The sequence below is a fragment of the Manihot esculenta genome, chromosome 16, assembly GCF_001659605.2.
Source record: "Manihot esculenta cultivar AM560-2 chromosome 16, M.esculenta_v8, whole genome shotgun sequence".
Taxonomy (NCBI): domain Eukaryota; kingdom Viridiplantae; phylum Streptophyta; class Magnoliopsida; order Malpighiales; family Euphorbiaceae; genus Manihot; species Manihot esculenta.
In genome coordinates this window covers 31,763,499-31,898,072 of record NC_035176.2, presented here as the reverse complement: position 1 = coordinate 31,898,072, position 134,574 = coordinate 31,763,499, and the positions used below count along the sequence as shown (strand labels likewise).

Here is a 134,574-nt window from a genome sequence, read left to right as displayed (position 1 = left end):
ATTCAATTAACATAAATTTTTTTTATAAAAAAAATAAAATACAAGACTGTGATAAAAAAATTGATTAATTAGACGAGCGAGAAGTTTTAACAAATAGCGTTTTGTTAAGACGATATAACAGATATTAAAAATTAAAAAATCTTATTACAATTTTTAAAAAATTGAAAAGTAAGTTTTAAATATTCAATGATTATTTATAATAAAAAAATTTTTAATATGCAAAATTATAAAATATTTAAAAATAATTTAAATGTAAAATTAATTTCTAAATAGTAGAATTTTCATCCCGAACTTTGCGATTAAGCCTGCAATTTTTGTTATATTTTATAAAATCGTGCGTCTCGAAATTTTTTTTTAAAAAAGTTATCTTATATTTCCATCAAATATTAGTAACAAAAATTAAGTTCGATTCAAATTTGTTCGTAAAATTTAAATTTATTGTATCAAGAGTATTCCAAATCTTACATTTTGTATGTTTTAAAGATAAAAAAAAATTGATAATTATTAATATATTTTTATAAGTGAAGTATACTATAATGTTAAAATACAGAGTATTGTTTTAATTAATTAGTTATTTATATACAAATACATGATATAATTTTCCTATTATTACATCCCAATAATTGACATACTAGTATTAATACCACATAATATTTTTTCTATTTTATATAAAAAATTATAATGTAAAGGTTGATTAATTATGTATTTATTAATTTTTTAGTATGCTTTTTTATATATTCTAAAATTATTTTCCTATATTTCATAAAATATAATATTACAATATCTTTTAGTATTAATACCACATAATATTTTTTAGTATTCTTTTACAAATTTACATTATTTTAATACAACATTTATTTATATATATAAATTATTGAAAGATGATAGATTTAATAGTAGATTTGTCTTATTTTATTCCTATTTATCATATTTGATCCATCAATTATTTGGTTTCTTTCAATTTAACCCTTAATTAAAGAACCAAAAGGTGATTGATGAGGGACAAAAATATTAATAATAATAAAAATGTTTATAATAGTAAAAGTATTTATTAATCATGGCAGAAGTTGAAGAATAGACGGAGTAATGAAAATGTATAATGAAATCAGAAATAAGAGATTAATTAGGCGTTTTTACAAAATATGAGATCAAATTCATTAATTTATTATAATATAAGGACTAAATAGTAAGTTTCCATTTACAAGAATTCCATGAGGTGGTACAAGGAAGAAAAAAAAATAAATATTATTTTTATTTTAAGTTTGAGCTATATACAATTTCAAGAATAAATCTGAAAGGAAGGTGTTTATTTGAAGGGTGCAAAATGAATTTCAATTCAAATAATTAAGCTCTCATATGTGTAAAGAAATTATGTAAATAAAATATTTACAGCATCCTCCATTTCTAGCTCAGTCCCCATGCCTGCAAGACAGAAAAACCCACAGAAATTTTCAGATCACTATGCAAATTTCTCAAAGAATTGCTTGGTAGATTGGAAGAAACATTCAACAAAACCTGGAGACTGGAGTTTTTTTTTTTTTACCTGAATCCGGCCGTCTGAAGTTCCAATTACTAACAAATCTTCATTACCATCAAGAGCAATGCATAGAACTCTACCATCAGAGCTGGTTTGAAGTGTTTCGATTTTATTTTGCTTTTTCTGATCCCAAATTTCCACAGTTCCTCCTTTGGATCCTAAATAAATGAGCTCTGAGCTTATTGCCATAGCCCTTACTTCCAATGTTGTTGGAACTGATCCTACCAGACCATAACTTGAAGCACTCCAAACCTTTACCAGACAAAACAAAATTACACATTGTTAGTTGAAATCTCCAACAAGAGATGGCATTTGAGTTGGTCTCTTCAGATATAATACCTTCACAGCAGCTCCATCTAAGGCTGAGCTTGCTGAATATATCAGTCCATTGTGAACTTGCAGTGCATGTATGGGATTTGCTTTTCCAAGTAATTTTCTTGATCCATTTTGAATGGTAACAGATGCTCCTGTTGCCAAATCAATTTCCTGTAAAAAATAAAAGAACTTTATACTCAGAACTTCAGTGGCAAGCAAAGTAGAAGAGCTAGTCTGCAGCAGCTGAGATCAGTTAAATATATTGCTGCAAGGAAACATGGTACCTGAATACTACTATCATGGCATCCACAGTATAGTTTTCCTTGCACCAGAGATAAGCACCTGACATATTTATTGCCATTCAACAATTTTGATCCTCCACTCCATGAGTGAACCTGAGAGGAGATAGAACCCAGGCTTCAGTTAAACATGTATGCAAATCCTTTTAGATGCAGAGTCTTTTTTTGGTGTTTTTAAATATATGCAACTAAAAAAACCAGCAAAAGTAAAGATGGATAAGCTAATATGATACCTTGACTCCAGCTCCTTGAGGAATGAAGCACGATATGCTATTGGTTACCACTAGATTATGAACTTGGTCCTTCATATCATGTACTTGTACACAATGAATTTCTTCATTGCCAATGGACCAAACCTATATCACAATTGAAAAACCCTTTGAATGCATAATAAATCTGGAACAGATTGAATCAGCATTAGAGACTTGATGATCACTGCTAAGAAGGGGACTGGAAATCTATATGATGAGCTAATTTGGGAAGCAACTCCAATAACATAACTATGTTGAAATATCTGTTGATGACTTGTAGAAAATGTAGGGAAAACACTAAAAATAGTGATTTGGGTAATGAATATTGCAGAGGTTTGTGGTAAACAAGATTGATTTTTGTAGCCTCTATTCTGTAGTTATCTTCTTTGAAAGCTGGCAGTTTTACAAGGTATTTGAGATGCTATACTTTCTGCATTGATTTTTTATAAACTTTATTCAATCATCCAGAATTTAAATAGTTATAAGAGCATACCCTTGCAGTTCTATCAAGCGAACCACTATATAATCTATCTCCTGAATGTAAAACTACCAAGCTGGTGACTGCCTTGCTATGTTCTCGAATTTCTTGGATGAGATGAAGAATGCTGCCTCTGCCAGTCCAAACCTTCAGAAATGGTTCAAAGAAAGTTAATAAACTCAAATTTCAGTGAAGTATACTCGATGCAGTTTAATGACATTTTCTGCTTAGAATTAACGTTATGAATGCTGACTGTGGTTAACCACAGCAGACCAAAAGATTTTCTTCTAAGAAGTAAGAAACACTATTTTTATAGACATTCGTAACCAGGAAAAACTGAATTTGGAGACAAATAAAGAATGCTAAAAATCTTGTTGATGCCTGCGTAGTACTAACTATTTAATGTACACATAATTAACATAAATACTAGCAGTTGCCAATTTGCAGGCAACTGCTAGAGCAGTTGTGCAACAGAGCAGCATAAACACTCTCCATAACATAAACACTAGCAGTTGTGCAATAGAGCAGCATTTCAGGGACTCTTTACAGTATAGAACTTTATATTTTTGTAATACAATGGCTCATATCTTATGCATGGACTGGAAAGAAAATGAGGCTGGATGGTAGAAATTACCTTTATAGTTCCATCAGAATGGCCAGAAAATATCCTGTCTTTGAAGCAAGTTATAGAGAGTACTTCGCCATTCTCGCTGCAATCTGCTTGAGTTAGTTCTTCATGATTCCATAATTCCTGCTGTCCAAGAAGCACATGATTTTTCTTGACGGATGAATATATGTACTGAAAAACTGATAGGTGCATTAACTTTCAGGTGTAACCAACTTACAGCGCTGGAGTCATGCCCCTCAGAAAGAACTTTCAGAACTTCAAGTGCCAAGGTAGAGGATTTCTTAAGCTCTCTGAGACCTTTCTTGATATCCTTCATGTGGGAACTGAGGTCTCGCAGCCCCTCTAGAATTCATAATATCAACCAGTAAGCTTTTAAGGTAAATCAAAGGGTTCAATTTTCTAAAACAGTCTCTTAATTCAAATTATGTTTATTGCATAGATTGCCAGCTACCAGGATCATTCATGAAGCTTTTCAGTGCAAGCAATGAAAGGACTTGGTCTTCAGTTTCTTTTGCAGACTTAAAAATTGTGATAAACCGCTTGAGCAGGCAAACTCGGGCTGCTCCTCGTATCCCTGTGTCAGGAAGAACACTAAGCATATGTACTAGCCATGTTGCTGACACAAAGCATGCCGAAAATAACTCTGCATATCTGCTCTTCAATCCTTCTGCTAAAGCCTCAAAAATTAAACCAAACTCATGGCTTACTAGAGCAAAAGCCATCTTTCTTTCCCACTCTTCAGCTGCTTTCTCTTCTTCCTGTTGATGTCAATGGAAGCAGTAATAATTATCATGTGGAGACGAAAATGTAAGAAACAAAATCATAACTCAGCAGAGAAGCAAGCACAACAATATCAATGACTAGTTCATAACTTTAAAGGTGTTATTCAGTAATTTCAAAGATTCTGACCAATTTTTCTTCAATTTCTCCAGACAATTTGCCAAGCTGCTCCATGCGCATAAGATTTCTGTAACTTTTGCCAAGTCCAGCACATTTCAGAAGAAAAGCTCGACCAAGGGACTTTCCTGAGGCAGTGAACCTTCCTTGCAAAGACATAATTGTATCTGCCGCAGCAATTTGAGCAGCAGGAAATTCAGATTTCCTAAGGCATGAAATAAGAATATCTATTGCCTCTTCTCGGTATATGCTCATCTTTCTTGGCTCAACCTAACAACCAATACATAACTAATATAATTATCTAATGCAAGCATCAGACACTCAATCTTCTTTGATCATAGTTCTGTGAAAAGAGAGAGAGAGATACACATACCAGAAGATCAAGTTGGAGTAAGAGACCAGCCACAACAGGAGATTGTTCTTGAAGAGCTGTCTGTAAATAACTAAGAAAGCTATGCATTGTGCTAAAAGCACCTTCATCCTTAATAATATGGAGAACTTGCTCATTAGATGTCCTCCTAAAAAAAATCAGACACCAAAATTTTCTCTAGCTATTATAAATCCAAGATTCATCAAGCAATTGAAAAATTACACATATCATACTTGAACTAGAGACAAAGTACCTGTTTAATTTGACTAATTCAGAGAAGAAGCGAACTATCTCAAACCTTTCTCCATCACTTGCACTCATGAAGGTCTCCAAAACTGGACCCAACTTAGATTTATCAGCGATCACGTTTCTACATTTCCCATCTTCCTGCATACACCTTAATAAGATCCCTACTGCTGCAATCCTCTCCTCTGCCCACTCTGCTTCCAAGCTGCCAGCAATGCTTTCAAGCACTTTGGTTGAAACAATGGCATTGACAATTGAAGAAACAATACTGTCCTCACTGCCACAGATGATTTGTCCCAGTAGAAGCACAGAAGCTGTTTTTGGCTTCAAACACATTTTGATCATGTCCTCTTTCTTCTTAATGACCGTTAAGAGAGATTCCACCATGTCCATCTCTAGTAAGCTCATTGTAGAAGGTCTTAACAGATATATCAACACAACAGCTTCTAATAAACCCTTCTTGAAAAGAGCCACAATGCATTCTACATCAGATTCAACTCGTGTGAGTGTCTGGATCACACCTTTGTCTCTTGACCCCAATTCAGACAGGAGAAAAACAGTTGCTCTCAGTACTTGTGGATCCATTGAATTGAAAAGGATCTCCACAAATCCATTAACAACTGGAGGTTTTGAAAGCATGCTTTGAACATCAGGGTCCACATTGGCCTCCTGCCAGAATTGCTCTATTCGAAGGACAGCCATTTCAGACTCGTTCAAAATCTCTGATGTACAAAGAATGGTAATGGCATGTCGTAGCTCACTCATTGGACTATCAATAGTGGCTTGGCTAATGACACTATTAGGAGAAGTAACTGGAGCCATTGTTGTTGACTTGAAGCTTGGTTCAGTCTTCTGGTTTGTGGTTTCAGATTGGTTTGAGACGAAATCTGGATTCTGTTCTTGCCAACTAGCAACAAGCCTTTTGAGCACATAGTTTGTTTTAGGCAGTTGGGTGCTAAGCAACTTCTGGCGAGTAATGGGGCATGTTGAGTTTCCTCTATCAAGCCATTCTTGAATTGCCCTTCGTTCATATGTCTGCCCTGTCTCAAGAGTTACAGGATCATCAAACAGATGGCTTGTTATGGGACAGACAAAGTCCTTTGGAGGTGTATGTTTTCCAGCACCTGGAGGATTATCTGTGTCTCCCATTACATGATCTGGAGAACTAAAGGTGACAGAAAGAATTCAAAGATGAGAAAGTTGCAACCAACAATGTAATGACGATAGTGTTACTTTCAATAAAACATACCTACTGGAATCTGATATAATAGGCTGTTTTTGTTTTTGGGTTTGGCTTTGTCTAGGCTCAAACAATGCCAATTTTGTGTTTTTTCCCTACAAGACAGTGGCTCAACATTTATAACTAAAATAACTGCATAGTTAAATCCGTACAAAGTTGATAACTATTTTCTTGTTAGCAACGATTACCTCAAGTTCGGCTTCAGATTCTGAAGAGGAACAATTAATCATATCGTCGTCCAAAGAAGAATCAATTTCAGAATCAGAATAAGTCGGCAATGTTGTCAATGTCCTAGAGTTAGAATTTTTGAGGGCTTTTACAGAGACTCTTTGAGGAAATGATGGTGGAGGAGACTTGGATTTGCTGCTGCCACTGAAACTACAGAATTCAATAGATCTTTCTCCTTCAGCCCATATTGGCTGCAAGGAAAAAAACAAAAGTTAATCCTACAGACTCTAAGAAAACAAAAATGAGCTTAGAATTAGCAAATAAACCAAAAGCTTCCGTTGGACTTTCTGACAAACAAGTTTCAGAAGATCAAAAACACCAATCATCCAATCATTTTCTGCAAGTCCTCTAATGATTCAAACTTCAAAGAATCCAATGAACGAGCACTAGCAAAGGAAAATGTTCAGAAAGTGAAGAACAGATGTAATTCTTGCTTGAGATTTATACAGATAGTGAAGGAAAAGCCAGAAAGAAAAAATTGAGGAAATGAATGTTCATGTATACTATGGTAATTGCATTGGTTTAACGATAATTACAAAGTTTGCCTACTTAATTCAATCAAGCCAGCTTCCTCATATCATTATATTTTTTTACTATTGGCTTCGAGACCTTTAAGCCTTGGAGACGACTCAGTATATATGTGGGTGGGAAGGTAATGAATTGATTATTCATAGCTGTATGCACAGCTGCATATTTTTTAGCACTAAAATACAAGCAAGTGTCACCACGTCAAAGTAGGCCAAAAGGGATTTAGGAAGACCAAGTCAGAGAGGCCAAAGGGGTTTTTGTTTCTTGTTTCTGTGTCTATTGTTGAGAGTTGATTGTTGACACATTCAAAACAAATCCACTTGAATTGGATAACAATGACAATTACTCAATTACATAAAAATTGCAGAATGCGAATGAAATCTGAAGAAGTTGAATTGCTCTTGAGGGAATCTCAGTAACGACAAGAAGAATAGCACAAAAGTCGTGACAAATCTTGAAAAAAGAGGGTTCAGGAAAAGCAAAAAGGAGAAATGAATGAAGTTACATGAACTATGCAATATGAAGAAGAAAATCTACAAGTCCACTTCCAAGTAGAAGTAGCATTACTATTACCAGATTTGAAAGCTAAAGCAGTTGCAGCTTTCAAATTGTGAATTCCTATCAGGTCCTTCTGTTTTGTAAAAATTATCTATTTAGTCTTTATGTATAAGTTATAAACATCCCATTATCTTGTAAAATCAAAATCTTTAGTCCTCTCTCTATATATATTCTTTTAGTAACTTATTTTAGCATGAAATATTTATAATCCTTGTAAGGATAAATATGCATATTATTTGGTTTCTCTGGTAAGGATACGACAAATTTACCAACGTTGTATTTGATTAGAACTATAGAACTTCACTTTACAAAATATGCAAACGTTTTAATTGAGTTATTAAAAAATAAGGACTAAGTAATCAATTTTGACAAAATGCAGGGACCTAATAATAATTTAGCCTTCAAATTCTGTATTTTTCTTTCGAAATTTTCGGGAGATGGAAAAAGAAGAAGCAATTAATAAAGGGGAAACAAATAGAAGGAAATTTTAGCATTACATTATACCGTCCATTCAGGAATCCCAGTTCCTCTGTTTTGATCCTTACATCTTCGCTGCTTCCATCCAATTTATCAACTTTTCCAACCTCCTTGATGATTACCGATGGTGGTGTAATTAATCTATTTTCATCTTTATTCTCTAAAACCTGCTTAAAGAATTTAGCAAAAACCCTGCAATTCTCATCAAGAACCTCTTCATAACTTCTTTCTAGCTCCTTAAACTCCAAAGCTTGTCCTCCACTCATTTTCGACAACAGCTTGGAGCTGGGAAGAACCACTGACACATCACCCATCAAATTTTCGTCGCTATCATAGCCTATGTTCATTGAGGAAGAAGAAGAAGAAGAAGAAATACTTGATCTTTGATCATTAAACCATTGAAGAACTGGTAAAAGATGGACCAAGAACAGCTCCTCAAAAAGGACCGGAGCAATCTCTGATCGTGATAATGAAGGGTCTAAATAGAAGATGTTAAGTAGACTAATGGCGGCATTGGTGGGTTGCTGGGTTAGGGTGTAAATCAGAGAGAGAAGAAAGGAAGAGAAGGGGGTTTCAGGATAGGAGAGGAGGAGCCTTTCGGCGAGGCGGAGAGAGGAGGATCGGCTGAATAGGTTTGTGGAAGAAATGGCTTTTTCAAGAGTTTCTGAGGCTAGATTAAGGGGTTTGAGAGTGGTAGGTTGGTTGGAGGATGAAGCTCTTCTGCGAAGAGTGGAGAAAATATAGTGGCGGAGGTCAGGTTGGGAGAGGGATTCAGAGAGGAAGGCGGAGGTGTGATGGAGAAGTTGGGATGCCGTGGTGGTGGCTGCGGCGGTCGACATGGCGGTTGTTTTAGTGGAGGAGGAGGAAGAGGAAGAGGTTTTGAGTATGAGTTTATGGGGCGGGGGCATGGAACTGTAGAAGAAAAAGAAAGTGGAAAATTTGGGTCCGTTAGTATTTGGAGCTGAAAATAACGGACTTTGTGATTTTATTTTTAATTTTCTCTTGCTCGCGCGAAACACGGGACGGCCTTTGTGGATTGAAATGACTAATTCAACCTTTGGAAGTAACAAAGCCAACCCAGGATATATTAAATTCCATCAACAGCCCAAAGAAGGGCATAAACGGTAGTTCAAATCAGCTTTGAATTTTGGCGGCAGAAGTGGACGGAAGTTTAGGAAGAAAGCCAAAAACTGGGCCCTCGTTGCCGCCCTCGCCGGCCTTGACTCCATCCGGCTTGCTTATTCCATTTGTCATTGAATTGTCCATCACATCAAACTTTTCACACACAGCAATTAATATTATTAATTTAACTTTTTTTTTTCTCATTCTTCTCTTATTGAAATCTTAATTTATTTGCAAAAGTATCAAATTAGCAGTTGAGTATAATAGTACACAATTAAGCGGACAACAAGGAAATGAATCTAATCAAAGCATTGACAGCATTTTGAGCAGCCAAGGAGGAGAAGATGGCAGCTTCATTGGAAAGAGCAGAGCCCCCACCTGCTAAATCCGACAGAGCTCTGATAGCAATAAAAGGCTTCAGCTGCTGGCTACAGACCAAGGCTACTGCTGCACTCTCCATGTCAATTGGCGTTGCATTGAATTTGGAGTTGAGGAACTCTCTATAGGCACTGTTGTCCACGAAAACATTAGCACTAATGCCCCTTTTAACTCTCACCACCATTGGTGTTCTTGGTAAGCAAGTCGAATTCACGCATCCTCCTAACTTCAAATCCTACAGATTGCAGAACCAAAGTTTTCAGAGATAGAATCGGAATCGAAATCAGTGGAAGAAAGTAATGTAGTAGAAGCTCAAGTACCTGAACTTTCTTTGCAACTTTGAAGTAATGCTTGTCTACAGGAACCCAGAAGGAGTGCTGCCTAAGTTCAGGAGTTCCATTTACCGGAAAAGTCTCCTCTGGTTGGAACCAGACTCTGTTTAAAAGGTTGCCGACTGGTTTCCCATTTTCTGCATCAGTTTTGTTGTTGTAATCAGAAAATTGAAGAAACCCAATTTTCCTGGTGTAGTCTCCATTAGATTCTAATGGAAGCTCGTCATTAGGCTCGTCTCCATACCTCTGCTCATGATTGAAGCAAGAAACAACGTCAGGTGTCCATTTCTGAGCAATTAAGCATAATTTTTTTTGTTTGGGTAAATTACAGTCTAATCCTTAAATGTTAGTATAATTAATAGATTTTTGGCAAAATATCCTTTATTGCATTCATTAAAATACTTTAGTTCTTAAATTAATGTGCAGGAGGCTGGCACAATTGACCAATAATTCTCTCCTCACGGGTGAGGAGAGAAAAATTAATTTGAATATTTCGTTTGATTTTTTATTTATTTTGATTCGATTCGATTTTTAATTTAAAAAATTTTAGTTATTTTGACTCATCCGATTTTGATGAGACAGAATCGATTAATAATAATAATATATTATTTTTAATAATATAGAAAGATTAAATCATATTAAAATATTTCAATTAAATTTTAAAATATTAAAATTAAAGTTTTAAATCCATCAAATCAATCAAATCGAATTGAATCAAACTAATTCGATTCAATTTTTGATTAAAATATTTTTATAAATACTAAAATTTTGATTTTTGATTTATTATCTTTACCGACCTTGATTCCGTGACCTTGACTCCGACACCAATTTTAAGAGTATTTTGAAAAAAAAAAAATTATCTTTTTATGGAAAGTGGACCAACAGAAAATAAAAGAGGTTAAGTAAAATACAGAAACATTCATAATCACTTCAAAATTTGACCCTTTTTGTTTTTTACCTGCCAACTCCAGAGGCCAGTGTGAGCCCAGTATTGAGGGATGGTTACATCTCCGATTTGCAGTGAAGGATTTGCGTTTCCTGCAATTCCATAGTGGACAACACCACTCACCTTGAACAGACTTAGCAGTAATTGTGTGGTTACGCCAGCATTTAGCTATTTGAATAAAATTTAAAATAAGAAAAAAGAGAAATCTTGACCTGTAATTAATTTAAATTATAAATATAAAATTGGAAAAGTAAAATTGAGAAGAAGAGAAGACGGAAATGCTCACACCATGCTTAATCCAGTCATCACAATTATAACCTTCACATTTTCCACCTTCCCTATCCTAAATCTTTTCCCTGTCCACAAATTTATATACCTACTATGAAACTTATAGTTGAGAAAGAAAACGAATAAGAAAAGTTATTATTGACCCACAAATTCATTATTCATGTAGAAAATATAAATTTGATGCAATTAAATATAAAAAAAAAATTCTACCAATATATAAATAAATATTAAGTGTCTTATAGTCGAACTACAAAGATTTTTATAAATGTTTTAGATTTATTAGTGTGTTATGTACACGTAGTTTAAGAAAGAATTAACACAAATTCTTTATTCATTTAGACAAACACAAATCTATTGAAATCAAAAACGTAAAAATTCTAAAATTTACCAGAGAAGTCCAAGTAAGGAAGCTTAGGATTGGGTACAAAACTTGGAGATTGAAGAAGAGGGTTCATCTCAAATGCATTAGCCACAACAATACCTAAGTACGGACCCTCTTCATTGACTCTACCAATCTTTTTAATGCTAAATTCAGAAACTGCTCCACAAGCTCTATCAATGCAACAACCAAATCCCACCATCCAAACCACAAGAAACACCATCAACACCTTTCTAATCATTGTCTCTCTCTCTCGACCTTCAACCCAAAAAATAAATAACAATAATAATAAGAAGAAGAAGTATACGCTGAGGTGGTGGCGTTAGGCAGTGGAGATTTATAAGATGCGTAATGAAGAATGCTGGTGAGGTTGAAGATTCAATACAATAGGTAGTGGTTTGCAATTTGCACACTGTCAAGGAAGAATACAAAATTCAAAACATGGAATTCTGTGAGTATGCCGATTTTGGTGGAGGTCAAATCCTGGGATAAGCCGCCTGGAATCTAGCCAATGGATCCTATTGGTTATCAAAACTGGGATAAGCTGCCTGGAATCTAGCCAATGGATCCTATTGGTTATCAAAACCAAGGGAAATGAATTTAAAAAAATTAAAATTAAAATTAAGTTCTTTAATTTCAAATAAATTATTTAAATTTAATTCTTAAGTAATTGTTGATTTCAAATACCATTATAAATGGAAGTTAATATCAGCATCTTAAGGGATGGATATGTTCAAATAGCATATAGCTGAGTTGGCTGGATTGATCCAAGAGGACCAAAACCATGCATTGGGAAAATAATCTCTTCCTTTTTTTTTTCTTTTACTTGGTTTGAAAGTTTCCAAGTTGTGTAATTTAAAAAAAAAAATTCCAAGTTGTAATAGTATTTAATTGAACTTTTTTATATTAGATAAATTAATATAAATTTAATTTGATTTAATTTTCAATCATTCTTATTATTTTTAAACTAAATATAAATATTTATTTTTATAAATAACAATTATTTTTATTACATTCATTGAAAAATATTATTAATATTTTTATAATATTTACTTTTAATTTAAAATCAATTCTCATAAAAATATAATAAAATTGAATTTTTATATTATTAATTTAATTAAAATACAAAAATTTTAAAAAAATTAATCTAAAATTTAAAACTAGGGCATTTCAAATAAGGCCAATGTTTACGCTTTGCAATTTTTATGGGCTCCTTCCCGTATGATGTCCTGGAAGGTCCAAATTATATTGGGCCAAAGCAAACACCAACCCATTTGATTATCGCTTGGTCACCCCGTGATGGATCCAAAAATAGGCAGCAGACCCGATCTTTTCGCAGCCATTCTTACACGTGTTCTGGAGAAATTAAATGGCCGTCTGACATAAATAAGGAAAATTGATACCACCATATATACAGAACTGAATGATAGAAACAGATATCACTGTATTAAAAAAACCGTGAGACGTCACTGGCAAATCAAGAGAAAATGGATAAAAGGGAGGAGAGATTCCCTCAAAGTTTAAATTTTGTCCTATTATTAAAAATCTTATTTTTCTCTCAATTTCAAGACATCATCATTCAAAACTCAACCAATTATTTTTTTTATTTATAATATTTTAAAAATAATAAAATAATTATACTAAAATTTATATATTTATATATTAAATTTCGCTTAATTAATCCATGCATAATCTAATCGTCAATGCTATACTAGTAATTCATGTCCTTTCATTTTGCTATCAATTAATAATACAACTTACGAAATGCATTAACTTTTTTTACATACATTTAAAATCTATAATATTTTTTAAATTAAATAATTTATATATACATTAAAATTAAATTTCATTACACATTATGACTATATTTTATAATAATTTTAAAAATAGAATTTAATACTTTGATTAAATTAAAATATTAAATAGTTAATAATTAGAAAATTATGAAAAAATATTTTTTATAAAATTGATGATGATACTAGGTAATAATAAAAATAAAACAAACATTGAAATGGACAGGAGATGTTTAGGCCAATAGAAATTGGACAACAAATAGCTAGGGTTTATTGAAATGCCCTATGGAATAGTGATTCATGTCACATCTTGAAACCTACAGATGTGTATATATATGAAAAGGGTGGAAATGACATGTCTGGACTAGTTTCTGTGCCATAATCATTCTTCAATTACCCTCAACTCGATAGACATCATCTACATATAGCTACTTGACACGTCTTCGTATATAATTTATTTCATATTAAAATAATAATATTTTTATAAAATTCAATTAAATTCTAAATAAAATTTATTTAAAATAAATTCTACATACTATTTAATACCACATCAATTGAAATGAAGTATTTAATTGAATTTTACATAACTGATGTGTTTAGTATAATTTTAATAATTAAAATTTTTTTATTCTTATTAGAATATGAATATAATTTATATATAATTATAAAAGATTATATAATTATAAATTATTTAATTAATAGAAAATTATTAGAAATTGATTTAACAAGAACTTATAATATAATCTGTATGTATATCCACTTACTAATATATTAAAATTATTTAATTATTTCTTATTTTATTACATAGTATCAGAGTCATTCTCATAAAGGTTTAATTTTTTCTCTCCCGTTAAATTTTAAATTTTTGGAGATTTATGACTCTTGTTTTTTTGTATTACCTATCTAGAGTAATATTTATCTCTCATCGTCCATCTAGAGAGGACGCCGAAGTTGCCTTGTAGCCTTCTTATCAAATCTGTGGTTCGTTTGCCGTTTAAGTGTTGGATGAAGGCGTTTTTTGATACTGTTCACTAGATTATGTTTTGTTATCTTCCTTTAATTCGTTTGAAAGTATAGAAGTATAGGATTTTGGTTGAAATGATTTCTAACAATAAAATCCATATTATTAAAATTATCCCAACGCCTTCAGTAGCGGCTGAGACAGGTAAAACGTGTTTTATTTCCTTTTTCATATAAATGGGTCATTGATTTTAGTGTCACGGATCACATGACAGGTAATCCTCATATTTTTACTAACTTTCGATCTTATAAAGTATCTTCTCCTATTAGTATAGCTGATGGATTAACCTATAATGTTGAGGGTTCCAGGACTGTTAAACCTACTCCTTTTATTACCCTATCATCTGTGCTAAATTTACCTAATCTTGCCTTTAATTTAATCTCTGTGAGTAAACTTACCAAAGACCTAAATTGTTGTGTTTTTTTTTTCCTGACCATTATCTCATTCATGATCTTATGACGAAGCAGATTATTGGTAAAGGACATGTATCTGGGGTCTCTACATTTTGGATGCATGGGTGCCTCAGTCTGTTACTTGCTTTAGTGTCGTGTCTCCGTTTGAAGCACATTGTCGGTTGGGACACCCTTCTTTACCGATTTTGAAGAAGTTATGCCCTCAATTTCATAAGGTATCTTTACTAGAATATGAGTTATGTCATTTTGCAAAATATCATCGAAACTCTTTAAGTCCTATAGTCAATAAACGAGCTGAGTTTACTTTTGAATTAGTTCATTCAGATGTTTGGGGCCCATGTCCGATTGGATCTAAGATTGGATTTAACTATTTTATCACTTTTGTGGATGATTACTCTAGAATGACTTGGATTTATTTTATAAAGTAACATTCGGAAGTGTTTTCTCATTTTTCTGCCTTCTGTGCTGAAATCAAGACTCAATTTAATATTTCTGTGTAAATTTTGCGGAGCGACAATGCTAAAAAATATATGTCAGAACCATTCCAGACTTATACGACTCAACATGGTATTTTTCACCAATCGTCATGTGTTGATATACCTGCTCAAAATGGGATAGCTGAAGGGAAGAATTAACATCTCCTTGAGACTGCTAGAGCTCTGTTATTTCAAATACAAGTTCCTAAGCAATTTTGGACTGATGCTATCTCTACTACATGCTTTCTCACTAATCGCATGCCCTCCGTAGCACTAAATAATAATACTACTTATAATATCGTATGTCCTAAGAAGCTATTATTTCCTCTCGAACCATGACTGTTTGGCAGTATTTGCTATATTTGGGATGTAAGACCTTATGTGACTAAACTTGATCCTAAAGTTTTAAAGTGTATTTTTTTAGGATATTATTGCCTTCAGAAAGAGTATCAGCGTTACTCTCCAGACCTCAACAAATATCTGGTCTCAACAGATGTAGTATTTTTCGAGCAAGTTCTTTTTTATCTTATTGCACAAAGTTCTCCTGATCAAGAGGATGATGATGAGTGGCTCATCTATAGAATCATATCTAATGGTGGGATCTCTTCGAGTATGCCTTCTACTATACAATCTAATAGTAACAATTTCTCCTAATACTCAGCCTCCTCTTAAACCGTTAGTTGTTCAAGTTTACTCTCGGAGACCAGTACCTAATGATACATGTCCTGTACCAGAATCTTCTTTGCCATCAGATTCACCACCGAGTGACCTTGACCTTCCCATTAGTCTTCATAAAGGTAAATAACAATGTAAATCTATCTATTCTATTGCTATCTTTCTGTCTTATGATCACCTATTTCTTTCTTATACCTCCTTAATTGTCTCTCTAGATTCTATTTTTTTGCCTAAGACAGTTAAAGAGGCCTTAGCTCATTCTGGATGGCGTGATGCAATGTTTGAGGAGATCAAGGCTCTAGATGAAAATCATACTTGGGAACTAGTTGATTTACCCTCTAGTAAGAACGATGTGGGCTATAAATAGGTTTTTGCAATCAAAGTCAATCCAGATAACTTCATAGCGAGGCTTAAGGCCCGTCTTGTCGCCAAAGGTTATGCCCAAATTTATGGCGTTGACTACTCTGACACTTTTTCTCCTGTGATAAAAATGACCTCAGTTCACTTGTTCACCTCCTTAACTACTTCTCAGCATTGGCCTTTACACCAATTAGATATCAAGAATGCATTTTTATATGGTGACCTCCAAGAGAAAGTGTATATGGAATAACCATCAGAGTTTGTTGCTCAAAGGGAATATATGAAAGTCTGCCATTTGAAGAAATCTTTGTATGGTTTGAAGTAGAGTCCTCGTACATGGTTTGGCAAGTTCAATGAAGTTGTTCAAAAATTTGGACTGAAAAAAAGTAAGTGTGACCATTCAGTCTTCTATTGAAATTCAAATACTGGAATTATTCTCCTTGTTGTATATGTTGATGATATTGTCATTACAGAGAATGATAGTACAGAGATCTCTTCTCTCAAAAATTACTTGCACGCGAGTTTTTATACTAAAGACTTGGATCAGCTTAAGTATTTCTTAAAAGTCGAAGTCTTGAGGAGTAAAAGGGAAATTTTCATGTTTCAAAGGAACTATGTCATTGACTTACTTGCAAAAACTGAGAAGATGGGACTAAACCATGTAGCACACCAATGAGATTGGTTGGAAAGCTGAACTGCCTTACGGTGATGACTCGGCTAGATATTGCTTTTGCAGTAAGTGTTGTAAGCAATTCCATGTCTACACCTACGGTGAAACATTAGACTGCTCTATAACAAATTCTATGTTATCTAAAAGGGACTCCTGGACTCAGTATACTCTACAAAGATCATGGGCATACTGCACTTGAGTGTTTTTTTCATGCTGACTGGGCAGTATCTAAAAGTGATAGAAGATATACTACAGGCTACTGTGTATTTATTGAAGAAAACCTAGTGTCTTGGAAAAATAAGAAGCAAAATGTGGTATTCAGATCTAGTGCCGAGTGAGAATACAGGGCCATGGCTCAATCCATTTATGAGATTATGTGGATAAATCATCTACTGAAAGAAGTTGGTATGGATGTTGCGTCACCCGAGAAACTTTGGTATGATAATCAGACTGCTCTTCACATTGCTTCCAATTCAGTATACCATGAACGAACTAAGCATATTGAAGTTGATTGTCATTTCATCTGTAAGAAAATTCAAGAAAATTTAATCTCCATCAATTATGTGAAGACAAGAAAGCAACTGGGTGATCTACTCACCAAAGTTTTAAATGGGTCTCAAATAAAATATTTTTCTAACAAGTTGGACATGATAAATATCTATGATCCAACTTGAGGGGGAATGTTAGAGTTGTGAACATAAGCTATACATAATTATAGGAGATTACATAATTATAGACTAATTGATTGATAAAGAATTATTAATAATTGTCTTAACAAGAGCTTATAATTTGTATATATACCCACTTATTTTAATGAAGAAATATACTGAAATTGCTCAATTATTCTTTGTCTTATTACTGTTGTTTTTATGTATGGTTCTTATTTAGCATTTTTTTTTCAATTAAACAGAACTTATTTATGGTCTGAGTCACAATTCCATTTCAGAAAAATAAATAAATAAATATACTGTTAAAAAATAAATTAAAATAAAAAAAAGTTTTATAGTCTTAACATTTTCATAATTAAAATTTAATTTTAAATTACTTTTAATATTATTCATTTATTATATTTAACAAGTATTTTTTTTTCTCAATAGTAATTTCAAATATTAACTAAAATAGATCTCCATAGTAAAAAATAAAGAAATTAAAAGGTGGAAACTTAGAAATGAAAAAATTTGCAAGAATGGGTGAGATGATGTGATCACATTCCAATTAAAATTTATGTCTTCATGCGTTGGCTATGGAGGAAACCTTGAGCGATGGCCCAAAAGAAATTATTGGCTTTTGGTATGATAAGGGCTACAAGCCTAATAGCTAGCTAGGAAACATGGACCAACAAAGAGTCTCATTATCATTCTATTTGATTTTTTTAAGAAGAGCATATTTAGCTGGAAAGAATTCTTGTAAAAAACGCTTGGTCCTTCACAAGACTCGATCCCTCAGCTAGCCAGAGTGATCGTTATACATCAATCATTGGTTGTCTTGTCCCACTTCCACAATGGTCATACCACCCCCATTCAGTGATCCCTCAACCCACGTTTCATAAGCTCACCCAATCTCACAACTACCAACACTCATCTTTTTCCTTCTTCAAATATAAATAAAAACAAAATGTTATTTGACGTTATTATTTCATTAAGTTCAAATACATGGATGAAAAAAGAAAAAAAATATATATTCTTTTTTGATAGGTATGGATAAAAACTTTTATGGAGTACGTATTCCAAGTGCATGTAAAAATTATATAATTAAACAAGAATTAAATGAAAATAAAGATTACTAAAGACGTGAATCAAATTAATAAAATACCCATATGATTTCATGAATGCTGCTCCCAGAAAGCAGCATTAAAATGATTAATCATACTAGAACTGCATATACATGAAAATCAACATTCTTAACTGCTAACAGCTGCTTAATTAAGGAAGAACATACGTAAGTTTAATCTTAAATTAGAGAGGAAGACGTAGAGAGGGTAATAATTTTGGACATGTACAAGTCCAAGCTAAAGCACACATATAGCTACATTAATTGTATAGCATCATGAGCAATCAGCCTTAGATTTTTGCAGAGTGACTGCTCATGATGTTATATCGTTGTGAAGCTCTTTGTGTGCTACCATCCACCGGAATATTCCTTTCTATCGGAATCCTCCTCCTCCGAGAGCCGGAGCCCAATAGTCTGCTCCATTATCACTTCCGACCTGCAGAGTGCAGGAGACAGGAACCAGACACAACCCTCTACTCCTCAAGTCCTTCTTGGGTTCTTCATTATGGTCCTGTAAAATATTCATGCAAGAAAAGAAAATTATCAACGAGATTTCATTAAGTATTTGTAATTAAACAAAGATAATAATTAAATAGAGAAGTTCATGAAAAAGAAGAAACAAGTACCTGCTGATCAGAAGCTCCTTTCCTCTTTACGCAGTTATCATTCAACAACTAGTCAAAGAAATAAAAATAAAAAGGTAAGGACTTTAACTTTGTTAAAATTTTCAACAATTTCAAATTCAAACTAAGACGGCCTTTAATCATCCATAAAGCTGAAAACATCTCCTTTTTAGGTTAAAAAAATCACAGTAAGCTCCTAGCTATAATACACACAGATCTTTTTATCTTTCTATTTTTCAAATTCAAGTTCCCTAAATCCCTTTAAGGAGATAAGAGTATAGATCCAATAAAGCACATACCTGACCTGGATCCTCAGGAAATATACAATTCCTTTCGCCTTGAACCTACCAAGAAATTTACATTAATCATTAATCAATTAATGCCAAAATAATTCGTAAATATTCTCATGCACATGCAAACACATATTCACATGCACATCACAGAGGTGTTTCTGTTTTGGGAATTGAGAGAATTCCTACAGATTGTTGTTGCTGCTGCTGCTGCTGCTGCTGCCTTATATTTGAGGATCCACTGCCCAAGTACGGCAAGCTGAGAGCCTGCATTTAAGAGAGAACATATATTTCAGGACTTCAATAACTAAAGGAATGTTAACAGAACATTGTGAAACGAAACTTTTAACAGTGATGAGCTATCACCCATACATGGTTGTTTGCAAAAATAAAGGAAGAAAGGAACATCACCTCAATTTGGCTCTGAAGGAATCTGATGTACCCTATAGCTTCTAACAAGACAGAGGCTGTGTCAGTCTGCAAAAGGGAAAAATACCACACCGCATAAATCCAAAGTCATATTTTCTTGTCTTCTTTAATAGCATAAAGAAAAACCCTAGTTTCCAAAAATTTATAAAATTAAAAGAAATTCAAAAAAAAAATAAAGGAGAAACTTTTATTTGTGGAAAAGAAATGTTCTTTTGATATACTCATAGAGATTCATTGTTGTTTTATTCAAGATATAGTTTTTTTTTTCTTCAATGATTTGTTAATAATCAAATTAATTAAAATGGGTTAAAGCCTAATTACCTTCCCAAATGGAGAAACTAGCTGGTGAAGGGCAGTTATTCTGTCACCTAATTTCTCTTTTCTCACCTGGTGAAAGAAAAAATAAAAACATTTTAGCTTCGAGATTTTATCCCTTGTTTGGATTTATGGACAAAATCAAAGTGTAAAAGAATCAGCATGCTTCAAGAAATAGACAATAGAGAAAGACAACAGTCACCACTCTGAGTGTATTTTTGTGAGTGTTTGTGCATGTTCTGTATTTGGTGGCCAAAAAGGATTCTGCGTATTTCACCTTAAAGGTAGATTGGGTTGAAGAAGGCTGAACCCTAGCTTTCTTAAGTGCCCCACCAGTTGCAGTGCTGTTACACTACAATAAAAAAGAAGAAATCAGAAGTAAGAATTGGATATCTGTTATAAGTATGATTAGCTGAAACCCAATCAGGATCTAGCAAAAAACATAAACCTAAAGTAATAAGTATCCTTGAATTCACGTCTGAAGATCAGAACTGTATTCATTTTTTGAATAATCATCAGAACTTGTCTCACCTCGGAGGATCGATCTGGTGGTGGATGCTTGCCATCTCCTTTGTTGGTAGAAAAATCCAACATGTTACTACTGAAACTTGTAACACAGGACTTGGGAGAAGAAGCAGGAGGAATTATCTGAGACCAACTAGGTTTTGCAGCCTGGAAATCTTCATTTGCATGTCCATAGACATAGCTGTTTGCTGAGTTTTCTTGCTTCACATCCACAATAGCAGAGGCACTTGAAGCGTGATGATGTAGCATTTGCTCCTCCCAATTCTCCAATTTCTTAGCTTGAAAATGGTTCATGTTTCCCTTATTATCTTCTTCCACCAATCCACCCCTGAAAAAGAATCGTATCAAAAACCCAACCAAATTTCAATATGCTGCACTGAAACCTCCTTGCATAGAAAGCTTCGAAGATCTATGCAGTAAGAGGATCGCAAAGTGCATGTACGAAATGAAGTATGCTTAGCGTACAAGTATTTTAATATGAGTAGTGGTGTAGATATACAAGAAGAGTTCGATATCTATATTAAAAAGAAAAATGTTTTAAGACAGAGAAAAAAAAAATCCACATGCACCCATTAGAGAGAACTAGAAAGAGAGAGATTTACATGAGGAGTTGGCTCCATGATTCTGGAAGTTGATCTTGGTTATCATGCCAAGACGGAACAGTAAGTGAAGATGATGTAGAAGAGGAAGAGTTAGAAGAAGAAGAGGGTGTATATTGAGGAAAAAGACAAGGAGGGGGCATAAAAGGAGAGGTTTGCTGGTGAGTTGGTGGCCTCATGTTATTGATATTCCACCAGTTAGGGTTCCCGGCCATTATTTGCTGCAACGGCGGTGAGCTCTGCAAAACACCTCTATTCATTGCTTCCTGAAGAAAATGTGTTTTGACTATCAATATTCTGTTGATGATGAATTCACTCTTGCCCTTTTTCCTTTCCCTTTTTCTTGAAGCTCCCAAACAGGGCCTTTGTAGAAAGTTTGGGGGGACTCTCTATTCTGGATTAAGTAGAGGAAGGAAACTCAAATCCTGTTAATGTTGAGAGAATTTAAATCATGGAGGTTTGAGAACCTTTGTCTTTCTTCTCTCTCTCTCTTACCTTTCTTTCTTTCTTTATTGCTTTGCTTTTTTCCTTCCCTTTCTTTTGTGTTTTTCTTTTTCTTTCCTGCTTTTTCTCTGCTTTTGCTTTATCTCAAAGTGGGACAGAAAAGGTGGTAGCAATTCTCACATAATTAAAAAAATCTCAAAAAACAGAGAGAGAGAGAGAGAGATTTCACTATAATAACAAAGGGTGGACAACTTTTCTATGTTACGTATCCATGTGTCTACTTCCTATTCGCTTGTGAACCCAAAACAACTGCATAAGCATCAAACCAAAGTAAGTTTAATTAACTTGAGGATTAGTCAATAGTACCACAATAAACACAAAGAAGATTAAATATGAAGACACTGATCCAACCTATTCACAACCGTATAAAAAATTCCATCAGCGGTTTTAGTTAAAATAATATAATAATAATAATAGGCTAAAAATTAAAAAATTTTAAAATTAAAAAAGAAATTCTAAATAGCTAAAAATTAAAAAAAATTAAGTAATCAAATAAAAGTTATTTATAATAAAATTAATTTTAATATGTAAAATTATAAAAATATTAAAAAAATAATTTAAATATTAAATTAACCTTTTAAATAATAAAATTTTTATTTTAAATTTATTGATATACATCCGATATTCATTCCACATTTAAAGTCGTTTTGAAATTTCTTTTTAAAAAATTATTTTAAATTTATTAGATATCGATAATAAAAATTAAACACAGTCTAAATTTATCATAAATTTTAAAATTAATTACTCTATGTTACGGACTGCAAAAAATATATTTTGATTGTTTAAGTGATTGTCCAACCTTAGATATGGTTCTTAATTAATCCCCAATAATGCATATAACACATTGCTACTGCATAACAAAGGGTGACCACCAATGGGAATTTTTAGGTAATTAAAATTATCTGAATAATAATTAGTATGATATTTATGATACAATTTATCATTAAATTTGTCTTATATACTTTAAAATTTTACCTGTCCTGTGGGGTTTATACGCCAACCTGGATCTACTCATTTAGATTAATTATTTTATATTTAATAGAAAGATTTAAAATTATTTAAAATAATTGTGATTTTTCTATTACAAAATTATACATAATTAATAGACAGTAAAGAAAGTAATTATTTATAAGACAAAATAAAATTAATAATAACTGCAATATTCAGCTACTTCTGCATATCCATATTTCACATTTTATTTAAATATAATATAAAAAATTAAAATTATATATAACAGTTAGTATAAAATTATTAAATAATTTAAATTAATTATTTTAAATAAGTAAAAAATAAATTTAAAAATTATTTAAATCAATTTGAATCGAACTGTTTCAATTAGGATAAGATCTATTTGAGTTAAAAAAATTATGCAGAATTATTGGCTATGCAAGGAAAGGGATACTCGAACTGCCTAAAGTACTAGCGAATCACAAGTAAAGGTTCGATTATGCTTTAATAATTGTATCTGATTCAGTTGTAATGAGAACATCGCAAAAGGGAAAATGTGAGATTTAACAATTGTATTTGATTCGGTTGTGATGATTATGTCGTAAATTTAATATGGAAAAATGTGATATTAAGCTGTTTTTGTATATCCACATCTCACATTGATAAAATACGAAAAATTGAAATTATATACAAAATTATTAAATAACTTGAGTTAACCATTTTAAATCAAGTAGAAAATGGATTTAAAATTTTTTTGAGCCAGTTTGGTTCGAACTGTTTCATAATACTTTTTTTTTAAAGTAAAACTACTAATTGTATTAATAAAATTCTATCAAACAAAAAATGATATCATTTCAAATAGAAAGACGATTATACCTAACAGATTTTCTAGTCAAAATATGAGCAGTTAGAGTAATATTACGACAAACCCATCTAATAGAAATATTAGTTCTAGAGTCTAACAAAAATTTACAATCATTCAAAATCAAACCCCTGCATAAGATAATTTGGTAAAGATAGCTGCTCAAGTACCTGTCTAAACCCTGCATAAGATAATTTGGCAAAGATATTCTTTTTTCTTTCTCATCTCTCGAGTATAAATTATTAAAGTCTCCCGAACAAAGTCACGGAAGATAATTTGTACGAGATAAAGCTCGAATAAGGTTCTAAGACTGATGTCATCGTTACAATTCCGGAAACCCATAATAACTAGTAAACCTTCATTGAATATTACCTTCCGAAACAACCGAATCAATAAAATTTAAAAAAAAGCCAACTATAGAAACAGAAACATGATTCTTCCATATTAATGAAAGGCCTCCTCCCAATTCTTATCTATTAACTGAGAAGCAACCATCAATATGTACAAAATTATGAAAAAATTACATACGAGAACTAAGAGTTTTTGTTTCCATCAAAAGTAAAATGTCTAACTTGTAACTAGTAATAAAATATTTCAATGCATTAACTGTCCGAGGATTGCCAAATCCTCGGCAGTTTTAACACAGTACGATCATTACTTTCAGCTATCCCGACCTTTGACGGAATGAGCTGCTTCACCGTTGCCTGTCAAATTAACATTCGTAGGGGTGTTGTTAGATGCATCATGTTGAGAGGAAGAAAAACCTATAACAACATTATGTTTAGTGTTTTTTAGCCTTTTTTTAGTATTATCATTTATTCTAACTGCAATCTTCTCATTAAGTTTATCAGGGACAATAACATTCCTCTCTAAAAGATGTCATAGATCTGTCAAAGAGATTTGCATATTTTTAAATGGGATAATTTTAAATTTTAATTTTAACTTAATAATTATACCAAAGGTTAGAAATTAAATGGGATAATTTTTTTTAAAATCCATTAATTTCATTGATTTTAATAATCATGTATTTACTGTGCATATCGAAAAAAAATATTAATTAATTATTTAATTTTATAAAAATATTTATAAATTAATTTTTTATATTAAAAATATTTTAAATTCTTCTATAATACTCAACCATTACGAATAGTCTAATTAATATAATTTTTTAAATCTTAAACTTATTTTAATGTTTCTCTATACACTACATAATCCCATTCATAACTATAAAAATATAGTTATAATTAAATTTAAGGAGGAATAAATAGGTCCACAATTTTCGAGAGGTCAATATGTATCCCTTAGCCTCAATTCTCTATTCGAAAAGGAATGTTTACCCTTTCCTAGATGTTCTTTCTCTTATTCCTAATTTCCACTCCTTGATTTGGGACACCCCCTCTTCCAAGCCAAATTTTCTCCCTCATCTCATCTGTCTATAAATAAGAAAAAAAAAATACCCTCAACGTTTCAAATATTTTTTCTTTTTTTTAGTATACTATAATAAAATATATAAAAATTATAGAACTAAAAGAATAATATTTTTAGAGAGAGGTATGGGAATAAGAGTAGGAGTGCCCAATTATCAAACAAAAATCAAAAGCTACGGCATCTCAGTTGCTTGAAATTTCCAAGAACATTCCGATCTACATCAAAAGAATATATTTTTTCATTATTTATATTAAAAAAAGAGAAAGAATTAATAATATCTTAATAAAAATAATTAATTAATGAATTTATTTCCACGACATACATTCCCTTAAACCGGATTTCAAGATGAGAAGCAAACAAAACAAAGGAACAAACCAACCCTTAAATCTCGAGGCATCTCCATGAATATAAGCATCATGGGTCCTTAGATTAGGAACACACGAGCTTTTTTTTTTTTTTAATTTTTGGGATGAATTAATTATAATTATTTATTAAAATTAAATTATAAGCAGAATGTAATGTCTGGTCCGTACTGCGAAATCTTTGTCGGAGGCGCCTTGTCTTTTATCTAGGGCAACTCCTTTTTCTTATTTTATGTTATTTGGCCATCTTCCAACTATTACAAATTTCCAACTAACTATTCTCTCTTGTCCTCTTCTCCTTTTTCTTTTATTCCTCTCTCTCTCTCTCTCTCTCTTTTTATTATATATATGCAATTTGGTATCTCTAAATAGGCCCCATAGATTTTGATTCGAAAAATTAATTTATTTTAATGCGATTAAAATTAATTGATTCGATTTAAATTAAAATTTAATTTAATTTTGATTGAATTAGAATCACTACTTTTAATTTAATCTATTAATTATTTCTATAAAATTAAAAAATCACACATGTTGATATTCTGAAATATATAAAATAGGGTTTATAATGAGTGTGTCAACTTGACGGGGAAGATCACTTTCCTTCCATTTTATCCCTTTTTCTTTTATCTACTAGTGACGTCTAATCGTTTCTCTACTACAGTATCACCTGTCTCTGTCACTCAGATTCATATGTACGCACGTGTCAGAGTACCCTTTATGCCATACGGCCATTTAATTCTCCTCGACACACATGCTGATAGAGCTGCGAAGTGACTGGACCAGCTATTCCTCCTTATGTCAAATCACCAAACTGAGTTACCTTCTATGGGGCTTACGCTCATGATTGATCTGGCATGCCTCAAGTATCCAGAGTAAGGTTTAAAATGGGTGGAAAGATGAATTTTGGACTTGTATTCGTTTATTGGGTCCGACATTTTCCTCTAATATAGAAAGCCCAACTATTATCGCATGTTATTCTTCTATATAGCTGTTTTATGTTGTTATTGAATTTTAAATATTTTATTATAAATAAAATTATATGATTAAGAAAAGAAAGTTAAATAATTATCAATACATGTGCATAAGCAAATAACAAGCATGACGAAGTTTGAGTCGTTAGGTTTTGTCTTGTCCATGACAAAATCTTAGTATAAATCCACACAGAGACAGTGTTGAATTACCATGATCACTACTAGCTAGAAACCTTTTTTTTATCTTAATTAATTTACACGTATTAAATTAAATTAATTTAATTTTTGTAATGAAATGGACATTTTTGAAACTTGACTTATCGTTTCCTCCAAGTCGAATATTAGTCATGAAAGAGTGTGTTTGATGCTTGATCATTGGATTCCTCATCACATGCTTTATTATTTCTTAAATTATTCCATAATCCCCCCTCTTTTAATCTTAATTTATGATCCCCAGATAGAATTTATTAATTATTTATGATTCTTAACCCCTAAAACCTGCCCTAAAGCTTGTTGCTTTACAAAAGGGAATGCTATATTTGTATAGCTTGGTAGATTATCTATTCAAAGCAACATATACATATGGACAATCACATAGAATTTAATCTATAGAGGACTCCTCACGTACCCTTATCCTTCCTTTTTTATAACCCAAAATAAAATTCGTCCATCCAGTCATCAAAATACATAGTTTTGATAATAATTCAATCTTATTTTTGAGTCGTATTTATTTTATTTTTAATAAAAAAAATTATATATATAATATAGAATTGTGGGTCAGAAATGTATAATTAAACTTTAGTATTATTATGTAATTGAAGGATAATTAGATAGTACTCATGGATTTAGCATAAAAATAAGTGTTTTAACTAAATTTTGAGAGATTTTAAATTTAATACTTTGATTCCTAAGCTCTTATAAAAAAAACTGATGTATGAATGTAACAAATGTAAACAAGATTATAGATATTTCTTTAGTAAATAAATATGATAATTTTATATATATATATAAAGAAAGTTATATGGATATATCAATTTCCTTTTGATATGTCAAAATTCCTTTAAATTCTTAATTCTCAAAAAGTAAAAGTTTAGTCGCTCTCATCCTTCTCGCTCTTTTTTTTTTCCTCTTCCTTTTACAAAATAATTTTGTGGATGGGGCAAACCAATTGATGCAAGTTCCGTCTCTCTTTTGATTGATAGGTGCTTATTGATGTTTCTAATAATGTATAAAAAATTGTATCTTAAAATTGTGATATGTGTATACATGAATCGAAAACCATTTCATATGGTTGGACTGGACAGTAGAAAGGCCGAGAATCAGATTAGCAGCACTCTTGAATTTATTAAAATTTGGAACGGATAGATCGACCTTTTCAAAAACCGAAGAGAACGGACAAATCAACCTCCTCAAAAACCCGTACTACAATAAGACTTTGAATGCCGACGTGGCCGATCTCAGTGATCGGAATGAGCTCACTTTTATGCAAATAAGTTAAACCAGGCACGTCTTGATGAAGTCAGAGTAAGGATGCTGATCTCATATGAGCTAATCATCTCCTTAGTACAACACATGGTTCATAAATGCGCGTGCAAAGGGTACGAACCGACTAGCCCTGCATTTATTGTCCTGTAACTCATTATTAATGTAATGCCTCATTATTAAGAAAGGAATACTTTCTTATTAGAATGGGACACTGCACCAGGGACATCAACTCTATTTAGAGGTATTTATATACCAAACTAACCCTAAAAAGGGTTCTCCTTCTTTAAAAAAGGGACCTATCTCTCTCTCGTGGTCACACGAGGAGAACCCATAACCACCGTTCTATTCTCTTATCTTCTTTGTTTTGCTTCCCTTAACTCCATAAAATTTCTGAAATTTGACTTTAAGTATCAAAGGATCTCCACCAGGAGCTTCTCCGGTGAATCCATGACCATCTTTTTCATCTTACAAGTCTCATTCCTCAAAGTCAAGTATAAAGAAATCCAACGGACCGATCACAGAACGATGATCAACACAACAAATTAGACCTCTGCTTAAGTATTCTCGTTTGGATGCCTCGCCGTATCTCACACTCATCTGTCTCTAATAATACTTACACTTTAATATTTATGAAAAGAGCGAAATTAGTGTGTTTTTGATAAAGTAACACCTAATCCCATGTTTCCTTTGTCCTTTATATCCCTTAATTTTTTGCAATTATAACAAAGTGGTGTTTTTTGCTTCTATTTCTCCTTACTTGCTTGATCAATCAGCTAATTGTGATGTACAGTTTTCCCTTTCTCAAGAATTCTTTAAATGTGTCATAGAAGGATCAGTTTTTCTCTACAGTTATAGCTATGATAGTTACAAATAATGTAGGACATAGAGTACATGGTATAATTAATGAATTTGGTATTTGTGAGCTCTAATAGGAGAAGCACATGTGATATTAAAAAATATCAAATTGACTTCTGCTATTGAATTATTGGCTATTATCTATGAAATAAATTTAAAAATTTTATATAATATTATTTAGTATCCTTTCAATTCTTCACCATGAAAAATTAGCACAACAGCATTATCTATATTGTATATTAATTTATATCTGTAATGAATTTCTTATAAATATATACCACAACGTTATAATATTTACCCAAATATTATGATAAAATTTTATTTAAATTGATTACCGTAGAATTTAATTTTGCATAATTTATCTTCCCTGCAATCATTGTTGTACTAATATGTTATATTTGCAGCTTTGCAATCTCTTTTCCTTTTTCTTTTTCAATAAAATAATTTTTTTCTTTTATTTAATTATACTTTCTTGATTATTTATTTATTTTTACCTCACGAGGTTTTTGTTTTATTTATATGAAAATTTAAGAAATTATGTTAATTATAAATATTATATAATTTTTAAACTTTTTTACCATAAAAAACCTACTCAATTATGTTAATAAAAATAATTATGGTCACTGTTGAATATATATATATGTATTATTAATTTGTAGATAAAAATTTTTGTTGATAAATAAAAAAAGAATGAAAAAAGAACAAAATTTGAAGCTGATTAATTGTCCAGTGAATTAAATGTAGAGAGATTTGGATGAAAACAAGGTTTCTGTGAGTATATATAACTATAAGCTAAAGCTAAAGCTAGCCCTTTGTTGGATTTACGTGTACGCATCTCAAAGTATATACGTGCATGATGATTGAAGCTTATCTCTTTCCATCATTTAATTTGTTTTTTTCTAACTCTCAAATTATACTTCCTAATATATATTTATCCAAAATAATACCTACTTTTTTATTTATTGACAGAATATTATATTTTTAAAATTAAAATAATTTAAAAATATATATATATTTAGAGATAATTATTCAGTCGGTTCGGTCTGAATAAATTAAAAATTAAAATTTTAGTAATTATAAAAATTAAATCGAATCAATTTTGATTAGAAATTAAATTAAATTTAACCAGTTCGATTCGATTTAATTTGATCGGTTTGAATTTTTAATAAATTTTCTATTTTTTACCTTTTATTTTTAATATTTTAAAATTTAATTAAAATATTTTAATTTTAATATTATCTAAATTATTAAAAATAATATACTATTATCACTAGTCAGATCAATTTAATTTTTTAATTTTTTCAGATTAAAACGGAATCGAACTAAAATAACTGAAAATTTTAAAATTAAAAATCAAAACGGAACCGAAATAAATAAAAAATAATTAAAATTTTAAATTAATTCAATTCGATCAAATTTTTCGATTTAAACCAAATACTACTCACCTCTATATATTTACAAAGCTAGCGAGCAAAAATATGAAAACCTTTGATTAACTTGTAAATGAGTGGAAATCAATAATTAATACAGTAATATAATTTCAACTAATTTATTTATAAATTGACGTTTTTAAATCAAAATTGACAAAAATTCTAAAAAATTAAGGGAAGGAATATTATTTAGCAGACAATCAAACCGGCAGCATATCTCAGTAGGTAATAAACAAACCCATCAATCCTTCTCATCATCAATTAAATAAATAAATAGATTTCTTCTCCTTCACTCTTACGCATTATCCAATTTAATTAAATACTCATCCCAACACCCCTCCCTTTCCTTTTTTTTCCCCTTTATTTACTCACTTTTTCATTTGTCTTTTATAAAATAAAAAAAATCCCACTTTATAATTTTTTCTATTAATGATAATAAAAATTATTTTAATCATATAATAATTTTAAATTTATTAATTCGACTAATTTAAATTTTAAATTAATTAAATCTATTAAAAAAATAAGCTTTTTTTTTTAAATGCCCAACTAACAAACAATCTATACAATAAATTAAGGGCAATTATTTTCATGTGAACTTTATTTCTAGGTATAAGACAAGGTGTCAAAAGTGATATTGATGGAAGAGGAAAAGGTCAAAGGAGAGAATTTTTTTTAAAAAAAAAATTGATTTTGGTAGTAATTTAAACACTCTTGAAAATGATTTTAATATAAATAAATTGGTATTGATTGATTTTTTAAAAAAAAAAATAATTAGAAAAAGAAAACTGTGACATCAAAAGCAATTTGTGGTGGAAAAAATTGGATTGCCAATTGAGATTGGTAATGTTAGAAGACAAAGTCATAATCTTTAACATTATTAAATTTTTAGAAGATGTGGACATTGAAAAGAGTTTTCTTTAATTAATTTTTCTTAACGGCACCTAATTTTAGTAGGTTAAATTAAAATTAAATTTTTTATTTATCAGATGAAAAAGGAAAATTAACTCTAATCCCTTCAGAAGTTAAAATTATGCTGACGATGTTCAACATGTTACTTTCCTAATTTAGCTTTTTGTCGTTTTGTTTTTCAATTATTTAGGAATATCACTTCCGAATCACACAATTAAAGTCCGAAAATATAATTGAATGGTTAAAAAAGTTTATCTTAAAACTATAAATTATTTTAGATATTTTTTTTACTGTTAAATTTTATGGTTTAGAAACTTCAAAATAAAAATGAAATTTAAAACTTCCTAAATTTTACTCATTTAATCCCGTAAACGGATTTTTTTTTATCCGCCTACATTTATATGTTAGTTTATTTATTTATTTTTTAATATTTCTCTATTTAATATATTTATTAAAATATAATTTATTAATTTTAAAAATCATTTAGCAATAGAATAATATATATGGATGGCATATTAAAAAAAGAAATGAAATTTATTATTTTACCTGTATTATTTTATCTGTATTATTTTTTTTATTCACCTATAAATATAGGTTTTTATTTCTCGTATGAAATTTTTTTATAATTTTTTATATTTTAATAATTATTTCTCGATAAATAGACAAAAATTGGGAAGAATCCTTTTGTTAATGTAGAAAAATTATGTGTTTGTTTATGTAGTTGACTTTTTTTCAAATTTTATTAATTTGATTGTTTCGGAATATAATATTTAATGAAGATTTACTAGTTATTATGAGTTTTTGAAATCGCAATGACGAATTCAGTGTTGAACTTTATTCGAGTTTTATCTCATAGAAATTCTCGTGACTTTATTCGGGAGATGATTGATGTTCGAAAAATGAGAAAGAAGGAAGAGTATCCTTATCAAATTATTTTATGTAGAGATTTGATTTTGAATGATTGTAAATTTTTGTTAGACTCTAAAACTGATATTTCTGTTAAATGTATTCATCGTAATACTACTCTAAATGCTCATATTTTGATTATAGAATTTATTAGATATAATCGTCTCTATTTATGATAATATTTCTCTTTATTTAATAAAAATTTATTAATATAATCAATAATTTTGTTTTAAAAAAATTCATATAAAACTAATTATGTACTTAATTTTTAAAATTTCAGGTTTTTGATTGTTATCGTGGTTTGAACATTTTTATAAAGATTTAAAACGGTAGAATAAAAATAATACCAAGAATATTTTAAATAAAATTGATTCAATTATAAATATCTTTTAATTTTTTTAGTTTATTCCATTCGAAATAATCTACCAATAGCACAATTCTACACGAAACGGGCAAAGCCTCACATGAAACGTCACGTGACTGACAGCCATAAATTAAACAGAACTTTATGGCCATGGTCGAGTCCAAATTGCTAAAGGACGAACCCAAACTACGGACCTGAGTCAGCCACCCACATGCGCCCGTCACACGTGTAAAGTATTATTTATTATTTATTTGTTATTTAACACTGGGAAAAAAAAATTGAAATGGGCCACGGGCATTTCACGTGCTCACATGGCAAGTTGGATTAATTTAGAGAGAATTTTTAATAGTCAAAGTTGAATTTGATTATGGAAGTATTTTCTGTTGAATTAAATAAAGTTGCACACTAATTTCATTTCCATTCTCTTCACTCATCATTATTTTTTATCGTTAGATTCAATAATTTGTTAAATATTTTTATTATTCAAATTTTGCAAAAAATACAAGTATTGAGATTAAGGTATTATTTTCTCTTCCAAAAAAAATGACTTATTGAAAATATTATGTTAAATTAAAATTTAAAATTTATCAAAAAATAAAATTAAATTAAAATTTCAAATTGTATAGGAGGAGTAACGAGAAGAAATTGACTATTATTAAAGAAGTCAAAGAAGGCGCTGATTGGTGGGCCTGGGGCGTCCGCGGGAGACTGCTGCACAGCGCAACTCTTCCCTTCTTTCTCTTTTTTGTCTTTGGGCTTTGGAAGACTGAAAGTGACTTAAAGTTTTTGGACTGTTTCGATAAGGCCTGGTGGGTGGGACCCTACTCTTATGGCCCACTTTGCCTCTCTCTCACTTTCTTAAGAAAAATTATTATTTTATATATTTATAATTTTGAATTATTATTTTTTATATACAATAAAAATATGTTAAATCTTCCTTTTTCTTACAATAACAGAAAAAAAAAATGTCGGACACCGACTTTTAACAACTTTTTCTTTGTTTGTTTTATTCCTGTTTATTTTTAATTTTAACTCCTTAAAATCAACCATGGGCCCATCATCTAATTATTTCCTTCTTTTCTTTTTTTTTTCTTTATTTTTTAATATAAAAAAATATAAATTTCTATTTTTTTAAGGTAAAAATGACGTCATGCTAGTGTCAGGCGTGACGGGTGAACTCAACTTCAAACCATCTAAATTTTTTTTACCCGATTCATTTAAATTCTCAATGGCAGATTGGTTGCTTGCATATTTCAATCCAATTCGTTATATATTTTTTATTTTATTTTATAGAATCTTCTAATACTATTTTTTTACATTATTGATATAAAATTAATAATAATTAATTATATTTAATAATTTATATATATATTTTAATACAAAATCATTGGCCACGCACGAAAAAGGAGAGAGTCATTGTTACCTAACAAGACATGATGATATATAGCGAAATTAAGCAAATAAGAAATTGTATTGACTATGTAAGAAGACAGAATTATAGTTAAAATGGGCTAATGAGAAATTTGGTTGACCAATTTGGTGGGATGTGTTTCTCAAATGTCTTGTTAGCCAATAAGCAACTCATTTCAATTATCTACCTTTCTTCAATGTAATTCATAGCTAAATTCTTCAACTTTAAGTTTCCAATTGATGCTTAAGCTCAACTAATTAATTACTTCATATTTCATTTCTTACATGTTTGTCTTTTGCTTACTTTGTGGTAATGAATATGATTAACATTAATCAACTACCTTAGTACTTGCACTTGAGGAATATATTGACCTAAATTCAGCCATCATTAAATTTTTTTTTTATACTTTTAATTTATTTTATTATGTTTAAAATATTAAAATAATAAAATTTGAACAATCATATTAGCCCATGAAAATATTTTGGGCCTCTTAAGCTCATATCTGAATTTATCATATAAACTACATTGGGCCTTAGCTACAAGAGTATGTTGAAACTTTTCATATGAGCATTAACAAACTTTCAGCTTCTTCTTCTTCTTCCTTTTTTTTTGTTTCATTCTTTTGGGAACCCTTGAATGGAGTTGTTGGTGGATTTGGCACAAAAGGAAAAGGAATCCATTAGTGGTGTCTGTCAACTAAGTCAATCTACACTTAAATCTTTTCATGTCCAATCAAGTTTCCAGGTTTCCTTTCATCAAATTTTCATTAGTTGCCTCTGTGATCACATTCTCCCAAGGTGGCTAGCAACCATATCTTAATTCCACAATTTCATGGCTACATTTTCTTTCTTATTTTAATAAAGTAAAAAATATGGTTTATTTTTAGGATCAAAAGTCTGCAAAGTCAAATCCCATTGTTTCTTTGGACCTCATATAGTTTTGGAAAAAAAAAAAAAATCAATCTTGTGGGGATCTTATGATAGAAAGATTGATTTTTTATTATCCTATTAGGATTTCCACCATAACCTCCACTGCAACATTTGCCAAATTCAGCTTGCATGCTGAAGAAGAGAAAGATGCTTTTGGGAATTTGCACTAGTTAGGAATTGAACTTGAGTTTGTTCTAATTGAAATTATTTATGGAAACATTTTTAAATTTTGACATAATATTTTCATGCTATCATATCTTAGCATCTCACTTTTAGCCAAAGGAGATTTTTTTTAAGAATATATTCCCTATTTAACTCTTAATAAATTCATTAGTTTGATTCCTCTCCCTATTTTTTTTTTTGAAGCAAATTCCTCTCCCTATTAAAAATGTTTTAAATTTTTTTTAACACATTAACAGTTAAAATTAAATAATTCTTTTAAAAATCATATAGATGTTTTAATTTGTTTTTCTAAAATTAAATGATAAACTAATAAATTTAAACTAAATAGTAATTTTTTAAAATTAAAAAAGCATTATTTTTTTCCAACTTTACCCAGTTTATATTATTTCCAGTGCATTTATCTTTTTTAGTACATATAATCTACCAATTATTAATTATAAAAATTGAATTCTCTTTTATTATTTCTTTCGTTTAGAATGACAAAATTTAATTATTTTAGCTTAAAAATTTTAATTTATAAAAAATTAAAATTATATGTAATTTTATAAAAATTTATTTAAAATTTGTCATTCAAAATAAATTATTCCAAACTGGGGGAATAAATGTACTACAATAGTATTTTAGTAAATTATTAGTTATCTAATAATTTATTTACTAGTCCAAATCATTTTAATTTGAATTAAAATTAATTAACAGAAAATTTATTTTAATAAAAAAAATAAGTTATTTAAAAAAGTAATTTTCACTTTTTTTAAGAAAAAGATATTTTTTATATTGCAAAAATTTTATATAAATTTATCAATATATTTTATTTTTTAAATTAAAATTATACTATGAAGATAAATAATTTTTTTTAAAAAATATATAAATTATTTTTTTAAAAATAAACTTATCATAAATATTGAAAAAGTTAATTTGACACTAGCTTTGCTGTGGTGGACATAACTGATAACCTCCTAATATGCAGAAACTTTCATTATCAATGTTGAAGGTGATGGAGGAGGAACATGAGGCGGCTTTAGAAAAAGAGTGAAAAGTGAATTTCATGGAACATAATAGGCATGGCCCACGAGTTGGGTCAAACCCAAAATTAAACTGAAATTTTTTTTATTTATCAAATTCGAGATCAAATCGGCTCAATAATTTATATATTTAATTTAAATAAATAACCCATTTGATATAATCATAAAAGTTGATTGATACATGAAAGGATGTTTAATATGTAATGGAAATTAATTTCATGGCAATGTCATTGAATTAGGATGATAAAGACAAGTATACAATCCAATCAGATATATAAATTATGACAAAATAATGAAAAGATTAGCTATTCCTCCACATAATTTTTGGCAATTACTATGATAAAATAATAATAATTGTGATCTCAAAGCTTGCAAAAATAGGCAGCCATCATGCAAATGGATAGGACTTTGTACAAGAGGTGAGATTCAGACCCCTCAACTCCCAATAATTCATGTTTTTGTAGCTGTAGAAGCACGTGGCAGTGTACGATACAAACCTAATATCTTTTTTACCAATAAACTCATACAAAATTTTGTTTATTTTAACCTTTTTTGCAAAAGAAAAAGTAGGTTTTCTTATGAGTTGAGATGCCTTTCACCTCTATTAAAGGTTGAAGCTCATCCCTCCACAGTGAGATTCACAAAGGCCACTAATAGGAACATGTGACTAGTCTCCACTAAGGGGACACCCGTGGATCATTAGCTCCATAGCACCACATCATTGGAACCACTTTACGGAAAGCTCTTGGTTTTGGTTCAACCTTTCAAAAAATTGGTTTACTTTTGTATCATACAACAGAGAAATTCTCTCTCTCTCTTTTTTATAATGCTCCAAATGGCTCATGACAAAGTTATGGATACGACAACTCTACAATGTCGTTTAACTTCCGATTTCGTTTTGCTTTATTTTATTGAAAATGCTTTTGAATTTTATACATAAATATTAGATTATTAATTTATATATATATATATACACAGATAAATTTGGTCAGATGTGCAGAGGTACATTCATTCAATGGGTCAGTGAGTGTGATTAAGGAATTTAAAAGTGAGTGAAATTGCATGCACGTGTATGGTGATGATGGTATTGGGGTGGTGATTCACAGTTGGCTTTACGTTGGATAAAATCTTTGCATGGGGTCAGGGGGGGACTGATGAAAGTGCTGCTTTCAAGATTCACACTGTCTCCTTTCTTTCTTTTTACCTCAAAGTCTTTCCTCTGATTACGACGCCCTTTTCATCACTTACTGGGATTATTTGCACATTGTTTAAGGCTACCCTATTGGTTTTTTTTTTTTTTTAATCTTCATGTTTTGGATTTTTCTATTATTCATATTTTAATATTTGGTGATAAAGAATTGCCCATTTGTCCTGTTAAGTGCTGCTTTTCATGGAATTTTGGCATTTTTCCCATCTTACTTGCTAAGAGTATTGACAAAACTGTTGCTTGAACATTTCATGTTTGGTTTCAGTCAGGAATTTGCCAAGTACCAAACTCAGAGATTGCATTTTGGTTGGAATTTCTTCTTTTAACACTTTTGGGCATTGTGTTCATAAATGCAAATTATTGATTGTGTGACCAAAATACCCCAATTTATGTGAGAGATTTCAAGTTTTTTATTCACTAAAAACTAATTAGATCAGTGAATAATAATTACTATTTAGTCTCATAAGAAACAAAACAATTAAGAAAGTGAGCTAGCTAATGCTATGCAAGTGGCTGCCAAAGTGAGTTTCCTGGAAAACAATCATGAGCATCACCATTAACGGGAAAAAAGAAAAGGAAAATGCACGAGCTTGAGAATTTAGATGAAAGATTTTAAATAAAGAAAAATAATCAGTTTGTGTATAGTGGGATATTCAAAGGAAAGCAGCTTATTTATCCGATTATCCTTTAATGGGATGTGTATAGCAAAAGTGCAGAGAGCAGAGAGGACCCACGAATTTCCACCCATCAACATGCAGCCCGATTGGGATGTCAGATAGTTGAGCTTGGCCAAACACTTCACTAATTCGCTCACAAAAGAAAAAGAAAAAGAAAAAAAAAGACTCAAAAGCTGCTTAAATGTGATGGCTACGAGAGACCCCTCCCTCTCCCTATTCATGAATTATTTTTTTAATAAAATAATTTATTTTTGTATTAATAAAATGTTTAAAGTGAAATATTCTCTGAAAATATTTTTTAATATTTTTTATGAGAAATATTCTAAATATTACAAAGCATGAAACAGAGAAAATATTTTTGGTTTCTGATGAGGGATATAAGACGTACATCCAGAAAATAACTAATAATGTCTCTTTTAGATGTATCAGGTATTGGTCCCACCTCAGCCAAGAACAAGCATTTGAGCACAGGGTCCCACCTCTTCCTACTGTGTGGGTCCACTCTGACTCTGCAGATTCTCTTTTCACCCTGTTCATTAATTTTGATAAAGTGTCTGTCTAATCGGAGATAGTGTATTGCTTGTACGTGCCTGCCTCGCGTATTTCTAATCTTTTCCTGTCTCTTTGCACGTGGGCACTTCTCTCCAATTATATCACCATATGGAGAAATTACTATATAGTCCCTTATTCTATAAAAAAATTTTTAAAATTATTTGAATTTTAAAAAATCTATTATTAAATATTTAAGAATATTCTAAATATCTTTAATATAAATTATTTTAAATTTAATAGACTAATTATTTTTTTATATTATATAGATTAAATAATATAAATTTAATGAGTAAAATTAACATAAAAACTAATTTATATATTCTTTAAAATATAAAAAATATTTTATATATTTTAAAAATTAAAAGACTAATTAATAATAATTATGGTTTAGCCTTTCATCTCAATGAATATAAATTATCCCCCTAATTAAACACCACATACAATGATTAGTCAACAGAATAAAATTTTCTAATTAAAGAAAAATTTAAATTATTTAAAAAAAAACTTTTCTTTTGAAAAGATAAAATTATTTTTTATATTTTAAATTCTTTTAAAAATTTTGATATATAAATTTATTAATATATTTTAATTTTAAATTAAGATTAAATAATAAAAATTACATTATTTTATTAAATAATATTTTATGAAAAATATTTTCCGTAATCAAACGAAGCATTAATATTTAAATAAGCATTAGTAGTGGAGGTGTTAATTTTTGCTCTCATTATGGGATAAATTAAATTCTTGAAGTTGTATTTATTTATATTAAAACTTAAGGAATTTATTTTTAATAAAAAAACAATTTGTTTCTATAACTTAATAAAAAGAAAATATAAAGGTATTTTTGTAATTTTCAAATTTTCTCCTCACTTTCGTTCAATTTAAAGAGAAAAAAATATAAAATATAAAATTTTCCTTTCAAAAAATTTTTTTCTTTTATTAATTTTCATCTCAACTAAATGCAAATTAAATAATAACATGAATATATGATCTTTTTTCTCTCTTATTTTTTATCCATCCAAACAAGGTTCTAATAGCAAACTGGCTGCAACAGAGAACATCCAGTCCGATTTATCTGAGGCCCTGAACTGCCCAGGTCTCCTTGACCTCTTCAAATCACCAATTTTCTTTTTAGTTTGATTTTATTTTAATACAAATTTTTATGGATTTAATTTAAATCCTTATATTTTTTAAAAAATAAATAAATTTAATTTATTTTTTATCAATTAATTTTTATATTTTTTTAAGAGTCAAATAAATTTTAACGTAATATAATATATTTTTTAATAATAAAATATTATTTTTAACAATAAAATACTTTTATTAGTAAAATTTCATTTTTAAAATTTTTAAAATGATCTATTATTTTTTATAATTTTTCTATTTTTATTTTAATTAAAATACTAAATTTTTAATATTTTAAATTATAAAAATAATATTGTATTAAATTAAAATACAATAATTTAATTAGAATTGAACTTATTTACCTCTTAGAAAAAAAATAGACGCATCTCCGATGTGTGTGTTCTTTTTAAGCCTGTGCCTATCTCGTGTCAGCTTTCTCCAAATTCCCTCATTCTATATGACACGTGGCATCCAAAAACATGGTTTATCATTTTCTTTGCTCTTTTTCCTTCTCTTTTTCCCCTCGTCCCTCAGAGCTGCGAAAAAATTTTCGGATACGCCAAACACTCTCCCTCTCTTTCTATCGTTTCTCCGATTCCCCCCCTTCGGTCGCATTTTAGCAATTCGTGCACAAACACCGTCATCCTTCGCCAGCGCATTTTAGCATTCTTGGCGCACTTTTAGCTGTTAAGAATTGTATAATTTGTAGACTTGATTTGAAAAGGGTAGTATCGGAAAGTTCGCCGGGAGGCTTTCTGTGACCTGTCGGGGTGGTCGCCCACAAGAAAATCATAATATAATAATTATATATATGCTCATGGAATTAATTTAATATCCAAAGAGAAAAAAAAATTCAATCAAGCTTCTCTGTTTCGTAGTTTAACCAAACCCACTTCCCAGTTTACTCTGCATATTAAAAGCTCTCTCCTCCTCCATTTGTCTTTTCGTTCTTCTATTTGTTCTTCATAAATATTTCGTAGATTTTTCTTTTTCATGTCTACACCTTTAGAGCATGACTACATAGGCTTATCATCAGAGGTTCCTCCAATGGAAGGCTCTGATAACTTCTCCAATGGTGGCCTTAACTTGAAAGCCACCGAGTTGAGACTCGGGTTACCTGGGTCAGAGTCACCGGAGAGAGATAATGCGAACTCTCAACTTAGTATTGGTGTGCAGAGCAACAACAGCGGTAGCAGCAGCTGCTGCAACAACAACAATAATAAGAGCTTTGTGTCAGGTGCCAAAAGGGGATTTTCTGTTGCCATTCACGGTGGCTCTGCCAACTGGGTTTTCTCAGGTAGTGCTGGATCTGAGCCTGACTTCTCTCCCAGAGCTGCTAATACTGGCAAAGTGATTACTGGGTCGGATTCAGTTCCGGTTAGCAAAGACGGGTTGCCCCAGTCACCGAAGCCGGTCGCGCAGGAGAAGAAGAATCAAGTTCCTGGAGTTAATGGTCATGGAGTTGCTCCTGCTTCTAAGTAACTTCCTCTCTTATTCTCTTTTTCTCGACTTTTCAGAAAGGCTTTTTGTTTTTGCTCATCTTCTTCTGCTACGCTGTCTTGAAGCTACATTTTTGCTTTTATGCGTTATTCTGTCTAGTGTTTCAGTGGCTCTGGCCTGTAGTTGCTTTGGTCCCTGAAATAAGTTGAAAAAAGAAAAAAAGGAGGAACGAGAAATTCGAGCTTATTTGTTGATAGCGATAATAATTACAACTTTTTCTGGTTTGGGAAACTTCTGTAAGTTTCATTAGGCAAAAATAGCTCGAATGAAAATACTTCAGAAACCATTAATAGTCAGACTTAGGAGAAGTGTACAGGTCGCTAATTGTCTAGTTGACTTCTCTCAAGTTCATTTTCTTGCTTTCAGGGTTGCTGATCGTCTCGTTGACCTTTGTCAAGTTCATGTTCTTAATCTCTTGTTGCACTAGATGAGATGTAGCTTGTGCAGGATTGTTAATTGTCTAGTTCCACGTTCTCAAGTTTATATTTTCTTGGTCTCTTCAATCGCTAGATGAGATGAGTGTATGTTCAAGGTCCCACTTTTTATGACTCCCTTATCTGTGTGTTTTGGGATTGAGATGAAGGAACAAGGATATGGGACATACTTATAATGATCTTTCAAGCCAATAGGTCTTATTGTTCTATATTCTACTGTCTGGCGTTTACTGGAGGAAATTGAATGTTACCTACATTACAAGATAACTTATGATAGAGTTTACTAAGTTTGGTTCTTCCTAAAGAGATCCAAAATAATTTTGGTTCTTCCTAAAGAGATCCAAAATAATATTTGGTTTTTTGTACTTGTTTGTGACAGGGCACAAGTTGTGGGATGGCCACCAATTCGGTCCTTCCGAAAGAATACAATGGCTTCTCATTCTCCAAAGAATGATGATGATGCAGATGGCAAGGTGGGATCTGGATGTCTATATATTAAAGTCAGTATGGATGGTGCTCCTTATCTGAGGAAAGTTGATCTCAAGACCTATGGCAGCTATACAGAACTCTCTTCAGCACTGGAAAAGATGTTCAGCTGCTTTACAATTGGTAAAATGCCAAAACCTTTGGTTTATTTGTTATCTCAGTTTCTTTTCAACTGCCAATATCATATGCCTATCTCCTCTCTCTTACACTTACCTAGTCAGTGGCATATCTAGAAAGAATTTTTTCTGGGGTCAGTATGTCAAAAATAGAGTTTTTAAATTCATTTTTAATTATAATAGCCAAGTATTTAGTAGGATAAACATGAAACTGAGCCAATTTAATCAACATTTTCATGTGAAAAGAAGAGATTGAACCATGAAATTCAAACAAGTCATATAAGTAAGCAGTCTATTTTAATATTTATTAAAATGAGAGTTTACTAAATTTGTGAGGGTCATTTTAAATAAATACATGTATAAATGTGGAACATTTTAATAAAAAGAGGGTCAGTTGATCCTCATTATTAAAGGTGCATCTGCCACTGTTACATTGTCGCTAATTCAACAAGTTTCATGATATAAATTGCTTTCATGATGCTTTAGTTTTGATAAAAGGTGGAAAGAAACCTTTTCTATTGTTCCATACAGGGTACGCACCCTCTTGCATTTGAGAGTAGGAAGAAATTTCTTACATACAATAGTTCTAAATTTAACTGTAGTTGTAGCTGATATAGCTGAAGATGGTTATAACAGAAATATGAAGCCAGTATTTTTGCAGGAACTGTTATGTTTGTAAATACTGACTGAATAGTCTGTTGAGGGGCATCTTGAGAAATAACAGATTGTATACTTTCCCTCACTTTTCTACTTCTATTCCAACTCTCTCTCTATTCTTCATGTTGTATTCCCTTTCTTCTCTTCTAGTAACTGTCACTTGAGATCCAGATCTGCTAGGGTTTTACCTAACGAGATGCAGAGTTTAGCTGTGAAATTTTATTTGTAATGAAATGTAGGTTTGCTAATTGGCAGCAAATAACGAAAATTTCATTTTTGAAATATGCAAATAAAACTATCTTTTTTAATTGTTCAAAAGCTTATGTGATAATGGTCTAACAGAAAGCCACTCGAATGCACAACTGACCCATATGATGTATCATATGAAATGCTATAGATCGAGGTGTCTTGTTTTCTTGTAATCTGAACTTGGAGATGGGTATCTAGAAAATTAAGTTCCTTTAATTTGATAACTACAACGGGCAATTCTTTTGTTCTTTTCAGTGCCCCCTCAAATTGTGGTGGCATGTATATGCATGAACACGTGCCACCCTTCCTCTTAACTTCCTCTTACATGGAAAATATAAGTAGCATGTTCTATATGAAGAAAGTTAATTTTTATTTATAAATAATTGGTTCAGGTCAGTGTGGCTCTCATGGAGTTCCCGGCCGAGATGGACTGAGTGAGAGTCGATTGATTGATCTGTTGCATGGTTCTGAATATGTACTCACCTATGAAGACAAAGACGGTGATTGGATGCTTGTTGGTGATGTTCCTTGGAAGTATGTTTGATTTTGAACTCATAATTATTGCAGATAATATATTCCAAGTAGCATGTATGGATTGGATGAATTTTTTTTTTTATGTTTTTTTTTATTTTATTTTTTTATTTCAAGAAGTTAAAAGAAGGTTTCTTGAGGTTTGGCACATTGACATTTTGGGATTTGCAGTTTAACTTTTGACAAAATGATGTATTGAGCTTTACTTTGTTAATACTTTTAAGGATAGATGCTCTACCACCGAGAGTTATGCTATTGTGGTAGTGTACCATCAATACTAAGTTTTCTCCTTTCATTAAAATTACAACGTTAAGTTTTTCTTTTTTTCAAAATTTTCACATTAATTATGGGAGCCAAGACATTTTTTTAAAAAACTTTAGTTTATTGCACTTGCACTACCATTTCAGTAAAGTTGGGGCATTTTTCCTTTAAAATGCTTATGGAGTAAGGCTTAGAGTGGTATTGTCAAAAATTGAATTGCATGCCCTGCCTGAAGTGTCAAAGCATGAAATTTGAAGGCATTTTTTTTAATTCTTTCCCCCATTTTATTTGGAGTAATTAGAATCTATGGATCAGTATGCAATTACAAAAACATCTTGTGTCAACAGCTTTACTAAAATAGAGTGAGCGACTGCATTAATTTTGAGTATCCGTTCAGCTCTTGTATCATTCAATCACTTTAGAAAGTTGAGCTTGAGTTGGGATTTTCATTAACGTTGTCTAACAGATGCATTATCAGATCTCTTTGTTAAATGGATTCATTAGTTCTCCCTGTATCAATTCAATGGTCTTTATGTAAATTTCATCAAATGGATTAACCAAAAGGATTTATTTGCAATGCCAACTTTTTATTATTGATTGTAGCAATAAGTAGCTCTAACATGTCATCAGAGAAGAACTGTCTTCTTTCCACGACCCTGCCCCTTCCATTTTCTCTTTAACCACAACCCTTTTTCCTCACATTTTGTAGTGGAGTATCTCTGCACTAAGCTGACCAAGTGCGGCCTGCATTTTCTAATTAGAGCATCTTAACGTGCTATACTGAATAATGAATCAGTTATAGTGCCATTATGATATTCATAGCTGTTCATCCTCCTCGTGATTTTACTTGATTTTGTTGTTGCAGGATGTTCACCGACTCTTGTAGGAGATTGAGGATCATGAAAAGTTCAGAGGCAATTGGCCTAGGTATGTTTTGTCAAACAAAGAAATGCTGTGGACAAATCCATACTTCACATCTAATCATCTCACTACTAATTCAGTGCAACTAGGCCATGCGTTTCTCTTTCTTTTGGCAGTTATGGCGCTGAGTAGTTGGCATGCTCATAAATATTTCTATCATTTGACGTTTCCATCTTAATCACTGTAAAACTAAGATATCCATCATTTGGAATTAACGAAGCATTTTTTCCCCTTCACCTTTTACTATTGAATCCTTGTCTTGATAATCAGTATTCAGGTAAACTTCACCATTGGATGCCTTTCATTTCTGCTTTTTTGCAGCACCAAGAGCCATGGAGAAGTGTAAAAGCCGGAACTAGTGAGATAATGTCGCTATAACAGACAAAATCCACTATCTGGGAAATTGTTGATAGATGATGCTTAAGCTATTTGATTGTTGAAAAGCTTTTAAGTCAGGTGTTTGCTTATGTTTCTAGATATTATTGCAGTTTCAGTTGGTTGTACTAAGAAAATCTGCAGAAGGCAAGATCAATATATATTGTGAACAGAAGACTGAGGGTTTATAGGTTTGTGGTCTCCCCCACGTTTCATGTGTAATCTTATTTGTGGATGATCAAGGCTACGATGTTGTTGTGTGAATATGGCTTGTTTGCTTTCCCCTCTATAGAATCAACGTGGATGTTAGATGATTTCATTCCTAAACTGAACTATTTGATGTTGATGCATTTTTTGAGCAACTCCATTGTTTTCTAATAAATGTGAGTTCTCAAATCTGTAGGGGATTGCCGACAAACTGAATACCAAATCTTTAGCAAAGGAAATTATATTTTCAGGAGAGGGAATTGAATAAAATTAAACTAAATCGGTTTGATTCGAATTCAATTTTGAGTTATAATCTTATGTTATAAAATTAACCAACATTATAATTTTTATAATTTCATGTTAGTTAAAATTAGTTATTTAATTTATATATGTAAATCTAAATACATTCATCCATAAAATTATTTTTATTAAGTAATAATTAGAAAGAAAATTAAGTGTTGTATTAAAAAAAAAAAACACTTACTGCAAATATTTTATATCTATTAATGTATTAAAGATCTTACCGGCTTTGCCGGCACTGATTTGAGCCTGCGTTTTTCCGGAAGCTTAGTTGCTGTTCTTGCTCCTATCGTGCCTTGCCCTGAATCTCCGGTGCAGTTTGCTCGGATGAAGTGGTGCCGCTTCTTTAAAAAAACGGTGTAGTTTTGTACGAGTGATTGAGTTCTACCCATCTTGTGGGCTAAATTTGGATTTGGTTATAATTGAATTGGGTTTGTGGAATCTGGGCTTGGGCTATTGTTGTTCCTTTAATGGAATCTGTTTCTAATAAAAAGAAATTATATAAATTAAATAACTTTCAATTGAAAAAAAAACATATAAAGGTAAACCTAAACCTTAACAACACATTCACTTGTTCTCTCGAGCCTGAAAAGCAAAGCCGCTGCCCCACCCCATCCCACTTCCTTCCGGCCCTGCATCCCTCGCCGTCGCTGCTACTGCTTATCCTCACTCACGTCGCTGCTGCTCCTCCTCGGTCACGCTGGTGTCTCGCCGCCGCTCCTTCTCTGTCACGCTAGTGTCTCGCGGTTGCAGTTCTTTCATCTGAACCGCTGCTCTCTCGACTCTGCTCCTGTCTCGCCGCTGCTTCTGTCTCCCGCGGTTGCAACGCAGGTTCGTTTGAATAGTTGAGATTTTTTTCTGAATGGGTCTCGTCTTTGATTGAGTTTCTGTTCTATTGCTGAAATTGGTTTCTGTCTCAAGTCATCAATCCATGTATTAGGTCAAAATATTCTTAGAATAATCTACCCTCTCCCCAGTATTGTGTGCTCTCTGGTATACTTTTTTTTTTAAATTTTCTTTTTAATGAAATTAGTTTACAGGACATTCGGAAAAATGGAATTTCCGAAAAGGAAAACAAAATAAAAAAGAAAATATTGGATCTGATTAAAATTAGATTGTTTCGCTATGAGATTAATGGTCTTATTGAATTCATTAGTTTCCATATTCCGTATGGTGTTCAATCATTTGTCTTAGTTAATGTTCATTGCTAAATCTTTTGTTTAAGTTATTTTTTGTCATTTGTATAATATAATAAGCATTTATTGTTTCACTTTGTATTTTAATTTTCTATAGCATTTCAAAAATGAATTATTATGCTTGAAATGCTCGACTGTTGTATTTTTTTCCCTTTTTATGTGGATAACTTATTCTGATTCTGTTGATAAAGTATAGTCTACTTTTGTGACCAACTTTTTCCATTAGTCTCGTCGGCAAAAATGACCCTATCGGAGGATGAAATTAAGAGGCTTTTCAGAATTCGTAAGACAGTGATGACGATGCTCAAGGATAGGGGTTATTTTGTTGGAGACTTTGAGATCAACATGACAAGGGAGCAGTTCATTTCGAAATTTGGCGAGAACATGAAAAGGGAAGATCTTGTTATCAACAAGACGAAGCGCAATGATCCTTCTGATCAGGTATATAATTGACTATATTTTATGTTCAATTCATGTATGGTGCTCTTGTGTCTTTGTTTATAGTTAGTTTTAGCGCTAGCCATTTAACACATGATGAAAGATGTTGTTGTTGGCTGCAAGTGACCTTCATTGTTTACTTGTCTGCTGCTGGAGTTGGCTGCTTCTTTAGAGTAAGGAATTTGTTGTGCAAGCATACAAAATTACAAACATGAAAGATACAATTTTGAACTCACAAAACATGATTGCAGTCTTTGTCATAATACCATTGATCTATTATGAGTATACGTGCTAGAAGGATGGACTATAAACCTAATTTAACCTACAGAAAACTAGAACTAGATGTAGTTCTCTCATCTACTTTTGAATATGTTTCATATATGATAGCAATATAGTATTTTTTATTCCTTGGTCCTGGCTTTCTTTTCTTGATCACCTTGGCGGTTTTTCTATGCCAGATTTATGTTTTCTTTCCTGAGGAACAGAAGGTTGGAGTCAAGACAATGAAGACTTATACCAACCGCATGAAGTCTGAGAATGTTTTCAGAGCAATACTGGTTGTTCAACAAAATTTGACTCCTTTTGCTCGAACATGTATATCTGAGATAGCTGCTAAATTCCAGTTGGAGGTCTTCCAGGTGAACATAATTTCTAAATGCTGCGAGGGAAATAATATTCTTGATTTGTAGGAAGCATGATACTAATTCATTTGTTATCCTGCCTATCCAGCAAAAATTCTAGCTATTGTATGCATAATTTGTTTTTGTTTTGAAGTTGAAGAGACTGATTGATTTTCCCAGTAAAAAAGGCATCTTTGAGTCTTTGTTATTTGATTGTCTATACATTGTCATATGCACTATGCTAGTTTCTCTAAAAATTTTATTTTTAATTCCTATTCTATAGGCATCAAGCATGGGTTTTTTATTTATTAATATGGTTGTATGAGAGGAGCTCATGATGAGCATTTGTTTACAGTTAGGTAATTACAACCTTCTTTTATTTGTAACCTTGTTTTTATTTATTGTGCGGGAGTCTCCCTCTTCCTCTCTCTCCCTCCCTCCCCCCCTCTCCCTCTCTCTCTCTCTCTCTCTCTCTCTCTCTCTCTCTCTTCCCCTCTCCCTCTCCCTCCGTATGCTCGGCTGTCACCTCATGCAAAATGAAAATGAACATGCACAAAATCTCACTTGGGGTTTAAAATGACTTTTTGATATGATCTGACATGGTGATTTCCAGTTTCCTTGTGGCAGTTCATTCATGGATCCTTGAATTATGAAAATGCATTAACCATGTTTCCAATTCATTTCCTTTTATGCTGTTTTAACTGAATGGAAGAAGGATACTGATGCCTCTCAATTCCATTGTTACAGGAGGCAGAACTGTTGGTCAACATCAAAGAACACGTTCTTGTACCTGAGCATCAGGTGCTTACAAGTGAAGAGAAGAAGACATTGTTAGAGAGATACACTGTGAAAGAAACACAAGTAAGGGAAATCTTGATATTGCACTTGTATTCTTTTACTGATTTTTGTTGCGGTCTTTCCTTCAGTTTGATTATTGGGTTTAGATGGGGGATTATATGAACATATATGTCTCTAGCTATTCGCTGAATGTTTTTCTTTTTGGAACAGTTGGTTTTTATATAACTGTATGATCTGGGGCATCATTGGATGCATTAAATGAAATGGTAAACAATCGTATATGAAGAAAATGTCATAATATTTTGTCTTAATTAGAGTTTTTTGGGTTAGTGGTAGGATCTTACATACTTTCAAAGGCTTGTGCTCTGTTAGTTGCTTTGGGTTTCAGGGGTTTCAGTGGTGTTAACTTGTATTTGGAGTCGGAGAAATGTTGCATAGGCATATGTTTGTTATTCTGTTGATGGTGCCATGTCATCTAATTTTGTATTGTAATTGTACAGCTACCTCGAATTCAAGTATCTGATCCAATTGCCAGATATTATGGGCTGAAGCGAGGGCAAGTTGTGAAGATCATCAGGCCAAGTGAAACTGCAGGACGATATATTACCTATCGATTTGTTGTTTAAATACTTTTATATTCACGGCTTTTGTTTAGGCTTTTAGTATTTAAGCCATGGATATTGATGGGAATTTGGTGCCTGGTATAGTTTACCAGAAAAAAAAAAGTATTTATATAGTTGACACAAGCTGGTTTGGGATTAAAACTTTGTTGTTTCATAGCTTTTGTTTGAGAGGACCTCGGTTTCTTTCTTTTATAAAGTAAATTTAGTGAATAAATTATTTTGGCAACTCTTCTTCTCTGCCCCCTTATCCATCAAGGGACCTGTTGCCTTTTTGATACTATGAGATTTAATATTCTTTTGTCATCGAAATTTAAGGAGAATTATTTAGTACTACTTGAGGAATACAAAATTAGTGTTTTATCGTTTTTGTTGTCGTTTGATATTGTAAGAGTTGTTTTTTTTTGTCATTTGAAAGTTAAACATGCTATTCAAACTTGATAATCGATCTTTGTTGAATATGTTTTGATTTAACTTTATTTAAATAAAAAATGCTCTTTTCTTTTTCTCTTTTTTTTTTCCAAAAAAAGTTGTATATTTTGAAGTTGGGACTGTTTCAAGATTTCTATTATTTTACGAATGTGAAGGATATAAAAAGAAAAAAAAAATGGAAATTATTTGGAGCGAGGTTTGTTTTCTATCAATTTTCTGTAACTACAACAAAGCCATCAACGATCTTATTAATAATTCTATAATTCTCTCTCAACTTTGTTGCATAAAGTCCTTGAAATTTTATTTTTTAAAAAATATATTTCTATTATATTATTAAGAAAAGGAAAACTACATATTTTTTCAGATAAAAAAGCGAAAGGAAAATTACATTTTTAAAAAAGAAAGGGAGAAAAAAAAATCCTTAGGCGCTAAAAAAACGAGCTCAATGGCCAAACGGATTATGACATGATTCCAGCATAAAACTTTAGATAATTTAATTATAATTATTAATATTTTCATTTTATATTTTAAAAAATCAATTATAACATTTTAGAAGTTTAATTTTCTTAAACATTTTAATCATTCTATTTAATTTTTAGAATATTTTTTAATAAATCACATGGAGGATAAAATCTTAAACTGAATTTCATTATAAAAATAGTTTAATAAAATAAAATAAAGAAAAGTAAAAGCGTGTAATTAAACTGAATTTCATTATAAAAATATTTTGAACCTCCCCTTCTCTCTTCACACACTACACTCGTAAGGACTAATCTTGGTATTAGAAACTTGAGTCATTATAAAAACATACGTGTCTTTATCATACATAATTTAATTAGTTATACACAAATTTTGATTCAATTATGTCATTTAATGATTGTTGCATTCACTTCTACACGAGGGAACTAATGACCTGCTATCGTGAATGTTATACTGTTAAATTTACCCAACTTATTAGATTTTCTTTATCAATTCTTACTATTAGATTTTATTTTCGAGATTTCAATTCCGATTCGAATCTTAATGTGAAAATCTCCTAACAAGTTACTGCCAGCCTTTGATAAAAAATGAAAGAAAGAAAGAAAAAAAATTGCTGCCAGCTCCAGGTGGCCAGACTCGGTCACAGTGCTATAGAGTAAATTAGCAGTCCACTCCACCTACAGATTTCTTGACAATGATCATCTGAAAATGCCTGTTCCCCCGTTTTCATATAATCCCTTGCTACAGAAGGACAGACTTCCAGTGATGGAGTTTTCCTGTTGCTCAAGTTCAACGGACAAAAGTTATTGTTGCACACCCTTGTCGGCAACTTTTTGTGACAAAAATTTACATATGTTTAAAATCACACATCTTTAAATATAACAAAAAATCTCAAGACTTTGTGAAAAGCCAGAAAATGGAAGATACTGCAATGACTGTAATTAAAATGGAACAGCTAAGCTGTTTAAAAAAAGATCACAAAATAACATGAACTGCGAGAATTGAAGAGAGAAAGACAATAGAAACAAAAGAACCAGCAAACTGACAATTCTTTCCCTCAGGCTTCAGTTTCTGTTTTTGTATCTTCTGCACTCTCCCCAAGAGTAAATCGAACAAACCTCCGCACTTTCATGTTCTCCCCAAGAGCAGCAACAGTCTGCTTCACCAAATCTTTCACCAAAACACTATCATTCTTTATAAAAGGTTGCTCTAGAAGAGCAAGCTCTCCTAATCTCTTTGAGATTCTGCCCTCAACAATCTTCTCTCTTATGTTCTCTGGCTTCGACAAAAGATCTTCTCTTTGCATCTCGAGCTCCTTTTCCTTTTTCACGACGCTCTCTGGGACATCCTCAATGGACACGAACTGCACCTGTGGGCATGCCACAACTTGCATGGCTAGATCATCAACCATTTCCTTGAATTTTTCACTTCTACCCACAAAGTCAGTTTCACAGTTTACTTCAATCAGCACTCCTATGCGGGAATCATGAATGTAGGAGCCAATTCTGCCTTCAGCTGCAAGTCGACTAGATTTCTTGTCAGCAGTTGAAAGACCTTTCTTTCTGAGATACTCCTGTGCCTTCTCAAGATCTCCTCCAGTTTCGGACAGCGCTTTCTTGCAGTCCATCATACCAGCTCCTGTTTCTTCCCTCAGTTGTTTAACAAGTGCAGCAGAAACTGTTACTGCTGGTGGCCTGCAAAAGTGTATACGGCATATTATTAGGAGCAATTTCAAACCTGTGGCATGTCCTGAAAACATAGTACATGTGGGAGAAAGAAAAAGACGCAGATACACGTGCCCTGCAAATTTTCATGCCCCAAGTAGTTGGAACTTTTAATCTTTTTTTTTTTCTTTTTTTTTTCTTCTCACGTTGTTAGATTGTATAAGAGAGGATCTATTCTTTATTGAGTTGGTGCACTCAATGTTGATTAGTTAAATAAGTAATGCTATCTGCATTATCTTCCTCCACTTTCTTTTTCTTCTCTTGCCCTTTCCCATCTTTTCCTCTCATTTTTTCCTTTCCCCATTATGCTAATGTTCTCTTTAGTTGCACCACTCCCATATGAACTTAGTCTGAGCAAAGATGTCCCATGCTTCTCCCCCTATGACTTCTATACATGAAGACTAAGTTCATATATGTGCTTGTTACAATGATATACATATAATTCACTTTGAGTGGGCACTTACTTCTGAATAGTTTCCTTGGTTTCTGCTGTAGCAGGCTGCTCTATCGCTGGTGATGCAACTGGTTTTGCTGCAGTTTGTGCTGCCACCTCAGCAGCAAAATCCTGACTTTTCTTCTCCAAGCCTTCACCAAGGTTGTAGCGAATAAACCTCTTGACCTTTATATTTTCTCCAATAGTTGCAATTGTCTGTTTCACCCAGTCCTTCACCACAATCTTATCATTCCTAATGTACGGCTGTTCCAGCAACGCCAGCTCCTCAAGTCTCTTCCTGATTCGTCCTTCTACAATCTTTGATCTAATCTGCTCAGGTCTTAATAAGAGATCTTCCTTCTGCATCTCAATTTCTTTTTCCTTGTTCACAATCTCTTCAGGAACATCTTCAGTACCAAGGTACTGTACTTGTGGGCATGCAGCCACCTGCATGGCTATGTCATTTACCAGCTCCTTGAAAATGTCACCCCTGGAGACAAAATCTGTTTCACAGTTCACCTCTACAAGGACTCCTATCCTGCTATCATGAATGTAAGAACCAATTCTTCCTTCAGCTGTGGTTCTGCTGGCTTTCTTTTCTGCACTTGCTAATCCTTTCTTCCTGAGGAACTCCTGAGCTTTGACGATGTCCCCTCCAGTCTCTGAGAGGGCTTTCTTACAATCCATCATTCCTGCTCCTGTTTCTTCGCGAAGCTGCTTCACCAGTGCCGGTGACATGGTTGCTGCAATCCATGCAAAAGTGAAAGTGAGTAAACAACTAGATCCAGAGGTAATCCAATTGGACATTATATACACAGCTGAAGATGTGAAAGTTCAGAATGGGACCTTCATCCTCAATCTATTAATAAAGCCCCATCACTATGTCTTATTGGTCATGTCACAAGGCAGATACTAGGAAATGTTTCTAACAATTACAAAACCTTTCTTGGCATTAGCCCCAACAACTGCATGATACAAGAAAGTATTGGCAAATTACAACATGACTTGCAGCCAGTGCCTCTGATTTGGTATTAGATAACAAACTCCTGCTTGCTTGCTGAAGACAGGATTTGAGCCTCATTTATCTCTACTAGGGATCAGAATTCTCAATGCTTTTCACTTGATCAGTTACAGCACCAAAATCTCAGAAAGATGACAGAACAAAAATGGAAATACACAGAATTAACCTTTTTTTAAGGAAAAAAAAAAACACTAGCATGTTAAGTTAAACATATGCCAAAAATTTCAAGTTAAGATAGGCTAGTATATGCAAGACCACAAACAAGGCAAAGATTAACAAGCATGGAGAAGGTATAAACCTTTAGCAACACTCTCCTCATTGGAAGGACTGCTGCTTTGCCCATTTGAATCTCCAAAAGTGCCAGTTATTTCGGGGACAGTTTCCACTACATTTTCAATTGGTGCAACAGAAGGAATTTCAGCCTCAGCAACAGACGTTTGAATCTCCACTTCAATCTTGGTGTTTTCAACTTGGCCCTCCACTAGTTCCTCAATAGCCTGACTTTCTGAAGACAAGTAATAAACAATAAGATGAAATAACAGTATGAAGGAGCAACTTAAACTCAGCACAGAGACATAGACACCTACAAATTCAGCTAGAAGGATCCTACAATAGTTAAATAGGACTTTTTTATCCTAAATATTGAGACAGAAGAAAATGAGCAGATGTGGCATCTGTAATTTCATTTGGATGAAAAAGTGAAATATCATTTTAATTTTACAGGCAAACATGTATTCCCTCCATCACTGATATCATATAGGAATAGGACAAGCCAGCCCCATGAGGCCACGATAGGATATCATGGAAGGCTCTAGTTCAATCATTCTTATCAAACAACTGTAGCTTTAATGTTTCTTCATCAGCTAGGACAAGGGAAAAAAGTTGTTAGCTTGACAGAACATTGAATAACAGATATTCTTTAAGATAAAATCTCAGTTCTTACTAGTTGTCTTATATGTTTGTTTATAAAAATCAAAGATAATTGTTCAAATTGTCTTAGTTGTTTAGCGGTCCATAGAACAAAGAAGGGTTGCTTGCCCACCTGAGCCAGTAATACTGCCATTTTCATTAGGGTTTCTTGCTCTGCCTTCATTTCCAACTGGTTCAGTAGAAGAAATTTCATTCTGCATTGTAGGAGTTTGTATTTTCACCCCATCTTTTGCTATGGCATCACCAGGCTGATCAACTTTTTCTCCAGATAAGTCTGATGTTCCATCTTTGACCCCATCAGTTGAAGGAGCCTCCTCAGCTTCTTTCTCTACAATCTGAAGTGCCCCATCGATACTCTGTGATGAGATAGATTCTATGCCTTTCAGCTCTGGATCATCTCCAGCATTACTGGATACCACAGCATCTTCATTTGGAGTAGCTTCAGCTTCCTCTACAGTTTCAATAACTCTTTCAACACTTTGTGATATGGTTGAAGCTATGCTTTCCGGTTGTTCATCATTACTAGCACTGCTGGACCCAATGACAACTTCTTTTGGAGAAGCTTCAGCCTCCTCTACAGTTTCAAACACTCCAACACTTTGTGATGACCTTGACTCGACGCTTCCTGGCTCCTCATCATTGCCAGCTCTACTGGATCCAGCAGTGACTTCTCTTGTAGTAATGTCATCATCATCTACTGTTTCAACCACCATAGAAGAGAGATCAACTGATCTCTCATCACTGCTTGAATGCTGACCCTGAACTTCTGGTATACCTTCAGTCTGGTTTACTTGTCCTATTTCCACTGACAACTTTGGTTTCACAGGTTTTTTCACCGCTTGTTCGACTTTTTCCCTCTCATCCAAAAATGCAGCAATATCCTTGTTCTTACGGAAGGCCAGAACAAATGGGTTTGTTGCATCATGGACAACCCCTTGGCTAAATTCCAGATTAAACTCATTCTCCTCTTCTTTCTTCATTGTCAAGGTAACCTGTCCCCTCGCGACACGCAATACCCTAACACTAACTTCCTGGCCAACCTGCAGTGATGAGCCCCCCATTATGTTTAGAAATCCATCTTCAGATTCTTCTGATTGTGGCAAGAATCCTTCCTCTCCCTCAGGGAGAGAGATGAAAGCACCAGACCTGGTCAAATTCTTCACTGTGCCATTCAGTTCCTGCCCTTTAACAAACTTCGATGTCTTCACAACTTCTTTTTTCTGGCCAGGCTTTGGTGTGTTCCTTCTAGCAGGCCTTGGCTTATCACTGCTGGAAGTACCAGGAGAATCTCTTCTTTGTTGAGACTTGCTGGTACTGTCACTTTCACGCATAGTAAGAGAAATCCGCCCTGTCTCAGTGTTAACTTCAACTAATCTCACTTTCACCTCCTGGCCAAGAGATACAATACTTCCAACATCCTTAACAAAATTATCACTTAGCCTGGAAACATGTACCAGACCATCTGTGAAGGCCCCAAAATCTACAAAAGCACCAAATGGTTGGATTGACCTTACTTTCCCAGTAAATGTTGCGCCAGGAATAAGGTCCACATTCTTCACTGGTGGCATTTCACTTTTCCTACTGGGTCTTGACCGTCTTGATTGAGATGGAGGAGTACTGGCATCTGACTTGATGGAGGATTTTTCACTTAAATCAACTGCATCTACTGGAATTTCTGAGGCTCCATCAGAGTCTTCATCTGCAACAAGTGAATCTGGCTCCTCTACCACAATATCAGTATCAGTTCCTGTAGCTGATACAGTATGCAATATAGATCTATGAAGCAATGTACAATCCGTTCTGTATTGTGGGAACAATCCAGCAGATGTCAGAAGAGGTAATACTAGTCTTTGTGAGGATAGCTTATGCTTTGAAGATTTCCTTGACAAACTACATTTTGTGAGGCAAATATTTTTCTTTATTGTAAAGGCAGTTCCAGGAATGAAAGAAACAGTGCTCATCGAACTTGGAACAATGGTTGTCATGTTTACTTGAATTATAAACTGAGTCTGCTTTAATATAAGCTCTCCATTTACCTGTGCAGAACAGATAATGCACTAGACTAAATCAGTTTTCCCTCAAATTAATGATATATGCATAATTGGAAAAAAAAAAGTAATTTAGCTGAGAAAGGAAAATTTTGCAATAATACCACATATATTGTTCCAGAACCTCATCATCAGATGGAGGCACAAGCTGCATCTATATATCTGGCTTTTGTTATCCCAATTAATGAATTTAGTTCCGAAACGGAGCGTGGGTCCACCCCTCACATGACAAACTTAGCAAGTAGTGTAGAGGCAGAAATCATGTATCCCTACCTGCCCACCACTGAATGTAATTTCTCTCTTTGTTCACTCAATCTGAAAAGATTACTTGCTAGTTTTCTCTATTGCTACATTTGCAACACTGCATTAAAAGCCCTCATTTGAAACAAAATCCTTCAAATGGTTAAATAAGATCACAACAACACATGTCTCCATCGATCCCCAATGTTGAATTTTAAATGATTTGCTATCAAAAGCATAGTTACCAGATTCTCTTAATCCTCCTGCGAACTGCATTATGGGTAGTTCGTACCGAAATGTGACACTTTTGCATTGCAAATCATTGGGAGACACAATTTTAGTCTCCAAAATAGAGATTCCACCAAGAAATAAAAAGATGGAAGAGCTATAATAAAGGAAAAGTAAAAAGAAGAAATACATTTTAAAATATTTTAAGTGAGATACAGATAGTAGATCTAATTGTTAGTGGAATAAGTGACAATGTTAACTTGGGAATATAAATTACTGTTTTATTAATTAAACTTTAAAATACCTCCAAAAATTATAAATATTATCAACCTTTCGAATTAGTGTACCTATTAAGCCTACCCCCTACATATCCTATATTTCGTTCATTGCCGTGCCGCGTACCACGACTCCAGAGTACCACAATTTAGGTAACTATGATCAAGAGTTGTCACCTATGCATGCTATATCTGTCAAGTTAATCAGATGTTGACAAATCTTAGCATCCTCTCTTACAAGATAATAAGGCATTGATACGCATTGGCAGTCAAATATCATTCCAGATTTTGCAGTTACCCAAGCTTCAAGAGAGTAATTGCACAAAGAAATCAGAGAGCCTGCTTCTAAGCTGGTAATGAATTTCCAGAATATAGAGAGATGTAAGTTTATTTTTATTGTTGCTGTTGTTTATTAACTTCTATAACTAATAAATGGGATTGATAAAACTGAAAATTTCTCCATTTAATTTCAAAAAAAATAGTGATGAAAACATTATAGCCTTAAAGTTTCCAGGACTCGGTTGTCTCTCTGTTCCTCTCCACTTAATACTTTTCACCAAATTGAAGCTACACCAAGTGTGTGAACATTCACAAAACTGTAACTTCAAATTATTTTTAGTTATTATTTCGTAAAATTAGGAGTCGAACTACAATAGTGGCAATTAAAATTCCCATTTTGGCCCAAACTGATTGGAATTTCAAATGATTCGATGTCAGCAGAATTAAACACCTCAATTAGGGCACCTCGACGATTATATTCAACTAGAATTATGCAAATGTAAATGAACTGCATACAAACTCAGATATACAGGAAAGTTATCTAGCATAACCTCCCTAATTTAATGAAAACACTAATTGGAAAATATTCCTAAAACTACAGACTAGTACCCAACTCTGTGTCTACAGAGTCCATTTGCAGAACACTTAATCCAAGCTATCTCTATTAAAGTAATGCATTATAAGGTAATGTCCATCAAGCAAAATAAGAAAAGCATGCACAGTTAGCAAGACAGTAAAAAAACGACGTCAATTAACTAATCCAATTGTGCAAACACGCAGAGAAGCATCAAAAGCAGATGTACATTAGCTCATAATAGTGAGGGAGTACCTCAAACTCCTTTAAGAATATTAATGGGGAAAAATCACCGGTGAAGCCAGCAAAAGCGATAGCTTATGGAGGATAGAGCCTATTCATGGGCAGTAAAAGGGAAATCAAAGGTGGGGCCTCAAATCCTTATCTTATGGCTCCGGTTTTTAGTTACATCTAATGGCAAGCCTATGGGTAGAGAATCTCTAGAGCTGAAACTGGGCTGGCTTCCAAGTTTTGACCTTGAAAAGCCATAGAATATACCGAGAACAGAGACCGAGCGTCTGAGCACGATTCTACCTATTATGGGCCTGCTAGCTTATTTGGGCTTTCTTTAGGGTCCGGTTTGGTTTTCTGGGTTTGTGTTGTGGGCCTTCTGAAGGAAGAGGATAACCTTAAAATCAAAATATATTGAATTATCTTTTTTTAAAGGTTAAATTGAAACGTTCCGGCCGAGTACAATCAAATAAAACTGATTTGAATAATTTTTAAATTCATTTATCACTTTATCTAAAATAATTAATTTAAATTATTTAATAATTTCATACTAACTATTATATACCATTTAGATTTTCTATACTCTATCAATGTGGGACGAAAGTCGCAGCGGAATTAACTGGACGTCACTCTTTATAACGAGTAATTGAATCAAATATAATTGTTAAATCAAAACTAGATTCTTAGATATTGTGGTTCGCTAGTATTTCGAGCGGTTCTATCTCATCTTACACAAATGGTTTTTTTCTTACAATTCTATTAGTTTTGCATAATTTATCTATTAAGGTGGCTCTCATATCAATTAAAACAGTTAAGTCCAAATTGACTCGAATAATTTTTAAATTTATTTTTTATTTTATTCAAAATCATTAATTTAAATTATTTAATAAATTCATGCTAACTATTATATATAATTTAAATTTTCTATAATCTAGCAAATGGTGAGAAGAGGCAGCGGCAGAAGCGGCTGTATGTCATTTAAATATACAATAATAATTTATTAATTTTTAACCCTGATCCTAGCTTAGCTAGAATATGCATGGAGCTAAATATTACATGTGATAATTAGGAAAGTTTAAACAAGGAGATTATAAGATCTCAAGAAAGATTAAAAGCAAACACGATGTAATAATGTTGTTTAGCCATTTCTTCATTTATCTTTAAAGCTAGACAAAACTGTCAATTCCATATTAACACATCACAGCTTGTCATTTTTCTCATACAATAATCAAAACCATTTCTGTTCTTCATCTTTTATAGAAATAATAATAATAATAATTAATGGTAGGTAAAAAAGAATCTGCATATATAATTATAAATATTCAAAAGCTGACAGGAAAAAACCAAACACGTTTATAATAATACAGTAAAGGACCATGGATAAAAGAATTAATGAGCACATGCATGCATGGAAGCTTAATTAGCTCAGCTAGCTAGTTGAGGTTTTGTACTTTACAACCAAAGTATATATTAAATATTTTTATGAGTGAACTGAATTCCATTTGCAGATTCATGGGCCAAAATATTTTTATTAATAAAGTAATATGTGAGCATGAGATTGGAGCATTAGAAAGAAATTTAGCTCACTCATGACTTCATCATCATCAATATATACACACACTTGGATTAATCAAATTTCAAGTTTGTCAAAACAATGAACTTTATAGCCAGATTCTCTCAATTGATTCCCATTTGTAAATACTGTTTCTTTTGGTTTTTATTTTATAATCCTGAGAGTGCCAGGTACACAAGTTTAGCTTTATAAGTGTGGTTTAATTAATTAAGGCATAACATAATCTCTATGTTGTTATGTGATCAGAATTCCAATTAAGGGAAAATGGGTCAACTAAAACACATAATCTACAATATTAAATAAAAATTGGCTTCAAAATTAATTAACCCTTTTTCACAATTGATTATGATTGAATTTGAATTTGAAAGTTTACGATTTTAAAGATAATTACATTATCAATAATACTGAAGATTTGATATAATCTAGCAATAAAGTCAAGATAATTTTATTTCGATAAAAATTTTGATTTTAATCAGTAGACTAAATCTTTAAAGCAGATGAGGAATCTCAAGTTTAAGTATGAAGAAATGTAGGAGACAGATCATCAAATTTTCTATGCTTAATTACCCAAAAGCAATGCTCTTAAGACATTATCATTGATGAACTAAATAATAATAATAGTATTATAAAAGCAAGATCATAATGTTCACACTGTGAGGATTCTTAAAATGGAGGTTAAGGGATATTAATTATAATTTAAAATCAAAAACATCAGAAGGCCATATCCAAGATAGATCATAAGAGCACTAGGGATGTTGGTTTTGAAATGAGTCTTTCTGAAGGGCACAGGAGACAAACTCAGTACCCTAATGCATTAATATTACCCCATTTGTCCTAGTCATTGTGGGACCTTTCTGATCATAATTAAGCTTTATTTTATTTTATTTTTTATATATTTTTTTGGCTGTAGAGCTGGTAGTGCCATATATCTAAAAGGAGCCAAGTGTTGAATCCTGCAGCATCTCCACATGTGGGACAGTATCAGGATTCATCAGGAGCTGCTGTGGTTTCCAAGGACCCATTTCCAGTTCAGAAACCCTAATTATACATTTCATGGAGACTTCTTGCAATTATATTATAGTAGAAGAAAATCTTCCACTTAAGCTAAATATGGATTTATGGGTATTATTTTATGATACTTGGCTTTGCAAGGCTTGCAGAAGATCTAGGTATCTATAAGAGATTCATCAACCCAATCATGCACATTTATTTAAATCATTAATGGACTCTCTCTTTCTGCTCAACACATGGTGTATCAAACCAAGCTGTTTCCATGGAGTTTTTTTTTTTTTTTTTTTTTTTTTTTTTTTTTTCTGATAAAATATAGCTTTTTGCACATGCAAATACTGTGGATAATTTTTGTGGGGATTAAATTCATTTATAACAGATTTTTTTTTAAAAAAAAAAAGGAAAAGAAGCCTTGTTGGCAATTGAATAGTTGTTATTTCATGTGAAAACTGAAAAGAAAGATTGTGGTGTAGCAGAAGCTTTATTTATTTATTCATTTTAGTACTTCAAGCAGTGTAAATTCATTAGCAGCAATAATAATAATAATATATTTTAAATTCTAAGAAGTAAAAGTCTAGAAAAAAACAAAAATTACATAACAAGATATTAGATTCTACATAAAAAAATTCCCAGAATTTAATTAATGCTTAATTATATTTTTAATTTATTTTATTTTAAACTTTTTAAATTATTTCAGAAGTTTTAATACAAACTCAATTTAAGTAAAAAATACAATAATAAAAATTAAATTTCTTGATTTTTAAGTTAAAATAATATTTTTTTTAAAAAACTTTTTGGACGAAATCAATAAATTTAGCTTACTTTTTTAATTACCATTTAACTCGAGTATAGTAAAAGTTGTATGAATCCTAATTTAAGTGCATGATTTGAAGATTGTGAAAGGGATTGGTATCAATCAAATTCATATATATTGAGTACCTCACCAGCTAACTTGACCGTATTAAATTTGCTATATGCAAATAGTTATCCTTTCATGTCAAAATCAAGTTGTCTTAATCTCTCTCTTTTTAAAATAAAAATAAAAATAAAAATAAAAATAATTATAATTTTCTATTGTTAAATTAAATATTTATACAATAAAACTGAAAATTCGCATTATTTATTAATTAAAAAACTTTTTAACATAAATCACAAAATTCAATTGATTTAATCTTATTGACATATAAAATTAAATTGAAAAATATCAATACAAGAAATTATTTTTTTCCCTATAATTTTGAACTCATGAAATTCATATTTTTATTCTTACATATTCAGTCTGATAATAAATATATCTGAGCAAATCTGATACGTCTCAGATTCTACTTCTACAATCTACGATTCTCATTCCAAAAAAAAATTTAAATTTTTTAATATGCACTTTGTCAAATGGTTGGTTGATATTTAATTACTTCTTTTAAAATCAAAATAAGTATTATAAGCATATGGCGATTGATTAGAATTACAAACTCCAGAAAAAAAAAAAGTCATAAAAACGTGTTTTTGAAGAATCGTATGGGATACTTATTATCACAAAACCCTTAAATAATACGTCACAATTTTATATTAAAATTCAAGAAAACTAACCAATAAAAAAAAATAACGTAAAGAAAACTAACCAGTGTGCTTTAGTTAATTAATATTTAAATTATCTTATTGAAAATTAAAATTCATAGTAATAATATAAAAAATATGATAATGAGGGGTTTAGCAAACACAGAGACAGCGTTTTCATGGGGATTATATTGTTTTGGCAGATCATGTGGATTTCTTCTACATGTGCCCACAATCTACTATAGATGCATATCATATTCTCTACATCTCTTCCCACTAGACTTTGTCTCTCTTTTTTTTTTTTTTTATTTTTCCCTTATATAATCATAATAGTATACATATATAGACAGATTATCATAATATATATAGACAGATGGCTGTGACACATGGCAGTACTACCATTAGCCAATATCTTCTCTTTTTCTTGGGGGTTGTCAGCCGATTTCTTGTAATGACAAAAAAATTTATAAAAATAAGATGAGAAAGAAGTCTGATTTTGAATATTATCAAAACAGAACATTAATTGGTTGGAACCATCTGATTCACGACATCAATAAAATAAAAAAAATATATATATGTATATATATAATTAGTAGGCAGCGTATTTTTTTAATAAGTCTAAGTAGGCTTTCCTTTTAATTTGTTCACAGTTGCGTCAAGCATCGGTAGTCGAACAGCGTTATTGCCTTGGCTGCATGTAGACCACTGCACCAACTAATAATATTTAATTTGTTGAATTTAAACGACACCGGAGATTATATGAGAATGAGATTGATAATATCTCATTTAAATAAATGTAACGATAAAACATTATATTAAATATTTATATATATTAAATATCAATCTAGTACGAGAATTATGTAAAAATTTTGATACATTTATTTAATCTAATTATACTGTTATTAAACTTGTTTTTATATGAGATAAAATTTATATTAAATTAATTTATTAATTAATTTTATATAAATAAAAATAAAATATTTAATTAACGATTATTAATTTCATTTTCACATTAGTTGAAGCTCATATTAAATACAGAAGGTATGCTTCGGTAAGCGATATTTTGAAAGGTGAGCTATGGAACACGCGATTTTGTATGGGGCCATGGGTGGAATTGGGTTCCACATTTTGACTAATGTAAAAATATATTATTTATTATTATGTTAAAAAATTCAAGCCTCAAGTATATTTTAATAAGGAAAACTATTATATTATTTTATTTTAATCATATAAATATATATAAATTTTGATACATTCATTCATAAAACTTTGAACTTATATTAACTATTAAATTATTAAATTAATTAATTAATGTGAACTTCTCTCTCCAATCTCTTACTACCATGCGCTAATTTAATTTAAAAAAAAAAAGAGAAACTTAATTAAGTGTGCAGTTTCAGCTGAAATAAAAAGTGGGACCTACAAATTTTTTAAGGTAATGGAGGTAAATCAAAGAGTTTAGTGGAGCTAAAAAAACCTAGGTACCTATGAATTAGGCTTAATTAACATGCTATGAGGTTAATTAAAGCTTGAAGAACTTTTTGATTGTGGTTAATCTAATTTCCATCTTTTTCTATTTAGCTTTAGTCTCTATAATTATAAGTATAATTCTTTTATTTGTAGAGTTAAAGTTATTTAGTGTTTATAATTTTAAATAATAAGATAAAATAGGGAATAATTTGAAAAATTAAAAATTAATTAATGTGTTTTAGGATTTTCTCAAACTCAAAAGCATAAGCAGCTAAGGCCATAAGGTGGAAATTAAAATAAAATATTTGTTTAGATGAGGATATTGGTAATGAAATGATAATAAAATAATTAAGTTGGTGTTAATTAAGTGACACATGGCAGGATTTTGGAAGGGAGGGAGCAGTGGGGTCTTTGGTAATTGCATTTGTTCACATGCTTGTATAAGAAATTGGAGGATTCTCACTTTCCACCACACAACAACTCATAAAATATGACCCACAAATCATGCGTGAAACAGCTCAATTAGATTTGGTTCCTTCTATAATATCTACTTAATTATCACCATCTTTTTTTTTTTTTTTTAATTTGGGTCAAATTTAAAACGTATTTTGCATTTAATCCTTCCCATATAATTATTTTAATTACCTTATATTATTTAATTAATTTATTTTTTTCATTAATTAAAACCTAATCAGACACTAACCATTTTGGATCACAAAGCTGTCAATGAGATTTATACAATCCACAATTATGGGCCTTGTTTCTTTTAATTCTATATGTTAAATACACAAATTAATAAAATTACCTTAATCAAATTCAATTTTTATTATTTTTTCATCACTTAAGAAAAATCATGCAATATATTATTATATCAATGGTGGGTTTTTTTTTTTAGGATGTACGAATGGAATACATGCATAATATTATAAAAATAATTAAATAAATAAGAGCATGAACGCGTAAGATCTGTTGCAGTATAAGAATTTTATATGACATTAAATGGGAGACAATCGTTATCAAGTCATAGTCTACAAAGTCCATAGCTAAAAGCAAATATAATATAATATTAATGAATTAATTAAATAGTCATTCATGAAATAATAAAAATAATGAATTTAATATAGGAGTTATAAAAATGAGGCAGAGGAGAAGGTGGAGAGAGAAAAAAAAAAAAAAAAAAAAGGAAAAAAGCATAAAATCTAAGTATATATTTCTATTAAATCTAAAGAAAATCTGATCCAGCGATGCAATAATTACTGGGGAGGAGAGCAAACAGCTTAAAAAGGGTGTTGGAGATCTCTGAGAGGATCAACAGTTGCTGTGTTTTTCTGAAAGTTTTGCAGTAAGAGAAAGCTTGGGATTCGCAAAGAAAGCAAAGCAAAGCTCTGCAGATCAAATCTCTCGCAATTCTCTAACACACACATATCACAAGGAAGGAGATCGAAGAGAAGAGTATGGGGAGCAGTTATTTTGGAGAGCCAAACTTGGGAAATGAAAGAGGTGGGTCTTCAAGAAAAGGAAAGAAGAGTAACTCGGACAAGCCTAAGCAACCACAGAGAGGCCTTGGCGTTGCACAATTGGAGAAGATCAGATTACATGGCCAAATGGGTTCTGGCTTCCATCCCTCTCTTCATGGCTCCTACGCTTCTAATTTCAACCAGGTAGCCCTCTCTCTCTCTCTCTCTCTCTGAGGGATGTGTGCATGTTGAAAATTAGGTTATGGGGCTAATGGGTTGATAAAACTGCAGGAGGATATCAGAATGCAATCAGCTTATTCGTCCGTACCATCATCTTCTTTCTCTTATTCTTCATCTTCTGCAGCTTCCTATGGTTACCCTAACATCATGGTATGTGGTCTTGTTCCTTTGTCTCTTTATCTGTTTACCCAAATTTCATTCCAGTATCTGTTTTAGATGGAAAGCCATTGAAACCGCTTATAAGAATATGCAACAAATCTCTGCAACTTCTGATCTACAATTGGAGCTAGCACTGATACTACAAATTATAGAAAAAAATTTTGGTGGATTGTATAAACTTTAATTTAGCATATACTCTTCTTCATTACCATGTAAATCCTCTTCAAAATTAATGCATATTCCAATCAATCTTCTTCCTTTAAATTCAAATCAAACAGCTAATCTGAGAAGATCTTCAGAAGTTTTTTTTTGAATTTCTCTGAAAATCTCTCTCTCTCTCTCTCTCTCTCTTACTCATTGGCACTAACCCTAGGTCAATCAATAAAACAAAAGCTTTGGGCCCTCACCTTATGAATCGAGCTTTGAGATGCTTGTTTATGAAAAATCAAAATATGAACTAATCAATACCTTCTCCCTCATCATTGCCATTGTATACTATGCGAGCTTTTCCGAGAAGGACGAGTTCAAATTGTCCATTTTGTTTCCTGTTATGCTGCGTTTGGCCCTTAAATAATCAGTTTTTTTTTATGGCATTGCAGATGGGGCTAGGTGACCATTATGAAAGATCAAACATAAGATATGGTGATTCCCAACCTTCCACTGGAGCCAGGTATAGAGATATAATCGCCACTTTAAATTCTTGATTTTAAGTAAGATTTAAGTCTGGTTTTTCAATTTTTCTCCTTGAAATTTCTCTCTAGGGCATATTAATCCTTCTAATCAAAATGTTCAAATTCTTTAAACCAGCTGGCATCCTGGAAACAATTTCTATGAGGCTCCACATTTTGCACAGGGAGGCTCAACTAGACACCTTTTGAATCTACAAGTTGAGGTAATCTTCTCGTTCTCCATAGATATCAAGAATTCGATTTGACCATATTAATTTTCATCTACTAATCTGTGGATGATTATCATGTAAATAGGATCCAAACAAGAGCAAGAAACATCGGAGTGATTCAATGGGTTCGAGCAGTCAGAATTCTGAATCAAGTGACAATCAAGAACCAGATTTGGAACTCAGATTGTCCATTTAATAATGGGTCGCTAATTTCTTCCCATTAAACGCGCAAGGGTTACAATGGGAAGTTGGTGATGAAAGGCTATGGCAATGAGCAAAGGTGATGAACTTAGTTGAAGTTTCATTTGTAAAAGATCTTATGTAATGAAAGATAGGTTGACTTTCTGCATAAGTGGACAGTGAAATCGATTCATGAACCATGAAAGAAATGAGAAACTGATGGTTCTTCTTACAATTTCTTGCCTCTTCATTCTCATTTCTTTTGTTCAATAGTTTTGGTGGAATTAAATGATGATTAGGATAGCATAATCAATAGGATACCCAAAAAAAATTTTAATGTATATATTCAAATTAATTTATTTTAAATTATTTTAAATCTCAAAAATATTTACAAAATATTAAATGAGTACTAAGGCACTTTTATGTACATTTAATTAATAATCTATATAAATAAACATTTTTTAATGATATGTATTTTGCAAAATAATATTGATTATTACATTTGTTTAAATATAATATTTTAAGATTTATAAATATTGTTATAAATATTTCATACATTTAAACAGCAATTTATATAAAAAATTAGAAATATATATAAAAATTAAATTTAATTGAATTGTAACACGAATATTATTTTTTAAATTTAAATTATTCTAAATTTAAGTAAAATCCATTCTAATAGGATTGAATCGGATAAAATACCTAAAAATCCTTTATTCAATTGATATTCCTAATTATTTCAGTAATTATTAATCTCTTTAGTCAATGAAAGACAAAAATTTGTAGCATCCGCCTAACTTTCTTGTCCTACATATTAATTAAGCTTAAGAATGATAATTAACGCTTCCATTCATTTGAAATTTTTTTCCCTTCCCTATTAAATCATGGGTTTTTTTAAAAAACTAAAAATTTTATAAATTAAAAAAATAAATTTCATTTTAAAAAATAAAAAAATTAAATTAAGTGGAATCAAATTTTTATAAAATTTTTAATTTCAAACAAGATTTAAAAAAAATTATTCAATTCAATCAGACACTTTTTAGAATTTTAGGAGCAATAAATTTTTGTACCTTTTGCCCTTATTATCACCAACAAAAAAAAAAAAATTTTGGGTCCAGATGGTTTTGACTAGTCTCTAAATTGGCAAACAATTCAATTAACCACAGTACAAACTTTGAATAAAAGCATTTGAATTTGTATGTCGGAGACGCAATTGCTACAGAAAAAGGTCAAAATTAGGGTTAGTGGATAATGTGTTGCTGAAAATGCTTGTCTTGAAGCTAATGGAAGGACTGATGCATGGAAAAATTTGGAACCCATTTTGTTTGTACTAATGCTTTTACTCCCTTGATTGACTAAAAATTACTTATAACTATAGTGACAACTAATTACGAATAAAAAAATAAAATAACACATAAAATTCTAATGTGATATAGCTTTTCAATATACAGTCATATCCATAAGGACTATACAATGGATAAAAGTTCTTTTTTTTAATTGAATAAAAAACTTCCCACTAATTATAGTATTGTATTCTTTTTTATAGTATTAGATTTTTAGTCATAATTTAATTAAAATTATAATTTTAATTTGAAAATTTTATTATTTTATAAAAAATTTAAGTTTATTATGAAGATTTTGAGTAGGGGTGTAATCGAGCCGAGCTTTGTAAAGCTCAAGCTCGTTTATTAAAAAAGTTTGGAAGCTCGAGCTCGAGCTCTAATATTTGATTCGAGCTCGGCTCGAGAATTAAATATTATAATCGAGCTCGATTCGAGCTCGACTCGTGAAAGGCTTGTTCGATTTAATAACGAACCTAATTCGAGTTCGAGCTCGAAAAGCTCGATTAAGAAACTCGTTAATAAAACTCGAGCTCGAACTCGGAAAGCTCGATTAAGAAACTCGTTAAAAAAGCTCGAGACCGAGCTCAAAATTAAAAAGTTTGGTTTGAGCTCAAGTTCAGGCTCGAACTCGAATAAATAATTACACTTTAATCAGTTTTTAATCATCATTAATTTAAATAATAATAAAAAAAGAGTGTACATAAAAACAATTACGTAACACAATTTATAACTAAAATAACACAAATAAATATAAATTCAACAACATAATAAAATTAGATTACACACAAAATTTAATATCAAACGAATAAAGTTGATTCCAACTTCCAACTGTTGAAACAAGCTAATATAATTTAATTATCTTCATAATCATCTTTATGCTTGTTCAATTAGTTAACTTGAATTTCAACTTCAACATCCATATAACCTTAATTAATTATTATTAATATACTTTGATAATGAAATCTTATTATAATAATTATATACAAAAGATTTTTATAATTTAATTTTAAAAAATATTAATTATAATAATTAATCTTAATTATTTGTAATTTTCAATACTATAATTTTCAAGTATTTATAATAGTTTAAATTTTATAACTTTATAGTTATTTTTATTTTTTTAATAATATATGAACTTGTTCATAAATTTATTTAACGAATTGGTTCACCAATTTATTTAAACAATATTACTCACGAGCCTATTTAACGAGCCTGCTCGCGAGCCTTCTCAACGAGCCAGCTCGCGAGCCTAAAAACGAGCTAGCTCGTGAGCCTTAACGAGCCGAATACTATGAAGCTCAAGCTCAGCTCGTTTAAGTGACGAGCCTCAAAATTGAGCTCGAGTTTGGCTCGTTTAAAAAACGAGCCGAACTCGGTCGATCTTTTATCGAGTCGAGTCTCGAGTAGCTCATGAATAGCTTGGCTCATTTAAAGCCCTAATTTTGAGTATAATTAATAATGAGTCAAATTAATTTTGATTTTTTAAATAAATAATCAAGATTAGTTTTGTATTTTATTATATAATTTTTTATAAATTTAAGTGTTAGAATAAATTATAATTTAAATATTTAATTAGTTAATATAAAATAATACAATTAGGGGTCAACATTCGGTCGGTTCGGTTCAAAATTGAATCAAACCGAATAAACAGAAAATTGAAATTTTAGTGTTTATGAAAACTGAATCGAACCGATTTTGATCAGAAACCGAATCGAACTGGTTTGATTCAGTTCGATTCGGTTCGGTTTGATCGGTTTCGATTTTTAATAATTTTTTTATTTTTTACACTTTATTTTTAATATTTTAAAATTTAATTAAAATATTTTAATCTTAATATGATTTAATTTCTCTATATTATTGAAAAAATATATTATTATCACTAATTAGTTCGGTTCGATTTTTTTAATTTTTTTTCTAATAAAACCGAACCGAACCGAAATAATCAAAATTTCTGAAATTAAAAATCGAACCGAACTAAAATATATAAAAAATCGAATCAAATTTTTAAATTGATTTGATTCGATTAATTTTTTCAATTTGAATCGAATACTATTTATCCTAAATACAATCTCGTAATTTCATAGTCCTTTATTTTCAAGAGAGGTGCTTGGTACCATGTATCTAGCTTGATGTGAGATTTTTCATATAGCTCTCGCTTTTTTTTCTTTTTTTTGTTTTTTTTTTTCTAATTGTTTTTGGATTGGCTCTTAATTTGTTCTTTTTTTCTTTTTTATTTGCTTTAACTAATAAAGTTAGTTGCTTTAATTAGCAGGCAGTGTTACAGCAATAATGAAAAGCTCTTTCCAGTTATGCATAGATAGTAAAAGAGCTTTTAATCAAATGTCAGTCAATCAATCAAAAGATCATAAGAATGTTCAAAGAAGTTCAGCAATTATTATAATTAATATCAATTATTGTAAATTAATATCAATTAATCAATTTTTTTTTCTTCTGCTCTCTATAGCTTGAACTCCTGAAATTCCAAACAACGAGGCAATTTAAAATTCAGCAATTCGCCCTTGTTTCCTTGCAGCTCACATTCACTTGTCCCTCACTTGAAGTGTATATGAACATTTTTACATTTTCAACTTTATAGACTTTCTATTTATTTTTATAAAAAAAAAAATTGATTTATCAAAATATATAATGGATAACAAAATGAACATTCTTTTCTTTTCAGGTGATCTAATTAGATTCTGTAAATCTGTGTCCCCTATAATAGAAAAAAGGTAATCTAGGAAGAAAAGAAAAAAACTTTTGTGATTGCAATTTTGAGATTAATTAGATAATTGTTTCCTGCAGGTAGCAGTATGATTGAATGAGATTGTTAGTGAAGACAAATTAGCTGGGAAAATTGAGGTGCCTATCAAGACAAACTATATATACAGTAAAAATAACTCCATTAATTAATTTGATTTGATAAGCATCTCTATATACATGGACCTATCTTCAATAGTTATTCTCTCCCTAATTAATACTGAATAATTCTTAACTATATCCTAGTCAATGTACATGTTCAATTAATCAATAACTGACTACTAAGAAAAAAATTATTATCTTAGTCACGAAAAGTAAATTTTACTTACAATCAAAGATATAAATCTTATTAAAATTTAAATATGCGTCATTGTTTTATTTGATTTAATTCTCTTATGTACGACCTGTCAAGAACCAATTAAGATATTAGCATCTCTTATTTTATTATTCTACGAGACAAGAGTCCGATTATATTTTCTCTATATTCATACGAAATTTTAAATGTATATGCGGTGACAATATTGATATAACGTATATATCAGGAAGAGTATGAATTTAGCCGATTTAATATTAATGAGTCAACTGTCTATCGTTAATAAATCGTTCTAAAAATCTGTCAAAAGTGCTATTATTTTATTAAAAGAATATGTTGCATGTGAACTATGTAAGATTACGGGTATATATACTGTTGTACAATAGAAATAAGGAATATCTTCTTTTCATCTCTCTAATATATCATTCATAGTCCTATAACCTTAACTTCTCCAAAAATAATTTCCATTTGCATTACTCCTATTTATTACCCTTTTCGGCAGAACCCAATTCATTGGCTCTTTCAGTATTATTTCGTCTTAGTTAGATGTTACAATCTCACAACCTCTCGGATCTCACAATTATTATATATATTCAATTATTTAATAATTTTAATTTTATTTTAAATTGTGATGAATTTCATCAGAATTTTTTTATTGATAGAGAGTATTATGTACACAATGGTAATGTATATATAGATAGGAATTTTTCAATTACAATTTATGAAGGATCATGTATAAAAATATGTTTTAATTTTTTATTAATTGATTATTTATATATCTGGTATTGGTAAAAATTTTCATCCAATACTGCCATTTATTGTTACCATAGCTGCGTGCACGGCTCTTACAAATGCAAGAGATCAGAGTATATTAATTTGGTAGTTGAAGTTAGAAATACAAAATTACTATTTGGACGGTCTTTTTTGAAAGAAAATTATGAAAATAGATTACTCTATCAAAATAGAAATAATATAAAGGGGAGGGATAACGAACTAAACCCCAAACCTGATTCAAAATGAAATAATATAAAGGGGAGGGATAACGAACTAAACCCCCAAACTTGATTCGAAATGAGTACTCATTGCTAATAAGTGGGCATCTTGCATTCACTTTGAATAATGGAGAGAGCATCAAATTTTATAAGAACATGTTACTATCATTGATCTTTGATCCAGCTTAAGACTTCATAAAAGCCAATAGTTTTAACAGATTTTGCAATAAAAAAGTCCTTTCGACGCTAAGCTCGTACTACAATAAAATGACCAACAACCTCTCGAACCACAACACCAAAGCTAATAAAACCCAGACTAGCACCTATAGAGGCATCAACATTAATCTTCATCTAATCTTCAGGTGGTCGCTGCCGAGGACGACAAGGGTCTGTAGAAACAGAAGATAGAGCTAGAAAAGTAATCACAGACCAATTATGAAGAAAATGAATAGACATATGAAACACTTGATTCAGAGATTTACCAGTGTGATCCCAAATAATAGAATTGTGAGAGTCCAACAAACCATAAGAATCAACGTACTCATATCAGGTGGAGCTCAAATAAAAATCTCACAAAACCAATCCATCAAAGTAGGCAAACCAGGAAATTGCCAACCCAACTCAGTTAACATCCAAACATTTTGAGCAAAAGAATATTGAACTAAAACATGCCTCAATTATACAGGACAAACAGAAGATGCATACACTTGACGCGTTGCAAAATAGAAATACAAGGAAGCACATTAGAAAGAGCAAGCTAACCAAAATTTAGAAACTTAGACCACACCCCAAAAATCAAAGGCATAAGAGAGCTGTGAAACTGAAGCAGCTTGTACGCAGTCTTAACTGAGTATAAGCCTTTCTATTCAAATTTTCAAGTAAGGCAATCAAGGCCAGAGGCTAAATCCAAAGGGATAGAAATAATATCATGCTTATCTCTATCATTGAAAAGAGATGAGATGAGAGGAAAGTTCCAAGTTCGGCCTTCAATTAAATCTGAAACCAACAGATAAGCCCCGTTAACAGGTGGAGAGGAAGTAATAAAAGAATTAAAAGGATCATAAACCCAAGGGGAATGCCGAATTGATATATCCCTGCATGAACCCACACACCAAACAACTCCAGCCTGAACAATATTATGAGATTCCCAAATGAAACATCAAATGTAGCTTGGATTATGACCAAGCAAAGCAGAAGAAAAGGAGGAAGAATGAAAGTATTTCGCTTTCATAACTTGAGCCACCAGAGAGTCAGGATGGGATAACAGCCGCGAACCCTGCTTGCCTAGCAAAGCCAGCTTGAAATCACGAATTCGCTTAAAACCCAATACCAACTGCTTTGTGCTTCGCCGTCCAATGAATTCCTTCTCTAAAATGCTGCCCTTTACCCCACTAGAAAGCATTCATAATTCGTTCAATTTCATAGCACAAAGTTTTGGATAATAGAAACAGGCTCATAATATAATTAGGAAAATCATAATTTCCTTATCTGCCCAAGACAAAGGTTTCTGCTTTCAAGAATTTAATTTTTTTTTTCATACTCTATCTTTTATAAACTTAAAAATCATTTTTCAATCACGTCCAAATTGTGACAGCAAACCCAAATAAGAACCAAGAGAATTTTCTTGGACTAGCCTAACAAAGAGCAATTCGATACTTGAAGGATTATTCTTACTAAAGGAAATAGAGGAGTTTGAAAAACTAATCATTTGACCAGGCACATTTTTATGATTAATAGAATATTCTTCTTAAATTAGATTGAGCCACTATTTGTACTATCTTATTTATGGGTGTTTAACATTTTTAAATTAACTAATTTTTCTTTAAAGTTGATACACATTATCATAGTTGTTATTTATTTTTTATAAGTAACATTATATAATATTATATATTATTATATTATTAAAATTGTTTTTTAAAAAATAGTATAATTAATAATATATTTTTATTCTTAATAAGTGTAATAAACTATAATTGTTGAAATGAAATGTTAAATAGAAGTCTTTTTTTCGTTTTTGAGAGTTTTACTCTGTTTTTTGCTTTTTTTCAGTGAGGCAAAGGGCCTCAAGTTGTGCCGGTTTGCAGGAGGGTAGGAATGGCTCTCTTTACCTCACTTGGAAGTGGGTTCCTTCCTCCTTATCCTTCTAGGTAAGGGTGTAATATATTTTAAAATATATTATTTTCAATAGAGGTAAAGGGAGCCATTCCTATCCTCTAATTTCCAATTCCTATTTAAAAAAAATAAAAATATAAGTACTTCCATTACAACACATAGACAGCCCCTACTTAGTTTGTGGGCTATGTATAGTGAAAAGTTAAAATATGTACACATTAATAACTTTGTTTATATTTGTTTTAGCTTTACAAACACATATTTTCACAATGTCTGAAAGCAACTTTTATACAAAACTTAAACTTTCAATTGCTTTTCCCAACATCAATTATTAATAATATACATTTGCGTAAACATTACTCGATTTAAATTAAAAAAATTAATCAAATTAAATTAATTTAAAATTTTAATTCATTTTTTTATTTATTTTGATTCGGTTTTTAATTTTAAAAATTTCGATTATTTCAATTTGATTCAGTTTTGATCAGAAAAAAATTAAAAAAATCAAACTGAATCGATTAGTGATTATAATATATTATTTTTATAATACAGTGATATTAGATTACATTAATATTAAAATATTCGAATTAAATTTTAAAATATTAAAAATAAAGGATAAAAAAATAAAAAAAATATATTAAAAATTTAAATCGATCAAACCAAATTGAATCGAACCGAATCAGATCGATTTGATTTGATTCAATTTCTGATCAAAATCAGTTTGGTTTTTATAAATACTAAAATTTTAATTTCGATTTATTCGATTCGATTCGATTTTAAACCGAAATATTCACCTCTAATATACATACATATATAATTCCATGTAAATATTGATAATTTAAGTGCATTTTAATTTAATTAGTATTAGAATATATTTAGTGATCTAAATAAAATTAAATAAACTTTGAAAATTATTTTAAATAATATTAATAATATTTTACTTTTATGGTTGTCTTCATCGTTAATAGGAATGTAAAATTTAGTTTTTTTTTTCTTTCTATATAAAATAGAATTGAAAATTTAGAATTTTAAAAGCATTTAAAATTAGTTTACATAATAAATTTAAAACAAATTAATTTAAATAAATAACCTTTCATTAATGTAATTAATATAAAAAAGTAAAGCTACTATTCAGAATCTCATTATTCCCCTCTTTTCCTACATTTGCATATATTATATAAATATTTATTGATATAATATCACCTTTCTTAAATTAAAATCTTATTTATTTTGGATAAGTTAGCTAAGTGGAAATTCCTTCAAGCTGTTAAAATAGTCTTATTTGATTAGCCACATTTATTAATTTTCAGAAAAATAATAATTTTATTTATCTGATCGTACATAAAATAAGTAAATTTATTTCACCCAATTAAATAGATTTCCTTATTAAAATTGTATTTTTCTTCCCACTATCCAAACTCTTGTTTTACCTTTTATCTTTTTCCACACATTTTCACTCTCTTATCTCTTCAATAGCATACAATTTTTTTTAAGCATCCATCCCGGCTAATATTTCTTGATTAATATTATAGACAATAAAATTTGGCATTTTCTTTATTTTGCAATTTCATTTTAGATAGTTTTTTATATAATTTCATTTCATTTATGATTTATGACTATTTTTTTACGCGTTCTTTTAATTGAAATTATGATAATATTTTATTATTTAATATATAATCAATGCTTATATATTGGTTATTGTGTATTTGAATATTTGATTTAGGGATAAGTAGTATTCAATTTAAATTAAAATAATTGATCGAATTAAATTAATTTAAAATTTTAGTTTAATTTTATAAATTATTTGGTTCAATTCGATTTTTTTTTAAAAAAATTTGATCATTTCGATTTTGATTACAGAAAAATAAAAAAAATTAATTATTTACTAATACTATATTTTTTTATAATATAGGGAGTTTAGACTTTAATAAAAATTGAAATATTTTAATTGAATAACAAAATACTTAAAATAAGGTATAAAAAAATAAAACTCAACCAATCGAACTAAATAGAATCATACTGATTTTATTTAAATTTATTCAGTTAAACCGAACAGACTAAATATTCATCCCTAATTTCATCTATAGTAGAATACGTTATATTGGATTAATAAATATTTAGCATTGAAATAAGAGTATTTATGTCTTTTTTATTGTCATTTTATATTAACACAATTTTATTTCTCAGAAATTTAATATACCAATCAAATAAAGTACTTCATATTTCTAAGAAAATAACTTTTCAATAAATATATTATCCTAGAAATAAACTTTTTGGAAAATAAATTATTTTGAGCTAAATAAGGTTTAGAAAAAATTAGTTGAATTAAAAATATTGATTACAAACCGAAATTAATTAATATGTCCTCATTTACCCTTCAAAATTCAATGAATATTTATTTAGATGATTATGTCAGTCATAAAATATAAAAAAAAATGATCCGTTGATTTTAACATGTGTACAGAAATGACCTGTGAATCTTTTCATTCGGTTAGGCTGGATAGCAGAAAATTCGGTTTATCAGACTATCAGCATCCCTAATTTCACTAATGTTCAGAATGAACAGATTGACCACTTTAAGACTTGAACCACAAACGAAAATTAAATATGAAGACTATCTACATCAGCAAAGGTTGAGCAGGTCGAGCACGATCTGATACGGTTTGAAAATAAATACAAATCTTGATTGACCTTTTCAAAATTCGGAGTGGACGGACAGATTTCTTCAAAACTCATACTACAACGAGGCATTGAATGTATGCGCGACCAACCTCAATAACCAGAGTGCGATCTGATGAAATCAGCTTAAGGCGTCAACCTCCAACGAGATTGTCGACCCCTCTAACCCCTTCGAAGTATTAAATATGTGTACAGATAAATTGGCTAATGTGATGTACACAATAAATAGGCCACACTTGTCAAAGGTTGTACACATCCTATCTGATAGGACTTGACGCTGGATACCATCAGGAGGACCAACCAATATATGTATCACTTATCTAGCTCAAAAGAAGGGCTAACTAATCTCTCACGGTTAATCTCAAGCAGGAGAATCTCTACTTCAGACATCCTTTCTCTCTCACACATTCACAAAAGAACTCTCAAAATACATGCCCTTTGGAAATTCCTTTTGAATGCTTTATTATATTTTACTTTCTCTTCATATTAATTTTTGACAAGTAATTCTTGATTTAATTTGAGCGTCGGAGAGTCTCCACCGGAACATTTTCAGTGCACCCCTGACTATTTTCTTATATTTTGTAGATCCCTTCTCTCGAGATTAAATAAAAAGAAATCTATATAAAATCCATCGTAAATCAACGATTAACCCATCGAATTGAGTCTTTGCCTAGATGTCCGCATGTAGACACCCGCTGCATGGATGACTCTTATTTTAGAATAAATTCTAAATAATTAATTACCATAATTAAATACTCAAAATTATTACAACCAATAAAAAAAACTTTCAAAATAAATGGGATTCCATGGTAAATTAATATTTGCAATATCTTAAAAAAATAAGTAATATTTGATAAAATAAACAAGAAAAAGTCATATTCATCTATTGGCATTGCCTTTTTTTTCTTGGAACATCAATGGTGATATAGAGATTGCATAGAATGAGTAACCACAGCCCAACAGATTGCATAGTTTCATTCCGATTTCTTAACATTTAGCAACTGATTGCACTTGTATTGTTCAGATCCACAATACGTGCAGTTCGAATCTAAACAGAAAAACAAACTTTCTATTTTTGCATGTCCCAAGCCTCTATAAATCCCTTGGATACAGCAAGGGAATGAAAAGCAGTGAATAAAAGAGGCTTCCGCGAAGAAGTCGAGCGCGGAAGCGAAGTGTGTATCTAATAATAATTCTTGTTTCTCAATCAATAATGGCTATCATAATAAAATCTCTCTTTATTCTTCCTTTGTTCTTTGTTTCTGGCTTTGCTGAGAAGTTTGATCAGCCAAATGCTTACCAGGTCTTAAACAAGGAACATATATTAGGGCCTCATGAATTGTTCGGAAACCCATTTGGAAATCCTGATGATTACAAGAAAGTGAAAGTACCTGATGATTTTGGGACTCAAATTCAAGGTGATGATGTTGCTGCCCCAGCTTCTAATAAGCCTCAAAACGGTCCTCCTGATAGTCCTAATTTGGCAACTCTTGGATTCAAAGGTGCATGGGAGTTGGTTTCTAAGAATTCTGGCGTCTCCGCCATGCATGCAATTTTGCTTCCTAAAATTAACCAGGTCTTGATGTACGATGCCACCATTTGGAAGATATCTAATATCCGATTACCTAATGGAGAATGTCGTATTCTTAACAAAACCACAGGTGAAAAGGATTGCTGGTGTCATTCAGTATTGTATGACATTAACAACGCAAAACTTACTCCTCTTGAGGTATGTGTCCAAATCACAAATGTTAGCTAACGTGTATTTGGATGATGGTTCTTTTTCTAACGATAATGAACTCATTTTCACGGCAGCTCCACACTGATACATGGTGCTCTTCTGGAGGTCTCGATGTTAATGGAAATCTTGTGAGCACTGGTGGCTTTCAAGGTGGTGCAAATACTGTTAGATACCTTGGCACCTGCAAAGGCTGCAACTGGAGAGAGTACCCAACTGCACTTGCAGATCGTAGATGGTATCATTTCATGTTCGATCATTTTGTTTTCATATATTTCTTCATAAGAAATTTCCTCAGGTTTGTTTCCTGGTTATGCAAGGTATTCGACACAAGCAACATTGGCAGACGGTGGATTTATCGTGGTTGGTGGCCGTGATGCCTTCAGCTACGAGTACATTCCGGCGGAAGGAAAGTGCAATGCTAAACCTTTCTTGTTCGAGTTCCTCCGCCAAACCACCGACCCAGAGGAGAACAATTTGTACCCATTTGTCTTCCTCTCCACTGATGGCAATGTCTTCATCTTCGCCAACAGTCGCTCCGTTTTGCTCAGTCCCAAGTCTAACAAGATCGTCCGCGAGTTCCCTGTCCTCCCCGGTGGGCACCGCAACTACCCAGCCTCTGGAATGGCCGCTCTCCTCCCACTAAAACTTAAGGCCGAGGGTCAGACGATGGTCAACACAGAAGTCTTGATTTGTGGTGGTTCTGCACACAAAGATTCGTACTCTAAAGCCGAGAAAAATATATTCTATACTGCACTTCAAGACTGTGCAAGAATGAAAATCACAGGTAACGACTCTGTTTGGAGGAGAGAGCTCATGCCAACACCACGCGTTATGGGCGACATGATGATTCTTCCTACTGGAGAGGCCCTCATACTCAATGGTGCTAAAAGAGGAGCTTCAGGCTGGGGATTTGCCAGAGAACCAAATTTTGCCCCAGTTTTATATAACCCAAGAGCCAAAAAAGGCGAAAGGTTCACCGAGTTAGCACCTTCCAACATTCCCAGAATGTACCATTCAGTTTCTGCAGTTCTGCCGGACGGAAAAGTCCTTGTCGGCGGCAGCAACACAAACAATGGCTATATTTACGATGCCATGTATCCTACTGAGCTTAGAATCGAGAAATTCTCTCCACCATACTTGAATCCTGCACTGGCTAAGAAGAGACCAGTGATTCAGGGCATGCCTAGTGCGATCACCTATGGAGGCAACGTCGCGGTTCAAATCAAGTTAGAGGGATCCCAAGTGCAGCAGCAAGATCTGAAAGTGGCAATGTATTGTCCTGCTTTTACTACCCATGGAGTCTCCATGAATCAAAGACTTATAGACTTGGGATTGAAAGAGGTGAAGAGCAATGTAGGAACCCACACGATCGTGGCGGTCGCACCACCGAGCAACATGATTGCTCCCCCTGGATTTTATCTGTTCTCTGTTGTTTACCAAGGAGTCCCCAGCGTTGCCAAATGGGTGCAGATCAAGTGAAGCTAATTCATGATGTCTACTTGGTTCTGTATGTTTTTTGTTTTTTTCTATTTTCATGATTCTATATCCATGTCAAAAACAAAAAAAATCCATTTGAATATTAAAATTTTTCATGCTATTAATGTTTGCGTGGTAACTTCATCAGTTTGAGCTCTGCGCCTTTGTGCTTTGTTAATCGTGTGAACTGTTTTTTTTTTTTTTTTTTGACAAAAAAAACCTTAAGAATTAAAAAAAAAAAAGTAAAAAATGGATCAAGTTGGAAAGTAATCATGTATCTGAAAATGTAATCATTGAATTTCTTCCATGACACTTTCCCAAACTGTGGATTCATAAAATTGTTGAGAAAGAGGAGGCTGCCAAGTGTAAACAGCAAATATGAATGCTAAGACTCTTCGCTAATTAATTAATTAATTCAGAAGTTATTCTTACACGTATCATTTAGATCATTTTCACCCCCTATTCCTCAACTTTATTAAAATAAAATTCCTGAATTTCATATTTATTTCAAAAGAAGTCTATAGTAGTTAAAAGAGATTTAAATTACCCATGTTTTCCCTAAAAAAAATAATAAAAATACTATTTTGCCTTTTTTCTCTTTTTTATTTTTCATAATTAAATTAATTATTAATTGCAAATTTCCATGCACATTGCACAAATTTTTTATTATTTTATTTACATTTTATATTTTCAAATCATACCATCCACTGCTGTTAATTTAGTTAATAAACTACTTTTCTATTATGTTTAAATTATATGATATGTATTAATAACAGAATAAATACAATATGTAGAAAAACATATATGCATATTCTAATTTTTAAAATATCATCGATAAAAAATATATTTGAACATATTTATGGCCAAATTCAAAATTTTAAACACTAAACTAATATTAATAAATTATAATTCATAAAATATCATTTAATATTTATTTTTTTATTTTATTTATGTAAAATTAAAATATTGGTAAGGTATCATATTACAATAAAAATATTAATATTATTATAAAATTTAAAATTTATTTATTATAGTTTTTCCTGTTCTTCAATTTAAACTTTTATTAATAACAAATAATATATAATATTTTTCTAATAAATAATTTTATTAATAATTAATAAATTAATCTAATTAACCATAAAAGGAGATAAAATAACCACTTATTCTTTGAAGAAAGAGGGATAAAATAAGTAATTTAGATTTATTTAATCTGTAAATTTGCTATTATAAGTAAGATATGGAATTTTTTAAAAAATAAATATGAAATTGAGTGATTTTATTTTAATAAATAAAAATTAATTGAGTGATTGAAATAAAATTATTATCTAAATTGAGAGACGTCGGTGCAAATTATATATCCCACATCACTTCCTGTATTACACAATAATCGTTTATAGACAATAAGTTATCACTATAAAATAGGCCTACGTGGTAAAAATATGATAAACTAATGAGTTGTCTTCGCAAAGGCCTTCTTAGGTCGACCTCCTCGCGCACAGATCTGCTTAAGTCGATCTCTCTACACAGGTCTGCTTAGGTCGACCTCTCCATACTGTTTCATTATCAAGAACAAAACATTACCGTCTTGCTTCTAATTATGATCTTTTCAAGGCCCGACCTAGAGATAATAATTCCCGAAATCACCCCTGATAATGGACATGTGGGGATTATTTATGCAATTACAGGAGGACCGAGTGTTAATAGGGGTGGGAACAAGGAGAATGTCACAAATGTTTAGCTTCTAGGTCAAACTCTGCGTTTTGAAATTAGTTAAGCTAAACAACTGAGTCTTTTATTTTATAAAAATGTTTGTGATTTAAGGAAATGATGAGATGTATTCTTCAAGCTTCTTTTTTGATAGGAAAGTTAGAAACATTAGATGGATGAAAGCGTGGAGACAAGAACAAATGTCACAATGCAGGAATCCGCTAGGCCATCTGGGCGTTAGCCCCAATAAAGGGCCATAAGGCCATCCGGGTATGGGACTCGCATAACAAGGAATCTCATGCCGGTCACAATGCGAGAATCTGCCAGGTTATCTGGACGTTAGCCTCGATAAAGGGTCACAAGGCCATCCGGGCATCAGACCCGCATAGTAAAGCATCTCATACTAGGTCACAAAGCGGGAATCTGCTAGGGAATCTAGGGCGCTAGGCCACAAGGCAACTTCAGCTAGGCCATAACTCGGACGTTGGACAGCGGAAATATAAAAAAAAAGGCCATAAGACAATCGCTAGGCTTCCATTAAACAAGGCCATAAGGCCATTCGGGTATGGGTCCTACATATAATCCAGATGTTGGACTGTATAAATAAATAAATCCATAAAAGGTCACAAGGCCATCTGGACATGAGTCTCACATAATAAGACATTTTATGTCAGGTCGCGAGGTGGGTATACGCCAGACCAACTAACCGGGTGTTAGTCCCATTTCACGAGAAGATTCTAATGCATGTAATGATAGGCCCCAAGGTGGGTATACGCCAGGCCGACTAACAGGGTGTTAGTCCCGCTCCACAAGAAGATCTTAAGGCATGTAATGCCAGGCCGCAAGGCGGGTATACGCTAGGCCAACTGGGTATTAGTTCCATTTCACAAGAAGATTATAAGGCATTTTATACCATGTTGCTAGGGAGGTATATGCCCGGCCAACCAGTTGATAGTCCCATTTTACGAGAATATTCTAAGACATTTCATGCCAGGTCACAAGGCAGGTATACGCCAGCCTGACCGAGTGATAGTCTCGAGAAGATTCTATGACATTTCATGTCAAGCTGCAAGGCAAGTATACGTCAGGCCAACCAACTGGGTGTAGTCTTGTTTCACAAAAAAAAATCTAAGGCATTTCATGCCAGATCACAAAGTGAGAATCTGCCATGCCATCCGAGCATTAGTCTCGTTTCACAAGAAGATTCTAAGGCATTTCATACCAGGTCGACCAACTGAGTGTTAGTCCTATTTCACAAAAAGATTTTACAACATTTCATGCTGGGTCATAAAGCGAGAATCCGTTAGGCCATCCGGACATTAGTCCCATTTTACGGGAAGATTCTAAGGCATTTCATGCTAGGCTGTAAGGCGGGTATGTGCCAAGCGGACCAACCAGGTATTAGTCTCATTTCATGAAAAGATTCGAAGGTATTTTAATGACTGTAAGCTTGTCAGGGCTAGAGAAAGCCCAAAGGACATCAGGGCTAGAGAAAGCCTGGAAGCACGTCAGAGCTGGTAGAATGTCCGTAAACTCATCATGGCTATAGAAAATCTAGAAGCACGTCATGGCTAGAGAAAGCCCGAAAGCAGGTCAGGCTGGAAGAATGCCCGTAAGCTCATTAGGGCAAGAGAAACCCAAGAAGCGCATTAGGCTAGAGAAAGCTCGAAAGCACGTTAGGGCTGGAAGAATGCTCGTAAACTCGTCAGGGCTAGAGAAAGCTCGAAAGCACGATTAGAGCTAGAGAATGCCTGAAAACTCGTCAGAGCTAGAAAAAGCTCAGAAACTCGTCAGGATTAAAGAATGGTCGTAAGCTCGCCAGGACTAAAAAAAGCGTGAAAGCTCGATCAGAGCTGGTTGGAGTAAAAAAATGCTCAGAAGAACGCTAGAGATGAAAAATGCCCGAAAGCTCGATAAGGCTGAAAAAGATCAAGGAGCTCGTAAGTGCTAGAAGATGCCCGGATGACCTTGGAGTTGATTGGTGCTATAGAAAACCTAGAAACTCATCAGGCCATCATTTCATCCGCGCTTAAAACAACCCTTTGGCCTCCCAATGCTCACGGGCGTGTCTATTTTATTATTTAATTTAGCCAATAGCATCCATCCGCTCTCAACTTTTTTCTACGCGGCAAAATTCTATTGGTCCCGCACATACAGAATGATATCCTCATCCTTGGGGAATAAACCCGGACGCCTCTGGTCAGGTTCTTCATACCCCGCACTCGCAATCGTAGACCACTCGGCCACCAAACAAATTAAAATATTTGATTACTTGCCAATTAAATAATCAAATTTACTTATTTATTTGTTTATTTATTATAAAATGTTTAATAATTATATAATTTAAATAAAAAATATATTTTAATTAAAAAAATTACTATTTAATTTTATGAAAAATTATTAATTAGTTTATTAATATTAAAAATATATTAATATATCTGACATTTTAAAAAAAATTATTAATTAATTTTTACATTAATTTTAATTATTAAATATTAAAAAATTTAAAATATTTTTAATATAAAAAAATTAATTAGTAAATTTGATGACCGTCGAGTTTCATACACTCCAGATTGAGCGAAGCTCAAAAGAGGCGAAACTGACCCAAGACTCCTAGAAGCCCGTCTCGTTAGGACAGTCTAACATCTTCGGTTCTGACTCAGACCTAGAGGATAGACTGAATCGCCTGCGAGCCCGAGTCTCGCAAGGGATAATCCAGCCCGGTGACATGAAAGGAGAAAGGACATCAGGCCCAGTCACTTCACAGCCATGTCCGCATGCACGCCAGAAGAAATTAAATGGCCGTCTGGCATGGAGATGGACTATGACGATTCCGTATGTATGGACCTACATGACAGGACATGTGGCACTATAGCAGGGAGGCCGTTATGCGTCACTAGCAGATAAAAGGAAAGACATAAAAGGGGAAGAACACCTTCCTCTCGGGACAAGCTGACACAACCACTGTAAACCCTATTTTTTGAATCTCAGAGCATCAATTGGCGTCATCTGTGGGAACGAAGGAGACCTTCTCGTCACCGGAGTTCCTTTCTTGCAAAACCCTCTGAGATCCACAATGACAAACCACAATGAAAACCACACCGTTAATGTAATACCCGGCTCGGTCAGGCATCGAAATTCCTACCGTCCGATGGAATCTCGGATGTCGGATTCGTTTTGAGGGGTATTGCAAGGGTAAACTGACATTTTCTACAAGGTTTTCTAAAGGTTTTCTAACGTAGTTTTCAGTGTTTTATGTGTTGTGAAAGGAAAGGGAAGGCGTTTTGAAGAGAAAAGACCAAGGAGGCAAAATGCAGGTTTGGCCGCCGAAAGTGCCTTAGGTTCGGCTTCCGAAACTTCACGTTAGGCCGCCGAACGTTGCATGGTTTTGCATGCAGTTTCGACAGCCGAAGGAAAGGCGGTTGGCCACCTATTTAAGCCCCTTTGACCGGCCATGGAAGGAGCTGGAAGCTCTCTTTGTGGTCAAGGTGGGGTTTATGCTCTCCTTGGATGTTTGTATGATATTTCCTCAAATCTTTCAAGGTTTTCATGAGTTTTCACTTGGTTTTGAAGGTTTTGAGTAAAAAGAGGAAGTTGTGGAGCTTGAAGCTTGAGGAGCTTGGTTTCTTCATGTTGTGAAGCTAGGATCACACCAGCCTTTGTTCTTGAAGAGGTAAGTGTTGATCCTTATGTTTTCTAGTGTTTTAAGCAAGTTTTATGGAGGAAAAGGGTAGAGTTGCATGGTTAGGGGTAAAAGGATGTTTTTGAGGGTTTTTATGCATGAGTATGTTTCGGTGTTATGGGTGTTGTTATGTATGGGATTGAGCAGGTACCCAGAGTTCAGTAGCAGGCTTGCTACGGGTCTAGGCGGCCTAAAGCCGATCTGGATCCTAGCGCCGAGCAGTTTGGAGCCGTTACAGAGGGGTATCGGTTTCCGGGCTGTTACAGTTAACACTACAAATGACCTGAACTTTGTCCAAGAAGGGCAATAGTTCTCTTTCTCTAGCCCTATAACTCCCACCAGCCAACCACCAATGCTGCCTAACCTTTCGCCGAGCTCAGGAGGGAACACACCCTGAAACACCATTTCCAACCAAGAACTCCAAACTATAGCCCTCCAACTGCAAAACACCGCCCACTAGCTGGAACAAACAATGCAACAAAGGGGTCTCAACACCTCGTTGAATGTATTTCCCGTAGTAGAGGGATCCCCAACCACCGAACATCAACCCACCTTTAACCATCCAATCCCTCAACAAAGCAACTATAAAACTGGAGCAGAGAGCAGAGGATTCGATAGGGAGGAGGAGCCAATAGCTAAAGCCCATGGAAGAAGAGTGAGAGAGCTCATCAAGAACGATGAGGCAGAAAGCTATTCTGCGAAAACTGCCAGAAGAACGGGAAGTGAGAAGAGGAAGGAAGGGTATCACCTGGAGAAGAGACCCAGACCAGAGGAGGAAGATGTAGATCAGAAGTTACAGAAGATGAAGGAGCACCTCCTGGCCGAGTTGGGGGCAAAAGACCTGACTTGCGGTTGTCAAAGCCGGTCAAAAATAACCTTTCTAGTTATCAACAATTTACAATTGCAGATAGTGGTGAAAGGATCAAATCCACAGGAAATTGAATACTTACATATTTTTCTTATCAAGATCAAGAGAATTAACTGAAACAAAAATAAACTGAAACAAAAATAAAACTGAAAGAGAAATAAACTGAAAGCAAATATAACTGAAAGAGAAATCAACTGAAATGAGATAAAATTGAAAGCAAAAATAACTGAAACGAGATAAAACTGAAACGAGATAAAACTGAAAGCAAAAATAACTGAAACGAGATAAAACTGAAAACGAAATAAATTGAAAATGAGATAAACTGAAAATGAGATAAACTGAAAGCGAAATAAAAATAAATTGCAATAAAAGTAAAATGGGGGGATTTGAGATTGATTTGATTAACAAACTACTGAAAGCAATTAAAACAAGCTAATAATAAAATAAAAGAGAAATAAATAATAAGAAAGCTCTAGTTGAAGAATTGGATCCACTTCAGTTGTTGGGATTGATCATTGACACTTAGTTTCTTTTGATTAATTCAATATATTAGTTATGGAGATGGAAGACGCTTCTCACCGCCATGTCTCTCCTTATGATTAAACCAATTAGGGAACGTCCTCTAATTAATTACTAATTAACAAATTGCCAAGGAATGTCCTTGGGCCTTAGGCATCAAACAATTGTTAATTGCATGAAGAAAGAGAGAGATCCAATCCTAACTACTCAAATGCATGAGATGTTGCTAGATCATACAATTTCCTTGGTTTTTACACCAAGTGTTCTTATGTTTGAATAACTCAAGCAATTACGGACTTAAATCATCCAAACTAACATATTATTACTTTGCAATCAAGAATCAACGTAGATCTAAAGAACAAAGCAATATTGAAATCATGCATGAAATTGCATGAATATTGAACAACCAAAAGTTTAACAATGTTTAATCAAGTCTCCCAATCCATAAAACAACTAAAGTATTACCTAATCCTCAACTAGAATAAAAGATTTCAGCTTCTCATGGCTGAAACAAAATTAAAAATAAAAGAAAAGAAGAAAGGTAGAAGAAGATATGTGAATTTCGTAGGTGCCTCCCAAGGGGGCTTAAAGGTTGTGTGGAGGCTTCTTATGTGTCTTTTTATAGTTGAAAGTGCTGCCCTAGGTCATACTTGCTTCCTAATTAGTGAAGAGGCTGCCCAAAGTGCTGAAAAGGAAGGAATCGCGTTGCAAATTCTCCGGAAGGAAGGAAGCGCGCTGATCAGGCTTTAGAAGAGGAAGGATGCACGCAGATTGCAGAAGAGGGAGTGGAGCGCAGTCATTGAATGCAGAAGGGAAAGAAATCTGTCCAGTCTTTCCTTTTTAGGTGGAGCCTTCGTTTGAATTTTGAATGCTGAATGAAGAAAAGGCAAGTGCATCTCCTTGAAATCTTGCTGCCTAAATAGGAAGATATGACTGCTGCAGTGTGTGCACATCTTTGAATAAGGAAAGAAAGATCTGCGATTTGAATTTCAAATAATCTTCTGACTGAGTTTTCCTTATTTGCTTTTGCTTCTGCACTTTCCTTATTTGAGGACTTTCCTTTTCTGAAAACTTTCCTTATTTGACACTTTCCATAATTGGCTTCACCTTTGAATAAGGAAAGAAGAATCTGCAATTTGAATTTCAAAGAATCTGTTGATTGTGCTTTCCTTTTCTGGCACTTTCCTTATCAGAAAACTTTCCTTATTTAGCACTTTCCATATTTGAAAACTTTTCTTTTTTGGCACTTTCCTTTTTTAGCACTTTTTGGCAGTTTTAAGAGCATTTTCACCAGAATGTCTCTTTACACCTAATTTCTGCAAAACATTATTAAAACCACAAAATTAGGTAGAAAAGATGTAAATAAACATCAATAATATCATGATAAAATGGGCTAAAATATGCTCTGTCAAGACCACAGTCAAACCCTTTTGCCCACCTCCTCGCCTTTCTCGGGGTGGATCAAATAGGAGACCATTCCTAAGAAGTTCATGATGCCTCCCATGGCGACGTATGATGGGACGGAAAATCTAAGAGAACACATCTTGAACTATAAGAAGTTCATGGAGTTGCAAACCTTATCGGACGCCTTGATATGCAAGGTATTCCCTACAATGCTCTCAGGACTAGTGAGGGCCTAGTTTAACAGCTTGGAAGCTGGGAGTATCAGGAGTTTCGGCGACCTCGCCAACATTTTCATCAGCTGGTTCATAGCGGGAGCTCTGGCTGAGAGGAAAACCAGTTATCTGAAAATAGTCAGCAGAAGAAAAATAAGTCCCTGCGAGAATATGTAGCCCGTTTCAACACGGAGGCCCTACAAACCCCGGAGCTGGATGAAAGCCGAGCAATGGAAGCCATACAGAAGGGAACCACCTCTCTGGAGTTCTTTGGCTCACTGAGTAGAAAGCCACCCACCTCCCTGACGGAACTAATGAAAAGAGCAGAGAAATATATAAGGCAAGACGACACCTTAACGACTAGTAGATTCGCCAGGGAAGCTGCAGATAGGGGGAAAGCCTCAGAAGAAAGAAGGTCAGAGAGATCGGAGAGGAGACAAACAAAGGCCCAGAGGCATACAGGCAGCCTTCGGACAAGAGGGAGCAAAGATCGTTTCCACCCTGGGTCCCTAAGACAATCACCCCCCTCAATGTCTCCAGAGCCGAAGTGCTCATGGCAGTTCAAGACAAGGAGTTCCTTCAATGGTCCAAACCCATGAGGGTCGAAGCAAGTCAGAAGGATCCTGATAAGTATTGCCAATACCACTACACTCATACCAGCTGATCAGTGAGATCGAGAGGCTGATAAAAAGAGGAGCACTTTTAGGCAATGGGACATCATCCTCCCCATAGCGCACCTCCTCACCGTCAGAGTCTGTTTCAAGAGCTCGGAGCTGAGCTAGTGGGGTGGAGGGGGCATCCCTGGCTGCCTTGAGGCCTTGGTTGAACTCGGAGGTGAATATGCGGAAGGCCTTGCACCAAATTTCCTCTTTCATAGCGTCAGAAGCCTTGAACTCTGCAAGTCGCGCCTCGCAGGCCTCATCGATCTTGGCCTTCAGCTCAGAGGAGTCCTTGTAATGTTGAAGATGATCCTCACAGGTGTAACGACCCAAAAATCGAGCATAAAACCTTCATAAATCATAACAAATAGTTCAGGATCTTCACTTACCTCTTGAAAACAAGAAGATGAACGATCCTAACGTGGAGATATGGAGCAACTCTCCTTCAAACTCTTATGTTTTAAGCTCAAAACCTTCAAAAAAACATTAAAACCAATCAAACCTTTGCATGATTTGATGAAAACATGAAACATACCTAAGGAAGACAAGGTCTCACCTCTGAAAGTGAAAGAAAAAGGCAATCCTTATCCTTTCAACCGACTGAGGGCCTTTTATAGGTGGCTGGCCAGACCACCTTCGGCGGCCTATCGTGAAATCGAAAGCCATGCATGTTCGGCGGCCGAACTTTCACCTTCGGCGGCCGAACCTGGCTTTTCTTCCTTAGTGCTTTTCTTCCTTGGTGCTTTTCTTTCAAACACTGCGTTCCATTTAAAGTTAAAACATTAAAACATACTACATTCCTGTAGAAAAACATAAATCTTACCCTTCTCAAAGATTCCAACATCCTGAATTCCACCGGAACGTAGAATTTCGACGTCAGACTCGAGCTGGATATTACAATAGGCTTGTTTGATCTCAGTCTTTAACTTCGAAGAGTCTTTGTACTCCTGTAAGCATCTCTAACAAGCCTAATCGATCTAAGTTTTCAGCTCAGCAAAGCTCTTGTACTCCTGCAAGTGCTCCTCACAGGCCAACCGGACCTTGTCCTCAATAAGCTTGGCGTCCTCAAGCAGGGCAGAACACCTCCTTTCCAAAGCCTTAATCTCTTGTCAGAATTGTTGTTGCTAAAGTTTTGATTCCACTGTCGCCAAAGTCAGGCCTTTCAGGTCATCGGTGCGCTTGCTAAGCTCCTGCTGAAGGATGACAATCCAAGCTAAGGCCTCTTTCCTCTGGGATATCACCATCTCGAAACTGGCCTACAAATCATCACGATCTACTCTAGCTGCCTCACACTGACGCCAGGCCTTGTCACGTTGAGCCACGGCTTCATCACTCTCTCGCTGGGTTTCCTCCATAGAAGACAACTGAGCCAAACCCTCATCACGACGAGACTCTGCTGCAGCTGCTCTCTCATCAGTTTTTTCGACATCTTCTTAAGCTCGGGCCAATGCACCCCTAAGGGTCTCCAGATGGCCTTAGGCGGCATCGAGCTGGCTCCGGGCGTCACTCGTAGCTGCGAGATTTTTTTCATGGTGGGCCTCTTCAATTTGACGGTCCACCGAGCTCTGAAGGGACTGGTCACGCTCATCGATCTCCATAAAGACACCCAGCATGTCACACCCAACCCCAACTGTAGAGACTGATATGACCCAGAAAACTGACAGAACTTCCCCTGATAATTATATACTTATAAAAACATGTAACCTGCTATCAGTCCAAATTATAAAACATATAGGAGAGCAAACTGATAACTGGACTAGTCAATCCATAATACATTTACAACAACACAATACCCTCTTCATTGGGCTGTACAATCTATACATGATCTAACAAACTTTATAAAAAGAAAAAAAAAACAAAAGACCCAAGAGTGGTCCGACCTCCTCTAAACTCTGAGTGGACGATGTGGAATGAAGGATGAACTAGGAGATGAGGACTGCTGAGCGGATCACCAAAAAGGAACTGAAATATTAAGAGAAATATAAGGGGTGAGTACAAACTACTCAGTGAGCGGATAAATAAATAACACAGGGGAAAAGATAAGTTTAGGTACTTCATAGTACCTAATATTTATCTAAAATAAATCAGCTGAATAAATACAATTTAATGCCATCAATATAAAATAAACTGTGAAAAATAGAATCCGCATACACTCATAATATGTATCCTGCAGATAATGCTGGCATCTCAGGTATAATAAAATAATGACAGCCTGAGAGCAATGCTGGCATCTTAGGCTCTATAATGACAAATTTGGCCCAAGAGCAAATAAAATACTGTTCATACACATGTGCAGAGCTACCCCCAAAGGGTGACCACCTAACATACGCCCCAAAGGCTATCTGTATATCAAGCGCTGTCCCAAAGACAGTATAACGATATATATCATGCTGAAAATAAATCACCCGTCATCAAGATGTTATCTGTTTGGTGCATATACAGAGTGTAATCGGCTATTTATTCAGCTGTGCTTTAAATTTCATTTATTCAAGATATATAAATTATCATTATCCTTTCCCAACTTAAATAAACAACATAACATATTCACATATAAATATATTTTAAAAAATAGTTTAACGGTCAGCAGCTTGAGCTGCTAGCTTGGCGGATTTGCGGCGCAAATCTGTCCCACATCGGCAGCAGCTGAGAAATTGAATTTGTATATATTAGCTAGCACGACACTAGTAAATAACTTGGGTTAACCATTTTGGGCCAAGTGGAAAATGGGTCTAAAAGTTATTTGGGTCAGTTCGGGCCCGGTTGTTTCAATTGGTATCAGAGCCACCTGGGTCAAAAAAATTATGCGGAGCTAGTGGGCCTGCGAGGAAAGGGCTACCCGTGAGAGACGAGGTGGAGCCACCCGAGGTACTAGCGAACCACAATACCCAAGGGTCCGGTCCTGGTTAGCAATTGTCATGGATTCAGTTGCGACGATGACGTCGCAAAATTTAGCGGGACCGAGTGTAACGGTCAGCAGCTTGAGCTGCTAGCTTGGCGGATTTGCGGCGCAAATCTGTCCCGCATCGGCAGCAGCTGAGAAATTGAATTTGTATATATTAGCTAGCACAACACTACTAAATAACTTGGGTTAACCATTTTGGGCCAAGTAGAAAATGGGTCTAAAAGTTATTTGGGTCAGTTTGGGCCCGGCTGTTTCACAGCACCTGGCAAAAGAAATAAAAAAACAAAAGATGTTAAAAGAAATTACAAGAATAAGAATAGTCCAAAATGATGAAGTAAGTCACCATGAGGAGCATCTCTTGAAGACTGTCCGCTAGCTCCTCCCGAGTCCTGGAACTGAATCGGTCCCGCTATTTTTGCATTTCTTAACATTTAGCAACTGATTGCACTTGTATTGTTCAGATCCACAATACGTGCAGTTCGAATCTAAACAGAAAAACAAACTTTCTATTTTTGCATGTCCCAAGCCTCTATAAATCCCTTGGATACAGCAAGGGAATGAAAAGCAGTGAATAAAAGACGCTTCCGCGAAGAAGTCGAGCGCGGAAGCGAAGTGTGTATCTAATAATAATTCTTGTTTCTCAATCAATAATGGCTATCATAATAAAATCTCTCTTTATTCTTCCTTTGTTCTTTGTTTCTGGCTTTGCTGAGAAGTTTGATCAGCCAAATGCTTACCAGGTCTTAAACAAGGAACATATATTAGGGCCTCATGAATTGTTCGGAAACCCATTTGGAAATCCTGATGATTACAAGAAAGTGAAAGTACCTGATGATTTTGGGACTCAAATTCAAGGTGATGATGTTGCTGCCCCAGCTTCTAATAAGCCTCAAAACGGTCCTCCTGATAGTCCTAATTTGGCAACTCTTGGATTCAAAGGTGCATGGGAGTTGGTTTCTAAGAATTCTGGCGTCTCCGCCATGCATGCAATTTTGCTTCCTAAAATTAACCAGGTCTTGATGTACGATGCCACCATTTGGAAGATATCTAATATCCGATTACCTAATGGAGAATGTCGTATTCTTAACAAAACCACAGGTGAAAAGGATTGCTGGTGTCATTCAGTATTGTATGACATTAACAACGCAAAACTTACTCCTCTTGAGGTATGTGTCCAAATCACAAATGTTAGCTAACGTGTATTTGGATGATGGTTCTTTTTCTAACGATAATGAAATCATTTTCACGGCAGCTCCACACTGATACATGGTGCTCTTCTGGAGGTCTCGATGTTAATGGAAATCTTGTGAGCACTGGTGGCTTTCAAGGTGGTGCAAATACTGTTAGATACCTTGGCACCTGCAAAGGCTGCAACTGGAGAGAGTACCCAACTGCACTTGCAGATCGTAGATGGTATCATTTCATGTTCGATCATTTTGTTTTCATATATTTCTTCATAAGAAATTTCCTCAGGTTTGTTTCCTGATTATGCAAGGTATTCGACACAAGCAACATTGGCAGACGGTGGATTTATCGTGGTTGGTGGCCGTGATGCCTTCAGCTACGAGTACATTCCGGCGGAAGGAAAGTGCAATGCTAAACCTTTCTTGTTCGAGTTCCTCCGCCAAACCACCGACCCAGAGGAGAACAATTTGTACCCATTTGTCTTCCTCTCCACTGATGGCAATGTCTTCATCTTCGCCAACAGTCGCTCCGTTTTGCTCAGTCCCAAGTCTAACAAGATCGTCCGCGAGTTCCCTGTCCTCCCCGGTGGGCACCGCAACTACCCAGCCTCTGGAATGGCCGCTCTCCTCCCACTAAAACTTAAGGCCGAGGGTCAGACGATGGTCAACACAGAAGTCTTGATTTGTGGTGGTTCTGCACACAAAGATTCGTACTCTAAAGCCGAGAAAAATATATTCTATACTGCACTTCAAGACTGTGCAAGAATGAAAATCACAGGTAACGACTCTGTTTGGAGGAGAGAGCTCATGCCAACACCACGCGTTATGGGCGACATGATGATTCTTCCTACTGGAGAGGCCCTCATACTCAATGGTGCTAAAAGAGGAGCTTCAGGCTGGGGATTTGCCAGAGAACCAAATTTTGCCCCAGTTTTATATAACCCAAGAGCCAAAAAAGGCGAAAGGTTCACCGAGTTAGCACCTTCCAACATTCCCAGAATGTACCATTCAGTTTCTGCAGTTCTGCCGGACGGAAAAGTCCTTGTCGGCGGCAGCAACACAAACAATGGCTATATTTACGATGCCATGTATCCTACTGAGCTTAGAATCGAGAAATTCTCTCCACCATACTTGAATCCTGCACTGGCTAAGAAGAGACCAGTGATTCAGGGCATGCCTAGTGCGATCACCTATGGAGGCAACGTCGCGGTTCAAATCAAGTTAGAGGGATCCCAAGTGCAGCAGCAAGATCTGAAAGTGGCAATGTATTGTCCTGCTTTTACTACCCATGGAGTCTCCATGAATCAAAGACTTATAGACTTGGGATTGAAAGAGGTGAAGAGCAATGTAGGAACCCACACGATCGTGGCGGTCGCACCACCGAGCAACATGATTGCTCCCCCTGGATTTTATCTGTTCTCTGTTGTTTACCAAGGAGTCCCCAGCGTTGCCAAATGGGTGCAGATCAAGTGAAGCTAATTCATGATGTCTACTTGGTTCTGTATGTTTTTTGTTTTTTTCTATTTTCATGATTCTATATCCATGTCAAAAACAAAAAAAATCCATTTGAATATTAAAATTTTTCATGCTATTAATGTTTGCGTGGTAACTTCATCAGTTTGAGCTCTGCGCCTTTGTGCTTTGTTAATCGTGTGAACTGTTTTTTTTTTTTTTTTTTGACAAAAAAAACCTTAAGAATTAAAAAAAAAAAAGTAAAAAATGGATCAAGTTGGAAAGTAATCATGTATCTGAAAATGTAATCATTGAATTTCTTCCATGACACTTTCCCAAACTGTGGATTCATAAAATTGTTGAGAAAGAGGAGGCTGCCAAGTGTAAACAGCAAATATGAATGCTAAGACTCTTCGCTAATTAATTAATTAATTCAGAAGTTATTCTTACACGTATCATTTAGATCATTTTCACCCCCTATTCCTCAACTTTATTAAAATAAAATTCCTGAATTTCATATTTATTTCAAAAGAAGTCTATAGTAGTTAAAAGAGATTTAAATTACCCATGTTTTCCCTAAAAAAAATAATAAAAATACTATTTTGCCTTTTTTCTCTTTTTTATTTTTCATAATTAAATTAATTATTAATTGCAAATTTCCATGCACATTGCACAAATTTTTTATTATTTTATTTACATTTTATATTTTCAAATCATACCATCCACTGCTGTTAATTTAGTTAATAAACTACTTTTCTATTATGTTTAAATTATATGATATGTATTAATAACAGAATAAATACAATATGTAGAAAAACATATATGCATATTCTAATTTTTAAAATATCATCGATAAAAAATATATTTGAACATATTTATGGCCAAATTCAAAATTTTAAACACTAAACTAATATTAATAAATTATAATTCATAAAATATCATTTAATATTTATTTTTTTATTTTATTTATGTAAAATTAAAATATTGGTAAGGTATCATATTACAATAAAAATATTAATATTATTATAAAATTTAAAATTTATTTATTATAGTTTTTCCTGTTCTTCAATTTAAACTTTTATTAATAACAAATAATATATAATATTTTTCTAATAAATAATTTTATTAATAATTAATAAATTAATCTAATTAACCATAAAAGGAGATAAAATAACCACTTATTCTTTGAAGAAAGAGGGATAAAATAAGTAATTTAGATTTATTTAATCTGTAAATTTGCTATTATAAGTAAGATATGGAATTTTTTAAAAAATAAATATGAAATTGAGTGATTTTATTTTAATAAATAAAAATTAATTGAGTGATTGAAATAAAATTATTATCTAAATTGAGAGACGTCGGTGCAAATTATATATCCCACATCACTTCCTGTATTACACAATAATCGTTTATAGATAATAAGTTATCACTATAAAATAGGTCTACGTGGTAAGGTATGATAAACTAATGAGTTGTCTTCGCAAAGGCCTTCTTAGGTCGACCTCCTCGCGCACAGATCTGCTTAAGTCGATCTCTCTGCACAGGTCTGCTTAGGTCGACCTGTTAGGCCCAGCCCGTTTTAAAAGAAAAAAAAAAGTGAGGCCCATAAATATATTTTATATAAAAAGAAAATTATTTTAAAAAAAAAAAAGAGAAAGTGAGCATTAAAGCTCTGGTTTCGGGAATGTCCCGAAACATTCCCGAAACCACATGCCATCTTCTTCCTCCAGAAAACAGAGCGTCTGTGTTTGTTTTTTAAAAAAAAAAAATCCTTCTCTTTAATCTAAATCTCCTCAACCCAACCACCCTTTAAACTTCTAAGATCCTTCAGCTAGATCCTGATTAAAATTACTTCCTGTTCAGAAATTCAATATTTTCTTCTAGAGACTCCAAAATTGGGTAGGTGAGTTTTGTCCCTTTTATTCAAACTTTTACGATATAATTTATTTTCTCTACCTTTTAATAGTGATTTTGGTGATTTGAGAATAAAAGGGTATATGTTTAGTTAGATTTAATTCATGAGTTTTAATATTTATTTTTGGAATTTATGATTTTCATAGGTTGATTTAAATAATATTTACAGCTTATTGAGTATTTTTGTTGAGTTTGGGTATTTTTGGGAGGACTAACTATACCGAAATACTGCTGAAATTTTTTTAAAAATATATATAAAAATATATTTAAAATTTCATATTTTACGTTTTATATTATTGTCCTAGAGTATTTTTTTTATTATTTGATATATTATTTTATTTTCTTTTTAATTCTAGGAGAGGATCCAACGTCCAGGGTAGATAATAGGGGTCCTCCTGCGACCTAGGTCTTTTGTTCCAAGTATTCTAGTAAGTGGATAAATATATAACATTGATTTTTTTTCCTAAATATATTTATATGTGTATATGTTACTTTGTTTAGTTAAAATGGGAAAGTATAAAGTTAATTTATATTTCTGAAATAAATGAAAATTGAATTTAAAGCACAGCTGAATAAATAGCCAATTACACTCTGTATATGCACCGAACAGATAACACCTTGATGACAGGTGATTTATTTTCAGCATGATATATATATTTATACTGTCTTTGGGACAACGCTTGATATACAGACAGCCTTTGGGGCGTATGTCAGGTGGTCACCCTTTGGGGGTAGCTCTGCACATGTGTATGACCAGCATTTCATTAGCTCTTGGGCCAAATTTGTCATTATAGAGCCTAAGATGCCAGCATTGCTCTCAGGCTATTATTATTTTATTATACCTGAGATGCCAGCATTATCAGCAGGGAACATATTATGAGTGTATGCGGATTCTATTTTTCACAGTTTATTTTATATTGATGGAATTACATTGTATTTATTCAGCTGACTTATTTTAGCTAAATATTAGGTACTATTAAGTACCTAAACTTATCTTTTCCCCTGTGTTATTTATTTATCCGCTCACTGAGTATGTTGTACTCACTCTTATTTCTTTTAATATTTCAGTTCCTTTTTGGTGATCCACTCAGCAGTCCTCATCTCTTAGTTTATCCTTCTTTCCACATCATCCACTCAGAGTCTAGAGGAGGTCGGATCAATCCTAGGTCTTTTGTTATTTATTTTTTGTAATTTTGTTAGATCATGTATAGATTGTACAGCTCAATGAAGAATATATTGTGTTGTTGTAAATATATTATGGATTGACTAGTCCAGCTATCAGTTTTCTCTCCTATAGGTTTTATAATTTGAAATTATAGCAGGTTACATGTTTTTATATGTATAAATATCAGGGGAAGTTCTGTCAGTTTTCTGGGTCATATCAGTCTCTACAGTTGGGGATTGGGTGTGACAATTTTTGGTATCAGAGCTTAGGGTTATAGATTCTGTAGACTTTCCTCGAGTCAGTATTTTTAATTATATTCTGTTAATTCTTTTCATATTTTCGTTTGTAGGACAATGCCGCCCAGAGTAGGTAATAGAAGTCGGGGCCGTGGTGTTCGTATAGCTAGATTAGCTGATATTGGTCGACCTACTAGGGATCCTACAATTGCACCTCTGCCTCTTGAAGGGGTGGCAGATCATGAGTTATCTGAGAGCCGAGAAGGACATGGAGAATCTGTTTCTCATGGTGTTGAATCAGGGGCATATCCGACTACACCATCGCCTTCCTCGGCACCTGCAGTTGCACCTGCAGTTCCACCTTTTGTTCCACCTGTAGCACCAGCCCATCCTTTCCAGATAAATGCAGACTTGGGTGCTTTTGTGGCACAAGTAGTTACAGCTGTTGTTACAGCCAAACCTAGAGATCCGTGGGAGGTAGTGGATCGTGCTAGACGTTTGGGAGCTTATGATTTTGAGGGTTCCTCTGATGCTGACATTGCAGATAAATGGTTAAAGAAAGTGCTAAAAGTGTTTGAATTAATGAAGTTGACTGATCCAGAGAAGGTAGATAATGTAAATGGTTTGCTTCAGGGTAAGGTTGATGCTTGGTTTGATGGCATTCATCATAGACATGGAGTCAGACTGACTTGGGATCAATTTATTCATGAATTTCGCCAGGAATATTTGTTAGATAGTTACAGGAAAGGAAAACAGGATGCCTTTTTCAGGTTGTTTCAGGGAAGCCTCTCAATAAGAGAGTATGTTGACAAGTTTGAAGATCTTTATTGCTTTGTTTCAGATATATTGCCTTCTGAGGAAGCAAAATGTGACCGATTCAGACAGGGTCTACATGTTAATATCAGATCATCTATGACCTGGTTCAGAGGTAATAATTTCAGAGAATTGGTGGAAGCAGCTTTGAATGTTGAAAAAGTTAAGCAAGAAGAGAAAGAGTATGAACAGAAGATGAGTAGAAAGCATTTGCAGGGCTCACAAGGGTTCAGAGAAAGACCAGCTAAGAGAGGGAGCAGTTCATTTCAGTCCCAATCTGGATACAGTGGTAGCGGTAGAGGTTCCTTTGTTAACACAGAGCAGTAGGTTGCTCGACCACAATCTAGTCAGAGTTCAGTAGCACAGCCAGTGGGTAGTTCCTTTGGGGCACAGAAACGTGGACAAGGACAAGGATATGATTCTGGTTTTAAACAAAGGAAGAGACTTTTTCCTCAATGTGTCACCTGTGGTAAACATCATGCTGGGGAGTGCAGAAAATTCGATAGGGATTGTTTTGAATGTGGTTCTTCGGGACATTTTAAGAGAGATTGTCCATTGCTGATAGCCAGAGACAGTGGTTCTCAGCAAGGATCAGTGGCGCCTCAGAATCTAAGGTATGGTGTGACACCATCACAGGGTGTACCTACGGCACAAGTTGGGCCTGGCACAAGTAGAGCCAGTGGAGCTACTTCATCTTCTCAGTCTAGACCAACGATGCAACCTGGTAGACCTCACACTCAAGCCCGAGTCTTTGCTATGACACAGCAAGAGGCACGAGCATCTCCAGAGGTGGTGACTGGTATGTTAACTATTTTTGGTAAAGATGCACACATTCTTATAGATCCTGGTTCCACTCACTCTTTCGTATCTCAATCCTTCTCTAAGCATGCTGATAGAGACTTAAAACCTTTAGACTGTGGATTAGCTGTGAGTACTCCAGTTGGGGATTCTGTAGTATGTGAACATGTGTATAGGGATTGTGTTGTTAAGTTGGGCGACCATGAGTTGTTAGTGGATCTAGTTCCTTTGTGTCTACAAGATCTGGATGTCATCTTAGGTATGGACTGGTTATCTCGTCATCATGCCACAATAGATTGCTTTGAGAAATCAGTGGTATTTAATAGTCCAGAAGGGTCTAAGTTCACTTTCTTTGGGGAGAGGCGTTTACTTCCTTCTTATGTGATTTCCGCCATGACTACTAGGAAGATGCTTCGGAAGGGTTGTTAAGCATATTTAGCCTATGTGATGGACAGTAGTCGGGAAGAACCTAAATTGGAAGATATACCAGTAGTAAGCGAGTTTCCTGATGTATTTCCTGAAGAGCTTCCTGGGTTACCTCCAGATAGAGAGATTGAATTCTCTATTGATTTGAATCCAGGTACAGCTCCTATTTCTATGGCACCATACAGAATGGCCCCAGCAGAATTGAAGGAGTTAAAAGCACAATTGCAGGAGCTACTTAATAAATGTTTCATAAGACCCAGTGTTTCACCTTGGGGAGCCCCTGTGCTATTTGTGAAGAAGAAGGATGGTTCCTTAAGGTTATGTATTGACTACAGACAATTGAATCGAGTCACAGTGCGAAATAAGTATCCTTTACCCCGCATTGATGATCTTTTTTATCAGCTTCAAGGTGCTAAGGTATTCTCTAAGATTGATTTGCGGTCTGGGTATCATCAATTGAAGATCAAGGAGTCTGAAATACCTAAGACAGCCTTCAGAACTCGTTACGGGCATTATGAGTTCCTCGTTATGCCTTTCAAGTTAACTAATGCACCCGCTGCTTTTATGGATCTCATGAATAGGGTGTTCAAGTCCTACTTGGATAGCTTTGTTATTGTGTTTATTGATGACATCTTAGTATATTCCCGTAGCAAGGAAGAGCATGAGATGCATTTACGGATAGTACTACAAATTTTGAGAGATAAACAACTATATGCTAAATTGAGCAAATGTGAGTTCTGGCTTGATCGGGTGGTTTTCTTGGGGCATGTTATCTCAGCAGATGGAGTTTTGGTTGATCCTAAGAAGATTGAAGCAGTAGTCAATTGGGATCCTCCAACAAATGTTACAGAGGTTAGAAGTTTTCTGGACTTAGCAGGGTATTATCGTCGCTTTGTTTAGGATTTCTCCATCATTGCAGCACCATTGACTAAACTCCTTCGAAAGAATGCAAAGTTTGAATGGACAGATGAATGTCAAGAGAGTTTTGAGAAGCTTAAAATGTGTCTCACATCAGTCCTAGTTCTTACCTTACCCTCAGGTACAGATGGATTTGTGGTGTATAGTGATGCTTCTCACAAGGGTTTAGGCTGTGTACTCATGCAACATGGGAAGGTGATAGCTTATGCTTCTAGACAGCTTAGACCACATGAAGTAAATTATCCCACCCATGATCTGGAATTAGCTGCAGTTGTGTTTGCATTAAAGACATGGAGGCATTATCTTTATGGCGTGACGTGCCAGATTTTTACAGATCATAAGAGTTTGAAGTATCTTCTCACACAGAATGAGTTGAATTTAAGGCAGAGACGGTGGATTGAGTTACTTAAGGACTACGACTGTACCATTGAATATCATCCAGGTAAAGCTAATGCCCTTAGTCGCAAGTCCTTTAGTAATTTGGCCTATCTCAAAACAGTTCGGCTTCCATGCAGGAGCATTGTTAGCAACTCTCAAAGTTCGACCAGTGTTGATAGAAAGAGTCAGAGAAGCCCAAAATCAAGATGAGCAGTTGAGTACGATCAGAAATGAAGTAAGAGATGGCACCCGTACCGACTTTCCCCTAAGGGAGGATGGGACTTTAATGTTTGGTGATAGACTATGTGTGCCCAGAGTAGAAAGCTTGAAGAGAGAGATTATGGAGGAAGCCCATTGTTCTGCTTACTCTATGCATCCAGGAAGTACAAAAATGTACAAAGATCTTAGAGAAAACTATTGGTGGCCAGGTATGAAGAAAGAAATAGCTGACTTTGTGTCCACATGCTTAGTTTGCCAACAGATTAAAGCAGAACATCAATATCCAACAGGAAAGCTGCAACCGCTCTCTATTCCGGAATGGAAGTGGGAACACATTACTATGGATTTTGTTTCTGGGTTACCTCGTACTTCGCATGGACATAATGCAGTATGGGTGATAGTTGATAGATTAACCAAGTCAGCACACTTTTTGCCTATCAGGATGGATTATTCTTTAGACAAGTTAGCAGAGATCTATGTCAATGAGATTGTAAGACTTCATGGTGCTCCAGTTTCTATTGTTTCAGATAGAGATCCAAGATTCACTTCTCATTTTTGGCCTAGTTTGCAAAATGCTTTAGGCACGAAGTTGAAGTTTAGCACTTCCTTTCACCCTCAGACTGATGGTCAATCAGAAAGAACTATCCAGACCTTGGAGGATATGCTGAGAGCTTGTGTGATGGAGTTTAAAGGAAGTTGGGATAGGTATGTGCATTTAATGGAGTTTTCTTATAATAATAGTTATCATTCAAGTATCGGCATGGCTCCTTATGAAGCTTTATATGGGAGGAGATGCAGAACACCATTGTGTTGGAATGAGGTAGGGGAAAGACAATTAGAAGGTCCAGAACTAGTACAACACGCTATAAATAAAATTCAGATGATCAGAAGTATATTAAAAGCAGCACAAGACAGACAGAAGAGTTATGCAGATCTAAAGAGAAGGGATATTGAATATAATGTTGGCGACAAGGTATTCCTAAAGATCTCTCCTTGGAAAGGGGTTGTACGTTTTGGCAAACGTGGGAAATTGAGTCCGCGATTCATAGGACCATATGAGATTTTAGAGAGAATTGGACCAGTTGCTTATCGTTTAGCACTACCTCCAGAGCTATCTCGAATTCATGATGTCTTCCATGTATCTATGTTAAGGAGATACAGAAATGACCCTTCCCACATCCTCCATAAACAGCCTATCGAGTTGAGGGAAGATTTAACATATGAAGAAGAGCCAATAGAGATCATTGCCAGAGAAGAGAAGGTTCTAAGGAGCAAGATAATACCCCTGGTTAAAGTTCAATGGAGTAACCATTCTGCTAAAGAAGCTACCTGGGAAAAAGAAGAGAATATGCAAATTCAATTTCCACATTTATTCCCTTCACCAGGTATGTAAAATTTCGAGGACGAAATTTCTTTTAGGAGGAGAGAATTGTTAGGCCCAGCCCGTTTTAAAAGAAAAAAAAAAGTGAGGCCCATAAATATATTTTATATAAAGAGAAAATTATTTAAAAAAAAAAAAGAGAGAGAAAGTGAGCATTAAAGCTCTGGTTTCGGGAATGTCCCGAAACATTCCCGAAACCACATGCCATCTTCTTCCTCCAGAAAACAGAGCCTCTGTGTTTGTTTTAAAAAAAAAAAAAATCCTTCTCTTTAATCCAAATCTCCTTCTCAACCCAACCACCCTTTAAACTTCTAAGATCCTTCAGCTAGATCCTGATTAAACTTACTTCCTGTTCAGAAATTCAATATTTTCTTCTAGAGGCTCCAAAATTGGGTAGGTGAGTTTTGTCCCTTTTATTCAAACTTTTACGATATAATTTATTTTCTCTACCTTTTAATAGTGATTTTAGTGATTTGAGAATAAAAGGGTATATGTTTAGTTAGATTTAATTCATGAGTTTTAATATTTATTTTTGGGATTTATGATTTTCATAGGTTGATTTAAATAATATTTACAGCTTATTGAGTATTTTTGTTGAGTTTGGGTATTTTTGGGAGGACTAACTATGCCGAAATACTGCTGAAATTTTCTTAAAAATATATATAAAAATATATTTAAAATTTCGTATTTTACGTTTTATATTATTGTCCTAGAGTATTTTTTTATTATTTGATATATTATTTTATTTTCTTTTTAATTCTAGGAGAGGATCCAACGTCCAGGGTAGATAATAGGGGTCCTCCTGCGACCTAGGTCTTTTGTTCCAAGTATTCTCGTAAGTGGATAAATATATAACATTAATTTTTTTTCCTAAATATATTTATATGTGTATATGTTACTTTGTTTAGTTAAAATGGGAAAGTATAAAGTTAATTTATATTTCTGAAATAAATGAAAATTGAATTTAAAGCACAGCTGAATAAATAGCCGATTACACTCTGTATATGCACCGAACAGATAACACCTTGATGACATGTGATTTATTTTCAGCATGATATATATATTTATACTGTCTTTGGGACAGCGCTTGATATACAGACAGCCTTTGAGGCGTATGTCAGGTGGTCACCCTTTGGGGGTAGCTCTGCACATGTGTATGACCAGTATTTCATTAGCTCTTGGGCCAAATTTGTCATTATAGAGCCTAAGATGCCAGCATTGCTCTCAGGCTGTTATTATTTTATTATACCTGAGATGCCAGCATTATCAGTAGGGAATATATTATGAGTGTATGCGGATTCTATTTTTCACAGTTTATTTTATATTGATGGAATTACATTGTATTTATTCAGCTAACTTATTTTAGCTAAATATTAGGTACTATTAAGTACCTAAACTTATCTTTTCCCCTGTGTTATTTATTTATCCGCTCACTGAGTATGTTGTACTCACTCTTATTTCTTTTAATATTTCAGTTCCTTTTTGGTGATCCACTCAGCAGTCCTCATCTCTTAGTTTATCCTTCTTTCCACATCATCCACTCAGAGTCTAGAGGAGGTCGGATCAATCCTAGGTTTTTTGTTATTTCTTTTTTGTAATTTTGTTAGATCATGTATAGATTGTACAGCTCAATGAAGAATGTATTGTGTTGTTGTAAATATATTATGGATTGACTAGTCCAGCTATCAGTTTTCTCTCCTATAGGTTTTATAATTTGAAATTATAGCAGGTTACATGTTTTTATATGTATAAATATCAGGGGAAGTTCTGTCAGTTTTCCGGGTCATATCAGTCTCTACAGTTAGGGATTGGGTGTGACAGAATATGTAGGCCGTTTCAACATGGAGGCCCTACAAACCCCGGAGCTGGATGAAAGCCGAGCAGTGGAAGCCATACAGAAGGGAACCACCTCTCTGGAGTTCTTTGGCTCACTGAGCAGAAAGCCACCCACCTCCCTGGCGGAACTAATGAAAAGAGCAGAGAAATATATAAGGGAAGACGACACCTTAACGACTAGCAGATTCGCCAGGGAAGCTGCAGATAGGGGGAAAACCTCAGAAGAAAGAAGGTCAGAGAGATCGGAGAGGAGACAAACAAAGGCCCAGAGGCATACAGGCAGCCTTCGGACAAGAGGGAGCAAAGATCGTTTCCACCCTGGGTCCCTGAGACAATAACCCCCCTCAATGTCTCTAGAGCCGAAGTGCTCATGGCAGTTCAAGACGAGGAGTTCCTTCAATGGTCCAAACCCATGAGGGCCGAAGCAAGTCAGAAGGATCCTGACAAGTATTGCCAATACCACTACACTCATGTAACATCCTCAAACCCTTAAGCTAACCTCGACTCCTATTACATTTACCAGGGCCAAGTATCATTAACTCATGGCAGAATCAAAGGAAAACAGAAAATCATTAAAACACCAAACCTTTCTTGAATTCTTCTTTTCTTTTCCTCTTCTAATCTCTAGCTATCTCCTTTCCCTTTGATGTTCCTTCACCTATGCCAATTTATATCTTAGGGAAGGATTGAATAAATTGTAAATTAAAGCTGTAGAAGTCAAATTCATGCATGAAGAAATGAGTAGATGTTATTTCCTACACCTTTCTATCAATGTAAATCCATGTCATTTGAAGCTATTTGATTTCTTTTTCCAAAGTACATATATCATATGCCAAGGTTTACAATATGGAAAACTCATGGCAAATATTGATAGGGTAAGGGGTGTTACAACTCATACCAGCTAATCAGTGAGATCGAGAGGCTGATAAAAAGAGGAGCACTTTTAGGCAATGGGACATCATCCTCCCTATAGCGCACCTCCTCACCGTCAGAGTCTGTTTCAAGAGCTCGGAGCTGAGCTAGTGGGGTGGAGGGGGCATCCCTGGCTGCCTTCAGGTAGGGGTGAGCAGTATTCGGTTCAAACCGAAAAAACCGACCGAACCGAACCATTTGAAAATTTGGTTCGGTTTTTTATACATTTCGGTTCGATTCGATTTTTAATTTCAAAAATTTCAGTAATTTCGGTTCGGTTCGGTTTTGATCAGAAAAAACCAAACCGAACCGATTAGTGATAATAATATATTTTTTCAATAATATAGAGAAATTAAATCATATTAAGATTAAAATATTTTAATTAAATTTTAAAATATTAAAAATAAAGTGTAAAAAATAAAAAAATTATTAAAAATCAAAACCGATCAAACCGAACCGAATCATACCGATTCGATTCGGTTTCTAATCAAAATCGGTTCGGTTCGATTTTCATAAACACTAAAATTTCGGTTTTCGATTTATTCGGTTCGATTCGGTTTTGAACCGAACCGACCGAATGCTCACCCCTACCTTCAGGCCTTGGTTGAACTCGGAGGTGAATATGCAGAAGGCCTTGCACCAAATTTCCTCTTTCATAGCGTCAGAAGCCTTGAACTCCGCAAGTCGCGCCTCGCAGGCCTCATCGATCTTGGCCTTCAGCTCAGAGGAGTCCTTGTAATGTTGAAGATGATCCTCACAGGCTTGTTTGATCTCAGTCTTTAACTTCGAAGAGTCTTTGTACTCCTGTAAGCATCTCTAACAAGCCTAATCGATCTCAGTTTTCAGCTCAGCAAAGCTCTTGTACTCCTGCAAGTGCTCCTCACAGGCCAACCAGACCTTGTTCTCAGTAAGCTTGGCGTCCTCAAGCAGGGCAGAACACCTCCTTTCCAAAACCTTAACCTCTTGTCAGAACTGTTGTTGCTAAAGTTTTGATTCCACTGCCGCCAAAGTCAGGCCTTTCAGGTCATCGGTGCGCTTGCTAAGCTCCTGCTCAAGGACGACAATCCAAGCTAGGGCCTCTTTCCTCTGGGATATCACCATCTCGAAACGGGCCTGCAAATCATCATGATCTGCTCTAGCTGCCTCACACTGACGCCAGGCCTTGTCACGTTGAGCCATGGCTTCATCACTCTCTCGCTGGGTTTCCTCCATAGAAGACAATTGAGCCAAACCCTCATCACGACGAGACTCTGCTGCAGCTGCTCTCTGAAACAGCCGGGCCCGAACTGGCCCAAATAACTTTTGGACCCACTTTCTACTTGGCCCAAAATGGTTAACCCAAGTTATTTAGTAGTTTCGTGCTAGCTATTATATACAAATTCAATTTCTCATTCTCTACCGATGTGGGACAGATTTGCGCTGCAAATCCGCCAAGCTAGCAGCTCAAGCTGCTGACCGTTACACTCGATCCCGCTAAATTTTGCGACGTCCTCGTCGCAACTGAATCCATTACAATTGCTAACCAGGACCGGACCCTTGGGTATTGTGGTTCGCTAGTACCTCAGGTGGCTCCACCTCGTCTCTCACGGGTAGCCCTTTCCTCGCAGGCCCACTAGCTCCGCACAATTTTTATGACCCAGAGTGGCTCTGATACCAATTGAAACAGCCGGGCCCGAACTGGCCCAAATAACTTTTGGACCCATTTTCCACTTGGCCCAAAATGGTTAACCCAAGTTATTTAGTAGTTTCGTGCTAGCTATTATATACAAATTCAATTTCTCATTCTCTGCCGATGTGGGACAGATTTGCGCCGCAAATCCGCCAAGCTAGCAGCTCAAGCTGCTGACCGTTACACTCTCTCACCAGTTTTTTCGACATCTTCTTGAGCTCGGGCCAATGCACCCCTAAGGGTCTCCAGATGGCCTTAGGCGGCATCGAGCTGGCTCCGGGCGTCACTCGTAGCTGCGAGATTTTTCTCATGGTGGGCCTCTTCAATTTGACAGTCCACCGAGCTCTGAAGAGACTGGTCACGCTCATCGATCTCCATAAAGACACCCGGCACCTGGCAAAAGGAATAAAAAACAAAAGATGTTAAAGAAATAACAAGAATAAGAATAGTCCAAAATGATGAAGTCACCATGAGCAGCATCTCTCGAAGACTATCCGCTAGCTCCTCCCGAGTCCTGGAACTGAATCGGTCCCGCTATTTTTGCATTTCTTAACATTTAGCAACTGATTGCACTTGTATTGTTCAGATCCACAATACGTGCAGTTCGAATCTAAACAGAAAAACAAACTTTCTATTTTTGCATGTCCCAAGCCTCTATAAATCCCTTGGATACAGCAAGGGAATGAAAAGCAGTGAATAAAAGAGGCTTCCGCGAAGAAGTCGAGCGCGGAAGCGAAGTGTGTATCTAATAATAATTCTTGTTTCTCAATCAATAATGGCTATCATAATAAAATCTCTCTTTATTCTTCCTTTGTTCTTTGTTTCTGGCTTTGCTGAGAAGTTTGATCAGCCAAATGCTTACCAGGTCTTAAACAAGGAACATATATTAGGGCCTCATGAATTGTTCGGAAACCCATTTGGAAATCCTGATGATTACAAGAAAGTGAAAGTACCTGATGATTTTGGGACTCAAATTCAAGGTGATGATGTTGCTGCCCCAGTTTCTAATAAGCCTCAAAACGGTCCTCCTGATAGTCCTAATTTGGCAACTCTTGGATTCAAAGGTGCATGGGAGTTGGTTTCTAAGAATTCTGGCGTCTCCGCCATGCATGCAATTTTGCTTCCTAAAATTAACCAGGTCTTGATGTACGATGCCACCATTTGGAAGATATCTAATATCCGATTACCTAATGGAGAATGTCGTATTCTTAACAAAACCACAGGTGAAAAGGATTGCTGGTGTCATTCAGTATTGTATGACATTAACAACGCAAAACTTACTCCTCTTGAGGTATGTGTCCAAATCACAAATGTTAGCTAACGTGTATTTGGATGATGGTTCTTTTTCTAACGATAATGAACTCATTTTCACGGCAGCTCCACACTGATACATGGTGCTCTTCTGGAGGTCTCGATGTTAATGGAAATCTTGTGAGCACTGGTGGCTTTCAAGGTGGTGCAAATACTGTTAGATACCTTGGCACCTGCAAAGGCTGCAACTGGAGAGAGTACCCAACTGCACTTGCAGATCGTAGATGGTATCATTTCATGTTCGATCATTTTGTTTTCATATATTTCTTCATAAGAAATTTCCTCAGGTTTGTTTCCTGGTTATGCAAGGTATTCGACACAAGCAACATTGGCAGACGGTGGATTTATCGTGGTTGGTGGCCGTGATGCCTTCAGCTACGAGTACATTCCGGCGGAAGGAAAGTGCAATGCTAAACCTTTCTTGTTCGAGTTCCTCCGCCAAACCACCGACCCAGAGGAGAACAATTTGTACCCATTTGTCTTCCTCTCCACTGATGGCAATGTCTTCATCTTCGCCAACAGTCGCTCCGTTTTGCTCAGTCCCAAGTCTAACAAGATCGTCCGCGAGTTCCCTGTCCTCCCCGGTGGGCACCGCAACTACCCAGCCTCTGGAATGGCCGCTCTCCTCCCACTAAAACTTAAGGCCGAGGGTCAGACGATGGTCAACACAGAAGTCTTGATTTGTGGTGGTTCTGCACACAAAGATTCGTACTCTAAAGCCGAGAAAAATATATTCTATACTGCACTTCAAGACTGTGCAAGAATGAAAATCACAGGTAACGACTCTGTTTGGAGGAGAGAGCTCATGCCAACACCACGCGTTATGGGCGACATGATGATTCTTCCTACTGGAGAGGCCCTCATACTCAATGGTGCTAAAAGAGGAGCTTCAGGCTGGGGATTTGCCAGAGAACCAAATTTTGCCCCAGTTTTATATAACCCAAGAGCCAAAAAAGGCGAAAGGTTCACCGAGTTAGCACCTTCCAACATTCCCAGAATGTACCATTCAGTTTCTGCAGTTCTGCCGGACGGAAAAGTCCTTGTCGGCGGCAGCAACACAAACAATGGCTATATTTACGATGCCATGTATCCTACTGAGCTTAGAATCGAGAAATTCTCTCCACCATACTTGAATCCTGCACTGGCTAAGAAGAGACCAGTGATTCAGGGCATGCCTAGTGCGATCACCTATGGAGGCAACGTCGCGGTTCAAATCAAGTTAGAGGGATCCCAAGTGCAGCAGCAAGATCTGAAAGTGGCAATGTATTGTCCTGCTTTTACTACCCATGGAGTCTCCATGAATCAAAGACTTATAGACTTGGGATTGAAAGAGGTGAAGAGCAATGTAGGAACCCACACGATCGTGGCGGTCGCACCACCGAGCAACATGATTGCTCCCCCTGGATTTTATCTGTTCTCTGTTGTTTACCAAGGAGTCCCCAGCGTTGCCAAATGGGTGCAGATCAAGTGAAGCTAATTCATGATGTCTACTTGGTTCTGTATGTTTTTTGTTTTTTTCTATTTTCATGATTCTATATCCATGTCAAAAACAAAAAAAATCCATTTGAATATTAAAATTTTTCATGCTATTAATGTTTGCGTGGTAACTTCATCAGTTTGAGCTCTGCGCCTTTGTGCTTTGTTAATCGTGTGAACTGTTTTTTTTTTTTTTTTTTTGACAAAAAAAACCTTAAGAATTAAAAAAAAAAAAGTAAAAAATGGATCAAGTTGGAAAGTAATCATGTATCTGAAAATGTAATCATTGAATTTCTTCCATGACACTTTCCCAAACTGTGGATTCATAAAATTGTTGAGAAAGAGGAGGCTGCCAAGTGTAAACAGCAAATATGAATGCTAAGACTCTTCGCTAATTAATTAATTAATTCAGAAGTTATTCTTACACGTATCATTTAGATCATTTTCACCCCCTATTCCTCAACTTTATTAAAATAAAATTCCTGAATTTCATATTTATTTCAAAAGAAGTCTATAGTAGTTAAAAGAGATTTAAATTACCCATGTTTTCCCTAAAAAAAATAATAAAAATACTATTTTGCCTTTTTTCTCTTTTTTATTTTTCATAATTAAATTAATTATTAATTGCAAATTTCCATGCACATTGCACAAATTTTTTATTATTTTATTTACATTTTATATTTTCAAATCATACCATCCACTGCTGTTAATTTAGTTAATAAACTACTTTTCTATTATGTTTAAATTATATGATATGTATTAATAACAGAATAAATACAATATGTAGAAAAACATATATGCATATTCTAATTTTTAAAATATCATCGATAAAAAATATATTTGAACATATTTATGGCCAAATTCAAAATTTTAAACACTAAACTAATATTAATAAATTATAATTCATAAAATATCATTTAATATTTATTTTTTTATTTTATTTATGTAAAATTAAAATATTGGTAAGGTATCATATTACAATAAAAATATTAATATTATTATAAAATTTAAAATTTATTTATTATAGTTTTTCCTGTTCTTCAATTTAAACTTTTATTAATAACAAATAATATATAATATTTTTCTAATAAATAATTTTATTAATAATTAATAAATTAATCTAATTAACCATAAAAGGAGATAAAATAACCACTTATTCTTTGAAGAAAGAGGGATAAAATAAGTAATTTAGATTTATTTAATCTGTAAATTTGCTATTATAAGTAAGATATGGAAGTTTTTAAAAAATAAATATGAAATTGAGTGATTTTATTTTAATAAATAAAAATTAATTGAGTGATTGAAATAAAATTATTATCTAAATTGAGAGACGTCGGTGCAAATTATATATCCCACATCACTTCCTGTATTACACAATAATCGTTTATAGACAATAAGTTATCACTATAAAATAGGCCTACGTGGTAAAAATATGATAAACTAATACGCGGTTCCATCCATAAAAAGAAAGGTCTAAACGATCATAATGTCCAGAACTAAAAGAAAAAGACCCGGACGCTTTAGGAGAAATCGGACAGACTCGCCCTCTTAACTCTAAGACGAGACTTCATAAGAAAGTTACGATTAATCACTATAATCCAGTAGATCCTCTTTACACCTGCAATCATGGAATTCTCGATCAATTAGCCAGTGAAAATTTCTTACTAACAAACCGGCCACATCATTATCGGATTATCAGAAAATATTATATGTATCTCTACCTGACTCTCAAGTTTTTCATACACCATTTTTTCCAGTTTATTGACTTGAGCGTCAGAGTGACTGTCGTGGGCACCCACCGCCTCACTTTTTCTGTCTTGCAAGATTAGCCAATCACAGCACCGCTCCATTCCAGCCACATTATCATTTTGGTTTCAGCAATATCATTTGGTTCTATTGCCGGAAAATCTATTGAATCCTTTTAGTTTATTTGGATTGAAGTCGATCTCTTATTCCTTTTCTCTTAAAAAGAAATCTCTCTTTTCTCTCTCTTGAAATGGCCGGTAGTTCACAAATTGCTGTTAAAGTCGTAGTTAGTGAGGATGTCATCCTCTCTAACTCAACCATAAGAAAGCTGAAAAGTGCAACAAGACCAGATACTTTCATTTTCATGAAAATCATAGACATGTAATGGAGGAGTGCCGGCAATTGAAAAATGAGATTGAGAGATTAATAAGGAACGACACTCTTCAAAAATTCATCATGAAAAGTAGAAAAGATTGATGGATCATTCCAGAATAAATAACGAAAAGAAAAGGCCAACTAATTTGGTATCAACTATTAGGAAAAGAAGAAATGATAATATACAAAAAAAAAAAGAGGTCAGTCTCTCCGCAAAAGCCTGCTTAAGTCGACCTCTTTGCATAGATCTGCTTAGGTCGACCTCTCTACACAAGTCTGCTTAGGTTGACCTGTCCATACTGTTTCATTAGCAAGAACAAAATGTTGTCATCTTGCTTCTAATTATGATCCTTTCAAGGCCCGAGCTAGAGATAATAATTATCGAAACCACCCCTGATAATAAACCCGTGAGAATTATTTATGGAATTACAGGAGGATCGAGTGTTAATAGGGGTGGCAACAAGGAGAATATCACAAATGTTTAGCTCCTGGGTCAAACTCTGCATTTTGAAATTAGTTAAGCTAGAAAACCTAGTCTTTTATTTTACAAGCATGTTTGTGATTTAAGGAAATGATGGGATGCATTCTTCAAGCTTCTTTTTTTATAGGAAAGTTATAAACGTTGGATAGATGAAAGCGTGGAGACAAAAACAAAGACCACAAGGCGGGAATTCGTGGCCATCTAGGCGTTAGCCCCAATAAAGGGCCACAAGGCCATCCTACATCGGACTCGCATAGTAAGGCATCTCATGCCAGTCACAAGGCGAGAATTCGCCAGGTCATCCAGATGTTAGCCCCAATAAAGGGCTACAAGGCCATCCGAGCGTCAGACCCACATAACAAAACATCTCATGTCAGGTCACAAGATGGGAATTTGTCAGGGCATCTGAGGCACTAGGCCACAAGGCAACTTCAAGTAGGCCATAACTTGGGCGTTGGATCGCAGAAATATAAACAAAAAAAGGCCATAACGCAATTGCTAGGCCATTTGGGTGTTAGTCCCATTAAACAAGGTCATAAAGCCATCCGGGCATGTGTCCTGCATATAATCCGGATATTGAACCGTAGAAACAAACAAATTAATAAAAAGCCACAAAGCCATCCGGACATAAATCTCGCATAATAAGGCATTTCATACCAGGCCACAAGGCGGGTATACGCCAGACTGACTAATCAGGTATTATTCTCGTTTCATGAGAAGATTCTAAGACATGTGATGCTAGACCATAAGGTAGGTATATACTAAGCCGACTAACCGGGTGTTAGTCTCGCTCCACAAGAAGATCTTAAGGCATGTGATGTCAGGCCACAAGGCAGGTATACGCTAGACCAATTGGATATTAGTCCCATTTCACGAGAAGATTCTAAGACATTTTATACTAGGCTGCAAGGCGGGTATACGCCAAGCCGACTAGGTGATAGTCCCATTTTACAAGAAGATTCTAAGGCATTTCATGTCAGGTCGCAAGGTGGGTATGCACTAAGTTGACCGGGTGATAGTCCCGAGAAGATTCTATGACATTTCATATCAGGCTGTAAGACAAGTATACGTCAGGCCGACCAACCGGGTGTTAGTCTTGTTTCACAAAAAGATTCTAAGGCATTTCATGCCAAGTCACAAAGCGAGAATCTGCCACGTCATCCGAGCATTAGTCCCGTTTCACAAGAAGATTCTAAGGCATTCCATGCCAAGTCGACCAACTGGGTGTTAGTCCCATTTCACAAAAAGATTCTAAGACATTTCATACCAGGTCATAAGGCGAGAATCCGTCAGGCCATCTGGGCATTAGTCCCATTTCACAATAAGATTCTAAGTTATTTCATGTCAAGCCGTAAGACGAATATACGGTAGGCCAATCGAGTGATAATCCCGAGAAGATTCTAAGGCATTTAATGCCAGGTTGCAAGGCGAATATATGCTAGGCCGATCAACTAGGTGTTAGTCTCGTTTCACAAAAAGATTTGAAGGCATTTTGATGACCGTAAGCTTGTGAGGGCTAGAGAAAGCCCGAAAGCACATCAGGACTAGAGAAAGCCCGAAGCACGTTAAAGCTGAAAGAATGCCTGTAAACTCATCAGGGCTAGAGAAAATCTAGAAGCACGTCAGGACTAGAGAAAGCCCGGAAGCATGTCAGGCTGGAAGAATGCCCGTAAGCTCGTCAGGGCAAGAGAAACTCTGGAAGCGCGTCAAGGCTAGAGAAAGCTCGAAAGCACGTCAGGGTTAGAGAAAGCCCGAAAGCATGATTAGGGCCCAAAAACTCGTCAGGGCTAGAGAAAGCCTGAAAGCACATCAGGGTTAGAGAAAGCCCGGAAGCACAGTCAAGGCTAGAGAATGCTCGAAAACTCGTCAGGGTTAAAAAAAGTCTGAAAACTCGTCAGGGTTAAAGAATGCTCGTAAGCTCACTAGGACTAAAAAAAGCCCAAAAGCTCGATCACGGCTGGTTGAGGTGAGAAAATACTCAGAAGAACACCTGAGATGAAAAAAGCTCGGAAGTTCGATAAGGCTGGAAAAGGCCAAGGAGCTTGTCAGGGCTAGAAGATGCCCGGATGATCCTAGGGCTTGTTGGTGCTAGAGAAAGCCCAGAAACTCATCAAGGTGTTACTGTATCACTCGGATCGATTTTTGCCTGACAAGATCTTAGACCTTAATGGTCAACAGGGCAAGTAAGAAGAAAACAAAGATATCGTGCGCTCAGTCCAGACAAACAAGCCACATGCCCCAGATCATGAAGACAACTATCACTTTTGAATCTAAAGAATCAAAGACCAGCGGGGGACCTCTGATGTTACACAATAATCACCCAAAGTAGGCAGTGAGTTGTCACCATAAGACAGGGTCACGTGACAAGGATTTGATAAACCAATACGCGGTTTCACTCATAGAAAGGCCCGGACGACCATGGTGCCCGGAACCAAGAGCAAAAGACTTGGGTGCTTCAGGATAGATTGAACAAACTCACCCTCTTAATTTCAGGGCGAGACTCCATAAGAAAGTTACCATTAACAAGTACAATCCAACAAATCTCTTTTATGCCTGTAATCACGGAATTCCCGATCAATTAGCGAGTGAAAATCTCTTACCAACGAGCCGACCACATCATTACCGAATTATCAAGAAATGCTATATTTATTCCCACATTTTTACAGTATAAAAGGAGAACAATCACAGAAACAAATATATGCTCTTCTCCCATATAAATACTCTCAAGTTCTTCATTCATAATTTTCTCTAGTTTACTAACTTAAACGTGAGAGTAATTGTCGTTAGCACCTACCACCTTATTATCTCTTTCTTACAAGATTAGCCAATCACAATACACTTCCATTCTAGTCATATTATCATTTTCTTCCTATCTTACAATTAAAATTTATAAAATTCTATCAAATGAATATATAATATAAAAAAAAAATCCACGGGTTTTATCTCTTTCCCACCTTGTATCAAGTCCAATGTTTACTGTTGGTAGCTGTATTCGTTTTCCTAACAGCAACTGATGCAACTTACTCAATAGCATGTACTTCTACGTGGGAGCTCGGCATTTGATGCATAAAAACCAAATATGCTGCCCCTCAATTTTCTTAAGAAATTTTAAATATAATCATTATACACATAACGGATTTACGGTGATTAATTATAGTATATTTTATGTAGGTTATTATAATTATATTAATATTTTTATATTATATTTTTTCCGTTTATTTTATTTTTTTCACATATATTAAAAAAATAATTTTTTTATTAATTTTTTAATTATACCATCTTAAAATACATTAAATTTTATTAACTATTAATTAATTTTTCCAATAAAATTACATATAATTTTTATAATTTTTTCCTTTTATTTTTTATTATTCTCTGTAAATATATAATAACGCTCATGCTAATATTTTTAATACCATTAATTAATTTTAATAAAAAGTGCGTGTAAATCACACATATTAGATGTGCTGTTAATGGATTTAAAATTAATAATTTATTAATTTGGGACTTCATAAGAAAATAATAGTTCATGAAAGGGTTAATAACAAAAAAAAAGTAAAAGTTGAGGACTACAAAATCGACTTTGCCTCGCAATATGCATGTTTTGTGGCCACAGATAGGACTGTAAACGAATCAAACTATTTGTGAGCTATTTGAATTTCGGTTCGATAAAAATTGAATTGGACTCAATTCGATTTCTAAATGAGCCGAATTCAAGTTTAATTTTTAGACTCGTTTATTAAATGAACTAAACTTGAACTCCATAGTATTCGGTTCGTTAAGGTTCATGAGCTAACTCATTAAAAGGCTTGTTCAACAGATTCGTTAAGAGACTCGTGAACAGACTCGTTAAGAGACTCGTGAACAGACTCGTTAAGAGACTCACGAACAAACTCATTAAGATACTCATCGATCATACTCATCTAAAGACTCGACTCATTCGATTACACCCCTTGCCACTTAATTTATTTACCATATATATTATTAATTTTTATATTTTTATCCCTTAATTATATAACTATATTATTAATTTATATATTTATTTTTCACTGTATGTGAAGACACTCTTTTTAAATTATTAAATCTCTTAATACACTATTATTGTAATATCCGGCTAGACTCCGGTATCGGAATTCCTACCGTCCGGTGGAATCTCGGATGTCGAAAACCTCTAGAAGGGTAAAATCATGTTTTCATAAAATGTTTTAATGTATTTTAAGGTTTTAAGTGAGAAAGAAATTGAATTTTGAATGAAAAAGACCATGGAGGGAATTCCAAGTTCGGCCGCCGAACCTCATGTTCGGCTGCCGAACCTCATGTTCGGCCGCCGAACTTGCATGAGTTTAGGAGTCATCTTCGGTTTCCGAAGGTGGCCTGGCCAGCCACCTATAAAAGGCCCTATGGCCGAAAATGGGCGAGTTTTCTTCCCCATTTCCGGCTAGAGGTGAGTCCATACCCTCCCATGGTTGGTTTTGATGTTCTTCCTCAAATCTTTCAAGTTTTAACAAGTGGTTGCTTGGTTTTTGAAGTTTTTGAAGCTAAGATCAAGTTTTGGAGCTTGGAGGCCCAAGGAGCTAGATTTCTCCCATCTCCAAGTTAGGATCGCCTCTCCTCTCGATCTTCAAGAGGTAAGCTTAGATCCTACCTTTCTTGTATGTTTTAAGCAAGTTTTGAGGGGTTTTGGGATAGAAATGCACGTTTAGGTTAATGTTGAGTTTATGGATAATGTGTGTTGTTTTGAGTTGTTTTGTGTTGTTGTTGGGGTTTAGGATAGTTTGAGGCCCCTATATGCTTATGTATGTGTGTATGCATGTTGTAGAATAGCTAAATGCATGTTTGAATGATTTGGGAGGCAAAATGTGCATGAGGAGGCTGGGTTCTGCCACTTTGGGAGAACCCAGGTTCAGCAGCCGAAGGCCCTTTCGGCCGCCGAACCTGCCTGTGGAGGCAAGCTTTTGGCTGCCGAACCCTGCCCCCGAAAGTGGACTTTCGGCTCTGGAAGAGACTTTTGGCCGCTGAAGGTGCCGCCGAAAGTGACTGAGTTTCGGCTCTGGAGGGACTTTCGGCCGCCGAACCTGCCGCCGAAAGTGTCCTGTTCAACCTTCCTTTGCATGTTTTCTATGATTATTTTAAGGTGTTTTAGGGGGTTTTTGGAGAGTAGTTTAGAGTCATATTCATGTATGTTTGGTCCCTCATTTGAGTCCACATGTGTAGGTTCGGACTCGAGGAACTGAGGACCCCAGCAGTGAGATAGCTGCTTCAGTGTCTTTTCAGAGCTAGCCTGAGGTGAGTAGAATAACTCTTTATGTTGCAAAGTAAATAAATCACTTTTGAGCATGTTCATGCATCACGAATGCCATGAGATATATTAGGTTGTTTGCATTAGACTTCACGAATATGTTGTACTGCATAATATGATGTTGATGTGGGTGAACATTGGATGATCCATTAGCCCTTGTATGGTATGATATGGTATGATGATGATATGGTACGGAAGTCCAGGAAGACCCATTCTACGTCCCTGGCACTATGTAAGAGAAAGTCCAAGAAGACTCATTCTACGTCCTTAGCATATTGGAATGTTATGATATGTTATGTAAGAGAAAGTCTAGGAAGACCCATTCTACGTCCCTGGCACTACTGGATATGTTGAGGGCTATTGGTGACAAGTTCATCCTTAATGTGTTTTGTTTGTGATGTGATGCATTTCATGAAAGTATGAATTTTTAAATATAATGTTTTACTATTCTGCTCACTGGGCTCTAGTAGCTCACCCCATTCCCATCACCCCCAGGTTTGCAAGTTCGGGATATACCAGGAAGTCAGCAAAAGTAAAGGAGTCATGTTGTATGTAATAGTTAGATGTGGACATGTATTGAAAAAGTTGTAATGTGATATTATGTAAAGAATTGTATTGAGGATAGAATTGTGATTGGCCCTAGTGTATGTTAATCCCTTTTTTTTTTGTACATGATCTTTTAATGAAATGTTTTAATAATGTTTATGTAAACCAAACTTAATGTATAATATGTTACCCCATTGAAGCATTTGTTGAGGGCTCCAGTGTGGGGTTTCATGGTTATGAGTTGTGCATGCACAGGTTAAGCTTGGTGAATGAAAGAAAAAGTTTAAATTTTTATGTAAATGTATGATCATGTATGGGATTAAACAGGTATACAGGATGTATGTTAGGCTTGCTATGGGTCCCGGTGACCTTATGTCGATCTGGATCCTAGCACCGGTAGCGGTCCGATTTCCGGGTCGTTACAATTATTGTTATTATTATTACTTTCATATATTTATATATGTATTTGTATGATTATTTTTTTATTTAATATTATTCGCTTAATTTTATAAATTAAAAATTTTTTATAATTTAAATATAAATTAATATGATTTTATTGATAAAATTTGAGTATAATGTGTATATATAATTATATAATTTAAATTGATTATACTTATATTAATATATTTATTTTATGTAATATAATATATTTATATTATATGTATAATATTTTTTATACAATAAAATAATTTAATATAAACTATATATTTAAATAAAAATAAATAATGATATATAAATAATGCACTCCCAGGCTTAGCCTGATGGTAAGTGCATCCGGTTAAACCTGATAGATCTCAGGTTCGAATCCCCCATTCCCCATTTCAAAAAAAAAAAAAATGATATATAAATAATAAAATGATAATATATGAATAATAAATAATATTATATTAATAAATTTTATATAAAAATATCTATTTACATTAACAATAAAATTATATAATATAATTTAAAAAGAAATTTCATCTATCTCACACCGTTTACATATACATTTATATATTTATTTTATATATTTTAATTAATTTTTTATGTAATATAAATATTTAAATAAATAATTATTAAATTTAATATTATATCATTCATCTTATATTAAATATATTTTATATAATTAATTAAAAAAAATTAATCATTTCTTATCGATGAGAACAGAATTTAAAACTTTTGGAAAACCACCTTTCATTAATCACGTACCACAAATTCACTTCGCTTTATTTTACATACGAAATATTGAAAGTTACTAAATCAATATTTTCTATTCCAGGTTAAAAATTTATAAAAATAAAAGGATAAAATTTATTTATAAATAAAAATTTCACTTTCTATTATATTTTCAATTAAAGATTTAATTATAATAGATTTTAATTAAATTATATTTAATTTTATTAAAATTTATTTTGACTTTTAATTTAAAATTTTAATATTTAAAATTTTAAATTAATTAAATTTTGTTAACAAGATTTTTAATTGAATTTTTGAATTCGAATTTAAATTAAACTCGTTATTAATTTAAATAAATTTTTTAATTGAATTTTTGAGTTTAAATTTTAATTAAACTCATTATTAATTTAAATGAATTTTTTATAAATTAAGTTGGAATCTAACGCAATTATAATATTTAATTTTTAAATAATTTTATAAAATTTTACTCAATACGATTCATTACACCTTACCGGCGGATTGCTAACTCCCGGCCCTCATTTCTTCCGCGCCTAAAACAGCCCCATGGGCCTCCCCATGCTTACGGGCGTGTCTATTTTATTATTTAATTTAGCCAATAACATCCATCCGCTCTCAACTTTTTCCTACGCGGTGATATTCTATTGGTTGGGCACATACAGGATGAGGATACAGAATGATATCCTCATCCTTAGGGAATAAACCCGGACGCCTCTGGTCAGGTTCTTCGTACCCCCCACTCGCAATCGCAGACTACTCGGCCACCAAACAAATTAAAATATCTGATTACTTGCCAATTAAATAATCAAATTTACTTATTTATTTATTATAAAATATTTAATAATTATATAATTTAAATAAAAATATGTTTTAATTAAAAAAATTACTATTTAATTTTATGAAAAAATTATTAATTAATTTATTAGTATTGAAAAATATATTAATATTTTTTTTGAAATGGAAATATATTAATATATCTGATATTTTAAAATATTTTTAATATAAAAAATTAATTAATAAATTTATGATAAAATTAAGGGATTAATTATATAAAATTAAATAATGACATATTTAATGTTTAAAACTAATGCCATTTCAAAAAAAAGTTTAAAATTAATGGATGGTTGATTAATAAATTTTTTAAAATATTAATAATTTTAATTTATTTTTTAAAATATTAATAATTTTAATTTATTTTTTTAAATAAATAATAAATTTATATATTTTCTCATAATATAAAATTAAATAGTAAATTTATTTTAAAAAATAAATTTATTGTTTTAATTATTAGCCTACACGTCAACGGTCTGTCACATTGAACAAAAAAAAAAAGGGAGTGTCACCTAATCCAAATCCCAAAACTACCCCTGAATTTTTCATCTTTATCCTTGCAAATCCATTTCCCATAGCCAGTAGCAGCCACGTCTTCTTTGCTCGGCTCGTCGTGTGTTGCATAAGTTCTCCTTTCTGTGTGGTTTCATTTTCTGAGAGCCAAGTCTCTTTCTGTTTCTCGTCAATCTCACCCCAATTCCTACTAGATCATAACGATTCTTACTACACTTTCTATATTCCTTCTTTTGTTTCATGATCCTTAGATTCTTCGATCCAGTCCATCGATCTATACCAGTAGATTGAGAGCTCATGGAACGGATCGTCGGCGGAAAGTACAAGCTCGGCAAGAAAATTGGCAGTGGATCCTTCGGTGAAATCTTTCTCGGTCAGTCGCAGCTTTTGATTGCTCCTGTTATTTTTTGTGTACGGCTGTTTTGAACCTTTTATTTTATTTTATTTTATTTTGCAGCTACTCATATCGATACGTTTGAGATCGTTGCTGTTAAGATCGTAAGTCTATCTTATTATTACTTTCATTTGATTTTTGAGTTTTGTTAAAATTTACATTGATCGTCATCTGATCATGTACTCCTACTGTAGTAGTTGGAATTAGCGTGTGACTAGAGCTTACTGCTTTAATTGATTATGCTATTTTGTGTGTTTCACAGGAGAACAGTAAAACAAAGCACCCGCAATTGCTCTACGAAGCGAAATTGTATCATCTTCTTCAAGGAGGCAGTATGTACAAATAGCATTGCTCTTCATAATCGCGACACTTTCTGTTAGATAGGGTATAGAATTGAGTTAGTTAATTCTTGGTTCCAATATTATAGGTGGTATTCCAAGCATAAAATGGTCCGGTGTTGATGGGGAGGACAATGTACTGGTTCTTGATTTGCTGGGACCAAGCCTTGAGGACTTGTTCGTGTATTGTGGAAGGAAGTTCTCTCTCAAGACAGTTTTGATGTTGGCTGATCAAATGGTAAGAACTAATTGACACTCTACCTATTGACACTCAAATTATTCTCAGCTTTTTATTTATCTTGCAGATAACAAGAATAGAATACGTGCACTCTAAAGGATTTCTTCATAGAGATATCAAACCTGATAACTTCCTCATGGGTCTTGGTCGGAAAGCAAATCAGGTGATGATTATGCGATGTTTTCCTTCTTTGTCAAATGTCAATGGACTTGGATTATTTTTTATGGAGTATTTACTCCGTCGTGCTAATATTTACACATCACTCATCAGGTTTACATAATTGATTTTGGCCTTGCAAAAAGATATCGAGATGCCACAACCAATCGTCATATTCTGTACAGGTATCTAACAAATACTACTTGTTGAGTTTCCTTTCTTCACAAGATGTGGACTATTTTGAGTTAAGATATTAGTTTAGTTTTAATGGATATTCTGAGAGGAAGGTAAAACAAAAAGAAATATAAGGGACTCGGTTTTCATATGCTCTTGCAGGGAAAATAAAAACTTGACAGGAACTGCACGTTATGCCAGTTGCAATACTCACCTTGGAATTGGTAAGCCAAGGAAATAGACCATTTAGCTTTCTGATATCTATCTTGCCATCTTGCTATCTATATCAATAGATATTTACATATCACTTTCTCTGTGTGTATTTAAAATTGTTTGCAAGCCCTGGTCTTACCTCGTCTGTTGGTTTTATTGCAGAGCAGAGCCGACGAGATGATTTGGAGTCACTTGGCTATGTACTGTTGTACTTTCTTAGAGGAAGGTACTAGATTTCTTTTAATTTTCCCATCAATTGCCAATTATGCATGTCTCTTAGCCTTAGAATCCTAGAATCCTAAGTATGGTTTTAAATTGAAGTTTTGGATAGTCATGATTGAGGAGTGATGAGACTCCCATCGGCTTATTTTTTGAGGGGTGTGTTTGTGTGTTTTATAGTTTAGTTTTTTTTTTTTTCCCAATTGTGAACCTTCTATATTTCTTTATGCAGCCTTCCATGGCAGGGTTTGAAAGCTGCCACAAAGAAGCAGAAATATGACAAAATTTGTGAAAAGAAATTGTCAACTCCTATTGAGGTGATTGCGGACTATCTAGGCATATCTTGAAAAGTTCAGTTTTTCTGCATACATTTAAAATGCATCTCTTACTTTTCAGGTTCTATGCAAATCTCATCCTGTGGAGTTTGCATCATACCTACATTACTGTCACTCTTTGACATTTGATCAACGACCTGATTATGGATTCTTGAAGCGACTGTTTCGAGATCTGTTTTCTCGTGAAGGTATTGGTTAACTAATTCTAGCCATTAGTGAAACATTGGAGGGGGGGAAAAAGACATTTACATCTGTCTATATTTGACGTAATTTTCTCTTTTGTTTGCTGTGGCAGGATATGAATTTGATTATATTTTTGATTGGACTATCATAAAATATCAGCAGGCACAAAAAAGTAGAAGCCAACCTCGTTCATCTGTTAGTATCTCTTTGTCTTTGTTCCTTTATTTTCTTTGTCCTTGTCCAGCCCCTTTATGTTAGACTTTTACTCTCTATTGTTTAAAATTGAGATTTTAGCATCACTTATAATGAGCTTGAACCTTGACATGCTACAGCCGGTTCCTGGTGCAAGTAGTAGTCATATAGTGCCAACAGATATGGAGAACCCTCAAGGTTAGATCCTGCTAATGCACTGTGTGAATTTAACAAGTGAATCTTGTAATTTGATTAAATTGTCACAAGTAGTAGCCTTAGAAGTTAAATAAGTGGACTGCTGAGACAATATTATTTGAAATTTTAATTTGGTTGTTCTTTCTGTATTCAAACATCTTTTGAGTAGATGATGATGTAATTTTACAGTATCAGTAGTGTTCAACTAAAATATGAGTGCCTTTCAGGTATATAATAAGATCATGCATGAGAGATGTACTTTCTTTTTCTTGTCGTGATGTTATCTTTCTGTTGGAAAACAGTGCGAGTACTTGACTTGGATTATGGGGATGTGAGCTCATATTTGTTAATTGTTAACTCTTCTAGTAGATGGTTGAATGAGAAGATATTGCTTTTTCCAGAACTTAGCACTTACTTGTATACTTAAATTCCAGGCGTGGGTTGTTGACATTGACGTAACATGTAAGGTCAAGTAAAGCTGTATGGTTAAAGAAGTTGAATTCTTTCACAATCCCTATATAGTGAAAGACGGTTTCAGAACAAGCCCAACAATTGTGAGGCGCATATGCATGGATATTTCTTGAATGCTAAATTTTGATTGTCATTGTTACTATCTAATTGGCAGGAGGCAATAATGCTCTTTATTCCTCTGACATCATGCGATCTGGTGGTCCTAGTGTACGCATGCAATTCAAATCAACAACAGGCAAGAATTTGAGCTCTGATAATCATGTTGATAAGAATGTAAGTCTGCTATAATTCTAATCTAGTGGGAAAATAAAGATTGTTAGATCCCCAGAATGTCCCTTCTATTGATGAATATGTTGTCAGTTGAAGATGGTTTTTCTTGAAGAGAAGTTTTTTCTTGTAGGGATTTTGTTGCATCCTTGAAATATATAATGCCATTTTTCCTGCTTTATGATGCCAAATTCCCAATTCATCAAAAACACAGAAAACCAATGGCCTGAAAATTTCTATTTTGTAGACTGTACCTGATGCACACATCCCTTCTACTTCATTTTCACTTGTTGGGACCTCCAAAAGAAATGCCCCAAAGCCTGTTTTGCCCGCCGAAGCTGCAACTCCTGGTCAAGGACACAGCAGCAAAATTGGTCCTTCAAGTGGCTGGATTTCATCGTTGCAACGCATTCATTCTGCTAAGTAATTCACATGGTAATTCTCTTGCCATACATCGGCATTATATAAAATGCTATTCTTATTGTTGGTAATGCTGTTCCACTATCATCTTTAACAGTATGGTTGACTTAGTATTGTATATCAGTGTGATACTTCTGTTGGAGGCAGCAAAAATGGTGACTGGTGTCACTTCAGCTATTTATCTGTTTAAGATGTTTCCAGCGATAGATCTAAGGGACTCCAATGTGCTTTGTTCCTCTATGATAGAAGCTCACATAATTTTTTTTTTCCTTTAGAGGACCAACTAGAAAAACACATTGGTTGGTATGCAACATCTTGGTCGGTTTCCCCTCTTTGCAGGGTGAAGCTTTTTCTCTGACTGTAGGTAGGCCTTGATGATTCGGTATCACATTTTCTTTCATCCAACTCCCAAAAGTTTTGGTCCTTTGTTCTGTACATGGATGTCTTGATAACTCATACAAATACAATATTCTGGTTCTATGTAATGTGAAGATTTTCTCCTTCCCCCAACTTTTCACTAGGTGATACAGTTCCCCATCTCCAAATGTTGTTTGACATTTTTTTTTTGTTAAAAAGGTTGGCTCCATCAAGGTTATGAGATCATGGTGTAATCTTACTTTTTTTTTTTTCCTGACATCGTGCTATTGGGCCCTTGGCATTCAGGAGCATTTTATCTTCAATCACCAATAGTTCCATTTAACTAACTACACATATTATTTTTTTAGTATAGTCATATACATATGTAAGATTTTGTGATCCTGTAAATATTTTGTCGTATAGCAAGTCTGAATAATCCTCCCAACTGTCAATTCATACTTTGTAATTTGCAGGATTCCTTTCTTCTACAGCATTGTTTGATGGGAAGAATATAACATGGAGCTATCATGCAGGGATGTCAGATGAAGGTCGCAATACATATAGTTCTGGATTTTCATGGCTGCTCATCTGGGAAGACACTACCTAAAACTCCAACAGTGGGAACAAAATGATACTGATTTTGGTGCAGGTTGCTTGTATGTGTGCATAATTGTATTGCATACTTGGTTTAAATGAGAAATAGTGGAATTGGTTATTCTCTTGTGAAGTAGAAGTTAGCCTCTGTATTATACAGCCAAGAATTTGAGATGTAAGAATTACCATTCAAGCTTGTTTGTCTGATGATTTTGCAAAATTCAAGTGAGCAACATTATTTTGGTAATCACGTGATTTGAATTGCAGCTGCTTGTCAATGTTGCTGGATGGAGGATGAGTAGTGGGATTGTACCTCATTTATATGGATTATTCATTAGCTTATCAAGGAAATTCTCGCCATTGGGTGGTATTCTGCAAATATTTGTGTTTGGAATGGAAGTTGTCTCCAGCGTGGATCAGTTGACAAATGCTCTTGGAGGTCTTCAAGCACTAGTTTTTTCAGGTGAGTGAAATTATTGGACTTAAAACAAACATAGCAGTCTGGGGTTTCATTCAGTTTCGCGCTTGGGCAGTTGCTTATGTACTTGAAGAATTTTGCTACGAGACTTTAGAGCATGTCATATTTTTTGGTACAACCGTAGCTATTTGTTGTGAATATCATGGGTATTGGTAGCTGAAGTTAATGAAGATAACTTGCAGCTGTATCAGCAAGTCTCTGGTCACCTCCCTGCTTCGTTGAAATTCCCTTTGCGACCTTCAGGCATGCTGTATGAAATGCGTAATTATCTCGCTCAACTGGGAACACCTTATTCATTTATCAGGGCTCTGTTACAAGGATAATGGTGATCCACTTTTTCCCGGGATCACTTTCTATGCTGTAGGAATTATTGTGATTCTGGGTTACTGCATCACTGATCTAGTCAGAGATGGTACGCAGAAGGCACGTTGTGCAGGACTAAGGTGTGCAGCTCTGCAGGTCTGCCTTTTGGAGTGGTCGCTATCTTAATGGAGCAGATATAAGATATGCTATTTAAGTTTGACCATTAGCATCTACGAAGATGAACACAATATTAGGATTTTGGCAAGACATGATATTTTTGGTGCAAAGTTCTTAAATCTTTGAGAGGCGAAATATATAAACTACTATAAAAATTCCTTGTTGGCTGCTTCCATGTCTATACGGTAGTCTCCCAAATTCTTGGCCGGTTACTCATTTGGACTATTAGGGAAAAAAATGGAAAACTGGATGCTCCGTTCGATGCAGATGGCTCCAGTATGATAGTTTCTTCAGAATACCTTTAAATTTTCACAGATACATTAGCGAGGTAAAACGAGTTTCCAACCGAAAAAAAAGGTGAAAAATGCGCGGCCCGTTTCTAAAGTTTAATCTCAACATATGATGTTCTCCTCAAATATAAGCGATTTTCTATTCAGCTTGTAAAACATGAATCTTCCGCCCATATTGCACGAATGTGAACCCGCAGCGAGTTGTGCAACATACCCGCTACCAATGTAAAATTTCTTACCTCACACCATATTAGAGCAATAACATAAAATTAATGAATCCCAATGTTACCAGTAATTCTCAGATCTATGGTGAAAGAAGACCGGTTGGAATATTTTAGGTGAATGGCGGCTAAATACAATACAGTGCAGCCTTCACTGGATTTACTCATTTGTGGTATGCAAAAATTGGCCTATCAAATCCGACTTTGCTGCCTGACAAGGCTGAAGTGATGTCCTCAACCTTTCTAAATCCGATCTGTAATATTCAAAATATCAACAGAGGATCTAAACTGCAGTCATGGAAAATGTTCAATTTAACCATGTTACTATGATAAATTCGAAATACATACCTTGTCTAAAAGAATTTCCATGAAACAATTGGGACGGAATATGATGGTCTGATAATTTTTTGATGTTGTCTGCGTAAGTGGAAAATAATGCCTTGGCAAATTAACTCAACAATAAAAACACGAAAAACTGGGACGATTATGCTAATACAATGATCATATGGATCTGTAATTTTAAGGGAGAAGAGAAAATCCAATTGCAAACAGGTGCCCATCCAAACACTTGTGATCGTTTTCACAAATGTTTTCCAAAATGGACAAGGAAACCTTTTGGAGACCTAAAAGACAATGTCAGCTCTTATGTGCCATTACCACTGTATACCTATTATTTGCATGAATGCTGCATATAAGAGAGATTCAGACAACCATCCTGATTAAACCTGAACGTGCTATGCAGGTATGCAATAAGAAAAGAAAGTTCAGCAGTACCTCAGATACAAGATGATTATTTTCATATGATCGCCAAGGTTGAGGTTCCAGCACTAGAATGCCACCCTGATTAACAGGAATAAGTAAATAAATATCATAGATAATATTTAACAATACAATAATTGATAAGTTTAATTACCGGACGAAGAAGCCTCCATATTTTTGAAAATAAAGTTATTAGTCCATCATCACCCCAGTTCAAATGAATCCACTTTGTCACACTCAAGCTGCAATTCAAAGGGCAAGGATCATATTAAGATCAAAAGCTAAACAAGCATATTCAAATGTATTATTCTATACAACATTGAAAATGATGATTAACTATTGCTTATGTAGAATATTTTCTACCTAGATACCAGAGACAAAATGCATTCATCAAATGGAAAGGGAATTAAGAGCTGCAAAATACCAGGGCAAGGAGATTATTCAGCTAACAAGCAAGCAACATATTTAAGGGAGGAAGGTAGATTAGCAAAATAGTTCTTGTCAAGATATTGTTCCCAAGAAAAGCTTTACTAAGACAGCACATTACATGCTACAAAATTAGAAACAGGAGTTGCAAATTGAGCATTGAACCTCATCATATATTAATTTTTATTCCATACTGAATTCCACAAGACTTTTAAAAAGCCAAATACATGACAGGATTCTCATAAAATTAAATGTGATTTTATTGCTAGGAAGTTTTTTCAACTTATTTTATCCAATGGCAATTTATTATCTTTTATATTGTTTTCTCTAAGAATGCACATTTCATTAACACAACAAGTGGAACTTACCAAAGAATTGTATCATACTGCTCCTCTCGCTGACACCAACTCTGAACAAAATTCTCTTTTCGGAAAGAAACTATATCAAATAGATCTCCTTCCTCAGAATGTGAACTGTCCCTCGCAATCTCCTGTTTCTCATCTGATGATGGATTTGCACAGCTCTCTAGATCATTTACCTTCTCTGTAACCTTCACAATCGAAGCCTTTGCACCACTCTTCTGAACCCGTTCTGCTCTCACAAATTTTCTCAAGTGCCAATATGCATCTGAAATTCGATCTGAAAGATAAAAAGAGATTCAAAAATAGCATAAGCAATGTTAGCCAACCTGTTCAAGTTATATACACAATAATGCAAACCAAAAAAGAGAAACTTCCCCAAAATCTAAGCTTTTCAAACAACAAAAGCACATAGCAACATGAAATATTTAGATTTTCATATTGGATTATTACTAAGTGCAACCACGTAGTTAAATAGAATCTTTATTTGATGAATGACTATAACAAGATTCTTACCAGAGTCGATGTCAATCCCAAGAATTCTGTGGCAATGAAACTTTTTTGCTGTAAAATAAAGATAAAAAACAATGCAGTCAATATTACACCAGTCGTAAGCCAAAAATTGTTAGACTACATACAAATAAGGTTAGCTAGCAAATTCCATATTACATCACATAACTCATAGCATTAATCAACAATGCAACAAATTAATTGTAATTTAAACAACCATGAAAATTTCAAGCTCTTTACTCTATCTAAAGCTGGAAAAAGTACTGGAACAAATACAGGCAGCAGATTGTAAAATATGGACATGATATTTCATTGAAGGAGAAGTATAAAGCTCAGAAAACACTCAGTTTCTCATTGATATAAAGAAGACAACAACCGGAACTAAGAATTTCTAAAACGCTTGCTCCCATCACCTTCAATACATAGTATCAAAGAAGGGCAGAGTTGGCAAAGAGCAGTGACCAAGCATCGATCAACAAGCACAAAATAGGTGAAGAAATAGAAGTCCTGGAATCAAAAAAGAAAAAAAAAGTTGCAAGTAGAAAAGATAAATAGATTACCAATCTGGATAGTGATAATGCCACTATTGCAGCCAATGTCGAGACAATCCTTGCCTTGAAACCACTCCCGCTTGAAAACCTTAAGGCGAGGGTCCTCGTCCATGCCTTGACCAATCTGATGAACATACACTTTAATCAGAAAACCCTAAATTACTTACATATAGATTATACAAAATTTTAACCAGAGATCATCCAAACAATGATAACAAACATCATGTAAATCAATTTTAAGTAGTCGATGAAAAATAAAGTAGGCGTTAGGGAAGAAATGTACGCGATAGCCATAGTAGCTTCTGTAGTTGCCGAAGGCGAAAACGTCTTTGCGTTTCCTCTTCTTGCTGTTAATTTGGGCTTGAGTTTTCTCTTTAGTATCCTTCTCCTCCACTGTGATATTCTCTTCGCTTTTATTTTGTTTTTCTTCTGGATTCTTAAGCTTCTGTTTCTGCTTCTGCTTCTGCTGCTTCTTCTTCTTCTCCGTGATTTTTTCTTTTTCTTTCTCTTCTCTCATCTCGTCTAAAGACATCTGCTTATGCCTGTAGGGTTTAACATCTATTATGGCTAAAGCCATTTATAGTTGGCAGAACACGAAAGGCCCTTAAAAAAACAGGGAAAACGAAAAAAGAGAACGAGTCTTTCAAGTCTCAGCGACTAAGTATGCCGGGTAACACTCACTGTATAATACGATGTAAACGGGTGGCTGCGATTTCCTTCCCGTCGACCTGCAGCCTGCTGCTGCTTTGATTAAAATGGTGACGCTGGTCACACCGCCAAATGAAGCAGAAGATGGCGCCTGTCGGCTGTGAAGCGGGGAGGAAGGGGCTGTGGTGTGGTTTCGGAGATCGGGAAAAGAAGTGGACGATGGGTTTATGTTCGCCCTGTTCCACTTATAAAAGTTTGACCAGCCTAGCTGCTGTAATAATTGTTTCACTAGCAAAGAAGCATAAGTGTTTCATACAAAATAAAACTGAATTAATTTTTAAAATATAAAATAATACTATGAATAAATATTTAAAATTTATAAAAAAATTAAAATATATAAATGTAAAAAGAAAATTGCAACAGTGTTAACTATTAAATATTAAAACAAATTGTTTGGCTAATGATATAAAAAGGTGCAATTTTAATTTAAACAAATTACAGCAAGAAAACTTTTGAGTTTAATCATATTTAACTTTCAAATAATTTTAATTAATTTTATATTGAAGACTTTCAAATTGCTATAAATTTTTAAATAATTTTAATCAATTTTAAATTAAATACTTATTTAATTATAATTATTATATATTTTAAAAATTCTTAAATCTTATTATTGAATTTTCCATTTTAAATGAATACCTGAAAGAAGTCGACTAAAAGTTTCAGAGTTTAAAATCTAAATCCTTCGGTTTCAAGTGAATCTCTAAATCTAATTAGTTTCATATGCTATAACCATCATGAAGAGCGGAGATCCTGAGTTTGGGCAATTGAGACCTCTGTAAGGAGAATGAACAATCACATCTATCCAATGCATTTCTTTGCGACCAAACATCTGAATACTTCTTTTGAAAGAACGAACTAAACTTTTTACAAGACATTTTTTGGCGCCATTTATAAGCTGCTCAGGCATGAGTTTTTTTGCAAGAATAATTTTCTAACCAAAGAAATAGGGGAAGATGATTTAACAGATACTAGTATGATCTCCAATATCCTTCACGGCTGCAAAGCTCCCGGGTAGATTTTTATTGCTACGGTCACTGTGAACGAGGCTATATTTTTATCTACAAAACGGGATTTTGATCGTTATCTCACAGGTTAACCAATTTTGACAATCATTTGGGCCCGAGATTTTTTAATTCCAGGTTTGGGTGCTGCTCTAGGTGCTGCTCCACTAAAAACTCACTCCAGTTCCTTGAGAAAATCAATATTGTCTACAAAAACCTGCAAAGCAAAGAATGTACACCGTAAGCTTAATGAGCAATACAAGCTTTTGCATTGGCTCACATCATGCTTGTGCAGCAAAGTTAATGATGGAACTAATCCACATAAGGTTGCCCAACTCCATGCTAAATCAAGTTTTTGTCCAACTTTGACATAAAAATAAATAAAGTTTTTGTCGTGATGAATTTACTTTTGCTTTTGGCAGATGTTGATATTACATTCAACGAATTTACACAACCATAGTATACCTATAAAAGCAGCAGTAAATGAAATGTGAATTACCTATAGGAGACAATTTTAAATAAAAGAAGATTTGAAATGGATACTGGTTTTCATGTTTATACTATATATTACTAAAATTCATATTCTATAACTCTATACGCAGTTTAAGTCCTACAACTAAATATTTGGATTGAACTTATTTACTACCAACAGTTCCACTAGCTGTGTCAATAAATTTATGTGGTAAAGAATAGCGATCAAGTTATTGAATTTAATAATAATGTGTTTCAAGCATAACTTTATTCAAAAGGGGAAAAATTAAGCATTTCAAACAAGAATGAAACAAAATCTCACGAGCATACCGTCTTCCAACCATCAGGATCCAAGCATGCAGTTATCTTGGTGTTGATGCCAGGTAATGGTCCAGGTTCCCGGGTAATCTTCCCACCAAACAGTTTGATTGCTTCTGCAGTTTTATAGACATCATCTGTGCCTATTGCAATCTGTTATAACAAAAGAAACACGTCCAGATAGAAACAATTAAATGGAATTTGTTGCTTCAAAGTCGATCAATTATTTTCATTAAGTATAACACTAATAGGCTCATTGAGAATTTCACAAATTAGAGAGAGTTACGCAAAAACAGAGCTCATATTATGAGAACCACACATGGAAGAGAAAAAAAAAATATCAATCATAACAAGCCAAAAGTTACCACCTGAGCATATGCATTTCCTTTGTCATATTCAGTGACCCCAAAGTTGTATGTCAACTCCAGCACAACATTTTTATCTTCAGGACCATAACCCATCATTGCTATAGTATACTAATAACAACAGAGATAGGAATACTTCAGTTTGGACAGTAAAAGCAGCTTTCAAACAAACAAAACAATATCAAAATCAGCCCAGAAAAATATAAGACAGCCATACATATTTCATTGAAATAGAAGACCAAAATGAGAAGCCAAGAGAGGAATGGAAGCCCTAAAACCTCCCAAATCTTCCCAATATCTCTGTCCAAAGCATGCATTTTAATAGTAAATATTATTTCTAGGTTCAAATTTGTTGGCGAGTGAAAGATAAGGTGTTGAACATGTTAGACAGGGACATCAGGGAAAGAAACTACCTTAAAGTCCATCGTTTCTCTAGTTTCCCCTTTTATGAGGAACCTACTCTTAAATAAGATGTGAATCTCTATCAAGGGAATCAACTGCGCAACTTTCACCTTAAAATCAGGGATGATGTATAAAAACCGGAAAGAAACAGAAACTCGACAATTGATTTCCTACAAAGCTCATAACCTTAAAGGCCAAAATTCCCAACTGCTTATTGTGGGCCCCACAGAAATTCTACCATGAAAGCAACTGAAAGAAGCTTACTACCCCTTAGACTTTGTTCTGACAACACAACAGAATGCACGTTCTATATCATCTCGCTCTAGCACACAGGCTCAGGCAAGGTCCCTTTCCACTCCACTACTGCACTCCTTTGATATAGATGAAGCAAAGTAACTGCTCTCTCCCATGCATTGATCTTTGAAAAAATAAACTTCCAATAGAAGCATAAAAGAAAGTACACTGACAAATCCAGTCTAAATATTATCATAATGCACTCAAATGACCCAGATTAGGTATATGATATTTTAGTATGCTGAATACATTCATTTTGTAATTGAAGCCAAATCACCTTGTACTCTGGATTATCCCGTTTGCGAAGAAGCTCCATGCCAAAAGCCTAAATAACAAAACAAGGTGTGAATTGAAAGCCATTTACATCACATAATCAGAGAAAACAAACCAAAACAGCACAGGTAATTTATACAAAAATGCTTGGTCCTATTCATACTAACTCTCACCTTCTCATAAAAATTTATAGAACGATCAAGATCTCCAACACGAAGCATAACCTGACAAAGGGGCTCAGGTGTAGGACCTCTTTCCAAAAGTTCAAACTTATAACCATCAGGATCTTCAATAAAAGCAATAACTGTACTGCCACCTTTAACAGGACCAGGTTCTCTAGTTACTTTGCCACCCTTAGCCTTTATGAGCTCCACAGTCTTTGCAACCTAATATAAATAAATAAGACTAATGAAATCCAATTCATTTTTGTTACAGGCCAAAGTACAGCAGACAGTCTAAGATATATCTAACCAAGGATAAGGAAATCAAGGATAGTCAAGGGTGACGACAGAGCATCAAATGAAATGTACCTCAAATTGGAAAAGTCAAACAAAAAATAAATATTCACCGAAAAGGAACTTACATCATCAACCGCTATTCCAAAATGTCCAAATCCAGTTCCAATGTCATATTTGTCAACTCCATAATCTGGCATAAATAGACATAAACATTTACAACATAAAGTACATTGTCAAAGCATTAAAACACTATACTAGTTTAACTATAAAGTGCTAAGTTAGCAAAGCTAAGTTATAATATTATAGCTTCTAACTTA

At 33.8% G+C, this 134,574-nt stretch overlaps 13 protein-coding genes across 26 annotated transcripts in view; 7 read left to right on the top strand and 6 right to left on the bottom strand.

Moving 5' to 3' along the window:
- Positions 1-1,193: 1,193 nt before the first annotated feature.
- LOC110604262 (putative E3 ubiquitin-protein ligase LIN-1) lies at positions 1,194-9,181 on the bottom strand. Of its 4 annotated transcripts, none has more exons than XM_021742424.2 (15): positions 8,073-9,181; positions 6,450-6,680; positions 6,271-6,356; positions 5,029-6,186; positions 4,779-4,923; positions 4,418-4,675; positions 3,960-4,266; positions 3,726-3,850; positions 3,515-3,634; positions 2,896-3,027; positions 2,385-2,507; positions 2,137-2,247; positions 1,877-2,023; positions 1,544-1,789; positions 1,195-1,422 (listed from the first exon to the last, which is right to left on the bottom strand). In XM_021742424.2, the coding sequence occupies exons 1-15, from the start codon at positions 8,958-8,960 to the stop codon at positions 1,405-1,407; spliced, it is 4,095 nt and encodes a 1,364-aa protein (XP_021598116.2). In that variant the 5' UTR covers positions 8,961-9,181; the 3' UTR covers positions 1,195-1,404. The 4 variants fall into 4 exon arrangements, with proteins under 4 accessions (XP_043808070.1, XP_043808071.1, XP_021598116.2 ...); XM_021742425.2 differs by having other exon boundaries at positions 3,515-3,631; XM_043952135.1 differs by lacking the exon at positions 2,137-2,247 and having other exon boundaries at positions 1,194-1,422.
- A 147-nt stretch (positions 9,182-9,328) lies between these two features.
- LOC110604265 (bark storage protein A) lies at positions 9,329-11,959 on the bottom strand. Of its 2 annotated transcripts, none has more exons than XM_021742429.2 (5): positions 11,507-11,959; positions 11,119-11,186; positions 10,843-10,998; positions 9,873-10,130; positions 9,329-9,787 (listed from the first exon to the last, which is right to left on the bottom strand). In XM_021742429.2, exons 1-5 carry the CDS (start codon positions 11,736-11,738, stop codon positions 9,449-9,451), a joined length of 1,053 nt encoding a protein of 350 aa, XP_021598121.1. In that variant the 5' UTR covers positions 11,739-11,959; the 3' UTR covers positions 9,329-9,448. The 2 variants fall into 2 exon arrangements, with proteins under 2 accessions (XP_021598121.1, XP_043808072.1); XM_043952137.1 differs by having other exon boundaries at positions 11,805-11,949.
- Positions 11,960-18,684: 6,725 nt separating this feature from the next.
- LOC110604264 (transcription factor bHLH68) lies at positions 18,685-22,035 on the bottom strand. The gene is made up of 9 exons (XM_021742428.2): positions 21,460-22,035; positions 20,864-21,185; positions 20,610-20,684; positions 20,339-20,404; positions 20,000-20,065; positions 19,778-19,855; positions 19,598-19,642; positions 19,302-19,349; positions 18,685-19,186 (listed from the first exon to the last, which is right to left on the bottom strand). The coding sequence occupies exons 1-9, from the start codon at positions 21,714-21,716 to the stop codon at positions 19,049-19,051; spliced, it is 1,095 nt and encodes a 364-aa protein (XP_021598120.1). The 5' UTR covers positions 21,717-22,035; the 3' UTR covers positions 18,685-19,048.
- An 18,380-nt stretch (positions 22,036-40,415) lies between these two features.
- LOC110604290 (auxin-responsive protein IAA27) lies at positions 40,416-45,380 on the top strand. Its single transcript, XM_021742457.2, has 5 exons — positions 40,416-41,064; positions 41,900-42,129; positions 43,421-43,562; positions 44,686-44,747; positions 45,063-45,380. Exons 1-5 carry the CDS (start codon positions 40,580-40,582, stop codon positions 45,098-45,100), a joined length of 957 nt encoding a protein of 318 aa, XP_021598149.1. The 5' UTR covers positions 40,416-40,579; the 3' UTR covers positions 45,101-45,380.
- Positions 45,381-46,167: 787 nt separating this feature from the next.
- Positions 46,168-49,524, top strand: LOC110604096 (DNA-directed RNA polymerases II and IV subunit 5A). 3 transcript variants are annotated; one of them, XM_021742190.2, is made up of 5 exons: positions 46,168-46,454; positions 47,016-47,260; positions 47,716-47,895; positions 48,625-48,798; positions 48,877-49,137. In XM_021742190.2, exons 2-5 carry the CDS (start codon positions 47,060-47,062, stop codon positions 48,898-48,900), a joined length of 579 nt encoding a protein of 192 aa, XP_021597882.1. In that variant the 5' UTR covers positions 46,168-46,454; positions 47,016-47,059; the 3' UTR covers positions 48,901-49,137. The 3 variants fall into 3 exon arrangements, with proteins under 3 accessions (XP_021597882.1, XP_021597881.1, XP_021597880.1); XM_021742189.2 differs by lacking the exon at positions 48,877-49,137 and adding an exon at positions 49,176-49,524 and having other exon boundaries at positions 46,177-46,454; positions 47,011-47,260; positions 48,625-48,738; XM_021742188.2 differs by lacking the exon at positions 48,877-49,137 and adding an exon at positions 49,176-49,524 and having other exon boundaries at positions 46,180-46,454; positions 48,625-48,738.
- A 1,600-nt stretch (positions 49,525-51,124) lies between these two features.
- Positions 51,125-58,407, bottom strand: LOC110602949 (polyprotein of EF-Ts, chloroplastic). 3 transcript variants are annotated; one of them, XM_021740562.2, is made up of 6 exons: positions 58,215-58,364; positions 56,468-56,636; positions 54,428-56,351; positions 53,684-53,890; positions 52,396-53,107; positions 51,125-51,901 (listed from the first exon to the last, which is right to left on the bottom strand). In XM_021740562.2, exons 3-6 carry the CDS (start codon positions 56,298-56,300, stop codon positions 51,265-51,267), a joined length of 3,429 nt encoding a protein of 1,142 aa, XP_021596254.1. In that variant the 5' UTR covers positions 56,301-56,351; positions 56,468-56,636; positions 58,215-58,364; the 3' UTR covers positions 51,125-51,264. The 3 variants fall into 3 exon arrangements, with proteins under 3 accessions (XP_021596254.1, XP_021596253.1, XP_021596255.1); XM_021740561.2 differs by lacking the exon at positions 56,468-56,636 and having other exon boundaries at positions 58,215-58,407; XM_021740563.2 differs by lacking the exon at positions 56,468-56,636 and having other exon boundaries at positions 54,428-56,372; positions 58,215-58,365.
- Positions 58,408-64,987: 6,580 nt separating this feature from the next.
- Positions 64,988-66,985, top strand: LOC110604161 (protein SPEAR3). Its single transcript, XM_021742279.2, has 5 exons — positions 64,988-65,456; positions 65,544-65,642; positions 66,251-66,321; positions 66,459-66,543; positions 66,635-66,985. The coding sequence occupies exons 1-5, from the start codon at positions 65,250-65,252 to the stop codon at positions 66,743-66,745; spliced, it is 573 nt and encodes a 190-aa protein (XP_021597971.1). The 5' UTR covers positions 64,988-65,249; the 3' UTR covers positions 66,746-66,985.
- Positions 66,986-78,138: 11,153 nt separating this feature from the next.
- LOC110603052 (aldehyde oxidase GLOX1) lies at positions 78,139-80,145 on the top strand. Its single transcript, XM_021740706.2, has 3 exons — positions 78,139-78,654; positions 78,741-78,901; positions 78,984-80,145. Exons 1-3 carry the CDS (start codon positions 78,139-78,141, stop codon positions 80,143-80,145), a joined length of 1,839 nt encoding a protein of 612 aa, XP_021596398.2.
- A 12,600-nt stretch (positions 80,146-92,745) lies between these two features.
- Positions 92,746-94,752, top strand: LOC110603070 (aldehyde oxidase GLOX1). The gene is made up of 3 exons (XM_021740740.1): positions 92,746-93,261; positions 93,348-93,508; positions 93,591-94,752. The coding sequence occupies exons 1-3, from the start codon at positions 92,746-92,748 to the stop codon at positions 94,750-94,752; spliced, it is 1,839 nt and encodes a 612-aa protein (XP_021596432.1).
- A 13,419-nt stretch (positions 94,753-108,171) lies between these two features.
- Positions 108,172-110,178, top strand: LOC110603313 (aldehyde oxidase GLOX1-like). The gene is made up of 3 exons (XM_043951802.1): positions 108,172-108,687; positions 108,774-108,934; positions 109,017-110,178. Exons 1-3 carry the CDS (start codon positions 108,172-108,174, stop codon positions 110,176-110,178), a joined length of 1,839 nt encoding a protein of 612 aa, XP_043807737.1.
- Positions 110,179-121,204: 11,026 nt separating this feature from the next.
- On the top strand, positions 121,205-126,140 carry LOC110602819 (casein kinase 1-like protein 3). 4 transcript variants are annotated; one of them, XM_021740384.1, is made up of 15 exons: positions 121,206-121,520; positions 121,605-121,645; positions 121,804-121,873; positions 121,969-122,117; positions 122,185-122,280; positions 122,388-122,458; positions 122,610-122,671; positions 122,823-122,886; positions 123,112-123,196; positions 123,276-123,402; positions 123,510-123,592; positions 123,730-123,787; positions 124,410-124,528; positions 124,770-124,957; positions 125,833-126,140. In XM_021740384.1, exons 1-14 carry the CDS (start codon positions 121,445-121,447, stop codon positions 124,947-124,949), a joined length of 1,281 nt encoding a protein of 426 aa, XP_021596076.1. In that variant the 5' UTR covers positions 121,206-121,444; the 3' UTR covers positions 124,950-124,957; positions 125,833-126,140. The 4 variants fall into 4 exon arrangements, with proteins under 4 accessions (XP_043807633.1, XP_021596077.1, XP_021596076.1 ...); XM_021740382.2 differs by having other exon boundaries at positions 121,207-121,520; positions 125,773-126,140; XM_043951698.1 differs by lacking the exon at positions 125,833-126,140 and having other exon boundaries at positions 121,205-121,520; positions 124,410-124,490; positions 124,770-124,932.
- Positions 126,141-127,256: 1,116 nt separating this feature from the next.
- On the bottom strand, positions 127,257-130,889 carry LOC110602820 (probable RNA methyltransferase At5g51130). 3 transcript variants are annotated; one of them, XM_021740387.2, is made up of 9 exons: positions 130,649-130,884; positions 130,251-130,509; positions 129,977-130,091; positions 129,423-129,470; positions 128,916-129,186; positions 128,276-128,363; positions 128,137-128,202; positions 127,711-127,779; positions 127,257-127,616 (listed from the first exon to the last, which is right to left on the bottom strand). In XM_021740387.2, the coding sequence occupies exons 2-9, from the start codon at positions 130,497-130,499 to the stop codon at positions 127,527-127,529; spliced, it is 996 nt and encodes a 331-aa protein (XP_021596079.1). In that variant the 5' UTR covers positions 130,500-130,509; positions 130,649-130,884; the 3' UTR covers positions 127,257-127,526. The 3 variants fall into 3 exon arrangements, 2 of the variants coding, with proteins under 2 accessions (XP_021596079.1, XP_021596078.1); XM_021740386.2 differs by having other exon boundaries at positions 130,251-130,887; XR_006348942.1 differs by having other exon boundaries at positions 127,536-127,616; positions 127,711-128,047; positions 130,251-130,889.
- A 562-nt stretch (positions 130,890-131,451) lies between these two features.
- LOC110603910 (probable lactoylglutathione lyase, chloroplastic) overlaps positions 131,452-134,574 on the bottom strand; it is a 4,566-nt gene continuing 1,443 nt past the window's right edge. Inside the window, exons 4-9 of the mRNA XM_021741916.2 lie at positions 134,383-134,447; positions 133,973-134,185; positions 133,804-133,851; positions 132,834-132,941; positions 132,478-132,618; positions 131,452-131,893 (exon numbers count right to left, since the gene is read on the bottom strand). Coding sequence (XP_021597608.1) covers positions 131,852-131,893; positions 132,478-132,618; positions 132,834-132,941; positions 133,804-133,851; positions 133,973-134,185; positions 134,383-134,447 — 617 coding nt within the window. The 3' untranslated portion in view covers positions 131,452-131,851. The remainder of the gene's footprint in view (positions 131,894-132,477; positions 132,619-132,833; positions 132,942-133,803; positions 133,852-133,972; positions 134,186-134,382; positions 134,448-134,574) is intronic.

What these genes read in the sequence shown, in the direction of transcription:
- LOC110604262 (XM_021742424.2), bottom strand. Translation starts at nt 8,960, where the DNA reads ATGCCCCCGCCCCATAAACTCATACTCAAAACCTCTTCCTCTTCCTCC. An exon ending in TCCTGAATGGACGGTATAAT is followed by an intron (nt 6,681 to 8,072) that starts GTAATGCTAAAA and finishes TTTTCCTTGCAG; the next exon opens with CCAATATGGGCTGAAGGAGA. An exon ending in TACTCCAACTTGATCTTCTG is followed by an intron (nt 4,676 to 4,778) that starts GTATGTGTATCT and finishes ATTGGTTGTTAG; the next exon opens with GTTGAGCCAAGAAAGATGAG.
- LOC110604265 (XM_021742429.2), bottom strand. Translation starts at nt 11,738, where the DNA reads ATGATTAGAAAGGTGTTGATGGTGTTTCTTGTGGTTTGGATGGTGGGA. An exon ending in TGATGACTGGATTAAGCATG is followed by an intron (nt 10,999 to 11,118) that starts GTGTGAGCATTT and finishes TTATTCAAATAG; the next exon opens with CTAAATGCTGGCGTAACCAC. An exon ending in AAGTTGCAAAGAAAGTTCAG is followed by an intron (nt 9,788 to 9,872) that starts GTACTTGAGCTT and finishes TGCAATCTGTAG; the next exon opens with GATTTGAAGTTAGGAGGATG.
- LOC110604264 (XM_021742428.2), bottom strand. Translation starts at nt 21,716, where the DNA reads ATGAATAGAGGTGTTTTGCAGAGCTCACCGCCGTTGCAGCAAATAATG. An exon ending in CAACCCAATCTACCTTTAAG is followed by an intron (nt 20,405 to 20,609) that starts GTGAAATACGCA and finishes TTCTTTCACCAG; the next exon opens with GTGAGAAAAGAGAAATTAGG. An exon ending in TTCCTGAGGATCCAGGTCAG is followed by an intron (nt 19,350 to 19,597) that starts GTATGTGCTTTA and finishes TTCTTTGACTAG; the next exon opens with TTGTTGAATGATAACTGCGT.
- LOC110604290 (XM_021742457.2), top strand. Translation starts at nt 40,580, where the DNA reads ATGTCTACACCTTTAGAGCATGACTACATAGGCTTATCATCAGAGGTT. An exon ending in GTTGGTGATGTTCCTTGGAA is followed by an intron (nt 43,563 to 44,685) that starts GTATGTTTGATT and finishes TTGTTGTTGCAG; the next exon opens with GATGTTCACCGACTCTTGTA. An exon ending in TTCAGAGGCAATTGGCCTAG is followed by an intron (nt 44,748 to 45,062) that starts GTATGTTTTGTC and finishes GCTTTTTTGCAG; the next exon opens with CACCAAGAGCCATGGAGAAG.
- LOC110604096 (XM_021742189.2), top strand. Translation starts at nt 47,060, where the DNA reads ATGACCCTATCGGAGGATGAAATTAAGAGGCTTTTCAGAATTCGTAAG. An exon ending in GCAATGATCCTTCTGATCAG is followed by an intron (nt 47,261 to 47,715) that starts GTATATAATTGA and finishes TTTCTATGCCAG; the next exon opens with ATTTATGTTTTCTTTCCTGA. An exon ending in ACACTGTGAAAGAAACACAA is followed by an intron (nt 48,739 to 49,175) that starts GTAAGGGAAATC and finishes GTAATTGTACAG; the next exon opens with CTACCTCGAATTCAAGTATC.
- LOC110602949 (XM_021740561.2), bottom strand. Translation starts at nt 56,300, where the DNA reads ATGACAACCATTGTTCCAAGTTCGATGAGCACTGTTTCTTTCATTCCT. An exon ending in TGAGGAGAGTGTTGCTAAAG is followed by an intron (nt 53,108 to 53,683) that starts GTTTATACCTTC and finishes CATGGATTGCAG; the next exon opens with CAACCATGTCACCGGCACTG. An exon ending in ACCAAGGAAACTATTCAGAA is followed by an intron (nt 51,902 to 52,395) that starts GTAAGTGCCCAC and finishes ACACTTTTGCAG; the next exon opens with GCCACCAGCAGTAACAGTTT.
- LOC110604161 (XM_021742279.2), top strand. Translation starts at nt 65,250, where the DNA reads ATGGGGAGCAGTTATTTTGGAGAGCCAAACTTGGGAAATGAAAGAGGT. An exon ending in ACGCTTCTAATTTCAACCAG is followed by an intron (nt 65,457 to 65,543) that starts GTAGCCCTCTCT and finishes ATAAAACTGCAG; the next exon opens with GAGGATATCAGAATGCAATC. An exon ending in ATGGTTACCCTAACATCATG is followed by an intron (nt 65,643 to 66,250) that starts GTATGTGGTCTT and finishes ATGGCATTGCAG; the next exon opens with ATGGGGCTAGGTGACCATTA.
- LOC110603052 (XM_021740706.2), top strand. Translation starts at nt 78,139, where the DNA reads ATGGCTATCATAATAAAATCTCTCTTTATTCTTCCTTTGTTCTTTGTT. An exon ending in CAAAACTTACTCCTCTTGAG is followed by an intron (nt 78,655 to 78,740) that starts GTATGTGTCCAA and finishes TTTTCACGGCAG; the next exon opens with CTCCACACTGATACATGGTG. An exon ending in GCACTTGCAGATCGTAGATG is followed by an intron (nt 78,902 to 78,983) that starts GTATCATTTCAT and finishes TGGTTATGCAAG; the next exon opens with GTATTCGACACAAGCAACAT.
- LOC110603070 (XM_021740740.1), top strand. Translation starts at nt 92,746, where the DNA reads ATGGCTATCATAATAAAATCTCTCTTTATTCTTCCTTTGTTCTTTGTT. An exon ending in CAAAACTTACTCCTCTTGAG is followed by an intron (nt 93,262 to 93,347) that starts GTATGTGTCCAA and finishes TTTTCACGGCAG; the next exon opens with CTCCACACTGATACATGGTG. An exon ending in GCACTTGCAGATCGTAGATG is followed by an intron (nt 93,509 to 93,590) that starts GTATCATTTCAT and finishes TGATTATGCAAG; the next exon opens with GTATTCGACACAAGCAACAT.
- LOC110603313 (XM_043951802.1), top strand. Translation starts at nt 108,172, where the DNA reads ATGGCTATCATAATAAAATCTCTCTTTATTCTTCCTTTGTTCTTTGTT. An exon ending in CAAAACTTACTCCTCTTGAG is followed by an intron (nt 108,688 to 108,773) that starts GTATGTGTCCAA and finishes TTTTCACGGCAG; the next exon opens with CTCCACACTGATACATGGTG. An exon ending in GCACTTGCAGATCGTAGATG is followed by an intron (nt 108,935 to 109,016) that starts GTATCATTTCAT and finishes TGGTTATGCAAG; the next exon opens with GTATTCGACACAAGCAACAT.
- LOC110602819 (XM_021740384.1), top strand. Translation starts at nt 121,445, where the DNA reads ATGGAACGGATCGTCGGCGGAAAGTACAAGCTCGGCAAGAAAATTGGC. An exon ending in CTTCGGTGAAATCTTTCTCG is followed by an intron (nt 121,521 to 121,604) that starts GTCAGTCGCAGC and finishes TTTATTTTGCAG; the next exon opens with CTACTCATATCGATACGTTT. An exon ending in TGATGTTGGCTGATCAAATG is followed by an intron (nt 122,118 to 122,184) that starts GTAAGAACTAAT and finishes TTTATCTTGCAG; the next exon opens with ATAACAAGAATAGAATACGT.
- LOC110602820 (XM_021740386.2), bottom strand. Translation starts at nt 130,544, where the DNA reads ATGGCTTTAGCCATAATAGATGTTAAACCCTACAGGCATAAGCAGATG. An exon ending in CAGTATGATACAATTCTTTG is followed by an intron (nt 128,364 to 128,915) that starts GTAAGTTCCACT and finishes TTTGAATTGCAG; the next exon opens with CTTGAGTGTGACAAAGTGGA. An exon ending in TATGGAGGCTTCTTCGTCCG is followed by an intron (nt 128,203 to 128,275) that starts GTAATTAAACTT and finishes CCTGTTAATCAG; the next exon opens with GGTGGCATTCTAGTGCTGGA.